Source organism: Diceros bicornis, unplaced genomic scaffold, assembly GCF_020826845.1.
Source record: "Diceros bicornis minor isolate mBicDic1 unplaced genomic scaffold, mDicBic1.mat.cur scaffold_95_ctg1, whole genome shotgun sequence".
Classification (NCBI taxonomy): domain Eukaryota; kingdom Metazoa; phylum Chordata; class Mammalia; order Perissodactyla; family Rhinocerotidae; genus Diceros; species Diceros bicornis.
The window spans coordinates 1554413-1698591 of NW_026691844.1; the positions used below are offsets into that span (position 1 = coordinate 1554413).

The following is a 144179-nucleotide window of genomic DNA, read 5'->3' on the forward strand; positions in this document are numbered from 1 at the left end:
CTTGATGTAGGTTGAGGATATTGGAAGCATTGGCTGAGCTGGTGGCTGATGGCTCTGAGCTCCCGTGACACATCCTTGATCTGGAAGTCACTGACATGGTGCCCATTCTCCCCCACATCCCTGTCAGCTAATCCTACCATCTCCTTCCATAGGTTTTCGGGGGTTGAGAAAAGCATTAACATTTGGGGCCACCAACCTCCAGCATCCTCCTCCTCCTCCTCTTTTGGAGACTTTCAACAAATATCATCAGTCTAACTGTGCTCTCCAATAGTGGAGCCACTAACCACATGGGGCAATTTAAATTTTTTATACACCTCTTGGGATACGATTCACATATTGTGTGTGTGTGTGGGGGGGGGCTGTATTTTTTAGGTTTTTCTATATACAATATTTTCACCTCTGCAAAACAAATAGTTTTACCATTTCCCTTCCAATCTGGGTTTCTTTTATTCCTTTTTCTTGCCTAATTGCCCTCATTAGAAACTCTAGTACCTGTGATTAACATATCAGATGAGGGAAGACATCATGGTCTTGTCCCTGGTCTTAGGGGGAAATTTTCAGTCTTTCCGCATTGCATATGGTGTTAGCTGTGGGTTTTTCATTGACGCTATTTATAGGTTGAGAAAGTTTTTTTCTATTCCTAATTTGTTGAGTGTTTTCTTTTTTAGACATGAAGGGTGTTGTATTTTGTGAAATTCTTTTCTATGTATATGGTCGAGATTACGTGGTATTGGCCGTTATTCTATTAATATGGTGTATTACATAATCAAGTTTTCAGATATTAAGCCACCGCTCCAACTAGAGGTGAGAGATTCAGACGTTCTCAAGTCTGTCCTGGGCATGCCACATCCCTGAGCCCTTGTGGCCTTCTAGATGCCCGCAAATACCCTGGAGATTTTCAAAGCCCCCTGTGGACATCTCATTCCCCCAATTTTTCTTCTAAGTTTTTGGCTCACCTCTTGCCTGCCTCTCCTGGTGTCACTCCCTCAGGCAACTACAATAGAAAACAATTAGCCCTGATTGTTTTTAGCAAGTGCCCTGGGGACAGACTTTCCTCCCTGGGCAAGCTCTGAGTCTAGTAACAACAAGCCCTGAACATGGGGCGTTTTCGGGGAGCTGCCAGGCAGGTCAGCTAGTTGCAGTTGGGTGGGGAGAGGTCTTTTCAGAGCTCCACACCCATTATGGCTGCTGTGCTGCGGGTTGTCTCAGCCACCATGGTTCTGAGACTGACGGTTTTCAAAGTTATGGAGGATATTGTGAGAGCAGGATGGGAATAGTGCAAGTTATAGTGCCACGAAGTTTGCTCCCTTTATCAAGATTCCACCATGTGTCTTCACTAAACCCTCCTCAGAGTCTTACAAGCCTTTGATTAATTTCTAGACTTCTGAAAAGTTGATTTCGACCATTTTTACCAGTGTTCTCATTGTTTTTATGCATTTGCAGAAGTCCTTACTCCAAAGTTTCAAAAATGTTCTCCCTGTGGTTATTTATTTATAAATTAATTACTTGAAATGAAATTACATGGGAAATTCAGTTCCTCACTCACACACACTAGCCACATTTTAAGTGCTCAATAACAACATGGGGCTAATAATGAGTGTATTTGGTAGTGCAGGCAAATGTTTACATTATTGCAGAAAGTTCTCTTGAACAGGACCCAGAAGCAGGGAATCTAGATTCAGGGTAGAATTCCAGACACCCTTGTTCATCCCTTGTGTCCTTCCAGGTCTGTCCCCCACAGTAACCACACTGGAGTGGACTCCCTGTGTACCTTGTCGCCTTGGCACAGAGACTGGACAGAGTTGCCATCTATGAGGAATTCCTGCAGCTGAGCCAGAATGGTACCCAGCTGCAGAACTTGACCCTGGACAGGAAGAGTGTCCTTGGGGATGGTAAGGCTCCCTGGTCATTGGGAAAGGAAGTGAGGCCTTTCTGGGGACTCTGGATGCCTGGGGCTGAGAGAGCATTGAACCTTCTCAGGCTGGCAGGAGGTGGCATAGTCCCCCAGTCTTTACCCACCGTTGAGAGAGAGAAAAGGACACCAGTGTAATATAGGAGGCCCTCACTTTCTCCTAGACAGCTCTGTGACCTCATAGTAGTCACCTCCCTTCTCTGGACTTTTGTTTCCTCATCTCTGCACTGAAAACCACTGGGCCAGATGGTCAGTGAGGGCCTCCAGCTGTGTGTGAAACAGACTTACAGGTTTGGGGGTCATGTGGTTACTGATCCACAGGCTATAGTTTGCCAAGTCCCGCTCTAGATGAGCACCAATGTGCTAGAACTTTCTGCAGTGGTGGAATGTTCTATATCTGTGCTGTCCAGTGCATAGCCACATATTGCTGTTGAGTGCTCGAAGGACGGTATTGGGACTGGTCTTTATTGTTACTGAGTTTTAATATTACTGAGGTACCAGAATTTTTATTTTATTTAACTAAAATTAATTTTAATTCAAAAAGAGACTTGTTGCTGCTCCATATCAGACAGCACACCTCTAAGAGGTTGTCTGGCTAGAGGTACAAGAAGGGGGACATGCACCCTCCCCCCAAGCCCACTGGGTGCTGTGTGTCCTACCCTCCTGGAGTTTATGTTGTAGCTGGCAATAACAAGAATAGAGAATTGAAAATTATCAATTAATTGATGTGAAAAAACTCATACTTGCAGGCGGAAATAAGAGAAGTCTTCCCGCAGGATATTACATTGTAGGTTAATCCTAGAAAATGAATATTAAGCAAATAGATAAAGGAGAAGGGGATGAATGTGTTTCTAGGCAGGGAAGAACACTTTTGAGTGGGAATTTACAAATTTAGAGAGATCCCATAGGCTTGCCAACTGTGATGACCCATTCTCCCCCCGGCCATCATAAGAAAGTCCAGCTCAAATTCAATCCTCTGTGCCCAGAGTTATGAATTTGGTTTAATTTACTAAACTTTTGTTCTGTGATAATGGTCTTGGATTTTGTAGGAATGTGTGGTCACGTTTTAGAGATGGAAACTAAAATGGGGTGAAACATGATGATGTCTACTTGACTTTAATATTTCATTGAAAACATGGGATGCATCAAGGTTGGCAAGTGTTAATAATTTATACATTGATAAAATATTGTTTTAATTGGATGGAATATACATGGTTAAATCTAGATGATGAATGTTTATGAGACTGTTCCCTTTATTTTTCTGTGTCTAAAAAGTTCTGTTAAAAAGAGTGAACCACACTCACATGCATTCTCCATTTGATTCACTTCCAGAATATTCTCCCAACAGAGATGACACCTTGACTGAGAAGCCTGGTAAACCTGCAGGAAGCCCCAGCCCACGGTAGGGGGCAAGTATCTTGATGCTGTGCCTCATTGAAGAGAACCATGCGCACAGGGTCTTGGATGATGAGGAAAGTTGGCCAACCCTTGTCAAGGACAGTTGAGGCACAGTGGGGTCAGCAGGAGCCCTGGGGCGATGACAGGAGGTGGCTCACCCCACCATTTGTCTCCCCAGACCTCCCCTTCTGGGCCCTCATCCTCATCTGCCTCCCGGGAATCCTGGTGCTCATCACAGGCCTGATCTGCTGTCTCCTGGTGAGCCATGACGTGCTGCTTGTCTTCTTACTATTGGGTTATAAGAGCTCTTTATATATTATAAATACACGTCCTTTTCTAGGGATATGTTTTGCAGATGTTTTCTCCCAGTCTGTGCGTGGCTCGCCTTCTCCTTCACAACATGAGTCATTGGGGAAATGAAAGTGACAGTCATCATGAGATTCCACCACACTTGAGGATGGCTAAAAGTAAAAAGACTGACTATAGCAAGTGTTGTTGAAGATTTCAAGTCACTGAAACTCTCATCGAGTGCTGGTGAAAAATAGCTTGGATGCGTCTTTAATAATTACATAAGTCTACCCAGCCATTCCTGCCCTAGGAATCTATCCAAGGGAAATAAACCCGTAGGTCTATACACAGACTTGTACACACATGTAGATAACAACCTATTTATAGTATACAAAAACAGAAAACAACCCAAATGTCCATCTACTGGTGAACGGATACACAAAGTGTGGTATTTCCCCACAGTGGAATACTATATAACCATAAAAACGGATGAATTATTATTTTTTTCTTTTTTAATTATTTTATTGAAATTATAAAGGGTTTTAACATTGTGTAATTTCAGGTGTTCATTATTATTTGTGAATTTCTGTATAGACTGCATGGTGCTCACCAACAGTAGTCTAACTTTTATCCATCACCATGCATATGTGCCCCTTTAACTCTTTCACTCAACCCCCAGCCACCATCCCCTCTGGTAACCACTAATCTGTTCTCTTTATCCCTGTGTATGTTTATCTTCTACATATGAGTGAAATAATGCATATTTGTCTTTGTCTGGCTTATTTCATTTAACATCTTACCCTCCATGTCCATCCAGGTTGTTGCAAACAGGACGATCTTGTCTTTTGTTTCTGGCTGAGTTGTATTCCATTGTATATAATACATACCACATCTTCTTTATCCATTCATCTGTAGCAGGGCACTTGGGTTGCTTCCATGTCTTGGCTATTGTGAATAATGCCTCAGTGAACACAGGGGTGCATAAATCTCTTTGAATTGTTGATTTCAATTTCTTTCGGTGAATACCCAGTAGTGGGATAGCTCAAAAGTATGGTATTTCTATTTTTAATTTTTTGAGAAATCTCCATACTGTTTTCCCTGGTGGCTGCACCAGTTTGCATTCCCACCAGCAGTGTGTGAGGGTGCCCTTTTCTCCTTATCCTCTCCAACGTTTGTTATTTTTTGTCTTGGGAATTATAGCCATTCTGATAGGTGTAAGGTGATCTCTCATTATAGTTTTGATTTGAATATCCCTAATAATTAGTGATGTTATACATCTTTTCATGTGTCTGTTGGCCTTCTCTATATCTTCTTTGGAAAAATGTCTGTTCATATCCTCTGCCCATTTTTAGATTGGATTGTCTGTTTGTTTCTTGTTGGGTTGTATGAGTTGTTTATATATTTTGGAAATCAATCCCTTGTCAGATATGTGATTTGCAAATATTTTCTCCCAGTTGGTGGGTTTTCTTTTCATTTTTTTTTTTTGTGAGGAAGATCAGCCCTGTGCTAACATCCGTGCTAATCCTCCTCTTTTTTTTCTGAGGAAGACCGGCTCTGAGCTAACATCTATTGCCAATCCTCCTCCTTTTTTTTTCCCCCAAAGTCCTAGTTGATGGTTGTATGTCATAATTGCAGATCCTTCTAGTTGCTGTATGTGGGACGCAGCCTCAGCATGGCCGGACAAGGGGTGTGTCTGCGCGCGTCCAGGATCCGAACCTGGGCCGCCAGTAGCGGAGCGCACGCAATTAACCACTAAGCCATAGGGCTGGCCCTGTCTTTTCATTTTGTTCATTGTTTCTTTTGCCTTGCAGAAGCCTTTTAGTCTCATGTAGTCCCATTTGTATATTTTTTATTTTCTTTCCCTTGCCTGAGTAGACATGGTATTGGGAAGGGTGCTGCTAAGACCGATGTCAAAGACTGTACTGCGTATATTTTCTTCTAGGAGTTTTATGGTTTCAAGTGTTAGATTCAAGTCTTTTATCCATTTCGAGTTAATTTTTGTGTATGGTGGAAGATAATGATCTACTTTCATTCTTTTGCATGTGGCTGTCCAGTTTTCCCAATAGCATTTATTGAAGAGACTTTCCTTTCTCCATTGTATGATCTTGGCTCCTTTGTCAGAGATTAACTGACCACAGATGTGTGGTTTTCTTTCTGGGCTTTCAGTTCTGTTCCATTGATCTATGAGTCTGCTTTTGTGCCAGTACTATGCCATTTTGATTACTATAGCTATGTAATATATTTTCAAGTTAGGATTGTGATGCCTCCAGCTTTGTTCTTTCTTCTCAGAATTGCTTTGGTTGTTCGAGGTCTTTTGTTATTCCATGTATATTTTAGGATTCTGTGTTCCATTTCTATGAAGAAGGTCATTGAGATTCTGATTGGGATTGCATTGAATCTGTAGATTACTTTAGGTAATATGGACATTTTAACTGTGTTTATTCTTCCAATCCATGTGCATGGAATATCTTCCAATTACTTCAGGTCATCATTGATTTCTTTCAATCATGTCTTATAGTTTTCATTGTATAGGTCTTTAACCTCTTTGGTTAAATTTGGTTAAATTTATCCCTAGACACTTTTTTCTTTTTGTTGCAATTGTAAATGGGATTGTATTCTTGAGTTCTCTATCTGTTAGTTCATTATTAAAGTATAGAATTGCAACTGATTTGGTAAGTTGATTTTGTATGCTGCAACTTTGCTGTAGTTGTTGATTATTTCTAATAGTTTTCTGATGGATTCTTTAGGGTTTTCTGTAATTACAATCATGTCATCTGCAAACAGCAAGAGTTTCATTTCTTCCTTTCCAATTTGGATTCCTTTTATTTCTTTTTCCGGCCTAATTGCTCTGGCCAAAACCTCCAGTACTATGTTGAATGGGAGTGGCGATAATGGGCACCTTTGTCTTCTTCCTGTTCTCAGAGGAATGGCTTTAAGTTTTTCACCATTAAGTATGATGTTGGCTGTGGGTTTGTGATATATGGCCTTTATTGTGTTGAGGTACTTTCCTTCTATACCCATTTTATTGAGAGTTATTATCATAAATGTATGTTGGATCTTGTCAAATCCTTTCTCTGCATCTGTGGAGAGGATCGTGTGACTTTTATTGCTCATTTTGTTAATGTGGTGTATCACATTGATTGATTTGCGGATGTTGAACCATCCCTGCATCCTTGGTATAATTTCCACTTGATCATGGTATATGATCCTTTTAATACATTGCTGTGTTCGATTTGCTGATATTTAGTTGAGTATTTTTGCATCTGTGTTCATCAGTGATATTGGCCTGTAATATTCCTTCTTTGTGCTATCCTTATCTGCTTTTGCTGTCAGGGTGATGTTGGCCTCATAGAATGAATTAGGAAGTGTTCCATCTTCTTCAACTGTTTGGAATAGTTTGAGAAGCATGGGTATTAAATCTTGTTTGAATATTTGGTACAATTCTCCAGAGAAGCCATCTGGTCCTGGACTTTTGTTTTTTGGGAGGTTTTTGATGAGCATTTTGATCTCTTTACTTGTGATTGGTCTGTTCATTTACTCTATTTCTTCTTGATTCAGTTTTGGGAGGTTGTAGGAATCTAAGAATTTATCTATTTCTTTTAGGTTATCCTGTTTGGTGGCATGTAAGTTGTTCAGTGTATTCTCTTACTGTCTTTGGATTTCTGTGGTATCTGTTGTAATTTCTCCTCTTTCATTTCTAATTTTATGTCTTTGAGCCTTTTCTCTTTTTTTCTTCGTGAGTCTGGCTAAGGGTCTGTCAATTTTGTTTCAATCTTCTCAAAGAACCAGCTCTTTGTTTCATTGATCCTTTCTACTGTTTTTTTAGTCTTTATTTCATTTATTTCTGCTCTAATTTTTATTATTTCCCTCATTCTGCTGACTTTGGACTTCATTTGTTCTTCATTTTCTGGTTCTATTAGGTGTAGTTTAAGGTTACTTATTTGGTATTTTTCTTGTTTGTTGAGGTGCGCTTGTATTGCTATGAATTTCCTTCTTAGAACTGCTTTTGCTGCATCCTGTAAGAGTTCTTTTGTTGTCTTTTCATTTTCATTTGTCTTCAGGTATTTTTTGATTTCTCCTTTGATTTGTTCATTGATCCAATGGTTCTTCAGTCACGTGTTCTTTAGTCTCCACATATTTGTGACTTCCCCATCTTTTTTCTTGTAGTTGATTTCTAGTGTCATAGCATTGTGGTCAGAAAAGAGGCTTGATATGATTTCAATCTTAAATTTATTCAGGCTTGCCTTGTTTCACAACATATGGTCTATCTTTGAGAATGTTCCATGTGCACTTAAGAAGAACATGTATTCTGCTGTTTTAGGAGGGTATGCCCTATATATATCAATTAAGTTCATCTGATCATATGTTTCATTTAATTCCACTATTTACTTGTTGCCTTTCTCTGCATGATCTATCCATGGATGTAAGTGGGTTGTTCAGGTCCCCTGTTATTATTGTGTTGCTGTTAATTTCTCCCTTTAGGTCTATTAATAGTTGCTTTATATTCTTTTGTGCTGCTGTGTTAGGTGCATATATCTTTATAAGTGTTATGTCCTCTGGGTGGAAAGTCCCCTTTATCATTATATACTGCCCCTCTTTGTCTCTCATAGTCTTTTTTATCTTGAAGTCTGCTTTGTCTGGTATAAGTATGGCAACACCTAGTTTCTTTTATTTGCCATTTGCCTGGAGTATTGTCTCCCATCCCTTCATTCTGAGCCTGTTTGTTTTTAGAGCTGAGATGTGTTTCCTGGAGGCAGCATATTGTTGGGTCTTGTTTTCTAATCCACCCCAGCACTCTGTGTCTGTTGATTGGAGAATGCAATCAATTTACATTTAGAGTGATTATTGATACATGAGGGCTTAATCCCACCTAATCTATATTTCCATTGTTTCTCTTCCTTTGTGTTTCTGACTACCATTTCATTTTGGGGGTTTTCTGTGGAAGTTTCTCTCTCTTTTTTTTTTTTAATTGATGTTTTAATGGTTTCTAAAATTGTGAAATATTGGGTTGTACATTTTTGTTTGTCGATCACCATATATATGACTCCCTTCACCCCTTGTGCCCACCCCCCACCCCCACTGCCCCTGGTAACCACAGTCCAGTTTTCTCTGTCCATGTGTTGGTTTATATTCCACATATGAGTGAGATCATACAGTGTTTGTCTTTCTCTTTCTGGCTTATTTCACTTAACATATTACGCTCCAGGCCCATCCATGTTGTTGCAAATGGGACGATTTTGTCTTTTTTTATGGCTGAGTAGTATTCCATTGTATATATATACCACATTTTCTTAATCCAATTGTCAGTCGAGGGACACTTAGGTTGCTTCCACTTCTTGGCTATGGTGAATAATGCTGCAATGAACATAGGGGTGCATAAGCCTCTTTGGATTGTTGATTTCAGGTGCGTTGGATAGATTCCCAGTAGTGGGATGGCTGGATCATAGGGCATCTCTATTTTTAATTCTTTGAGGAATCTCCATACCGTTTTCCATAGAGGTTGCACCAATTTGCATTCCCACCAGCTGTGTATGAGGGTTCCTGTTTCTCCACATCCTCTCCAACATTTGTTGTTTTTTGTCTTGGTGATTAGACAGAGTTTTTTGAAATGCCTAAAACCAGTAAGTTTCACAGTCTTTGCCAAGGGGCTTTGAGTGTGTCTTCGGGCACACCTTCAGCCCTCATCCAGGCAGTTTACAATTCCACCTTGACCTTTACTAAGTGCTTGCACAGAGCCTCCGGGCAAGCCTGAGGTGAGAGCTTAGGCCCTTTTCAGGACTTTTCCTGAGCATGCCCAAGGCCTGAGCGTGCAGGTGGCCATCTGGATTTCCAGGAGTGTGTTGGAGCTTTTCAAAGCCCCCTGTGGACATCTTGTTAACCAGCTTTTCCTTTTAAGGTTTTTAGTTAGCCTGTTGTTTGCCCAACTGTTATCTACTGCCCAACTTTTATATACAGCCTTGATGTTAAACAATTGTCTCTGATTTTTTTTTTTTTTTTTTTTTTTTTGTGAGGGAGATCAGCCCTGAGCTAACATCTGATGCCAATCCTCCTCTTTTTTCTGAGGAAGACTGGCGCTGAGCTAACATCCGTGCTCATCTTCCTCCACTTTATATGGGACGCCGCCACAGCATGGCTCGACAAGCAGTGCGTCGGTGCATGCTGGGGATCCGAACCGGCGAACCCCGGGCTGCCGCAGCAGAGTGCGTGCACTTAACTGCCTGCGCCACTGGGCCGGCCCCTGTCTCTGATTATTTTTGACAAATACCCCCAAGGAGAAGGCTTTTTGCACTGTGTGAGCTTCAAGTCAAGTCAAAAAAAGACAGTCTTGTGAGTGTAGCCTTCCAGGAAACCACCAGATAAGTCACGTAATGACAGTTCTCTGAGAATGGGGTGTTGAAGGAATTCCATCTCTTTTCCACTCTTTCCAGTAGCTGTTAGACTGCTGGGTTACAGGCTGTGGATTTTCAAAGTTACCGCAGACCTGAAGAGTGGGAAATGAGAATAGGACAAGATAAAGCACCATAAAGTGTACTGTTCCTACCAAGATTCAGTTGTTTTTCTTGAGTAAATGCTCCCCTGATTGCTGCAAGCCTGTGGTTAATCTCCAGAATTCTAAGTTATTTTCCAGTGTCGAAGATGTTTTCCAGTGTCACTGTTTGTTTTATGAAACATAGAATTTTGAGAGGTTCTTATTCTACCATTTTCTCTGACATCTCTGTTCATTTGTTTTTAACATCAAAGTTGTTTCTTTTATTTTTTGGAATAGAAGAGATGGTATATTTGAAGAGAAGCAACACCTGATTCTGTTTCAGCTGTGTTTATGGCATTTTCTGTCTGAACATTTGGGCCTCAGTTTTTCCATATGCAGAAAAGGGGTGCAAATATGTCTCCCCATCTATTCTGTAGGGCTCTGTGAACTAAATGCTACTGTATATGTGGAGATGCTTTGGTCTCTTTGGAAGAAAAGCACTTAAATTCCTCAAGGCTTCAGGGTTGTTACTTCCAGTTCTGCTTCCCACTGTGCGTCCTTGATCAAGCCACTGAACCAATTGCTTCTGTTTCTTTTTCCACCTCTCCCCTCCCCTCTCTCTTTTCAAGGAAGAGACAATGTTCATTCTCCTGATAGACGTGCCAGTAAATTTAAATTGCTTTAAATGTATTTAAAATTATTTGAAAATGTTCAGGAAAAACTGTTGTTGTTATTTGAGGTTGACTAGAAATTATGGCTGTTTGCACATATGCAGAATATTATAATGCAATCTTGAATGTTATTATTGGAGGGTTTTTTATATTACACATATTACCAGAAATAGAGTTTTGAAACCTCTGGTAGTCCTTTGTATGCATCTCTTTCTCTCCCTCTCCCTTTTTTTTTTTTTCCATCAGGTACCTTCCTAGCTCCATCAAATCTGAGCATCTCTGAGGAAAGTGGCTAGAACTCACAGCTTTTTTTTTTTTGCTTGTGCTAAAATATACATAACATAAAATTTACCATCTTAACCACATTTAAGTGTACAATTCAGTGGCGTTAAGTACATTCACATAGTTGTGCAATGTATGCATTTCTTTTTGAAAAATATAGATTCCATAGTTCCTTGACAATATTTGCTTTGTGAACCAACACTGTTTTTAAAATTAAAGAGTATGGACTATACCAGTTTTTTGCTCATTCATTTTGTAGGAAGCCATGAGTTTTATAAACATGGTAGCTGTTGATTTCAATGGTGATGCTTCCTTTTCCTCATTTCATTTCTGAAAACAACCTAAACAACCTAATTGTTCATACACAATACATTTAACTCACGTCTCTTTTGGTGCTGCAGGTTGCAATGCAGGCAGGGATTAACTTGGGGACAGCTGTGTCAAGAGGATTGTATCAACCAGCAACAATCTTTATGGGCCGCCAAATGTCAGCCATCTCAAGCGCTGGAGATGTTAGTACAGAGCAGAAATCTCCCCAACCCACGAAGAACTTCAGAACAATTCTTGACCCACGTTCACAGCAACAGACAGCCCAGAGCAGTGATGTGACAGACAGCTATGTAGTCTGCACTAATAGTGGCACACAGTGCTTAAATAAGTCTGACAAAATAGATGGAAGGACATCTCTTCAGATTGGTGAGAAAACGCCAGTCACAGCCAGCCCATTGTCTGAGGAGGAACAGACTCATTGCTTGGAGATAGGAAGCAACTCACGTCACGGCAAGAGTAATTTATCTGAAAGCAAAAAGTCTGCTGAACTCCATTCCCTGTTACGGGGAAGATTACGTCCAGGGAGCAGAACCACTGATTTAAAGTGTGACAGTTCCAGCAGATCAGGGGCATCAGAGGGAGAAATACTGACACGGGAACATATTGAAGTCAAGGAAGACAGTGCCAGACTACCAGTCGCTCCGATATCAGTCTCAGAATACTGTGCATCTGAAAGTAAGTGTTCTCAAGAGAAGCATTCTGCTCAGGAAGGTTTCTCAGGTGGGGTGAGAGGCTGAGATTGTTTGCTGATTTTTGTTGGTATTTAGTTTTTCTGGGTGGTAGTGGTCTTATGTAAGAACAAAGTGTACTCTCTAATTTTATCTTTTGTCAAAAAACAAAGTACAGTGGTGACTTTGCCAACAAATTCCATTCTAATGAATTCTTAAATATGTATGTGGAAATATTCTTACAAGCGAATTCTCTGATTTTTAAACTCATTGTTATATTTTTAATATATTTAATAAAATATTTTTAATGAGTTTTTAAATACTGTAATTAATCATGTATTGTTTCTACATGTTTTAACTGATGAATAATCCCATTCCGTGAGGTGGAACGTCTTACCTCGCTTCTCCCTGCACTTAGTGATCAGTAGTCTCTTCATATCCCCTCTTCCAGATCATCCTCCTCACGGGGACCCCGAGGCACAGAAGCCCTTCAGGAAAATGCAGCAACAGCAGGAAGAGGAAAGTCTGAGCAGCAGCAGTGACCTCACAGTTGCCGTAAGTGAAGATGGTCTGATTTTAGAGAGTCCAGAACCACAGCCAGATCCGAGTGACAAGATGGAGGGAGAAGATGGAATAGAGGCCTTAAAATTAATCCACTCTGAGCAAGAAAGAGGTGCCCTATCCACCGAAAAACATAATTGTATTTTGCAAACTCTAAGCTCTCCTGATTCAAAAAAGGAATCCTCCACTAACTCACCAACAAGAGAGTAAGCCATTGAATTTTTTTTTACTATTCTGTTTTTAATTATAGACGTTTTTAGAGATCATTCCACTGGGAATGTATTGTCGAACACTCAGTCATGAATGTATAAGTTCCTTACTCATAAATAATCTCTTAGCAAAGGTCTAATTTGCTTTCTTTTCTTTTTTTATAAAATAGCTTTAAAAGTCTGAATATCATTGAAATCATGGTGATTTGCAGTTTATAATTATATCCAAACAATCCCTGGTTAATTCATAAGTCATTCCCCCCACCCCTACCCTCCAGCCTTTTAAGAAAACAAATCATTTTGAAGTTGTGGTAACACAGAAGGTGACAAACGGTTAAACTTACTAGGAATTCAGCTTTAGAGGCTAGGAACTTTGTATCTAATTAATTTGCTTAATCCTAATATCCCTTGCCATGGTGTCATTTTTGTCATACGATTAAATATGAGTTAATAAGTTCTTCTAAGTGTATATCTAAGCCAGCTTTCCTTTTCTGAATGTAAATATGAGGACACTGGAATCTTTAATGTTAAATAGGAACAACATCAGTGTTATACATTTTGAGCACTTATTATAATATCCAACTCATGAAAGCTCATGTATAATTTTTTATTATTGATTGGAGGTACTAGGTGGAATTGTGTAGAAAACATGGAAACTGTTGAAAACCAATTCTGCAATGAAAAATAACTCTAATAGCATCAAATCTCTTTTAGGAGTGGAAGGAACCTACGTAACAAACTAAGGTAGATCTCACCTTTTAAAAATGAGGAAATCAAGGCTAGGGGCATAGGAATGACACGGAGGCCGTTGGGGCAGACCTTCCATACAGCCTGCCTCCCCAACCCACATGCCACCACTAGAATTTTCTGTTACACTGTGATGCCATCACTCTTTCTTTCCAACAGTCCCAGCAACAGTGAAAAGCCAAGTGGGCATCCTTGTATATGAGGGGATATGTTCTCTTTTAGAGCAGCGTTGCACCTTTAATGTATTGCCTCTTACCATTCATTATCTACTTATGGTGAAAATTTTAATTTATAGTCTGATTGACTTTAAAGTGATGTTCAAGAAATATTTATTAATAGCACATCCAAGTACAAAGTACTTGTACTGTGGATGGAAGAACCAACATGGTTCCTGTCATTGGGAAATTTGATTTATTAGAGTGGCAAGCCAAATGGATTTTTTTGTGTGTGTGTGAGGAAGATCGGCCCTGAGGTAACATCTGCCAATCCTCCTCTTTTTGCTGAGGAAGACTAGCCCTGGGCTAACATCCATGGCCATCTTCCTCCACTTTATATGGGACGCCGCCACAGCATGGCTTGACAAGTGGTGCGTCAGTGCGCGCCCGGGATCCAAACCAGCGAACCCCGGGCCGCCGCAGCGGAGCGCATGCACTTAACCGCTTGTGCCCCCGGGCTGGCCCCCCATTGGATTTTTCTAGTAAGAATACTTCTCTTGTCAAAGAGGTACAGGTATTATATACTACATCATCAGAAACTTTATTACTAGAGATAGAATGTATCTGTTTTGGGTTTCGTATTTGTAGGCTTCTTTTTATAGCAATTCATTGGACAAGTAAGTAGTTTGGTGGATTAACTGGGGGACTAGCGTACTTACCCAGGACTCAGGCTTTTTCTGAGATGAAAAAAGTTGGGTATGTGTATAGAATTAAGAATGTTCTCTCTCTCCTTCTCCTATATGACTGACTTTTTCCTATGATCTTAAAGCCAAGTTCCTCAGAATTTTGGGATATAGTTTTCCAAAATTTGTTAGAAAATATGGGCATTTGGGGAATTTTTGAATAGTTTGTCCTAATGGAATGGTCCCAGGATGAAAGGTCAGTCAGCAATGGTTGTTTTCTGTCTGTTACCAAATTTGAGCCCATTGATTTTTCTGTGGTAAAAGTACTACCCAGGGGCCGGCCCTGTGGCTTAGCGGTTAAGTGCGCGCACTCCGCTGCTGGCGGCCCAGGTTCGGATCCCAGGCGCACACTGACGCACCGCTTCTCGGGCCATGCTGAGGCCGTGTCCCACATACAGCAACTAGAAGGATTTGCATCTATGACATACAGCTATCTACTGGGGCTTTGGGGGAAAAAATAAATAAATAAATAAACAAAACAAAAAAAAAAGTACTACCCAGGAATAGGTTGAAGGTGGTTTAAATGATCCTGGTTAAACTGCTGACATCCTCACCGCTTTTGAGGCGCTGCGTTCTCTTATTTCCTCTTTAGCATGAGCTCTTCTCCTTGCTCTGAGGGTTAATTATTCATCTGAGACTATAGTGTCATATTTACAGAGCTAATACTATGACCTCAAAGGTTCATTATCTCAGTTTACTTTAGGGTCTGTTGGGGGCCTGGAGAAAAGTCACTTGAATGAATTTTAGTTAACAAAGATCGAGAGATGGGACAAAGGAAGACACATAGAAGGATCTGAACAGGAAAGCGGAACCTCTGATTTGATGAGAATGATGATAGATACTATGTTTGAGCACATCTATGTGCCAGCTGAGTTGCTGACCTTGAACATAAAACTTGGTCTTAAGCTTCCTGGCAGTGAAGGGAAAATAGATGTGCAGTATGCAGCGTAGTTTCCATCTGAGGAGAAAAGTGAAATCAAGGGTGACTTTTGGTGGTGTTTTCTCTTGTTTTTTGTTTGTTTTATTTAAAAAAACTTTTTAACAGCTTTATTGAGATATAATTCACGTACCATACAATCCACCCATTTAAAGGGTATAATTCAAGAGTTTTTGGCATATTATATTATTAATATTTAAATGCTGTGTTAAAATGTATATAACATAAAATTTTCCATTTTTAAGTGTACAATTTAGTGACGTTAATTATGTTCATGATATTGTACAACCATCACCACTACCTATTTCCAAAACTTTTTTGTCCCCCTTATATATTTGTCCTTTTGGTCTATTTCAATTCACATAACATTTTCAAGATTCATCCATGTTGTAGCAGGTATCAGAACTTCATTCCTTTTTAGGCTAAATAATATTCCAGTGTATGGATATACCACATTTTGTTTATCCATTCATCTGTTGATGGACATATGGATTGCTTCTCTGTTTAAAAGCCAAGCATCTTTGAGAAGGTTCATGACCCACCCCCATGGATATTTCCAGATAATTGAAGACCAGCTTGTGCTTCCTGCACAGTTCCTTCATTGCAAGCTATAATTCACATTTCTCACAAGGAAGCATATTAGAATGAAGCTGAGTAAAAGCAATGTTGTTAAAAAGGAGGACCTTGAATCTCATTGTTAAAGAGTAGTTTGCTGCAAACATTGGTACAAAGCTTCATGACCTAAAACACCAGACATTTATTATTTTTCAGGTGCCAGGTGGTTGGCCCAGTGTCATTTGGGGCTACAAGAATTATTTGGCCAGGTGTCCCTTATCGTCCAGTAGAGTAGTCCAACCTCAGTCACCTGGTGGTGGTAGCAGGGTTCCCAGCACAGCAAGAGGGCAAGCCCCAGTGCACAAATGCTTTAAAGTGTCTGCTTGTGTCAGGTTTGCTCATGTCCCATTGGCTAAAGAAAGTCACAGGACCCAGCCTAGAGTCAAGAGGTGAAAAAATATAATCCACCTCTTGATGGGATGAGTGGCAAAGTCACATTGCAAATGATTGCACACAGGAATGGGAAGATTACGGTTGCTTTTTGCAATCCACCACAGTACTTGAGGACAAATTCAAATGAAGATAACCTCAGTGTGAGTCAAAAGGGTCAGGAAAGGTTTTATCCCGGGGTGTTGATGCAGCATCTTGAAGGCTGTAAAGGCTTGAATAAGAAGGAGGAGGGAAAGGAGTGAATGAGGTCTGGAGGAAGAGTGCAAGAAGGAATGCAGATACAGAGAACACAAAGGGCGTGGGAGGGCAGAGCAAAGCGTGTGACTAAGGGCTCATTGAGCAGGGCTTGTTGGAGTAAAGGTTTAAAATGTTGCCTGGGTCATGTTTGAGAAAGACCTTGAATATCAGGGTAAAGAATTTAAAGTTCCTTCTCTGTGTTTTCCAGAACTATTGAAGGTTATTTTAAGAGAAGAGTGGTATGGTGAGTAACTTGATTTAGGAGAATTAATCTGACATCATTAGTTTCATCAGGATTAATTGTATACACTGGTGGGCAGAATTCTGAGATGGCCCCTGAGGTTCCTGCCCCCTGATGTACACTCTGTATAATCCCCTCACTTTGCGTGTGGGCAGGACTGTGAGTTTGAAGGATTTCCTTTCTGTGATTAGGCTATGTTACGTGACAGAGGTAAAGAATTTTGCAAACATAATGAAAGTCCCCAAATCAGTTGACTTTGAGGTAATCAAAAAGGAATTGTTCGGGGTGGGCCAGACCTAAACAGATCAACCTTTAAAAGGGACTGGGCACTTACTGAAATCAGATTCAAAGCAGCTGAGATACTCTCCTGTTCACCTGAAGAAGCAAACTTGCCATCTTATGATGAAGGCCACGTGGCAGACGATGGTATGTGCCCTGTGGGAGCTGAGGGCCTCAGTCCTATAGCCACGAGGACCTGAATTCTGCCAACAACCAGTGAACTTGGAAGAGGACCCTGAGCTTTAAATGAGATTGCCTATGAGGAGATGATAAAGATTAAATGAGATCATAAGGGTGAAGCCGTTATCCAATAGGGCTGGTCTCTTAAAAGAAGAGGAAGAGACACCAGAGCTTTCTTTCTCTGCCATGTGAGGACACAGTGAGAGGTGGCCATCTGCAAGTCTCACTAGGAACCAAATCAGCTGACACCTTGATCTTGGACTTCCCTGCCTCTAGAATTGCAAAAAATAAATTTTTGTTGTCTAAATCACCCAATTTGTGATATTTTGTTATGGCAACCTGAGCAGACTAATAAACCTGGCTAGAGGTTTATCCATTTTGTTGGGTTTTTCCCCAAAGAACCAGCTTTTTGTCTTTTGATTTTCTTTATTGTTTGCCTATTTTCAATTTCATTGGTTTCTGCTCTAAATTTTATTACTTCTTTTCTTCTGCTCACTTTGAATTTAATTTGCTCTTCTCTTTTCTAGTTTCCTAAGGTGGGAGCTTTGATTATTGACTTTTAGAGCTTTCTTCTTTTCTAATGTGTGCATTCAGTGCTATAAATTTCCCTGGAAGCACTGCTTTCACTGCATCCCACAAATTTTGATAAGTTGTATTTTCATTTTCGTTCAGTTCAAAATATTTTTAAATTTCTTCTGAGACTTCCTCTTTTACCCATGTGTTTAGGAGTGTGTTGTTTAATCTCCAAATATTTTGAGATTTCCTAGCTATATTTCTGTTATTGATCTCAGTTTAATTCTGTTGTGGTCTGAGAACATACTTTCTATGACTTCTGTTCTTGTAACTTTGTTGAGGTGTGTTTTATGGCCCAGAATGTGGTTTGTCTTAGCAAACGTTCCATGTGACCATGTGTATTTTGCTGTTGTTGGATGAAGTATCTTATAAATGTCGATTAGATCCAATTTAATGGTGCTATTCAGTTTAGCTATATCCTTGCTGCTTTTTACCTGCTGGATATGTTAGTCACCGACAGAGGTGACTAAATATTCAACTATAATAGTGGCTTTATCTATTTCTCCTTGCAGTTCTATCACTTTTTGCCTGTGTATTTCAATGCTCTGTTGTTAGGTGCATACACTTTAAGGATTTTTGTGATATTCCTAGGTGTAGATTTTTTGGGTAATTATCCTACTTGGTGTTCTCTGAGCTTCCTGGATCTGTAGTTTGGTGGTATATGTTGTTAACTTCGGAAAATTCTTAGCCATTATTACTTCAAATATTCCTTCTGCTCCTTTCTCTCTTTCTCCTCCTTCTGGTATTCCCATTACTTGTATGTTACACCCTTTGTAATTATCCTACAATTCTTGGATGTTCTGTCCCATTTTTTTTTCATTCTTCCTTCTCTTCGCATTTCAGTTTGGGAAATTTGTACTGACATATCCTCAAGCTCACTGATTCTTTCCTCAGCTATGTCCAGTCTGTTGGTGAGCCCCTCATAGATGGTCTGTTTTGAGTTTGATGTTTAGTTTTTTGGTTTTGAAATTATGTAGACCATTTAAAATTAATTATTTTTTATAAACCCCTGTATTAAAGAACCAAACTGTTCTCTCTTCTAGTTATAGTACCTTAGTTGAAAATCCCATTTTGTAATTCCATTTTGAGTCAACCAAAGTTTCCTGAATACCTAGTAGGCCCAAAGCTCTGTACTGTGAGGTATGGGGTTGTAGCAATCTGAAATATGGCTGCAAATTCTTCAACACTCCTCTTATTAAAAGATGGGATCTCTCTCCCCTTCCCTTGAATATGGATGGGCTTATGACTGCTTCAACCAAATAGAGCATGGTAGAATTGATCCTCTATGACTTCCAAAGTTGAGTTATAAAAGGCCGTGCAGTTGCCACTCTTTTTGCTGGAACATGTGTTCTTGGAACCCTGAACCACCATGTAAGAAGTCTGACTATTCTGAGACTGCCGTGGTAAAGAAATTATGTGTAGGTGCTCTAGACTGTGGTCCCAGCTGTGCCCATCCTTGCAGCTATCCCCTCCAAAGTACCAGACATGTAGGCGAAGCCTTCTTGGACCCTCTACCAAGTGCATCCACCAGCTGATATCACTGAATAACCTCTCTCAATAATACCTAAAACAGAAGAATCCACTCAGCCAAGCCCTGACTGATTTTCTGATCCACAAAGTCATTAGATAGAATAAAATGGTGGTGTTTTTTTTTTTTATTATTGTTTTTTGTGTGTGTGTGTGTGTGTGTGTAAGGAAGATCAGCCCTGAGCTAACATCCATGCCAATCCTCCTCTTTTTGCTGAGGAAGACTGGCCCTGAGCTAACATGCATGCCCATCTTCCTCTACTTTATATGGGATGCCGCCACAGCATGGCCTGACAAGTGGTGCGTGGTGCCCACCCGGGATCCAAACCCAGGCTGCCAGCAGCGGAGAGCGCACACTTAACCACTACACCACGGGGCCGGCCCCAAAATGGTTGTTGTTTTAAGCTACAAAGCTTTGGGGTAGTTTGTTACGAGTCTATAGATAGCTAGTATAGGACTTTGTTCATTTAACATTAAATATTTACTGAGTGCCTACTCTGTCCCAGGCACTACTCTTGCTCTTATGGTATTTATGATCATGCGTGTGGAGGGGAGGAAGAAAACACAAACCAATAAACAATCTGTGTGAAAATATTATGACAAAGTACGAGCAGGTTAAGTGCATAGAGAATGCATAGATGCAATTTAGTGTAGGATACTCAGGGAAAGTCTCTGTGGTGATTTGACATTTGAGAGGAGATCTAAAGTGAGTGAGAGTAAGCCACATTAAATTGTACCCATGCCTTCTCTGTCTATTTAACCTGCTTTATTCTTTGTTACCTTAATTTTCACCCTGGTATATTTGTTTGTTTATCAATTTATGTTTCATTTCTCTCCTTCAGTGTCTTGGAGATGAGTGGGATATATCTTGAGGACGAGAATACCATGCAGCAGGAACAGCAAGTACACAGGCCCTCTAGTGGCAGCATACGTGGTGTTTCTAGGAACAGCAAAGAAGCCAGTGCAGCTGGACCACAACAGGTGAGTGAGGAAGGTAGGAGATGGAGTGAGAGAAATATCAGTGGGCCACATCACAAAGGGTCTTGTAGGCTGTAGGAAGAACTTTGGATTGTGCTTCAAGGGAGGTGAAGAACCACTCTGGCTGCTTAATGGAAAATGAACTGTAGGGGACAGGGTGGGAGCAAGGAGACCTGTTTAGAGAATATTACAGTAATCTAGGGAGTAGGTGGTGGTGCCTTGGGCCAGGGTGGCAGCAGTGAGAAGTGTCAAATTCTGGATATACATATATTTTTTGTGTTTAAAAAAAAACACAGGGCCGGCCCCGTGGCTTAGCGGTTAAGTGCGCGCGCTCCGCTGCTGGCGGCCCAGGTTCAGATCCCGGGCGCGCACCGACGCACCGCTTCTCCGGCCATGCTGAGGCCGCGTCCCACGTACAGCAACTAGAAGGATGTGCAACTATGACATACAACTATCTACTGGGGCTTAGGGGGGGAAAAATAAATAAATAAAATAAAATAAAATAATACATAACATGAGATCTATCCTCTTAACATTTTTTAAGACTTTATTTTTTGGAACAGTTTTAGGTTCACAATAAAATTAAGAATTAGGTACAGAGATTTCCTATATACCGCCTGCCCCTACACGTACATAGCCTCCCCCATCATCAATATCCTACACCAGAGTGGTACATTTGTTACAACTGATGAACCTGCATTGACACATCATAATCACCCAAAGTCCACAATTTATATTACAATTCACCCTTGGTATTGTACATTCTATGAGTTTGAACAATGTATAATGACATGTATCCATCATTATAGTATCATAAAGAGTATTTTCACTGCCCTAAAAATCCTGTGTGCTCTACCTATTCATACCCCCACCCCCACCCCCTGCTAACTACTGATCCTTTTACAGTTTATAGTTTTGGCTTTTCCAGAATGTCATATTCTTGAAATCGTATAGTATGTAGCCTTTTCAGATTGGGTTCTTTCACTTAGTAATATGCCTTTGAGGTTCCTCCATGTCTTTTTGCGGCTTGATAGATCATTTCTTTTTAGTGCTGAATAATATTATGTTGTCTTGATGTACTGCAGTTTATCCATTCACCTACTGGAGGACATCTTTGTGACTTCCACATTGTTGGCAATTATGAATAAAGCTGCTGTAGACATCCATGTGCAGGTTTTTGTGTGGATGTAAGTTTTCAGTTCATTTGGGTAAATACCGAAGAGTGCAATTGCTGGATTGTTTGGTAAGACTATGTTTAGTTTTATAAGAGGCTCCCAAACTGTCTCCCAAAGTGGCTGTACCATTTTGCATTCCCATCAGCAATGAATGAGAGTTCTTGTTTCTATAATCCTTGTTAGCATTTGTTATTGTCAGTTTTTTTGGATTTTAGCCATTCTAATAGGTATGTAATGATATCTTCTTGTTTTAATTTGCTGTTCCCTAATGACATATGATGTTGAGTATCTTTTCATATGCTTATTTACCATCTGTATATCTTCTTTGGTGAGGTGTCTGTTCAGATCTTTTCCCGTTTTTTAATTGGGTTATTCGTTTTCTTATTGTTGAGTTTTAAAGAGCTCTTTGTATATTTTGGATATAAGTCCTTTATCAGATGTGTCTTTTGCAAATATTTTCTCCCAGTCTGTGGCTTGTCTTCTCATTCTCTTGATGTTATCTTTTGCAGAGCATAAGTTTTTTAATTTTAACGAAGTCTAGCTTATTAGTTATTTTGTTCGTGGATCATGTCTTTAGTGTTGTGTCTAAAAAGTCATCACCAGGGCCGGGCCCGTGGCTTAGCGGTTAAGTGCGCGCACTCCGCTACTGGCGGCCCGGGTTCAGATCCCGGGCGTGCACTGACGCACTGCTTCTCTGGCCATGCTGAGGCTGTGTCCCACATACAGCAACTAGAAGGATGTGCAACTATAACATACAACTATCTACTGGGGCTTTGGGGAAAAAAAAAAAAAAAGGAGGAGGATTGGCAATAGACGTTAGCGCAGAGCCGGTCGTCCTCAGCAAAAAGAGGAGGATTAGCGTGGATGTTAGCTCAGGGTTGATCTTCCTCAGAAAAAAATAAAAAATAAATAAACAAATAAAAAGTTATCACCATACCCAAAGTCATCTAGACTTTCTCCTATGTTATCTTCTAGGAGTTTTATGGTTTTATATTTTACATTTAGGTCTGTGATCCATTTTGAGTTAATTTTTGTGAAGGGTATAAGATCTGTGTCTAGATTCATTTTTGTTCATGTGGATATCCCGTTCCAGCACCATTTATTGAAAAGTTAACATTTTTACATGTACAGTACAATATTGTTAACTGTAAGCACACTGTTGTATACCATATCCCTAGAACTTTTTCATCTTGAACGACTGAAACGTCATACTCATTGAACAGTAAATCCTCATTTCCCTCTTCCCCCAGCCCCTGGCAACCGCCATTCTACTTTCTACTTCTATGAATTTGACTACTTCAGATATCTCATATAAGTGGAACCAACCAGTGTTTGTCCTTCTGTGACTGACTTATTTCGTGTAGCATGATGTCCTCAAGGTTCATCCATGTTGTAGCATCTGACAGGATTTCCTTCTTTTTATGGCTAAATAATATTCCATTGCATGTATATACTACATTTTCTTTATCCATTCATCTGTCGATGACATTTAGTTTGTTTCCCCCTCTTGGCTATAATGCTGCAGTGAATAATGCTGCAGTGAACATGGGAGTGCGGCTATGTCTCTGAGATCCTGATTTCAGTTCTTTTGGATAAATACCCAGAGTGAGATTGCTGGATCATATGGTAGTTCTATTTTTAATTTTTTGAGGAACTTCCATGCTGTTTTCCATAGCGGCTGCAACATTTTACACTCCCACTAATAGTGCACAGGGTTCCAGTTTTTCCACATCCTCAACAATACTTGTTCTTTTCTTTTCTTTCCTTTTTTTTTTAATAATGGCCATCCTAACAAGTATGAAGTGATATCTCATTGTGGTTTTGATTTGCATTTCCCCGATGATAAGTAATGTTAAGCATCTTTTCATATACCTGTTGGCCATTTATATATCGTCTTTTGAGAAATATCTATTCAAATCCTTTCTCCATTTTTTAATCAGGTTATTTGGTTTTTTGCAGTTGAGTTGTTAGAGTTCCTTTTGTATTTTGGATGTTAACCTCTTATCAGATATATGGTTTGCAGATATTTTTCCCATTCTGTAGGTTGCCTTTTCACTCTGTTGATTGTTTCCTTTGCTGTGTAGAAATTTTCTAGTTTGATGTAGGCCCACTTATCTATTTTTGCTTTTGTTGCCTGTGCTTTTGATGTCATATTTAAGAAATCATTGCTAAGACCAATGTCAGGCAGCTTTTCCCCTATGTTTTCTTCTAGGAGTTTTACAGTTTCAGGTCTTACGTTTAAGTTGATTTTTAAGTCTATTTTGAGTTGATTTTTGTGTATAGTGTAAGATAAGGGTCCAGTTTTATTCTTTTGCACGTGAATAACAGCACCATTTGTTGAAGAGACTATCTTTTCCCCATTGTGCCTCCTTGATGCCTTTGTCAAAGATCAGTTGACTATATATATGTGGATTTATTTCTGGGTTTCTATTCTGTTCCATTTGTCTGTGTGTCTGTGTTTATGCCAGTACCATACTGTTTTGATTATTGTAGCTTTGTAATATGTTTTGCAATCAGTAGATGTGACTCCTCCAGCTTTGTTCATTTTCTCCATGTTATTTTGGCTATTCAGAGTCCTTTGTGGTTCCATATGAATTTTAGGATTGGTTTTTCTATTTCTGTGAAAAATGCCATTGGGATTTTGATAGGGATTGCATTGAATGTGTAGCTCACTTTGGATAGTGTGAACATTTTAACAATATTAAATCTTCCAATCCATGAATATGAGATATCTTTCCATTTGTCTGTCTCTCCTTTAATTTCTTTCAGCTATGTTTTGTAGTTTTTAATGTACAAGTCTTTTGCCTCCTTGGTTAAATTTATTCCTAAGTATTTTATTCTTTTTGATACTATTGTAAATGGGATTGTTTTCTTTGGATTGTTATATAGAAATGCAACTGATTTTTGTATGTTGATTTTGTATCCTGCAACTTTACTGAATCATCAGAGTATAAATGCACTTTAAAGCCGTGGACCCTGAGAAGAACATTAGGCAATGAGTGTGAATAGGAAAGCAGCCCAAGGCCTGGCTCCATATTCAAGGTCAGGAAAATGAGAAGGAAACAGCAAAGGAGTTTGAGGCGAAGCTGCAGGGAAGAATCAAGAGAACCAAGAAGAAGTTGTGCTGCAGATGCCAAGTGGAGTATTTCAAGTGAGGTTTAGAAGGATTAAATAACCTTAGAGGTGCAGCTAGCGTTCGAACTGACCGCCGGATGCCAGAATTCATGCTCTTAATTTCTGTGCTCTACCATGCAAATCACAATCATAATGGTGATATACCCTTCAATAGCACCCACTCTGTGCCAGGCACTGTTCTGAAGAGCTTTGTTTATAATAATCCATTTATTCCTATCATCATTACCCTTTTACAAAGGAGAAAACTGAGACACAGAGAAGTTATGTTCAAAGTCACAAAGTGGCTCAGTGTACTTTGAGCTCGGCCGTCTGGGTCCAGAGTCTGTATTCTTAACTGATACCCTGGGCTGGTTCCCAGTAACTCTCTACTGCCTAAAAAACTGGAATATCAGAGATAATATTTCATTAGGTTGAATAAGGAAGCTCCAGAAGCAAATGAGATTATTTAATTAGGAAAAGAAAAGAAAACTAAGCGGTGGCAATTTGAGCTTTTGCTCTGTCCGTATTGATTTTTGTGCCTTCCAGCCTCAAATAAGCTGAGGAAGTGCTGTGTGCCCTTCTTCAAGCTGAGCAAAGTACTCGCAGAGTTGCTTTGTTCCTTCCCCCCTGGAGTATGGCTGACAGCAAAACGTAATGCTGCCTTTTACACTAAATAAATGAAAGCCTTGGTTTCTCAGGGTCATAAAAATGTGATCACATGAAGTGAATCTCCTCTAGTGATTTTAATTTAGCCCCTCTTCAAAGTTAAATATGGGAAGGAGGTTCTTGCATCTGAAATTCTTGCATAAAACTGTGTTTCTTGTGGCATTTACCCGCAAGTCACTCTAAGCGGAGCTGGAAGCATGTTTATCGATTCAGTGTTCCTTCAGATGTGATGATGCCTTCAGGTGTCTGCTTCACTTGCTTTTTTTCTTCACCACTGTCTCTTGTTTTTCCTGGACCTGACCTCTGCCCCTCAACAAGTGGCCCCCTGAGCTTTTTCTTGCTGCCCCACAAATGATCGCTTTTGTTCCCAAAGTAAGGTTGTGCATTACACTTTTGAAAAGATAACCTGGTGCCAGCAGGTGGGGCTGTCAGTGTATCCCCTTCCTGTTCTGCCTGGCACTTCATTCCCCAGTCTTGCCTGTGCCTCTCCTGTTAGCTCACCTACTTTGATCTGAAAAATCTAAGACTTTCCTTATCTTTATTTTGGTTTAAATTTTTACAAGTCCAGAACCAGGCTTCCAAGAGGGCAGCAGTCCTCAGACCAGATGGTCAGCGAAGTAGGCATTAACTGTCACTCAGTGTCTGTACGGGAGATGTTAAAAGAAGTCTCCATTGACCGACCTGAACCTGGTTCCCCAGCCTTTCCCACCCTTCTCGCCATAGGCTTCTGGCCTCAGTCAGAAGAGGTGGGTGCCCTAGAGCAAAGGCAGGAGTCGGGGATACCGAGAACACTCGCAGAGGTTAAAACCAGAGGAACTTGTAACATTTCTTGCAAGACAGGTGCACTGATGAAAATTCTCTCAATTTTTGTCTGCTTTTTCCATTTCTTAAATGCTTATACGTATATTGATGTTTTCATTCATCTTGAGTCAATTTTGAAAATGTAGTGTTGGGGGAAGAGGGAGAATCTCCCTCTGCCCTTTCCCTTAAGGTTCTTCTGGCTGGCCAAATAATCAACACGACAGGTTAGCAGGAGAAAATAATACCAAGTTTAATAACACGTATACATGGGAGAAAGCAGGGACACTGCGTTTATCAACACAATAGCAGAAATTCTCGTCTTAAATACCATGTTCAGCCAATGACAAAGGAGGATTTTGGGGGTGGGGGGAGTCAGTTACAGGAGATTACCACTAAAGCACAGTAAACAAGAGTAAGGTTTATTATGCAGCCCCAAGGCCTCACCTTCCACATTGATAAGTCTCTAGAAATGAGCTCATCCCCCCTCTTCCCAATACAGAGAGGGAGATACCTTTACAAATGGAGACTTTCCTTGTAAATGTAAATGATTGTCTGGCAACTCCTCGCAGGGTCATCCAGAGAATGTGGCCAGAGAGACAGAACTTCTGATAAGAGGGGCTTGTTGGTGCCTTTCCTATTGTAACATTTATCCTACATTATCTTTACAGCCATCATGATAGATCTGTTCCAGGAAGGAGTTACTATGTCACATTCTTTAGGCAGTTAGTGGGGGAGGTCAAATGTCCCTAGAGAAAACAGCCAAGGTAAAGAGATAGATTTCAGGGTGGCCAAATCTTGATCTCCCACAGTAGAGTGTACTAGAAAAATTTTCTAGTTTCTTAATACTTTTCTAAGTTTTCAAATTTGTGGGCAGCTTTTATATTTTACAATTTTTTTTCTTTTTTTTTTTCTGAGGAAGATCATCCCTGAGCTAACATCTGTTGCCAGTCTTCCTGTATCTTGGGTGTGGGTCACCACCACAGCATGGCTGCCGACAAGTGGTGTAGGTCCACGCCCGGGAACTGAACCTGGGCCGCCAAAGTAGAGCATGCCAAACTTAACCACTAGGGCACGGGGCTGGACCCTATATTTTAGAATTTTTACCGTGTCAATAATTATGTTTCTTTTTCATTCATAATTTTATGTCTGCCCAACTTTTTTCATCAATCAATCCTGCATGAGATTTGTCTATTTTATTAATTTCTCCAAATAATCAGATTTCATCCCATCTGTTGCTTTTTAAAAATCTCATTTGTTTCTGTTATTACGTTTATTATTCCCTTTTTACTTTGCTTGGTTTTACCATGTGGTTTTTTTCTAACTGAGTTGAATGCCTAATTTTCAATCTTTCCCATTTTAGAACATATACTTTTGAGGCTTTAAATTTCCATGTAAGTACTGCTTGACTTGCACCCCACTGGTTTTGACAAATAATGCTATCACTCCCATTCAGTTTTAAGTATTTTAATTTAATTATCTAAATGTTTATAATTATTATATCTTTTTCTTTGACATAGGTATTATGTAAAATGATTTTTGGTTGTTTCTAAACATATTAGGGGAAAAGAGGATTCTCTTTTCATTATAGATTTCCAATTTTATCACATTGTTGGCAGAGAATGTGTTCTGAACAACATCTGTCCTTTGGTCTTTGTTGATTGGCCATAGTAATGGCCAATTTTTATAAATGCCCATAATGCTTGAAAACATGTATATTCACTCTTCATTGGGTAGGGTTCTGTATGTTTCCATTAGCTCGAGCTTAATAATTACATGATTCTAATCACCTATATATTTACTAATTTTTGTTTCATCTATAAGTTTCTGACCTTTCAAAATCTATTGTTAATTAATATTTTTACTTTCTTTCCAGGCAGTATAAGTACCTTAGAGACTGTATCTCCATTTCTTCCCCATGGGTCTGCTTCTGTTTTCTTTTCTTTCTCTCGCTTTTTAATCGCTCTTGTCTTGTTTTTCTCAAATCTCTGGCAATTTTTGAATGGATATTGTGTAGGAGAATTCTGGGAGTGATTTGAGGACAAGGAAGTTTTCCTCCTCTAAAGAGGATTTGCATTTGCTTCTGGCAGGCACCTGGGGCAGAAGTGATCCTGGGTCCCTTTCATCCAGGTTGAAGAATTGAGACAGTGTGAAGCCAGGCCTTGGTCCCTTTGAGGGCCAGACTCCGTTTCACCGTTATCCACAGGAAGCAGCCCTTTGAAGTTCCAGTTCAAAGTGTGGGTGATTTATTAGGGTTCCCCTTCGTTGGTAGACCTGGACTTCAGTTTTTATTCTCCCACTCTGTGGGATTGCCTGAAGCTCCACTCAGCTTCTCAGACTCTCAGCTGCCTTTTCTGGAATTGGCACATGCCCTTCAAAGAAAAATTGCCCCAGATGTTAGGCTTATCTCTCTGAATTTCCTTTTTTTCTAGGTTTTGATCCTGTAATTCATCACTGCCTTATCTCTCTAAGCTATCAAAGAGATATTTTTTATACTTTTTTTTGTTCTTAGTGCAAGGATTGGCCCGCATTAGCCAGGATGCCTTTACAAGAAGCAGAAGTCCTTGTCATGTGCTCTTTTTAAAATAAATTTTATTATTGAAGTATAGCCTACATACTAGTGAACAAAGCATGAGTGTACTGTTCCATTAATTATCACAGAGTGAACACAGCTGGTAACCCCCACCCAGTCAAGAAATAGTATCAGCACCCTGAAGCCTACCTTGTGTCTCTTCCTCCCTTCTCCCTCATAGTCGCTTCCACTTGGCTGCTGCTTCCTGTCTGAAGGCCGGGGAAACCAGATATCGTTTGGCCACTTTCAGTTTTAGTTATGAAATGCATAGCTTTGACAAAGTCATTTCTAATTTAATTTGTCTTTTACCTTTTAAATCTATTGGTGGAACAGTTTTCTCCCCTTCCATTTCATCTTTCTTTCCTTGTGATGAGCCCTCCCAAGTCTTTTAACAATTTGTCCTTTTAGATTATACACAGTACTTTCTTATTTTATTATGTGTGGTTACTAGAAAGCCTTCCAAACTCATAACCGTCTGCTGACATGGAGAATATGCGATTTCAGAATATTATGTTTTGTACACATTTATGAAAAATTATCCAGAATATGAACCTGTTCCCTTTTATTTCTCCTGTCAGGCTAGCCCTGTCCCTAATTCCCTTTCTTTAACTAGAGATGATCACAAGAAACAAATCAGGAACTTAGTGATTTGTTTGGAATGTTCTCTTTCTCTTTCCCTGCTCTAGACCACAGGAAGACTGGCAGAGCCATGACCTTTTGTGATTATAGTCTTGGATCTCCTTTTGACCAGTATCATCTTTTGACTAATTAAATTTGACTTCAAAGTTCTAGTTTACTATCTTCATCAGATTGATTTTTTCAGCTAAAGCACCTGGTACAGTGGCTGGCACATGTTGGCATTTGATAGTTAATGGTAATCTGATAGTGTGGTTCTGGAAGTCAAGATGCAGGGACATACATGACATATAAAGGGAATGGCCAACCTCTTTTTTTTTTTAAGTCAGAAATGAACTTGGCTTCTGTCTCTCCTACTCTGACTCTTAGCAATTTGATAAATTTAATTTCTAGCATCAATGAATCAGAATCCTGACAAAATGGACAGTTTGTTTTATTTAGCCCTTTTCACTGAGAAGTGTTGGGTATGATGCACCGTAAGTAGAGCTTGTGCTTAGCATCAGTACATGAGGTCACCAGCGAGGCTCCAGAAGTCTGCGAGTTCAACCAGGAAATCATCATCCAATTGGGTGTGATCAGAAGTTTTCCTAAAACCTGAGATACCTTCCAAAAACAAGATAATCAGGGCGGAAAATTGATCATAAAGGAAAATCGTAGACCAGGGAGCTGTAAGAGGCTCTCTGAAGCAAGGATGTGTGAGCAGCTGGAAAAGGGTCAGCCTGCAGCTGGGGAAAGGGAAGGCGAGAGGCAGAATTGAGCAATTATGTACTGGGTAGTACTGTTCTGCGGAGGAGGGTGCTGAGTCCGGGGTGGACAACTTGGGAAATGTCCTCTGGAGTGGGACAGTGGTGTTTTACCACACTTCACTGTGGCCTGACTGAAATCTTTAATCTTTTGTTAGAGTTAGGCTTGAGGTTGTTATATAAACTTGATATGCTAATGTTTATAATAATGGTAATAATTTCGATCATCTTTGAGTGTTTACTGTGTACCCCATGCTGTGCCAGCTGCTTTACATACATTATCTCATCTGCTGCCTCAGCCCTATGCAGTGGAGGTGTCGTTACCTGCGCTTTACTGATAAAGAGACCTGGAATCTTTTCTGGGCCTATGTCTGGTGAGAGGAGTTCTCCTGCACTCAGGAGGGGCAGGTGGGCCAGGCTGGCTTTCCTAGTTTTATGGCTCCAGAGCTCCCTCTTCTGTTGTTCTCCCAGAATGTTTGTATGTGGCCTCTTACTTTCTTAGATCCCTTGGCTCTTTTCCCCTCCTCCACTTGAAATGGGAAGATTCTTCCTCTGCCGTTATTGTCCCAGTTAAGTTCAATTTAGAGTTCACTCCCAGCAGCTTCTCCTCAGTGCAGAGCTCTGCTGAAAGGGCACTTAGACTGGTAAGGTTCTGGAGTGGTAGGGCCCGGATTGCTCCTGCACCTACCGCAGTCCCTCTGTTCTAACCCTTGAAATGGACCTGCAGCCCCCTTCCAGATGGGCTGCCCTTCTCACCTCAGCCTGCCAGTGAGTACCGCTTGACGATGTGGAGGTTCTTGCATTCTCAGGAACGTCATTCATACTTTTGCTGTCCCTCCACTTCCTTCTGTACAATTGCAGATATAATGGGGGTTTAGTTGCTATCAGTAGTTTGTTCCACTCACTCATATTTTGTCACATAATTTTGTCATAGATATTATGCATGAATTTTTGGTTTGCTCTCCTAGTTGTTCTATCTTTTTTTTATATTTATATAAGGGAATTCAGGGAGATTTTTAAAAATAAAGGCTGTGCTGCCACTGTTTTCCTAGAATCCCTCTTATCATTTGATGTTTAAGTGAGTTACAACATTTTTGGGGAGATGTCTCAATGGAGTGTTAAGAGGCCCTATCCCAGCACTCCGGGAGCCAAATAAGAGATGTAGAGGGAGAGGAGGGAGGAGGCGATTGGGGAGAGGGAGAAAGGGAGGGCAGGGGGAAAGAGAGACTAGGGAGGCTGATGAGAGAATATAGCAGGCCTGCATCTCTGCTAGGGAGGGAACCAGCAGCCCAAATTCCACGAGGGCTGCAGAAAAATGAGACCTCTTTCAATACAAATTTGAGATCTAAAAGTAGTTTATTCTGAGTGGAACAAGTTTACCTATGGTTTCAAAAGTTGGAGAGGAGACTCTAGGGGTCAAGTCTTGGTTGTTTAAGATTCAAATAAGGTAGGAGAGACTGGAATATGGCCAGGTTTCCAAGAAAGTGGGGCTAACAGCAAACAAGCCTCAGGGAGAGGCCGTGTGTCAGTGTTGCAGTCAGCAGGCCCAGCTGAGCCTGAATTTAGTCCAGCCCAGGCTCCAGATGTGAGTGTAGAAGCCTCCAGATAATTCCAGTCACCTGTGTTCCACATCACCCCATGATATTCAGACTGAGGTCCCTGACATTGCAGAGCAGAGACAAGCCACCTGCCCTGTGCCCTGTCCAAATTCCTGACCCGCAGAAGCCATGAGCATAACAAAAAGTTGTCGATTGTTGTTTTACACCACTAAATTCAGGTTAGCTATTACAAGCAATAGAAAACCAGAATAGCCATGGTGATTGGTTTGGCTGATGAAAGGAGATTAGCCATTCCAGATTTTAAGAGAGGAATGGCTGGAGCACAGGCCTGAAGACAGACCAGCATGGCCCATGTCTAGGGAACTGTTGGTCACTCCAGCTGAAGGAGTGGCTCATGTGGCAGAGTATAGCGCCACTGCAGGCCAGGGGAACACATTCAGGGGCTACAGGGGTCTTTTTCTTATCCCTCCACACCCAGCACATGAACAGCCCCTCGATCCTGCTTTGTGCTGGCCCAGCCACACCAAGAGCAAAGATTCTGCTGTTACTGGTATTTATAAAAAGGAGACATGGTAGGGGAGCAGAGTGACAGGGGTAGGATCGTCATTTTAAGATACCTCCCTTAAATTCTTTTCAATGAAATGTAAATTTGAATTATGGAAAAGCCATCCATCAGAGTTCTTTTTTCAAACTTGGCTTTCTGGCCTTGTTGAACATTTACCTATTAATTATCTTGATATACCAGGCTACAAATAACGGGAACACTGTCTCGAACTGCTTTAAACAATAAACACATTTTTGTTTATTTCTGGAAGTCCGGGAGTAAAGCAGGCCCTGGGATTGGTTGATACTGCCCTTCACTTTTGTCATCAAAGACCCAGGTCCTTTCCGTTTCCCTGCTCTGTCATCCTCAGTGCTGACCTCATCCTTAGGCCAGGAACAAGATGGTGGCAGCGGTGTTCTTATGGACTGAGTTGTGTCCCTGCAGAATTCATATGTTGAAGCCTGAACCCCCAATGTGATGGTATTTGGAGATGGGCCCTTAGTGGGTAATTAAGGTTAGATGAGGTTATGAGGGTCAGGCCCCCGTGATGGGATTAGTGCCCTTATGAGAAGAGACCTGAGAGAGCTCTCCTCCTCTCTCTGCCCTGTGAGGACACAACAAGAAGGCAGCCGTCTGCAAGCTAGGAAGTGGGCCCTCACCAGGAACCAAGCCAGCCAGCGCCTTGATCTTAGACTTGATCAGTTCCTTATGGCTCATCTTCCCTTTTATTCTCTTAAACTTATATTTCTCACCTTTTGAAGAGCAGTTGTTGAGCTATTGGTGATAGGCTTCTAGAAAAACGAAACTTATTTTAAGGTGGGATTTGATAAGGAACATTTGAGCTTGATAACTGAGTGGGAAAGCTTCCATTTAGTGATGGCTTTTGTGAGGGAATCTGTGCAGATAGGCCAAGCAGATAAGAAAAACTCAAAAAGCAATAAGTGAGACCTTGATATGTTTTCTTGTGCTTTTGTACTGAATCTCACTATTTTGAGTCCCAGTTAGGAGACTTACAGTGTTACTTTAACCTACAAGAGAGATGTGAGGAGCACTTCTGAACACCTTGTGTTTAATGGCCTTCAACTGGTTGTCTAACTTTTTTCTATTTTCCTTTGTCAGTGTAAATTCATTTTAATTTTCTTGTCATTTTTGTGGACTGGAAGTGTGTTTGAATCTGCTGCTTAAAACAATGCTAGATTCGTTTTCTTTAGTGCAGTGATTCTCAGATATATTCCAGTAGAATTCTCCTGCTATTGAGTCAAGTGGTCTTTTCCAATTTTTAGGAAAATAAATCTTTGTAATTTTGAGAACTTCCTCAAAATTATTTTAATAAAACTTTGGTTACCTGCTATAGCTTGCCTACTGGAAGAGAAAATGAATGAGAGTACCAAATGAATAATAATGAAAAATGTGAAATCAGCTGATCCTGTTAGGTTTGATAGATTGGTTTTTCATCATGGGTATTTGTGTTAGTGGTTTGATTTTTATATTGTATACATATATTCATTGTCCGCTAGTAAAAATGTTCCTAATTTGTGTGATGAAATGACGTATATCAGTACTTCATGATATTTTACAGAAAGTTCTAAGAATTCCAGGTGTTCTGCCACCTTAAACATTGAAAAGCACTACTTTCTAGGATAATTGAATCCCTAAAAGAATTTCCAGTGCTGGGTCTGGGATTGATGGTGCTTGCTGATCAGATGTTATATATTACATGGATGTATGCTGGACATGGTTGTTTTGGAGCATTATTACATCTGTAATCATGGGCACAGCTGAAACTGGTTTCTGCTGTTTTGAAAGGTGTACTTACCTGGAATTGGGGATGTGCTTGTCTTACATCCCCTGAACTTCCACACTGACGAGAAGCCTTTTCACCTGGCTCCCAGGGTCTACCCAGGAGGGCATTATTTCCTAGCTTGCATCCCGCCTGCCTTTCCTCCCGGTTAACCCCCTTTATTCATTCATAATGATGGTTTGTTATCATTCACTTTCTTGTTTCTTTTGGCTTCCTTTTAGCAGCTTCTTAGGTGAATGAGCATTTGAATAATAAATTGATTCAGCTTCTTCATTTTAATACAGTATTGGCCCTCTGAAGGAGCCAGCAGAAAACCAGCACAATTTTGTCAGTAATTCTGTCTTTGATTTCTACCATACTCACATAGCAGGAGGCAATCATTAATAGCCAAGTGTTCAGTCTCCTTCCTGCTGGTGCCCTCCCAGGGTGCTGCCACTCCCATCTCATTGTCATCATGGAGGTGGGCCCCGAACACTGAGTCAGAACCCAGGGAGGGACCTGCCCTACAGGTCTGAGCTCTCCCTCAGTGGAGGGTGACTGCCCTAGACCCCATTCCCATTCATCAGAGTTAATTGGCTTCTAAGGAGACTCACTTATCCCAGAGAAGTGACATACTAACTTATTTCAGAGTCTGAACGTTGCCTGAGCCCTCAGTAAGCCCATCCACCATCCCATTATGCCTTCTGATTTGCCTTCTCCCTGGATCCCCTCACGTAGCATAATCTTTGCCAGCCCAGTCTGGTCCTCCTTGTCTCTTCTCTTACAGACGCACGTACACCCGCACCGGCACATACACACATGTGGAGACAGACGGAGAGACGTGTAACAGCAAAAGTCTGGTGTTTTGTTTTATGATCCTCTGTTAGTCCTTAAGCTCCAGCAAAGATGATTCTACCCTGAAAATATCAGATGCCCTTTTACAAAAAGCGCCCTCTAGAGTTTAATTATAGAACCAATTATAATAATGTCTAATAAAAAAATTTATTATGTTCATAGTATTCTTTAAATTTAGTCAAAATACAAGGCCTGATTGTATTACATTTCTGAAAGGTGTCGGGGGAAGAGGGGGAATCTCCCTCTGCCCTTTTCCTTAAGGTTCTTATGGCTGACCAAATAACAAGACAGGTTAGCAGGAGAAAATAATACCAAGTTTAATAACATGTATACATGGGAGAAAGCAGGGACACTGCGTTTCTCAACACAGTAGCAGAGATTCTCGTCTTAAATACCATGTCCAACCAAAGACAAGGAGGATGTTGGGGGCGGGGGTGTTAGTTACAGGAGATTATCACTAAAGCACTATAAACAAGAGTAAGGTTTATTATGCAGTTTTAAGGCCTCACCTTCTACATTGATAAGTCTCTAGAAATGAGGTCATCCCCTCTCTTCCCAATACAGAGAGGGAGATACCTTTACAAATGGAGACTTCCCTTGTAAATGATTGTCTGGTAACTCCTCGCAGGGCCATCTAGAGCATGTGGCCAGAGAGACAGAGCTTCCGATAAGATGGGTTTGTTGGTGCCTTTTCTATTGTAACCTCTATCCTACATTATCTTTATAGCAGTCATGATAATAACTCCTTCCTGAAACAGATCTTTTGTTTTAAATTCTTTAGGCAGTTTGGGAGGGGAAACTCAAATATTCTTCCTGAGTTCTCTGAGTCCTTATTGTCTTCAGCTCGAAATAATCCGCATACCAGAGTGGTGCTTCCTGGGGTAGCTTGCCCTGAGCACCATCAAAGGCATAAAGTTGTACGATAAGACATTTACCCTCCATGTTCTTTTTTGCAGCAGATATTTAAAGCTAGGTCACTTTAGGTGACTGGCTCCATAAATCCGTTGTGTGCACCTCAGATTGGAGGGTGCAGCCAGCACCCTAATGACAACACCCCACTGGTGACACATCTGTGCTGATTTAAAGGAAATCCAGGGAGCAAGAGTAAATGTTTCCAGTGTTCACCTTCCCAGCAAAGAGGATTTTTATCAACTCAGGTGTTGTTTGGGATCCACAGACCTATCAAAGAGCAAATTAAGAACACATCCATTTCAGGGCCGGCCCCGTGGCTTGGCGGTTAAGTGCTCACACTCCGTTGCTGGTGGCCTGGGTTCGGATCCCGGTTGCGCACCGACGCACCGCTTCTCTGGCCATGCTGAGGCCGTGTCCCACGTACAGCAACTAGAGGGATGTGCATCTATGACATGCAACTATCTACTGGGGCTTTGGGGTAAAAAATAAATAATAAAAAAAAAAAGAACACATCCATTTCATAAAGGAGCCATCCTTTATGCAGCCATCGCTAATGACTCGGCTGCTAAAATCTCATTATGGGTTCAGGCTGGTTATCTCTGTTTAAGGGTAGAGGGAAACACCCTATTATAAATTCTCTCAGGCCTCCCAGCACCTCAGTAAGCAACTTAAAAAAATAAAAAAGGAAAGGTGATATGGGAGAAGGAGTAGTTCTGAAAATTAAAATGGAACAGAATGATGTTTTGAAGCCAAAGAGGGGGAAAAGGCAAGGGTTTTGCTTGTGAGGCCTCTGCTACAATAAAGAGGACCTTAACGCAGACGGACCATACCCTACAAAATGCAGCCCATAATTCAAGCTGTCAGCTTAATCACGCTGTTTCCAGGTATAGAGAAGGAGCCCTTGTTTCCAGGGCTAAACAGAGAGCCTTGTTTGCTGACCCCTAGTCTGCAGCCTGCCGCTGCAGACCGCCCCGCTCTGTTGGCCTTTGTGTTGCTGTCCCCTCCTTCCCTCATTTTTGGCATTGTGTTCCCTTCAAGTGGCCCCCTGGAAGGGACCACCCAGGGGGCTGCACAATGGGGACCAAGGGAGCCACCAAAACATAGGTTTTGTAAGACAGCCCGTTAAAAGAAAAATACTCTTTAACTATGTATGTGTTTGTCTTTTCTACAACTGTTTTGTGTGGCAAACAAAACCCCGTATACAGACTTCACTGTGGCCGCACATACAGCTGTTCCAGCCATCGGGTGTCAGGCTTGAGATAGTTCCTCCCAGTTTATTTTCCCAGGGCACTAATTCTCGATGTGGTTTATATTTACATGTTTGGATTTATGGTCAGGAAACTTGATATCAGAGTAAACAAATTGCACTGGCTTTATGAAACTATTTTATCAATAGTCTTCAGAATTGGTGGCATTGCTCTTGGGTGAAACTTGTCTGTAATGCTACTTAACAAAAGCTAGCAGCCGGAATTCAGTTCTCAATAGCCATTTACACCTCTGTAAAAGGATTAGCTCTCGCCAATTGTTACACTGTTTAAATCTTAATTTGCATCTTTATGGAGGTAGGGCTTCTACAGACCTCTCTGGTTCTCTGTTGTGTTTGTGTACCTGTGGGTGGGAGGTCACTGGAGGTTTTCTCTTATTGGTGAAGGTGCTAAATTGCTTCAGGATGACCAGTAAGCTACACAAATTGAATTAGCATATCAGGGTTTGACTGACAACAGCCCGCTTTGGCTCGTTAGTTATATTTTGTAGCAGTTGTGGTCTTTAAGTGTTGGGTGCATGAATGCATTCTGTTACTTCTGTTTAAACTTAACAATTCTCATGGGTCTTAGGAGGATTTTAAATGTTGTTGATTGTAATCAACAAATTTCCTTGGGAATTAAATGTGAAAAACAGAACCAGAACATGATCAAGTGATGGTTTTATTTATTTATTTTTTTAATAGAGATAAAATATGCAACTAAGACTTTATTTATTTATTTATTTATTTATTGGTGAGGAAGATTGTTCCTGAGCTAACATCTGTGCCAGTCTTCGTCTGTGTTGTATGTGGGATGCCACCACAGCATGGCTTGATGAGCGGTGTGTAGGTCCGTACCCGGGATCAGAACCTGAGAACCCTGGGCTGCCGAAGCAGAGCGCTCCAACTTAACTACTATGCCACTGGGCCAGCCCCAAAGTGATGGTTTTAAAAGTAATCTTTTCTATCCGGGCCATGTGTTCTTAGTTTAAAGATCAAAACCTTCTTATGTTTTGGAAGGAGTGTAGGGTCAAACCCATGAGAAGGAAGAAGTTGAGTGTGCAGGCCAGTGTTCTGCAGGCACTGGAATGGGAAGCAAAGGTCGGTCGTGTTGCCCTTTGCCCACCGTTCTGTATATGGGCTGTTCCTAAACCCCACACTCAGAACTACAGACCACCTCTGCAGATGATGCCTTTTGTCGTTGCTCATTTAGCAATACAATTTCCTTCCCCAAAACGTTGTTCTGGATGTGACCAACTATGGTGCTTTATTATTCTTCAGTCTCATTAAAAATACAGTAAATGTATTTTATAAAACTTTTTAAAAGTAACATTATATTATGTAAATTATGAAGTAAACTCATTACTAGTTATGGGCAGTGATTACCACACCATTTTGAGACTGTTGTTCCCTAGAGAAAATAAAACCTGAAAGTCATGCCTTTAGTGCCGCAACTGAAACATGTCCACTCTGATAGAACACCCACGGGAATGTGTGGAAGTTACCTGGTGGGGTTAAGGAAAAGTTTATTTTCTACAGCCCTCATACAGGGTCATTTTTGCCAAAAAGTAATTCTCAGTTTGCAGTACTGAAAGGAAAAGCATGGCACTTTTTCTCTCTTCCTTGCTTCCAAAAAAAATTGTACCTTCCTTTGAGTGTTCCCATTAGCCTGGAGTGGAGTTGTTTTCTTTTAAATTATCTCTTAAATTCTGTGTGACTGAAAGATGAAAATGAAGCTAGAAAGCAATTACTTTAAATTTGGCCAAAAAAATTTATTTATTATCTGCCTGCACTGTTGGGTAAAATAAAATATACCTCTTTAAAGTGCCTTTTGTGCTTCTAGAGATTACTTGTCATCCATCACGTTTGTCCACTTGCTGGAGGTCACAGAGACAAACTGATGGTAAGGCCCAGTGTGTTAGTGCCAGGCCCGTCTACATATTCCCCAGGAAGGACTGGGCATGGGCTGGTCAGACTGATGCCCCTCCAGCTGGAATTATTTTGATGGGAATGCAAATAGAAGACATGAAAGAAATTGAGGTCTTGAATTCTAGGATAGTGTTTTTTATAACACATAGTCTTTAATCTTTAGCTCCATAGTGTTTGAATTCTTTAATAGAGATTTTTTCAGCAAAGGACTGATGAATATTTTGTAAGCTAAAGTCAGGTATCACGTGGAGAAATAACTAGTAGAAACCCTCAGCACAGACCAACTTGTCTTTTAGCCAGAGAAGGTTCTGAGTTAATCGAGAGTAGACCATAAGCTCTGTGCAGACAGTACTTGTGGCCGTCTTATTGATCGCTCGTTGCCAAGCCATGGACGCCATGGAAGCCCTGGACTGGTCTAACAGCAACCATATAAAAACATACTGTAAAAATAGGTGTCATGGATTTCTCTAATCTAGGTTTAAATCTTGGCCTGTCATTCAACTCATGGTGTTAAGTATGTCTTCAGTATTGTGCTGAGTGCGACATGAAACTTCAAGTAAGATAAAAATTCAGAAGTCCAATTGTTGTTCTCAACAAGCTTTTGGTCTTGTTGAGAAGACTAGACAGACATGACATAACTAGAGAACAGTACAATGTAGGATGTGGTCTGTATTGTGCTAAAGGAATTCAGGGATAAGAAAGATCCCTATGAATGAGGTAGTCAGAGAAGCTCCTAGACAAGTATGAGAAGAGCTAGTCTAAGTAAGCCTGATATTTGGGTTGATCAGATTGGAAAAGAACAAAGGTTATCTGGCATCTGTCCTGACTGGAGAAGCTCCTGGACAAGTATGAGAAGAACTAGTCTAAGTAAGCCTGATATTTGGGTTGATCAGATTGGAAGAGAACAAAGGTTATCTGGCATCTGTCCTGACTGGACAATCAGGTATTATTTAGCACTGGCATACCATGGTGGGGTGGGGGGTGGGCATACAGGCAACAAAGGGTGCATTGTCTGTAGAGCATTTATAAACAGTAATAAAACCACTAAAACTGTTTTCTCTTATCACCATTCCTAAGAATGGTGGAGATAAAATACTCCTCCCTGGAGGGAGGCTGCTCCCACCGGAACACCCTGCCTATACCCCACTGTGGTACCCCAGCATTGGTGAGCGTCTGCTAACTTCCGCCATTGTACCAGCATTTCAGAGGAGGTGCAGAAACATCAAGCCCTGGTCCTTGCTCAGGGTCTACCACCTGGGGCGGGAGGTGAGACTAGAGGCAGTCTAAGCTGGAGACCCCAAGCCTGCAGACCAGCTCTGTTTGTCCAGCATAGTATTTAACCTCCTTTTGAATTAGCTGCCAGATTTTTAAATTTGGGAGATGTCACATAAAAATAAAACTAGCAATTGTGAATTTCCAGCTTCTCTTGAAAACTAGGAAGATCGACGTCACTGAGACACATTCCACTGCGGGAGCTGAGAGTGACTGGCCCTTTGAGTGAGGCACACACCCCAGTTTTTCGAGAGCCCACCCCACCAGCTGTAGGCGCTTGACTTCCCCCCAGCTGAGCCGTGAATGACTGTTCTCCCTCTCTGCCACCCCCACCACTGCTCTCACACTTACACACTCTTCCCCTGCTATCTAGAGCACAAGTTCAGTCTCCTGGCTGTGGTCTGGGTCTCGTGTCTGTCCCCTCACCAACTGCATCTGTGCACGGCTGCCAGGCTAACCCTCTCAAAAACACTGCTTTCAAGAAACCAGCCATAGCTCAGAAATCCGCCAGATTTATTACTATTTTCTCAGCCGAGTTTCATATTGAATTTTATTTCCCATTACTATCTTATCACCACAAACAGCAACCCCCACCTGGCCAGACTTGTGTCCTTGCTGGTCCCGACACCCCTCCTACCATGGCATTTCCTCACACCTTTGCCTGTGCCACCCCTTAGCTTAAAGGGTCATCTCCCCTTCTGTCTAAATCTTGCCCAGCTGAAGTTCCTCCTCCATAGTCAAGCCCTTGTGATGCCAAGGAGCTCTCTGTCTCTCTATTGCCTCACAACTCCTGATTGCCTTCCCAGTGATTATGTGCTCTCCTTTGCTGCTCTGAAATTGGCTTACCTCCGATGGGCCTGTCTTCCTTTTCTTAAGGGCAGGTGTTATTTTGTGAATTGAGTGGTGACGAGATAAAGCCTTCCAGGAAGAATTAGGAACCAGATTTTGCCAAAGGAAAAAGAAGTATTATAGGTACTATAAGTCATATAGGCCAGGAGTCTGGAAGGTTTTTTGTTTGTTTGTTTTTTAATTTATTTTTTAAATTATTTTATTGAGGTCACATTGGCATATAACATTGTATAAATTTCAGGTATACAATATCATATATCAGTTTCTGTATAGATTGCTTTGTGTTCACCACCAATAGTCTAGTTTTTATCTGTGACCATACATATGTGCCCCTTTACTCCTTTCACTCTCCGCCTACTCCCTTCCCCTCTGGTAACCAGTAATCTGTTCTCCGTATCCACGTGTTTATCTTCCACATATGAGTGAAATCATACGGTGTTTATCTTTCTCTGTCTGGCTTATTTTGCCTGGTATAATACCCTCAAGGTCCATCTATTTTGTCACAAATGGCATGATTTTGTCTTTTTTATGGCTGAGTAGTATTCCACTGTATCTATATACTATGTCTTCTTTATCCATTCATCCGTTGATGGGCACTTGGGTTGCTTCCATGTCCTGGCTGTTGTGAATATTGCTGTGATGAACATAGGGATGCATAAATCTCTTTGAATTGTTGCTTTCATGTTTTTGGATGAACACTCAGTAGTGGGATATATGGATCATATGGTATTTCTATTTTTAATTTTATAAGAAATCTCCATACTGTTTTCCATAGTGGCTGCACCAGTTTGCATTTGCACCAGTTATGTATGAGGGTTCCCTTTTCTCCACATCCTCTCCAATATTTGTTATTTCTTGTCTTGTTAATTATAGCCATTCTGATGGATGTAAGGTGAAATCGCATTGTAGTTTTGATTTGCATTTCCCTGATAATTAGTGATGTTGAACATCTTGTCATATGCCTGTTGGCCATTCATGAACAAAATGAAAAAACAACCCACCAACTAGGAGAAAATATTTGCAAATCATATATCCAACAGGGGGTTAATTTCCAAAATATATAAAGAACTCATACAACTCAACAACAAAAAACAAAACAACCCGATCAAAAAATGGGAGGTTTTTGGCAGCAGAGCTCAGAGGTGAAGGATCCAACACAGGATGTGGCCCAGAAGGACTAAGAATCTTAGGCTTAGAGTTTAGACAAGAGCTTGAGACACGGCAAGGAACTGGAGCGCCCATAGGGTGGCCTAGGGTCCAGAATAGGGCTTGAATGGGGGGTGGGGGGGTGGGGGTGGGGGACGGACATGACACGACATTTATATTTCCTTCCCAGGATAAAAGCCTGCTTCAGAGTCAGGGTGCCTGAGCCTACACTTGTCACTCACCCTCTAATAGACAAACAGAGCACATCTCTTTCATCCTTTTGATATGGATCCAGTAACTTAACCCACTGTTGTACTAACTACAAGTTAGTAAGATGTTGCTAATTAACACATTGCTTTACAAGTTGCTTCATTTTCTTTTTGGAGTACATGTTGAATATTCCCAACTACGTATGTCATCAGCTTCTTTAAAGTAGAAATACTGTTTTGTCTTTGATATCTTCTCCTATAGCTTTTTAGAATCATGCTTTCCCCCAAATGGACATGTTTTTAAAGGAAGTTTCTAACCAGTCTCTTTGGAAGCTACTATGATACCGTGACAGACCTAACCTAAAACAGTGGCCAAATTGTTAGACTAGACCAGTCCCCCAGTAGACTGGAAATAGATAATGAAGGCTAAATCCCTCTTTCCCTCCCTTCCTCTTCTTACTAAAAATAAAGAAAATTGTATTGCAGTGGGATCTGAATGGAGAAATAATAGTCATTTTTCTGCGTTCAGAAATAGAGGACGTAACCAATATCCAGCCAGCAGTTTTCGATTTCTTAGCAGTGACGATTTAAGTAAATTTCACATGAGTTGTGGAGATCTAACTTTGTTATGATTGACAATAGAAAATTAGCCTTTTCTGCCGTTAAGATTATCTAGCATTCCTATCAGTCAGGTGGAATGTGGAATGAGATGGCACAGCTGTCGATTTGAAGGTCATTAAAGTCTTCAAAGGGTTAAAAGTTACTTCCACTGATGGATTTAAAACTGCCACATACACAAAAACAAGGTTTTCAAAATGCCCCATTTTACATCTTTGTCGAGAGATAGTCTAGTTGCTGCATTTTTGTGTCTAGATTATATTACAGATATATTTCAATAAACCACGAAGAACCTCCGTAGATTCTAGAAGCTGGGCCATCTGTGCTTAAATAAACATCTCATGCAGCACCTGTTTTATTTTATAGGCTCTATAATCACAGTGACATTCTGAAAGAAGACCTTGAAGCCTGTGGAACAGCTGTCCTTCACCAGCCTCCGAGACTCTTACCTGGAGGTGGCAGCCATGAAAAGCAAGTCAGGTATTATTGGGATGAAATTGCTGCTGTGGAAGGATGGCCATTCTTGTTCCCAGATGCTTCCAAATGAAAACAAAACACTAGTCCACACGGTCACCACTGGGATAGACACTTGTAGTTGTCAGTTTAACTGTTTTATGGACTTGACCATTTACTTCTTTGTAAATGTATTTGTTTCTAATTGTTAATTGGATATATCCACTCAATCCCTACTCATAACAATGTTTTAAGGGCTTACTTGGGGGGAGGGAGCACAGGTAGCCTTCATCTGGTATATTAGCATACCTTCGTGAACAACCCAGGATATAATCTAGTCTAGCCACCACCCTAGAGGGATGTCATTGGCAAGTCCAAACCCCAGATGGATTCCTCAATTTCCAAGGTCATGCTGGTGATACAGGCCCCCAATCTAGAAGATACAGGCCCCCAATCTGCAAGTATGGTCTCTGGACCAGCAGCATCAACAAGACCTGGGAACACGTTTTCCCCTCCCAGGCCTCACTGAATCAGGAATCTGGGGGTAAGACCCAGCCACCTGGGTTTTAATGAGCCCTTAAGGGAACTACCCTCCCTCAGGTTTGAGAGCCACCACTTCAAGGATATCCCTTAAAGGCCATAAAGCTAGGATGAGAGAGAGAGGGGGTTAATTATTTGCAGGGTAGTTGGCCATGTGAACCATGATTCTTGTACATCCTTCCTGAGTCAATCAGAAATCTGTTCTCTACCCTCTACCCACCTTTTAGGTAGTGTGGGTTTCTTTTCATGGCCCCAGAAGCTTTGTGGCATCTGAGCGACTTATTGAGGTCATAGAATTACATATGTGTAATTTGTGTAATGGTTTGTCCAGTGTTGGCACCTGGTCGGTGCCTAATTCATGTTGCATAATTGTTGCCAGTGACCTAACTCTGATTTTTATTTTGGGGACTGACTATATTTCCTTTTATTAAAATATATCCCCACTATTTACTAGCAGAGAACAAATTATTTCTCGAGCATGGTCAGCAGATGAGTGTCTGTGAAAGCCCACCTGAAAGGACCTTGTTTCGCTGAGAGTGAGAGGGGCTTTGGGTCTGGTTATCTTATATCTAACATCATTTTCTCTACCTTCAGTGTGCCACATAGGCTGTTTTATGTTAATGATTTTCTTCAGAGTAGAATTCAGCATAAATCCCACGAAAGCGTGAGAAGTCAAGATGATGGTTTCTAAAAGGACCTTGGCACAAGAAGACTTGGCCAATCATATGTTCCATTTAACAGAGCACAAGATGAGGTTCACAAGTCCTGAAAGTGTGTACATTACCTTCTGCATCTGTACTAGTGATCTCCAAACTGTGGAAAATGCTGGAAATGACCTTCCTGGTCAGTAACTTTTCAACCTGAAGCAGTAAAGGGCAATGCAAGAAAATCCTTTTTCCTGTTTTTTGTTCTTTGTTTTTTTTGTGAGGAAGATCAGCCCTGAGCTAACATTCATGCCAATCCTCCTCTTTTTGCTGAGGAAGACCAGCTCTGAGCTAACATCTATTGCCAATCCTCCTCCGTTTTTTCCCCAAAGCCCCAGTAGATAGTTGTATTTCATAGTTGCACATCCTTCTAGTTGCTGTATGTGGTACGCAGCCTCAGCATGGCCGTTCAAGCGGTACGTCAGTGGGCGCCGGGATCCGAACCTGGGCCGCCAGTAGCGGAGCGCGCGCACTTAACTGCTAACCCACGGGGCCGGCTCCCCCTCTTTCCTGTTGTTTTATCATGCAAGATAAAAAACAGCAGTCTTAAATACTCCTTTACAAGGCGGTGAAAGAAGCTGTCTGGGGCGGAGTCTTTCTGCACTCTGTAGGTCATTTGGTGATTATGTGTTGTGAGGCTCTGTAACCAGGCCCCTGTTTCGTTCTCACTGCTTTTTGTATCTGTTGATATACTATTTTGCATAAACCACAGTTGTGGTATGTGGCATAGAAAGCATATATGCATTTATAATTCTCTGTGCAAACTGACTTGTTAGACTAAATGATTCATTGTGTGACTCTCTCAGCCTACGCTGCCAAACTGTGATTGTGGGTGATGAGATAAAATATCTACATCTACTAGACTAGAGATTTGTATAGTTTCTCAACATGCATAATAGAGCATTGATTTCCATTATGAAAGGTTGCATTTTGCATGACTGTTGGTCTACAGTTATGTATAAATCAGCTTTCCCTAAGAAATGATCCTTCTTTATGACCAACACAAATTTTAAAATTAATATCTGGAGGCTGCAAGACTGCTTCTTTACCACAATCATTTTTTTAAGCCAGATAAAGAAGTCAGGAATGATTACTAATGTCAGTGTTATGTTCTGTTACGATTAGGATTGCCCTTTTATGCCCCATTGTGTGTTGTGACTGGGGGTGCTGTTTAATGCACACTGATTGTCACTGGTTCACTGTCTAGCCTTGGAAAAAGTGCCAAGTGTTTATATGACCTTTGAGAGATAAGCAGTCAGGTCTTTAAATACAGATTCTTTTTAAAGAGTTTTATTTATTTATTTATTTTTGCTGAAGAAGATTAGCCCTGAGCTAACATCTGTTGCCAGTCTTCCTCTTTTTTTGCTTGAGGAAGTTTAGCCCTGAGCTAACATCTGTGCTAATCCTCCTCTATCTTGTATGTGGGTCACTGCCACAGCATGGCTGATGAGTGAGTGGTGTGGATTCACACCTGGGATCCGAACCCGTGAAGCAGGGCTGCCAAAGTGGAGCACGCCAAACTCAACCACTAGGTCACCAGGCCAGCCCCTCTAACAAGTTTTAATCATGGCATCGGGCTCCTTGCTGCTCTTCTTGCTCTAGCCACCCTTTGTGCCCCTCAGCGCCCAGGAATTATTGTTGGACACTCCCCTAAGTGATATATTCCCATCTGCTTTGAGATCTCCCCTGGACCAAAGCAGTCAACTGGTCAACTTGATAAACTATTTCAGAAACACAGATTTGGAGAGAATGATCTACTTTTGTTCCTTAATTGTTAATGACACTGATGTCATTAGAATTCTAAGCCAGGCAGAGTAGGAAGGCTCTAATGGGTTATGAACTCCTTAAAGCCTGTTGAAGAGAACTGTGTTTGGTGTGGCGGCAGCCCTGCTTGTGCCCCTGACCCAACCATGGCTGTCGAGGTCTATCTCTTTACTATAATCTCATCTGCAAAATGGGGTACCTGCCCCACAGCGTACTCTAAAAGATAGTGAGAAGACTTCTGAATTCCTGCTCACAAAGTGAAGCATCTTAAAAGGAAAAAGAACAAAACCGTTCCTATCATCATTATTGATTTTTGTTATATCAGGGATTAAGTGTTCAAAGACCTTCATATGAAAGGTTTACGTTATTAGGTGGAAGACCAAGTTGTTATTTTAGACAATCGTGAATTATTAAAATATAATTCATGTCATTTGGGGTAATTGATAAAAAATTTGTTCATTATTGCCTTCTGGAAAACATATTTTAACATAAAAATGATTACTTAAGTAATTTTATCTTATATGAAATCCATATTGAGAGTACTCATTATTTTATTTTTTTTCCAGGTGCAACTAATTAATTGTCTCTTGTTAGTGGCTACTTTCAGATACAGTTGCCCAATTGTGCTCTCAAACTCATGCTGAAAAATTGAGTCAGCTTTATATTATTTGGATTATAGTATGTAAAAACCTCTTTATTTTATTCTGCCTATTATGTTCAGAATAAAATTCAGGGTACTTACTATTTTGTCTGCATTTAAAACTTTGGTCAAGTTACCAATCTGTTGTAAATCAGTTGTAATTAGGAAATGTTGGTACATTTACTTAAATTGCAGTTTTCTGATTGGAAGCCATTCCAAGTGTATGAAGTTAATTATAGACTGTTTAAAGTCTATTCTTTTATTATCTTTTTAATTAAAGGAGTATATAATTTAGCTGACATTGAACTTTGTTTTTTCTCTGTGGCATTGATGTTATAAATTTTCCAATGTAAAGTAGACGAAAGAGAAAAAAAAAACTCCTTTAAATCCTTTGTACCTTGGGCCGGCCCAGTGGCACAAGCGGTTAAGTGCTCGCGCTCCTCTGTGGCAGCCCGGGGTTCGCTGGCCCGGATCCCAGGTGCACACCAGCGCACCGCTTGTCAGGCCATGCTGTGGCGGTGTCCCATATAAAGTAGAGGAAGATGGGCACAGATGTTAGCTGAGGGCCAGTCTTCCTCAGCAAAAAAGAGGAGGATTGGCATTGGATGTTAGCTCAGGGCTGGTCTTCCTCACACACACACACAAAATCCTTTGTACCACTTTGCAAATTTTCTGATTTGGTGTGTTTATGTAGAAACATGGGCAAGACTCCATGCAAGGAGAGCCATGGCTGTTGTACTCCTCACCCAATTTGTCCTGAAATCAATCTGCATGAAAGCCTGGTTTTGTGCTGTAAGTGTTGGCTTAACTGTTCAGAAGTCACAGAGTCTAGATGCTGTACCTCCTTCCATAGCTCATTTGCTATTTGACCCCATGCAAGTCAATTAATGGGTTTTGTCCTTTTGTGAGGTATGTATAATAATTATAGGAAACCTTAGCTAGTTCTTTCATACCAGAGCCCAAAGGATGGTTACAATTGGTGGGGACATTAGTAGCCTCTTGCCTTGGCTTTGCCTCTGCAGAAGTCACGTGTATCAGTCACCAGCGAGACGGTCTCTGATAATTCAGTCCATCCCAACTACTTGAACTAACTTAATTCACCCTACTTCAACTTGTTTCCAGGTTTAACTCAACCTAAGTAAACATCTTTTCAGACCAGAAGCACAATTGATTTACTCATTATGAGAAATGAAACGGCTGAATGGACTAGAATTTGCTGGTAGCCTGTGATTGCATTTTCCCGGTAGGGAAATCTCTTGTGAAACCAAATGTAGAAAAAGGTTGCTTCATTTACATAGAAACAGAACAAAGGAATTGGGTGCATTATGACATTGGTGAGGTCTAGACAGAACCAAGAAAGGCAAGTTGCTGAAGGGGCTTTCTACCAAACCAGCCAGAAACCTTAGAATCATTCTGGGAAGTTTTTAAATAAGTTCAAGGATTCCGATGACCCATCCCACTTTATTCAACTCTTGGGAAAAACTAGAGTTAGGTCAGGCAAAGATTATAACAATTAAGATTTATTAAAGAAGGTTCTGAATTGTACCTAGACTTATTTTTTTTCCAAATATTTTCTTATGAAAATTTCCAAACATACAGAAAAGTAAAAGGAACTGTGTAATGAGCATCCATATACCCACCACCCAGATTCTACCATTGACATTTGATTGCACTCCCATATGTGTGTCTCTTCATATTTCCATCCATCCATCAGTCACAATCTCTTATTTTTATGCATTTCCAAGTAAGTTGCAGACATTAGTATACTGTTTTTTAACTTTTTACTTTGAAATTTTTAAAACATTCACAAAAGCCGCTATAATAACATAATGAAGTCCCATGTACCCCTCACCCAGATCCACCAGTTGTCAACATTTTGCTAGTCTTGTTTTATCTTTCCCTCATCCACACTTTTTCCTTTGAGTAGTTTAAAAGAGACAACATATTTTACTTATAAATACTCACAAATACTTATATCTCTAACATATAAGGATGTAATACATTACCATTTACCAAGATTCTTTACTTTATCTGATACCTATTTCTTGTGAGTTTGTCTTGATTATCTCAAAAAAGTCATTTTACATTTGCTTTGTTTGTATCAGGATCGAAATGCTATCACCTGTAAACTGCTGGTTCAATCCAGATACATGATGATACTCCAGCCCAGTTATTTTGGCAAGACAATGTCATAGGTGGTGCTTGTACTTCGTTTTTTTTTGTGTGTGTGTGAGGAAGATCAGCGCTGAGCTAACATCCGATGCCAGTCCTCCTCTTTTTTTTTTTTTTTTTGCTGAGGAAGATTGGCCTTGAGCTAACATCCATGCCCATCTTCCTCTACTTTATACGGGATGCTGCCACAGCATGGCTTGACAAGCGGTGCGTTGGTGCACGCCCGGGATCCGAACCTGCGAACCCCAGGCCACCAAAGCGGAGTGCGTGCACTTAACTACTGCGCCACCAGGCTGCCCCAGTGCTTGTACTTCTTATTACACCCCCCTCAGGCCGCATGTGATGTCTGGTTGTCATGTTGTTAGGAAGACTGGTCTGTGGGTTTGAACATTGATAGACTGATGCTTCAGTATAAAATTTACTGTTATGCATTTTCCACAAAATTATGATCATTTCCTAGATGCATTCATTAATTTGGACTTACAAAATGGTGACTTTTCTAATTTGTTAATTTCTTCTGCATTTATTAGTTGGAAGAACTTTTCCCATCAACTACTTGTTAATTGTGAAATGCATTTTTTGACCACAAAGGCAGGATAAATGCTTGATTCTCTCCCTTTACTTACCAATTTTCAGAATATCAAGTTGTTTCCCTAGCAGCCTCCAAAGGTTTGTTTATTTGTTTATATTTTTAATTTTGGTGAAACACACATGACATAAAATTTACCATCTTAACCATTTTTGAGTGTACAGCTCAGTAGTGTTAAGTGCATTCACATTGTTCTGCAACAGATCTCTAGAACTTTTTCGTCTTACAAAACTGAAACTCATATCCATTAAATAGCTCTCCATTTCTCCCTCTCCCAGCACCTAGCATCACCATTCTGCTTTCTGTTTCTGTGAATGTGACTGCTCTAGGTGTCTTATGTAAGTGGAATCATGCAGTCTTTGTCTTTTTGTGACTGGCTTATTGTACTTAGCATAGTGTCCTTAAGATTCATCCATGTTGTAGAATGTGACAGGATTTCCTTCCTTTTTGAGGCTGAATCCAAAGATTTTTTATTATTTTTAAAACTTTTTATTATTTATTTTTTAAATGAACTTGTAGATTTTTATATATTTGCTGTGTTTAAGTCCATTGCACTCATTGTTCTTTTTGGTGCTCAAATTGTCCCGTCCTTGGCCAGCAGGAACCCTTTCAAGATGGCCTCTGAGGCCTTTTGACATGACTCAGTGGTCTTTGATAGCTTCCGTACTTTCTGGTATGACAAGGTTTTCCAGGCTCGTCTTGTACATTTCCTGCCCCAGAACTAGAACAGGGCATTTCCCTAAGGGAACCTGGTTCCTTTTAGTATCTAAATACCGTAGTCTAGGCAGCAATATAGGCTTCCCTTTAACTCTTTCCTAATAATACCTTAATTTTTAAAAAATTTCATAGTAAGTATATAACAGGAATCAACTGTTGTTGAGATGGAAATGTGATCTGTTTCTCTTAACTACACTTAAGAGGAGGGTGACTATCTGTGCAGTGATTTGAAACCATGGCCGCGCATTAGAATCGCTCTGTGAGCCTTAAAAAATCCCAATGGCTGGACCACACCTCAGGCCAATTTTACTAGACTCTGTAGGGGTGGCATTAGGCACCTGGATTTTGCAAACCTCCCCAGGTAGTTCCAGTATGCAGCCAAAGTTGAGAATGCTCATCTAGCAATGAAATCATAACCAAAATAAAATTAAAAAAGAAATACCAAGACTCTGGAAATTCCCTTAGTCCAGAATATATTAGGTTCTAGACTTTTCTGGATGAACTATCTTCTACCAACTTGATTAAGGGGCCTTTGAAAATATGGGAATCTCATAAGTAACCCAATACTACAAATTTCTAATGTGTCTCCTATTTCTGTGTTATAGATCTGAACAAGCGTCAGCCTCAGGCTTGTTGAGGGCACAGTTGGGTCAGCACATGGCCACCTTGAAAGAACGTGATAATTCTATCACAGAAGAGGTAGCTAAGAAGTCTGAAGTTTTCCAGTCAAAAACGTGGACCAGAGGACAGGGGTTAGTAATTTTTATTTTTTTTAATAAGTTTCAAGATGTACAAATTATTCATTTAAGGAAATAGTCATGTTCTTAACAATGGTTAACATAGTTGAAAAAAGATTAAATAATAGTGAGGTTTTATGGTTGGTTTTAACTTTCTGCTCTCAGGCCTTTTGCATAGTGTTTTATGTAGGAATCTCAACTCCTTACATAACGTTGATTCAGGTTTTGGAGCTAACCTAATTAAGCATATCTACCCCAACATTTTCCAAGGAACTTAGAAGCCTCTTGTGGCATCCTGGTTTTCTTTCTCCACTCCATCCAGACCCGGGAAACAGAGCCGTCTTCCGTGGCTGACGTGTGGGCTGGTGGGCGAGAAGGTCCGAGGGAGTGGAGCCTTGTTGTGCCGGGTCCAGCCTAGGCTAAGGAGTTTGTGTTTAGTTGAGTAGATTTTGAAAAGCCGGTAGAGCTTTTCGAGCGGGGCTGTAATAAGATCTCTGCTGCGCCTTGGGGAGTTCTGTCTGCTTGGAGTGGGACTGAGACGGGGAGGAGCGAGCCCTGCTGTGGGTCAGACAAGACAGCAAGGGGCCTGACTCAGGAGCTGGCACAGAGGGGAGTGTGAGCTGCTGAAGAGACAAGGGAACCGATGGAGCAGACTCCCAAGGAAGGCAGGATGGGCTCCCACCCAGGAGCCCAGATTTAGAGCGTTCCCGTCGTGGTCCTTGTCATTCCCTGGAGAAGCCATATACTCAGAGAGATGGCCTTTCCTTTCCTAAATTTAATGTCTTGTGAACGTGTCTAGTTTCATGTATGTTTTCTCATCCTTATATGTAATATAGGGTTTTCTGGCTTTGATGCTTTTTATTTTTATCGTGCACAAAGTTCGAGGATTCTGCATGTGCCCCTCCCGGAGGCGCGGCTTGCCATCTCTGCACTGAAGTCACACACCTGTGTCGCTGTGCGGTCCAGAGCCTCGGCCATCACCCCTCAAGCCTCTCAGAGCACCTTCAGTCCTTCTCAAGCCCCCCTTTCTTTGCCCCTTTGATTAAAAGAGAGTAGAAGTGCTTTTTTAAGCATTTCAAACATACAAACAGAGAGTGATAAAATGAACCCAGGAATCCCATGCCTACCAGCCCAGACTCACATGTGTTGTTACCATTGCACCCTATTTATTTCAGACCTGCTCCTCCTCTGCCTTCTCCTCATCTTCCCACCCCTCCTCCTTTTCCCCCTCCCTCTTGGCTCCTCTCTCTCCCCCTTTCACGCACCTTCCCTCCCTTCTTCTGCTCTTTCTCTCCTCTTCTTCTCCCCTCCTTTTCTCCTTCTCCTCCTCTCCCTCCTCTAACCTCCTTCCTCCCCAATTTCTTTCTCCTGAAATAAATTATTATGGAGATACAGCCCCTGTGCGCTTCTCCTCAAGCCCCTGCCCCTTTTCAGAGGTAATCTTGTGTTATCCTTCCCACACATATTTTCATTTCACTGAACTTCCTGTGACTCAATAAATAACCTATAGTTTTGTTTTGTTTGAGGTATGATACCAGTTGTGTGAATGTTCTTTGAGAAAGAACCATGTTCTTGAGGAAAAACAGAACCTGTGTTTTTTAGATCTGTTCCACACCTATTGATAAATGTAGATCTTTTTTTTTTTTCTTTCTTTTTTTTTTTTAAGTCAGGAAGATTAGCCCTGAGCTAACATCTGTTGCCAATCCTCCTCTTTTTACTGAGGAAGATTGGCCCTGGGCTAACATCCGTGCCCATCTTCCTCTACTTTATATGTAGGATGCCTGCCACAGGATGGCTTGATGCACCTGCCATGCATATGTCCACGCCTGGGATCCCAACTTGTGAACCCTGGGCCGCTGAAGCGGAGCAGGGGAACTTAACCACTCTGCCACTGGGCTGGCCCAATAAATGTAGATCCTAAGAAGGATTTGTTTTCCGGTTTTGTTGTCCATTTTCTCTAGTACCATTTTGTAACAACATTGTATTCCATTCTTGTTCACTCGAGTAGGTCACATCTCAGCCGTGTCAAGGCTGAAATAAGCAGTGGTCCACTGCCCTTTCCTATCTAGTCATCTTCTTTTAAAAAGGTGTTGTTTATATTAGAAAACATATTCCCAGTTCCAGACAACCAATCCACTCATAATTTTTCAAATAATAACTCCATTATTTTTTTTTTAAAGGATCTCTCAGTGTTGCTTGGTTTTTTTTTTTTTTTTTTTTAATTTTATTTATTTATTTTTTCCCCCAAAGCCCCAGTAGATAGTTGTGTCATAGTTGCACATCCTTCTAGTTGCTGTATGTGGGACGCGGCCTCAGCATGGCCGGAGAAGCCGTGCGTCGGTGCGCGCCCGGGATCTGAACCCGGGCCGCCAGCAGCGGAGCGCGCGCACCCAACCGCCAAGCCACGGGGCCGGCCCAATAACTCCATTATTAATGAGAAGGGGCTGCCCAATTAATAACTTATGAATCAAGTGCTATTCTGCCTCCCCTCGTAGGTTTTTTGTTCCCTTTTAAATCATCCTGATCTCATCTTAGTGACAATCATAAAAATTACCAATAAATTAATCACAAAATCTGTCCTTAAAAATCGAAGTAAGCAGGCAGTTTCTGAAACGGTTAGGTTGTGACTGAAGAAATGCACAGCCGTAAAGAACAATGTTACCAAAATGACGTGGGCAGGGCAAGCCTTGCGAACTTTAGAACAAAATGCTTTTGTGAGTTCTAGGACTGCTTTGATTTACATGTCATGCTTTTACTATTAGCAAAATCAAGTATCTTTGGTTGTTTCCCTGTATTGAAACAATATACACCTTTAGTAAATAGCATGAGTTACATATTTCTCTGTAGATAAAAATCTTAAAAATAAGAGATTTTCAAAATTTAAGAAAGTTCTACTAAAAATTACTTGGCTAAGAGTCTAATGCAGCTCAGAAATATTTACTTTGATCTCTTGGGTAAATGGCTAATTAAACAGTCACGTGTAAATGATGTTTACCTGTGGGTCCCCTTGCTGTCAGCTAGAGTCAGTCCTGTCTCTTGAGTAAATACATCATTAAAGCCGCTGAAACTCAGATTATGTCCCCTTGAGACCAGATAAGATCCACAGCATCCGCATACCCTATTAGGCAATTACATAATTGAGCTGCAGGCTTTTAAATCAGAAAAATTTATAATTACTTTATGTGGAAAAAAAAATGAGTTGGGTGCTTCATTAAAACACAAAGTGCCTTAATACTCCTTCTCTCCTAAGTAATGTCTGTTTCCACCGAGGAGAACTTCTCCAGGGAAAGCAGAGTGGCTTACTGGTGGCACTCATAGAGTGCCCCCACCACACATACCAGAAAGACACATGACTAGTCACAGAAATACCTTCATCTCTCCCTAAGGATCGACTGTTCTCTTGGTCTTCTCTCTTGAATACTCATTTGCTGGCTCATATGAATACTTTCCCCTTTCTTTTAATTGCTGCACAGATAAAATCCCCTTCCTATAACTTAGACATACCTTAGGTGATGATGCTTGCATTTCTCTTTAAACATTGAAAAATTACTTCTGGTGTGCAAGAGGAAGGTTCTTGAGGAAAAAGTCAGTTAAATCTGTGTATTAGGGGAAATTGTCATCTGCTGTCTACATCCGTGGTTTTTAATTCTCCTGCTTTTCTGTCTCTGCATTAACAGCACTGATTTACATACAGAAGGAAATGTAATTTTATTAAATGCTTTCACATTCGCTTTCTGTTTGTATTTGTACCATCCATCGCAGAAATCAGATTCCTTTGGAGCTAGCATGTGTTTTTCTTAAAAAACTAGCAGGAAAAAAAGAAAACCAAACTTGGAATATTAAGGTAAACAAAAAGGAGAAAATAAAATTGCCCGTTGACGTTGTGGTGCATGGTTTTTAATATTTAATATATTGGCAAACATGGGTTGTACTGTTTGTGTCCATAGCTTCTTTTTTTCCCACTTGTCACAAGTGAACTTCCTTTCATACCATCACATGTTCTTCTACATCATTTCCAACAGCTGTGCAGAGACCCCTGTGTGGCTATTCCACTGTCCCTTTAACCAGCCTCTTGTTCAACATTTAAGTTGTTTTTAATTTTTCCTGTAGTAAAAAAATTTCAAAGAACATCTGAGCAATTCAGTTTGTACAAATATCCATGCTATTTCCTTAGAATGAATTCCTAGATGTAGAGTTGTTAGGTCGAAGGGAATGCGTGTCTTTCAGCCTTTTGCTCTGCACTGCCAGATCTCACTCTGGAGGGGTCATCAAAGTCACAAGGAATGGAGGAAAATATATATATATATAATCTGAGCTCTTTATGAAACTGGGTGCTATCAACCTTTTTTTTTTTGAGCACCAAATTGAGAAGTGCAAATGACATCCAATTTTTTTGTTCATTTGACCTTTATATTTACCATTGAGGTCAAACTTTTCCCCTACCTATTTGTGAGCCCTTTGTGGTTCTTCTTTTATAATTTGCCAGTTCGTGTCCTTTGCTCATTTTTCTATTAGGTTAGTAATGTTTTTCTTGTTGACTTGTAAGAATTGTTTTTATATAAATTCGTACAATTTGTTGCAATATTTTGAGCAGTTTGATTTTTGCCTTTCATTTTTCTTAATGATATTTTGGACACAAAGTCTTTTCCGTTATTATCTTCATCTGTCTATTTATGCATTTGAATATCACAGTTAAGTTTCTGGATATAAATTAAGAGGCAGCCTAGATGACTCTTGGGGTTCTAGACCTAGCAGGAACCGTAACTGACCTTTGAGAAAAATTCTGGTAGAATTGAGCCAGTAATTCTAAGTGTCCTGCTAAGTGTAAATCATAGGACGATTTGCCTTTCTAAGATGTCAAATATGACCATCAGTCATTCTACAAATAGTGTGTGCCTTGGCATTGAATTTCTAAGCCTTTTCTCCTGGCTCCTGGGAAGGCAGAAAAGTGAGGAACTAGTTTGTTCTATTGACTTAGGCTCCAGACTGCTGAGAACAGTGAGACAGTCCCCAGTCTCCCTCCTGGGCTCCAAATGTATGAAATCAAAGAGAGCCTTTATTAGCTAACAGATAAGTTGAGACCCAAGCATAGTCTATTCATAAGCACCATCAGGAGGCCCATGGTAAAAGTGTTGTCTGGTGGCATTTTTCAGATAGAGAGCTCCAATTTGCAGAGCCCATTCAGTCCCAGCATGAGCTGTGTAAAGCAGCTTGTTCCCTCTTCTCTGGGCTTTTGTTTCTTTGTAGGTATGGGTTAGTGTTGTCAGTTTCAGACTGCAAGCTCCTTCAAATTGGGGGCTTCCTTAGAAATATGCCTGGCTAAAGCATCTGCAAACAGTACATCCTGAGAATGTATTACAGATGTTTTTCCTGACTCTGCAGAAGTTGTTTTTGACTAGAAACCTCTAACCATTCCTTGTCTGAGATTGACTTTTGTTTCTGTCCCTGCTTATCATTATTACCTGCTTATTAGGGATTTATATTGTGGGTTCCCTTATGAATGACCCATTGGGCAGATCTGCTGCTCTCTTTCTTGGCTCTGTGGTCCAGTAAAGTGAAGCCAACCATTCTCATGTAATTTGACCATCCATCAAAATCCTTATAAAATAAAAGACTCATCTTTGAGAAATTATCTCTAGGATTATCTTAAAAGATGAGTCCTTTTATAAACATCTCTATCAAAAAAGTAAGAGAAATCCTAGAGATAAGAGTATTGAGTAGTGAAGATAAATGGGATAAAATATATGAAATAAGTGAAAACCTGCAGTATGCCCACTACTTTATTTACCTCACCATGGTAAAAAAAAAAAAAAGAGGGCAGAGTGTAGAACTAGTAGCAGTGGTGGTATTCTTATCAAGTATACAAGGACTTATTAGAAAGACATTTGCAGGATTATTATAGCATTTTATTGTGTTCTTTTGAAACCCAGTTGGAACCCAGCTAAAGCAAAAGAGGGTCTTAATATGAAAGAGGTGCACAAAACAGTGAGATAAATTGTGTGTCATCATTGAGGGCCCAGTTACAAGTAATCTGAGTCATTGACAATCCAAAACAGTTTCCATTATCTGCAAATTCTACAGTAAAAAGTGTAGAAAGTCCTTTAACAATTTTATTCTTAAAATATGTGTTAAAACAGTGGCTCTTACGAAGTCATGCCAAGAAATTATTAGTTACAGCTATTGCATAAGGTAATACGACGAAGAAATACATATTTGAGGCTCTCTCAGAATGTTTGAATTATTTTAGGAAAAGAAAATTATAACTTTCACTTCAGAATTTGGGTCAGTTCTTTTTGTTCATATTCTAAAATGCTTTTCATAGATCCAGGATGATTGGGCACACAGAATAGGAGCTTATCTCTCTGTGGAAGCAGACAGACTAGAGCAGGAGAGGTGGAGGTCTGGAAATGAGACAGGCCACAGTGGTCCAGCTTGCGCACTGACAGTTGAGAGATGGCAGGTCAAGGAGGTGACACTATTCTTCACACCTGTCTTCCTGGACAGATTCTGGAAGCAGGTGCAGTACAGTGGTCCATGTAGGCAGCTGGGATTGAGGCATTATGGCAGCCAGTGATGGGAACCAGCCCTGGCCTGAGCTTCGAGGGCAGGACTCTACACCTGAACCCCAGTATGCAGAAACAGGGATACAGTGCAGGTCATCCCAACAGAGAATTGTCACAACTCGAGTAAAATTCAGGGACTACTTTATGTAAATAGAGGAAGAGCTCCTGGTTACTAGAACTGGACCACAGACAGGTGCTGGCTACAAGGCTAACTTGACACCAAGTCCTTCGGCCGAGGAGACTAGAATTCCTTAAATCCCCTAAAATCAGCTGCTCCGGCCCCTAGGATAGGCCGTGGATCCAGGTGGCCAGCTGGTCCAGGGGAGGGCAGAGGGCAGGAGCCTTGCAGGGATATCAAGGCCGATGGCAGTGGCCTTGTATGTTCAAAGCCAAACTTACAAGGCAAGATCTTCCATATTCTGCCTCTGTGATTCTTCCTGTCAGGGCATCTTCATGAGAAGAGATGATTATCTTCCCCCTTGTTCACTAGAGAATTCTGTTGTTACCCCTTCGCTCTCAAACTAAAGATGACCTATGAGGCTTTGTCCAGTTTTGCTCTTCATATTAACTTGTAGAGTCTCGTGTCCATTCTACAGGTTGAGTTGGACATTTCCTTGTATTTACTACTGTTGCCAGAGACCAGGGAAAGGTCAGCACCACCACCGAGATTTCCTCTCCCAGCAGCCTGGGCAAATCACCACTTCCAAGTAGGAAATGAGAGAGAAACACACTCTGGCAGCGGGACAATGTCATCATTGGTTGTTTAACTCTTGTTACCAGTATAGTTTTATTTCTTGGGGGAAGAGTGTTGACCTAGAAATTAAGAGACATGGGTATTTACCTGTCCTGTTAATTTTTACTTTTTCTCTGCCTCTCAAGTTGGCTGTGATAAAATCTGTGCCCACCTCCCTGCCCAGGACACATGAGGCGATATGGGTAAGACAATTTGGTGCCCTTTGAAAACAGATAGGCAGTGTGGCTAGTAAGTTTCCTGAGCTCCCCAGCAGACTTAGCAGCAAAGTGCAGAGTGTGTTTATCCTTGATTGACAATTATGCTTTAAAATAAGGGCAATTCTCTTTTTGCTTAGTGTCTCCTTCTCAGCCACCAAGTTTTTCTACAGTCTTCTCATTTGAGGGAAGTTCAGGGGTCATTTCTGGAAGGATGGGGATACTGCAAGGTCACATTTTTCCACATCTCTTTCTCAATCCAAACCAACAGCATTCATGCAATGAGAGAGTCGATCTTGGATAAACCAGCCCAGGTTCACAAGAGTGGTCACATTTCACATACGTACTTCACAAGCAGAACACTTCAGCATGACATAAGATTCAGGCCACAAAAAAATGTATTATTACAAGTGTAAGTTGTTGTAAAGAATTAAATTATGCTGCAAAATAATCAGATGTTATTTTATCTTGAAGACATTTTAATTTCAATTAAATGTCAGGAAGCAAATTAAATCCAAAGTAAAGCTTAACCTAAAATTATGTCTGAAGGCTGGGTCTTTGAGACCAACGGGAATGTGGCTAGAGTTTATTTTTATTTCTTTTAAACACTGTAGGCAGCAGCGTTATTGAAAAAAGCCCCTACAGAAGAGTGTGACGATAGTTCGGCCGTTCACAGTAATGAATCATCTTGCAGCTTGCCATCTATTCTGAATGACAGTAGTGGAATAAAGGAAGCGAAACCCACTCTATGGCTCAACAGTGTTCTTACAAGGGAACAAGGTAACTGTTGTTAAAGGGTCTGTCCACAGCAAAAACGCATTCAGAGTCAACGCAAACACCCTTTCTCAAGGTGTACCTATAAAAAAGCAGACTCAAGAACACTTCTAATTTTAATATGTATAATATGTTATTTGTTTTATACCACCTTCCAATAAATATATGTTTTCATTCAGTCTAACAGGAATAGGAAACCTAATTGTAGATCTGCTGTCCTGCTGAATTTCCAATAAAATAAGTTTTTATAAATTGAAATCTTAACAGGACTAAGCACTTGGCAGTAGATAATTATTATCATCCCACAAAGATGAAGATGATTCTATGAAAATGAGTCCATCAAGTACTTCACATAGAGTACTGTGAAGTTTTTGATATCACTTAATAGAATTTACTCATAATTGGTAAACATTCTTTTTAATTATAATAGAACCTTTTATAAGTTTAAACAGATGATTAAGAATCAGAGTTTATGCCCCCCAAAACTTAATAACCAATTTTTAGTATCCAGAAATTGTGATTATTATTTTTTTTTAAAGATTTTATTTATTTATTTTTCCCCCCAAAGCCCCAGTAGATAGTTGTCTGTCATAGCTGCACATCCTTCTAGTTGCTGTATGTGGGACGCGGCCTCAGCATGGCCGGAGAAGCGGTACGTCGGTGCGCGCCCAGAATCCGAACCCGGGCCGCCAGCAGCGGAGCGCGCGCACTTAACCGCTAAGCCACGGGGCCGGCCCGAAAATTGTGATTATTTTAACGTTATTGTTAAGACATGCCAATAAACCGCTATAATGTATTCCCAAGAGAGCTATGAGTTGCTCAGGATATATTCAGAAGCTGATACACATGCACAGGATTTGAGGCTCGCTTGTTTTAAGCCCCAGTCAAATTTGATAGATGTCAGGCTAAATCATTTTGCATGAAAGCAACATAGAGATACCTTAGTTTTAGAATAGGTTTCTTTTTAGGAACAGTACTATTTCAGACAAGAAATAAACTAAGCAAAGAAAGGAGGTGGGGAAGCAGTGAAAATAAAAGGAATGGCAGTTAAGAAAAAAAAAAAAGCAAAGGCCTATTCCGTAAATATAACCTTGAAATACACTTTTATTATCTTGTGTTTGATTTTTAGACGTTTCAAGTGGCTGCGGAGACGAGAGCAAGGAAGAGAGCATGGCAGCAAAGATTCCAATCACAGGTAAAGTTATGGTTGCCTAAGAGTTTCAAACACAGGATTCAACCTTGTTTTATAATCAGAACATTCTAGGTTAGTGGTGTGTGGACTCTGCTAAGAGCAAGTATATTCAACTACTACGTGCTGGAGGGGACGATTAATTGTAAGAGCATGATGTGTGCGCTTACATTAGCAGAAACTGAGGTGGAAAATAAGCATGCCTATTGAATTCTTCATGATCATGTTACACAGTTACACGTGTGAGCACCCCATCACATAGCCTTTCAGCACCTGCGTCTGTGTGACAACGTCAGTCTCCGTGGGGAACACCAGTCAGTGTGTGGCCAACTACAGCTGTTTCTGATTTTACTCTTTTCTTTCCTGTGATAATTGAATGTGTCTCATTAAAATAAGAGCAGGAAAAAAAAAAAATGCCAGACAAGAAGCTTGCTTGTGCCTCAGTTACAAAGCCCATGTGATAATTTAAAAATTTTAGCAGTAACGTTTCATCAAGACCTATTAAGATTTCTGCACATGTATTACGCTTGTTTAGCTGGAATCTGAATATCATTACATTTTTAGTTTTAGAATATCAACAGCAGCAATGAGTATTCTGAACAGAGTTCTATTTGTCATACGTCTAAATTTACTAGGATCTTATTTTGTAAAGTGGTACACTACTTCATTATAAATTCAAAGGTCTGACTTTAAATATTTATACAAGTAACCACACCACTGCACTGCGGTACTGAGGCATGCATCTGCATATGTGGTCGTTTTGTTGTTTATAAGCGGAAAAGAATAGCTTTCTTTTATGACAATACAATTCATAGCCTGATGATTAATTTTTTAAACTCATGTTTCTGTGATGAACTCTGGTTTTGAAAAAAGAGTTTATAATAGAGCAATTATTGTATATATTCTGCATCAGATAATATTTCATTCCGAAATACAGAGGTTTTCTTTTCTTTTAAACATTTTCCCAGTGATATGTTTATTGCATTTTTATTCTTCATTTTGAGAAAACTCTGGTAGCGTTCCCTCTTTATTTTTTTGTTAGTAGAAGTGTAGATGATCCCAAATTGCAGATAATCAAGAAGTCATTTGGAGACTTTTCTCTTGCATTTATCTTTGAATGCAGAAGTATCTAATGACCTCTGAATTTATTTCAGTTAAAATTATAAAGACTTATTGGAGAGAAACCAGGAAGTGATCTCGTTGCCCATTCTTGCTTCTCTTTTCAGTATTCTTTCCAGTCATTCCCTGCTGTGAGCAGATGACTGTCCTCAAAATTAGTGCAAACGTTATTTTCTCATAGACTTTCTTTGTAAGAGAAGAGATAGTTAAGTACTGGAGTTTCAAATCTTTCTTTTTTTCTTGTAGAAAGAGGTGTGATGTGCCTAGAAATAATAAGGGCTATTTACCATTAAGATTTTTAAAGAAATTTTAATTCCAACAACCTACCATCAGTCAATTAATAGTTGGCAGTTTTAAAAAAATGCTTTGTGGGGCCAGCCCGGTGGCGTAGTGGTTAAGTTTGCACGCTCTGCTTTGGCGGCCCGGGGTTCATGGGTTCAGATCCTGGGCGCGGACCTACACCCTGCTCATCAAGCCATGCTATGGAGGCATCCTACATACAAAATAGAGGAAGATTGAGAAAGATGTTAGCTCAGAGACAATCTTCCTCAAACAAAAAGAGGAAGATTGGCAACAGATGTTAGCTCAGGGCCAATCTTCCTCACCAAAAAAAAAAAAAAAAAAGAAATAAAGAAAAAAATCCTTTGTGCCTGTTGCATGCCAAAGTTTTAGACATATAAAATAACTTGGGAGATATAAAAATAAACTTTCAAAGCCATTTACTTTGAGCATTTCCATTCTGTCCTCGCCACCATACTCTCTTTCTTCTTTGCTCCCCACCCGCTGGACTTCCCATGAAATTAATGTTTGAGGGCCTCATGTGCCTTGACTCTTTAATGCTGTTGTCATGTCTGTGATTGAAACTACTTTGCTCTCTAAGTTCTTTTTTCCCCAGTTTTTTAAATTGAGATATAATTGACATATAACATTGTAATAGTTTAATCTCTAAGTTCTTGACCATTATCTCTTTATTAAATCTTTGTGTCTTTGGCATAATTATTGGAGATTTGGCCTTGGTAGAGTAAAGCAGGTATATAGTTTGATTTAAGATAGAGTCTGGGGCCAGCCCAGTGGCGCAAGTGGTTAAGTACGCGCGCTCCACTGTGGCAGCCCAGGGTTCTCAGGCTCAGATACCGGGAGTGTACCGACGCACTGCTTGTCAAGCCATGCTGTGGCAGCATCCCATATAAAGTAGAGGAAGATGGGCATGGATGTTAGCTCAGGGCCAATCTTCCTCAGCAAAAAAAAGAGGAGGATTGGCATGGGATGTTAGCTCAGGGCTGAGCTTCCTCACAAAGAAAAAAAAAAAAGATAGACTCTGCCTCCCCCTTTATAATAGTTTTATTGAGACTTTCCTGTTTTATGGGCTGCATTCCTTCTAGAATATTCCAAAGAAAAGGAATATTCCAGAGGCTGTTCTCAGGGTTGAGGGGATGTTGCAATTGAGCCTGGGCTTTGGCATCAGCCGTCAGTGTCAGCATTTTACTCCCTGCTCTATTTCTCCACCTCCCTGAGCCTCTGTACTGGGAAAGCAGACATACCACCTGGCAAGATGGTCTTAAAGTTTACATGAGATCGTGTGTGTGCAAGTGCCAGGCGTGTACTACACACTCAATACATGTAAGCTGCGATTTATAATAATAATATTCATGTGAATGTTAGTAGTAGTATTGATCTTCTGCACTGGCCCCACAGTCCCCAGTTTTTCAAACCAATGCCATCTAGTTAAAAGGAATCTCACAAAGCAAACTCAAAGAGGAAAAGAAGCAGGGGGCTGGGGGTACAGTGCCACAGAAAGCATAATCCTGAGACGAGTCTTGGAAAGGCATCTGAACACCACCTTCTGAATTGCGGTAGCCACTTGGGACCAAGACTCGCCCAAGCCCTGTGCTGCCATAATTCCTCCTAGACAGTGCTTCCCAGTGGTACCGCTAAATTAGTTTCTGCAAGAAATTTCCACTTAAGAACTCAATTGATGATTTGAATCCAGAAGGATATTTACCCCATCAAAAAGGAATCTTGAGGAGAGTTGCATGATATTTTTGGAACTTCTAATTAGTCCCGTGGAGAAACCCTTAGAGAAGAATCACAACAACGTGGTGCAGTGGCTCCTGGGGCTCTCACTGGTCAAGGCCCAGCATCTCTGCCTGTGAGTGCCTGTGTGCCATAACTCTTACAGGCTCACAGGTGAGGGCGTTGCAGGGCACACGGTTCCCAGGCGACAGTCCTCCCCTGCTGTGCCGCCTCACCGTGTGGACGGGCGGATGCAGCGTTTCCCCAAGCGTGTTCTGTGCAGGCTCCACCCCGAAAATGCTTCAGGGAATACACATTCTCTGACCAAATCCCGCATAATCGCGCTCTCCCTCTGCAACATGCACAGTGCAGGGAGCACGTTGAAAACTTTTAGACTTTCAGTAAATGACCCATTTAAAGGTGTGAACTTAAAGTTTCAAATAATTATCTTCTATTTGAAAATGGAATCCTTCCTATGAACAGCCAACAGAATTAATATTCTGTGGAACATGTTTTGGGAAATATACACAGATATACACAGAATGTTTTTTAAAACCTTGAGTCTAATGAGGGCACCAGTATTCTTAATACCCTAAAATTATCGTCAACGTTTTCCCATGAGTCCTTTTTGTGGGAATCTCCCTTGTGGATGAGATTGCTTTATAATGAAGCTTTGGCTACTTTAGTGTAACTAAACCCAGTTGATGTTATGATTGAAAGTTACTTGTTAAAGCTGCTTCCTGAATTGACGAATTGACGACCAGCATGTTCCAGTAGTGAGTTTGGACAGTCCAGAAGTGCTCTTCTTTAGTGTGGGTCCTTCTGCGTGACTATTTGCTTTACAGCCGTCTCAGAGGAGATGTAGTAGAGAAAGACACCGAAGTGAACCCAGGCAGGCACCAGGAGTTTGGGCAGAATGGAGGGGAAGCTCTGAATGATGAGGGCCCTGGGGAAGTTTAACCTGAGAAGGGTACAAAAGCTATCTTTAAATATTTGCGAGGCCTCCACGTACAAGACAGAACGTTGATCAAGCGTAATTTTAGAGTCTCTCAGGGGGCTCTGTGTGTGAGTGGTGCAGGGAAGGAATTCACAGCTCAGTAATGGAAGAACTTTCTAGCTCTTCTTTGAGGCAAAACCAAGCTGAGTGTCTTCCAGGTATAAGATTCTGTGCTGGGTGCTTGAACCATGGCAGGAACCTACTCTCTAGAGGGACACTGTGGAAGGAATTCTTGTTTCTGGAACTGACGTTCCTTCTAATGCTAAGAGACTGTGATTCTCATTCCATATGAAAGAAGTCAAATGTGCCAATATTCTCATTTCTTTATTTCCCTTTCTTATTTGCTTATCACTTCCAAACATAGGTCTCCTTGGCAGAGGGGCTCATCCTTAAAGAGTTTGCTGTCACTCTGAAGGCATCTGCTTTGTTAATCATTTGCAGAGTGTTGGTTTCATAAGTTGAGCTCCTGCAATCTGTGCTAAGATTTACATAGAAACCCTCCCGTACACAGACCCACACACACAACCAGAATAAATATTCCCACAGCCTGTATGATCTGTTGTTGTTAACACAATCTACCCCTTTCATTAGTCTGGTTGTTCACAGTGAAGAATTAAGGTAGAAATCAAAGAATAATTTTGATATCTATGAATGTGTGGTTTTCTCCCTATAATAGATAGTATATCATTTGCATGTATATTACACCTTTACTTTGGCTAAGTCCTGGGAATAAGACTGGGTCCTTGCCCCTCCTAAGTCTTCATCATCTCTGATCCTCACAACAGTCCTGTGGGGTAAACATTAGGGACCCATTCTACAGTCAGTCCAACAGAAACTTAGGAAGGTTGAGTCCTGCTCAAGGCCATATAGCTAGTGTGTTGGATCTTGAATCGAACTCAAACTTCAAGATTTAATCCCTGAACTCCTTCTGTTCCACCAGCCTGCTGCTTTCGTTTTACAAGAGAGGCGACTGCATCAAGGTGTCTGGATTAATTAAACATCAGTGTATATCATCACAAAAGATGAGCTCCACAAGGATGCTTTGCGAGTGATGATGAGCGAAGCTATACCTTTCCTTTCTCTCGTGTTAGGCCTAGAGAGGTGGGCACTTGCAAGGATTTCCGAGTATGGATTTTGCCAGGAGGTGTGTGTGCCCTTTATACAGCGGGGCGAGCCTGAGTACACGTGCAGGACTAGAATACTCAGGTCAGTGCTTCCCTGGAACACTTAGACCAGGATTAAAGCCATGCTTATCTAGATTATGAGGGAAAATCTCATCTGAACTACTTATACCCCCAAGTGAAATTTCCCACGTTGGCAATTTTATTTGTATTCATACTGAATTTACCTCTGAGAGTGAAGTGAGTTTTAGTTTTAGCAAGTGACACAGGTTATGCTAAATGTCATAGAAACCCGTCACCTGACACGGTATCTGGCACACAACACAGTGGGCACTCAGTTTGTCAAACGAATGAATAAAAACGAGTTGGAATCCAAAGATTAAGGAGTTTCCTTAAATGCTTGTTGATTCAGGCCAGAACGCTGTCTCTTTCACTCAGTCACTCTACCAATACTTTCCCCACCCCACGTGCCCATCCTGGCAAAACTCATCTCCTTAAGCTCCGTGTGAAAAGGGCTCTCAGCTTTTATCTGAAGAGGATTAAGCCTCTAAGAATGTCCATTCAGCCTCTCATTCTTTTGACTCCTATTCTCTCGGTCAAGCTGTGTTGAAAGTGGTTGCCTGACAGTGCCGTTTCTCACTGATATTCTTTGGCAAGCTGAAATATTCAATGTCATACTAAGGTATGTCCATTTAGAAGCTGTGAGGGAGGTCAGCCACTTGGGGTTCTGGGCAGTGCTTCTCAAAACGTTATTGCTTGAGTTTTACATCAAATTGGAAAAGGCTGGGAACATACAATAGCCAGGTTGTCATTGGTGACTGGATTTACCCTGGGAGAGAAGACTGTGGTGACAACGTTGGACGCCAGAGTACAGTGGCGTAACACTCCACTAAGGAGACTTTACTAAGAATGTGTCTCACCTGTCCTGTCCCAGAAATGCACGAGGATCAGGAAAGACGTGTTACCTGCCAAGCCTGGGAGCCCCAACTCGTGCAAAACCAGGGGAACCATCTCATGCTGCTGGATTGTCCATTGCAGTCCCTGTGGCCCTGTCTCTGTGGTAGATGTCAGGCTGCTGGGGCTTCCCCTTTGCTGCTACAGCAAAGCGTCTTCACTCATGACATTACAGGGCGGTGGTGTTTGTTTAACATGGTCAGTAAAGAATGAAAGGCACCTTTCTGAAGAGTGTTTTCGATTGGTTGCTCCTGCATTCAAGGAAATTAATTCATAAATGCCTAGAGAAATTCTCCTTGGTCGTTGACAGTAGAATCCTGGGTGGATACCTATGCCCCAGCCACACCCTTGACCAGTTACATCAGAACCTCTAGGGGTGGGGCTCAGGCATCAGTCTTTTATAACACCCCCAGGTGACTCCCCAGGTTTGAGAACCATGGAGCAGGGGGTCTCAAAGCTGAAAGAGCCTTTGTAGGTCATGTTGTGAAACACCTTCATTTTATGCAAGAGACTCAAGTGGGGAGAGAAGAGGTTGGGCTTCAGATACTTTAATAAAATCGAGGATCACGAAGTGTATTATTTTCCTAGGGCTATTGTAACAAAGTACCACAAACTTAAAACAACAGAAATGTATTCTCTCCCAGTTCTGGATGCCAGAAGTCTAAACCAAAGGCCAGCAGTGCCGTGCTCCTGAAGGCTCTAGGGGAGAAGGCTTCCTTGCCTGTTGCAGCTTCTGGTGGCTCTCAGTTTGTGACAGCTTGACTTCAGTCTCTGCCTCCATCAGCACATCACCTTCTTTTCTGTCTCTGTGTCCACTCTTCCTGTCAGGATGCCTGTCATTGGATTTAGGGCCCACCACAAATCTAGGATGATTTCATCTTGAGATCCTTAACTAATTACATCTGCAAAGAACCTATTTCCAAATAAGGTCACATTCTGAGGTTCTGGGTGGACATGAATTTTAGGGGAGACATCATTCAACCCACTGTAGGGGGTGAAGAGAGATTTCTTCATATTTTACATTTCTAACATCTAGTTCATCTTATACATTGATTATTCCTGACCCTACTATAATGCTAATGATAATATTATTGTCTTTATTTCTGATTCTTCTCATTATATAAATCATTGAATGCAAATTGCTAAAAATATTGTTTTTAAAAATATTTAATTATGCCAATAAAATATAGCTTCCTGATCAAGATTACTCAATCTTTGAAAAGTTCAAGATTGCATGACTTGGAGAGTTAAAAATTCCCCTCCCATGGCTGAACAATGTTAAGTGGCAGGCACTATGGTTATAAATTTACATATGAAGTAATACCAGCGGAACTGTTCAGTTCAGTTTTGGAACATTCGTTAAAGTTCAGTTACAAGCCTGACATTTATTTTCAAGTGTAATTGTTGAATTACTCCGTAGAAATTAAGAATGTGATGTAAATTTTTTTTTTTAACTGAGGAAGATTCACCCTGAGCTAACATCTGTTGCCAATCTTCCTCTTGTTTTTGCTTGAGGAAGGCTAGCCCTAGGCTAACATCTGTGCCAGTCTTCCTCTATTTTGTATGTGGGTCGCCGCCACAGCATGGCTGACAAGTTGTATAGGTTGGTACCCAGGATCCGAGCCTGCGAACCCAGGCTGCCGAAGCGGAGCATGCCGAACTTAACCACTATGCCATAGGGCTGGCCCCTAAATATTTATTTTCTGAAGCAGCTTCAGGCAACTCATGTGAAGTAGGAGTTTCTCTTCTCTGTACATCAGCAGTCTCTGAGAGCACAGAGAAACCTTGGCAATAGATTTACAGGCCCACAACACTGGGGGAGTGGAGTTTATTGCAGAAAGTCTGGACATGAAAAGTGATTCTCGTCATGGATCCAACCTATGTATTTCAGGTTCACATTGACTTATGGCCTTTGAAAAAAATCCTAAATATAGATGAGTTTTCTGTATTTTCAGAATTGTGAAGGCACCCATATCCTAATATTTTCTTGTTTTCATTTGAGCAGATTACTAGACAAATGACTTCTGGATTTTCAGTGATAATATTTATCTTTAGAATTAATTTTAGAAATATATGTCACAATTTTTATTTTATTTTACAAAAATGACTGCTGCATCAGCAACACATCTAGTAACAGTGTGGAAAAAAATTTGCATGGGTGTAGAAATATGTGAAAAGTAACAGCACTGGGAAACTCAGTGGACAGAAAATACTTTTCAAATTTAATTTTTAAATTTCTACATACTTCCTATAGGAATAGTAATTCCCCTTCCTTACTCAAAGATGCCCAGTTCTTTGTTGGTTCAAGGTTGTTTTTCTATTTGTAGTGATGGTATTGTTTGCATCTCCCTTTGTTACTCCTTTTCCGGGCCCAACTTTTCTTTCTTTCATTAGGGATTTCTGCGCAAGCCAGAGGCAGATTCTCTGCCTGGAGACACCCCTAGAGGCTGGTGAACCCTGCCTCTCTCTGGTTCTTGTAATGAGTTGTTAAAAGCACTTTTTCATCAAATATTTTCTTTTTCTTTTTCTTTCTAGATTTAGAAATATTTTAGCAGGTGTACATTTGCATATAAAAGAGAATAAAAGATAAGAAGTTGAGGCTTTTTCTTTCTTCCCTCCTCAACATCATCTCTCTCCTATCTCCCTTTATTCAGCATGTTTTCGCTTTCCTTCTCTGGCTGTTTCCATTTTCTAGACACGAAATGCATATCCAAAAAAAAAAAAAAAACAATCTCAGTGATTCTTCACCACTTTGTAGGAAGATAGATGATTGGGTTTGGCTGGCTTATGTAACAAAGTAGGGAAAAACATATTTATCTCTTTGTGTCATCAGTCTGGAATTAATAGCCAAGGATGGATTTTAACCCCCGGACTCCTTTATTTTATGTTTTAAATTGCAATATTTTCTACTTTTTAAATTAAATCTTGACACAGATTTGAGTGTATAATAGATGCTTGACTGAGAGATCCAGAACTGAAAGCTTGAGCATGCAGATATATTTGTTTCTGTGTGTACCAGAACATTCTAATTGACAATAATTGTATTCTTTAGAAATATTTGTTTTATCTAATTATACGCACTTCTCAATAATTTTCTGAGAGTTTGACATGACTAATGAGCGGAAACGTTTCTCTGGAGTTCTCAGTCACAGGCTGGAAAGTAAAGCCTTAAGGGGCTACCTAGTCCTCGAATTTGCAGACTTAGGGTTTACTTGCAGTTGAGAAGACTCAAGTCTTTTCTCCTTGGAACTGGAGGAACTCAGCCCCCACTTGTCTATAGCAGGCTGATTTGAACTCTAGACTTGTTACTTTTGCTCTTTTGTTCGTTCATTCATTTCGTAACTATAAATCTGCAGGGCAATACAGTGCAGCTTTGAACTGCTTGATTCTTCACTATCCTTCTTCCTTCTAGGAGAGCCTGGGCCTGAGTTACCAGAAACTTCATGCCCGTAGCTTTGCCTACTTGACTTATGAAGTTGGCGTCCTGGCCAAGACCTCTAGGCTTTTCCAGGAGGAGGTCTGAATTGTTCGAGTGCCCCTAGCAAGACGTAGACTCTTGCCTCCAAAGAGTCTGAAGCCTGGTCTATTTGATACAAGCAGCTACTTAAAAACCTCCACACAGCTCTTGCAGCCTGCCTTGATAGTGTGTTCCCGGGTCTCTCAGCTCTGTCAACTACGGAAGCTTTTGCTAACATCTAGCTTATATCCCTTGGCTGAAGTTTTTCTCCGAGTGTTCTTGTGCCACTTTTAGGGAACACAGAAAAAATTGCTCACCACCATCTAGTTTCGAGGTTTCCAATGTGTTCTGTTTGGCCTGTGCAGTGTTGCATTTTTTTTTTTTAAGAAAGGCAGGAGTCTGGCAAGACTAGGCCCACTTTCCCACCTGGCAGCAGTTGGCTGTAGCCGGAGAACAGCTGTCCCCCCTGGCCAGGCATGTGCTCTCCAGCTGGCCAGACTCACTTCTCTGTGCTACCTGCTTGGCCCCAGAGCATCTGCATTTATAATCCTGCCCTGTCCAATCTATGCAATTTCTGTTCTTAAACCCTCTTCCCTTGTTTCTACGCAGGCTATGTAGCCTTTATCCTCTCATTGTTATTTTTTAACCAAACCTTAATTTTGTTTTTCCTTTTTGGGTTGTTTCCCAGTCCTTCAAATGTTTTGTGCAGCTCTTCTGACTAAAACAGGGGTGACTGAGGGTGTGATACATGCCATGGGAGAATGACCACAGCTCTGAGCATCTGCTGCCCGACACAGACCTCCTGTTAGACAGCAGCACCTGCCGCCTGCTCCAACCCCTCTGGCTGGTTTGGTGTCTTGGTCCTGCCTCAGTTAGTGTTTCTTCCTCCAAGTGAATACACTTAATCCTTTCACCTTTTAAACTTCACTTTGCCCTTAAACCACACGAGGAAGCATGCATCGGGGATGGGAGCAGGCCATGTGCCCAGCAGTCCTCAGCTTGATTTTGCCAACCCTCTATTACTTAGGTCAGGGCGGCTATGTCCCAGATAAAAATTGTCCGGGTGAGCTTCACTGACTTTCCGCTTAGAGAAGGGCTACAGAAGGTTTAAAGATCAAATACCAGTAAGGAGCTATGGCTGGGAAGCGGGGTGGGCTCTGGGAGAACGAGACTGGAGAGACAAGCTACATCCCTCCAAAACTGTGTACGGTTGAAAGCAGACTCAGGGCAGCCTTGAAGGGAAAGGCCAGTTACAGAGTCCAAGTCCTTCAAGAAGCAAGGGAAGGGTAGATCCTACAATTCCTCACCCACAAGAAAAGAAACTTTGTAACTATGTATGGTGACTGATGTTAACTAACTGTGGTGATCATTTCACAATATGTACAAATATTGGATCATTATGTTGCATACCTGAAACTAATATAATGCTGTATGTTGATTATACTTCAATTAAAAAAAAAGAATAAGAGGAAGGAAGAGAAGGAAACCAGAATGGAAAGTGTGTGGAACATGGAAATGGCCTTTCTTTTCCAGAGTGGTAAAATAAAATGGTCCCTTGCTGCTAATGTGAATTCACTTCACATTCCTCCTTTGCTAGACTCAGACCAGTGATAATATCCGTACTGTCCTATATTTGGACAGAATACTTAATCCTCCCAAATGTGAAATTAACTCACAACTACTAGCTTTATATTTTTCACGAAAATCTTCTCCTAAAAATAAAAGGCACGTGTTTTCTGAGGAGCAGGAGAGCCAGCTCACTGGAGTCAGATGATTTACCTCACAACAATAGATGAGAGGAAAGCCTAACTCCAGCTTCCAGCTGCCAGGAGCCTTTGTTTACCAAGAAGCTACTCTTTTTTTCTTTTCCTATTCTTTTTTTTTTTTAACTTTTATCTTTGCTCTCTTTTCCTTGACCAAGTCAGTATAATTGAGTGCAGAAATAGCATATGGTCATTATGATCTGGACTTGTATCCTAAAAGCTGAAAAACTTTTTGGTTGATCTTTATAGAATAAAAACAAAACAGAACATTTTTACCTCTTTTACAGTGATTCCTTACCTTTTTAGAATTCTTTGATTTTATTGATACTTCTCCTCTCCCAAAAGTACCTTACCACAAATCTGAAGTAATATAGGTAGTAGGACTGACAGGAGAGTGTTATGATGCTGTCCTAGGACAGTGGGACTAATCTACAGCAAGAAACACTTTCTGTCCTAGGCCAGTACCCAACACATATACACAAGTTATGCAAAACAGTACTTTCCCCTTCTGCATGCATGACATCTGGTGTTTTCTTTATTAAATTTGTCAAAATACTAGTTCAGGTTTGCCCAACTAATATCACAATCCAGCAATGTTAAAAAGTGTTGCCTTAGGATTTATTATTTTCAGAGTTGAGTCCCTGATCTGTACATATTTTAACTATATAGCATTTAATATTTCAAAATATGATGCTCATTTTAAGTACTTATTTTTATCTTGATTGATTCTCAGTAGGGCAAGATAAGTTACATTTGTATTCGTCAGTGTGACGGTAGTTTTAATCCAGTAATAAGGGGCTCATGGTTAAGTTCTTAAATTGAACCAGCAAAAGCAGGAAAGCAGTGATTGCCAGCCTCCGGTGCTGACAGCAGGAGTCCTTTTGTTTGTGGCCATGTTGGAGATGTGGACGTGGATGCTGTTTTGTTATGTCTGTGCTAAAACTCTATTTCTCCAGCCTCTCTTTCATCCAGGCATCCTTGAGCCTTGAGGTAATGGGAAAGTTGTGTCTCTCAGGTTCTTTACGTGATCATTATTTATTGTTTTTCCCAACAGTCTTCCCCACTTTAACTTACAGCAGACACTGTTAACAGTCCTGCAGGGTAAGGGTGTCCTGTGGGTGCCCAGGCTGCTGCTGACCCCTCTGGGGCACCTGGCTTTGCTCCCTGCAGATGCTCTTCTCTGTCCCTACGATGAGCCTGGTTAGATTTTCTCAGCGGTGGGTCCCCCAGCTCATCCTGCTGCCGCCTCCCCTTCCTGACCTTCCCGCCCCTCACTCAGCCCAGAGACCCCACACTCGAATGTGCAAGCCTGAGGGCCAGGGCAGCGTGTGCTGCAGAGGACCAGCTGCCCAACCAAGGCAGTCAGTTATGTGTCTTCTGATTCATTCCTGTAGCCGCTTCTGCAAGGCCTGGACTGGAGAGAAACCATTTTACTGTGAGTTGAACCTATCCACAGACCCACTCAAAATAATGACTAGAATTTGGCCACCTCAAATACATTCATACAACTTGACTTCGAGTCTTGAAACCTGGGTTCAACTAAATTGTTTTTCGTTTGTTTGTTTTCAGAGTTTCTAAAAAGGGACAGTTCAAAAAACTAATTTGCATGCATTTGAAAAGTGTTAACATCGTAGGAGGAATTCAAGAAACTTGTTTCTAGGTAGTAGAAAATTCAGTATTTCTGTGTATTTTTTTCACACCTAAAGCAGTTAATAACAATTTAGCAATATCATATATCCAATCAGTGTTCAGTCAGGAGCCAAGCAGATATCTTTTCAGTTGATGTTTTTTGATGAGTAGCCAAACTGTGCCATTGCACTGCATTTGGCTCATATGTCTCTTAAGTAGCGTCACCATATAATTTATTGTCTAAATTAGGAAACTTTTGATTAACAAAAGACAACTCTATTAATTATTATGCTGGGACAACAGGCAGAAACCTGAATTGTCATGGACAAATTCTACTTTTTATTTTAATTGTGGTAAAAAATACATAACTTTAAATTTACCATCTTAACTGTTCTTAAGTGTGCAGCTCAGTAGTGTTAAGTATATTCACATTGTTGTGCAACAGATCTCTAGAACTTTTTCATCTTGCAATACTGAAACACTATACCCACTAAACACTAATACTCCCTCCCCCTTCTTCCCAGCCCTTAATAACCACCTTTCCACTTTCTGTTTCTATGATTTTGACCACTTTTGTTACTTCATATGAGTGGAATCATACAGTACTTGGCCTCTTGTGACTGGCTTATTTCGCTTAGTATAAGGTCCTCAGGGTTCATCTACACTGTAGTATGTGACAGGATTTCCTTCTTTTTAAAGGCTGCATAATATTCCATTGTATGTACATGCCACATTTTCTTTATCCATTCAACTACTGATGGACATTTGGGTTGCTTCCACCTCTTGGCCATTGTGGAAAATGCTGTGATGAACAAGGGTGTGCCAATAACTCTTTGAGATCCTGTTTTTAGTTCTTTTGGATATATACCCAGAGTGGATTGCTGGATCATATAGTAATTCTATTTTTAATTTGTTGAGGAAGCTCCATACTGTTTTCCCTAATAGCTACACCCACCAGCAGTGCACAAGAGTTCCGATTTGTCCACATCCTCCACAACGCTGATTTTCTGTTCTTTTGATAGTGGCCATCCTGATGGGTGTGAGGTGATATCTCATTGTGGTTTTGATTTACGTTTCCCTGGTGATTAGTGATTTTGAGCATCTTTTCATGTGCTTATTGACCATTTGTATATGGAGAAATGTCTATTCAAGCACTTTGCCCATTTTTAATCGGGTTATTTGATTTTTGTTATTGTTGTCGAGTGGTAGAAGTTCCTTATATATTCTGGATATTAACCCATTTTCAAATATATGATTTCAGTTATTTTCTCCCATTGTGTAGGTTGCCTTTTCACTCTGTTGATTGTTTCCTTTGACATGCAAAAGTTAAGTTTGAGATAGTCCTGTGTGTCTATTTTTAATTTTGTTGACTGTGCTTTTGGTGTCATATCCAAGAAATCGTTGCCAAAACCAATGTCCTGAAGCTTTTCTCCTATGTTTTCTTCTGGGAATTTAATAGTTTTCAGTCTTATGTTTAAGTCTTTAACCCTTTTTGAGTTGATTTTGTGTATGGTATAAGGTAAGGGTCCAACTTCATTCTTTTGCATGTGGATATCCAGTTATCTGTGCCTTTTTTTAAATCTGTAGAAACAAAAGCCTACCAGTTGCTGAAGTGGTCTACCCTTCAGGATAATACAAATCAAACTGAAGACAGGTTCCAAAAGGCAGATGCTTCTGCATCACAACTGTCAGGTAAGTGAGCAGATTCAGCACTCACAGCCAGTGTCTAGGTGACCCAAGGCAGCAGCTAGTGCTGTGCTCAGGGAAGGGTGGTCATTCTTTGAAAGTTTCTGGAGTTTGCTTTGTAATAAGCTATCACTGGATCAGAATCAGCCAGTACTTTTTCAGTCCTTAACAAACAAGAATTTGGAAGAGTCTTCTCTCCTGGATATGTGCCAGCCCTGGCATGGCGATGGTCCTTACAGGCCCTTGGATTATACCTGGCATGTCATGATAGTAACTTGTCACTAAGTACCACAGGAGACACCCCAAATTCTTTCTTTTCCCACATCTTCCAGTTTCTTAATCATCAATGGGGAACATCATCCTGGGCTATTTTCCCTCACCAGAATGTTGGAAAACTTTGGGCTTTTTAAATGAAAAGACTGTAAATCCCAGTAAAGCTAAATTTTAAGCTTAAGTGTAGTTCCTTCAATCTAGGATTTTTGTTTTAATTGTAATTTTCTTTGTTTTCCTATACTTTATTGCATTTTTATTATTTTCATTGGTTTTTATTTTATTACACCTTTTTTTAGTATGTCACTTCAGCTCCCTTTGTGAAAATAAATGGATTCATACAGAAGGAAGTACACCTTAGTCACTTCCTTATCCTTACATAAACCACCATTCCATAATTTCACCCATCAGAATGAACAGTGATCTCTTAACATCACATAATTCCCAGGCCATATCCAGATTTCCCAATTGTCTCAAAGATGTCTATATCAGACAGGCATTTTTTCGAGGGACATATGGTGCATTAGACTTAGCTGTCTGTCTTCAGAGAGCTATTTCCTAGATAATATTAGTGTTAGAATTGGTTGCTGCAAAATTCTGTTATTTTGGTTGTTTTGAGGATTCAGTGAGCCACTGCAGGCGAAATGCCCAGCACAGGGCCTGTTAGAGAGCAGCCCTCAGCGACTGCTGGCCGCGGTGGTGCTGGGTGTTATGTGAACTCCGCGAATGTGAGACATTGTAGTTGGCTGAGGTATGAAGCAGGGCCTCTGCCCCGATGGAGGGCTTCATCACTTTGGAAAGATGTAGCACTCGTGAGCCCTTAACCGTTTGCTTTTCACCACTTTCTTCACATTTGAGTCACAGAATTAGAATCCAGAGAGATTTAGAAAGTATTTATCCAACCCCCTCATTTCACAAAAGGAGGCGACAAGAGAGTAGCACCTCCCTCAGAGCCTTACAGCCAGTTAGCAGACACACGTGGTTGGAAGGTGACTCCACACATCTATGTTTGGTAAGTTTATTTTATATGGATAGTTAATTGGACAAGTTCAAAGGATGAGTAAATTTGACATAAGTTGTAGTCCCTTGGATGTATATCAAAAATGTTGGGGGCCGGCCTCATGGCTTAGTGGTTAAGTGCGTGTGCTCCGCTACTGGCGGCCCGGTTCGCATCCCGGGCACACACCGACGCACCGCTTCTGCAGCCATGCTGAGGCCGCATCCCACATACAGTAACTAGAAGGATGCGCAACTATGACATACAACTATCTACTGGGGCTTTGGGGGAAAAAAAGAAGGAGGATTGGCAATAGATGTTAGCTCAGAGCCGGTTTTCCTCAGCAAAAAGAGGAGGATTAGCATGGATGTTAGCTCAGGGCTCATCTTCCTCACACACACAAAAAAATGTTGGTACTATTAATATACTAATGATTAATGTATTTGTTTATTAATTTATTCATAAGTGATACTTTATAGGTTGTATAATCAAGCACCCCTAGATTCAGTTCCCTCACTCCACACTCAAATTTACACTATGTGCTTTGCAAGATTCCACATTTTCCTGCGTTGGGATCATAGAAGTCCTTCTGGTGGTGTCAGCCATCTCTGAGGTCAGATACGGCCTCTGGCGTTTAGTTTACGTGTGGTCACACAATACTTTTCACTCTCACTCTCACTCTCTCGCTCTCACTCTGATCCTGGGGACTTCTCTGAGCTCCAAAGAGAAGCAGGAGGCAGGCTGGCAGGGTGGAGGGAAACGGAAGCCATGTACCCCGTGGTTAGCGTACCCCGCTACTGCTGTTACAGGTAGTGGTGAGGATGGGCACCCTGAACTCAGGAGCCACCCCAAATCTGACTATTGAAGAAGCAGTGCATGTTTCAGTTACTTTCTGCATCAGATGTGTTAGGTCTCTGCCTCTGGACCTGTCACTAAGGAAAGCCACTGCCACCTTGCGCCTTCCTTTCCATGTCTGAAAAGGCCTTATGCTGGTAAGCACATGGAAACCCTCTTCAGGCTGAGCACGGACACATTCTTAAGAGAATGGCTTGGCTGCAGAGGTTACATGCAGGCAAGCAGGTTACAGGATAGAAACTCAGCAAATGCCTTTTGCAGAGACACCCATGCACTCTCTATCCGTGATCTCAGGTGACTGCCAGTTAAGAATCAGACTTGAAGCAGAAACATCCAAGGCTGAAGTCACCCAGGGGGCAGAGGTCAAGGATTGCCCTGCACGCTGATAGCATCATGGGAACAGTCTGGTTCCCCTGGCTCCAGGAAAGAGGTGGATTGTGCATCTTCCCCATCAACTTTTTCAGGCTGGTTAAAGAGTGGCCTTGATGGTTTTCAATGGAGATTCAGTCTCTCCTGGGAGATGGAAAAACAGAGGATTTGGCAGAGGGCTTAAGGGTGGGTGGGGTGGGTAACTGTCATCCAGCGGTGTCAGTTATTTCTGAGACCTGGTTCCCAGCACCCATTATTTTGATGATCCCTTGCTGCCCATGTGTTATAACAAGGTGAATTATCCAGTGCATGGTGCTGTAGTAGAGACCCATGTGCTCACATGTGCATCGTGGTCATTTGGAATAGAGCTCTTCGAATGATTTTATTTTTTATTTTTTGTGGCTTCTAAGTATCACCGGAAAACGCTCCACTTCCTTTCAGAGTTCTATCAACATGTTCCTTGCCTCAGAAGCTCCCTGCCTTCTGTGGCTTGAGCAGCATCTTCTCCTGTTGACATTTGTTTCACCAAAGTTATTGTGAGCCCTCTTCTTCACTCGTTGCTGCGTGGTGGCTGACACTCCCTCTCCATGTTTGTGCTTCTCACAGGTTTGAATATTGGCAGCGGTACATTCAGGACAAAGACAACTAACAAAATCGCTTCGGAAGCTAGTTTTTCATCTAGTGAAGGAAGTCGTTTGTCAAGGTAAAGTCGTGAAAGCCTGTCTAAATAGCGGCAACACGATAAGAAATGTCGCTACGCAATGAATTAAACTCCGGCCGCGTGTTCTTTTGTTTTGTGACTTGATGGAAGGTTATGGTTTGGGGTTTTGTTTATCTAAAATAACAGTTGAAACTTTAGTCTACCTTTGAAAATATTTGCACCAGAGTCAAGTATTGTTTTGCAGCTGTTGTTTCCTTGGTTTAAGACTCAATTGACACCTCAGTGAACCACAAATTAGCGTCTACAGCTGCTCACAGTAGGGCTGCTTAGAGACCACACAATGGAGGGTGTCGGAAAAGGGCAGAGAGAAAAATGTCAGGCCTTAAAGGAAATAAAGTGGCCTGTTTCTTCTTTCTGAGATGGCTGATACATATACTAGCAATTTCTGGTTATTTGTTTTTGTATTCCTATTTCTTACCAAGTACTTGAGCTAAATTATTCTTTCCTTTCCTGATACTTTCTTCCTTATTTTCCATAAAGGACAAAATATATTTTTTCAGTTTTGTTAAACAGTAGCACTTCTTGTAAGTTTTTCAAGCAATGATAAGTGAGTTGTGTGCGAGATTTGTCATCAACATAAAATACTGATCAGGCAAGGGCACTGAGTCACTGGGGAAGAATTTATAGATGGGAATGGAAGCAGTCACCGGCTGAAATACCTCCCTTGTTGCTTTGGGCTAAATATCATTTAAAACAGCCCAAGTCTCCTTTAGTAATAGCATTTCTCATTAAAAAGATGTCCTTTAGATGACTGCATTCCATTTGAATTAGTTGCTTGCCCCTGATGAAATTTTAAAGCAGGAACTTTACATTTCTCATGTTCCTTAATTTTGATGATGAAGTTTAACTTATTTATTCATTTATTTAGGTGCTTCTGCTTTTGGTGTCAGATCTAAGAGTCCATTGCCAAATACAAGGTCATGAAGATTTATGCCTGTGTGTTCTTCTAAGTGTTTTATAGTTTTAGCTCTTCAATTTAAGTGTATGATCCATTTTGAGTAAACTTTTGCTTATGGGATAAGGTTAGGGTCTAACTTCATTCTTTTGCATATAGCTATTCAATTGTCACAGCACCATGGGCACTCTTGTGAAAAATCAGTTGACCATAGGTGTATAGGTTTATTTCTGGTCTTTCAGTTCTGTTCCATTGATCTGTATGTTTGTCCTTGTACCAGTACCACACTGTCTTGACAACTGTTGCTTTGTAGTAACTTTTGCAATTGGGAAGTATGAGTCTTACACTATTTATTCTTCTTTTTCAGAATTGTTTTGTTAGCTGTAGCTTGTTGCCTTAGAATTCCGTATGAATTTAGAATCAACTTCAGAGTATAAGTTTTGGATTTCTTTGGTTAATTTATTCCTGGTTTTGGATACTATTGTGAATGGAATTGTTTTCTTAATTTTACTTTTGGGTTTTTCAATGCAAATGTATAGAAATTCAATTGGGTTTTGTATATTGATCTTGTATCCTGCAACCTTGCTGAACTCATTTATTACTTCTAATAGTTTTTTGGTAGACTCCTTAGGATTTTCTATATACAGGATCACTTCATGCAAATAGAGATAGTTTTACCTCCTCCTTTCCGATATAGATGCCTTTTATTTCTTTTTCTTGCCTAAATGCCCTGGTTAGAACCTCGGCTACAATTTAGAATAGAAATGGCAAGAGTGGAAATCTTTGTCTTGTTCCTAATCTTAAAGGGAAACCATCCAGTATGTCACCATTAAGTATGATGTTAACTGGAGATTTTTTGTAGATGCCCTTTATATTGAGGAACTTCCCTTCTGTTCCTAGTTTATTGAGTTTTTTTTAAATCATGAAAGCGTGTTGGATTTTGTCAAATGCTTTTTCCTACATCTGCTGAGTTGGTCTTGTGATTTTTTGTTTTTCATTCTATTTGTATGATGTATTACATTAATTGTTTTTGGACGTTAAACCAACTTTGCATCCCTAGGATAAATCCCACTTGGTCATGGTGTATAATTCTCTTTATATATTGCTAGATTCAGTTAGCTAGTATTTTGTTGAGGACTTTTACATCCATGTTGGTAAGAGATATTAGTCTGTAGTTTTGTTTTCTTTTTTTTTTTTGGTGAGGAAGATTAGCCCTGAGCTAACATCCGTTGCCAATCTTCCTCTTCTTGCAGAGGACGATTGGCCCTGGGGTAACATCCGTGCCCATCTTCCTCTATTTATTTTTTTTTAATATGGGACACCGCCATAGCATGGCTTGACAAGCGGTCCATCAGTCCATACCCGGGATCCAAACCTGTGAACCCTGGGCTGCCACAGTGGAGCGTGCAAACTTAATCTCTACGCCACCAGGCTGGCCCCTGTAGTTTTGCTTTCTTGTGACATCTTTGTCTGACTTTGGTATCGGGGTAATATTAGCCCCATAAAATGTAGTGGAAAGTGTTTCTTCCTCTTCTTTTTTTTTTTTTTTTGTAAGAATTGGTGTTAATTCTTCCTTGAGTGTTTGGTAGATTTCAGCGGTGAAACCATTTATGCCTGGGCTTTTCTTTGTGCATAGTTTGTGGATTACTGATTCAATCTCTTCACTTATTATAGGTTTATTCAGATTATCTTGAGTCATTTTTGTAGTTTGTGTTTTTCTAGTAATTTGTGTATTTCATCTAAGTTATCTAATTTGTGTACTATTATTCATAGTATTTGTTTATAATCCTTTTTGTTTCTGTAAGGTTGGTAATCTTGTCCTGTCTTTTTTTTTTTTTCCTTCAGTTTTGTCTTTTTTTTAATTGATGTTTTAATAGTTTTTAACATTGTGAAATTTTGGGTTGTACATGTTTGTTTGTCCATCACCATATATATGTCTCCCTTCAACCCTTGTGCCCACCCCCCACCCCCATTGCCCCTGGTAACCACAATACAGTTTTCTCTGTCCATGTGTTGGTTTATATTCCACATATGAATGAGATCATACAGTGTTTGTCTTTCTCTTTCTGGCTTCCTTCATTTAACATAATACCCTCCAGGCCCATCCATGTTGTTGCAAATGGGACGATTTTGTCTTTTTTTATGGCTGAGTAGTATTCCATTGTATATATACACCACATTTTCTTGATCCAGTCATCAGTCGAGGGACACTTAGGTTGCTTCCACTTCTTGCTATGGTGAATAATGCTGCAATGAACATAGGGGTGCATAAGGCCCTTGGGATTTTTGATTTCAGATTCGTTGGATAGATTCCCAGTAGTGGGATAGCTGGATCATAGGGCATCTCTATTTTTAATTCTTTGAGGAATCTCCATACCGTTCTCCATAGAGGCTGCACCAGTTTGCATTCCCACCAGCTGTGTACGAGGGTTCCTGTTTCTCCACATCCTCTCCAGTGTTTGTTGTTTCTTGGCTTGGTGATTATAGCCATTCTAACGGGCGTGAGGTGATATCTTAGTGTTGTTTTCTCTCTTTTGTTTTTGATTCAAGTAATTTGAATCTTCTCTCTTTTTCTTGGTCAGACTGGACAGAGGTTTGTCAATTGTGTTGATCTCTTCCAAGAACCAGCGTTTTCTGATTTCCCTTTAGATTTCTTCTTCGACTCATTGGTTATTCATGAATGTGTTGTTTAATTCCCACATATTTATGAATTTGCCAGATTTATTCCTACTATTGATTTCTAATTTTATTTTATTATGGTTGGAGAACATACTTTGTATTATTTTTCTGCTTTTAAATTTATTGGGGTTTGTTCTGTAGCCCAACATTTGATCTGTTCTGGAGAATGTTCCCTATGTACTTGAGAATGTATATTCTGTTGTTGGATGGAGTGCTCTGTAGAAGTCTGTTAGATCTGGTTGGTTTGTAGTGTTGTTCAAGTCGTCTATTTCCTTGTTGATCTTCTGTCTAATTGTTCTATACATTATTGAAAGTGGGGTATTGAAGTCTCCAACTATTGTTGAATTGTCTGTTTTCATTTCTATTAAAAGTTTCATGTATTTCAATGCTCCATTAATAGATGCATATATGTTTTTAATTGTTATGTCTTGAACTATTGACCATTTCATCATTATAAAATGTCACTGTCTCTAGTATTCTTGTTTTAAAGTCTATTTTGTCTGATGTTAGTCCAGCCAATCCAGCTTTCTTGTGGTTGCTGTTTGCATGATATTTGTCCCCATCTATTTACTTTCAGTGTTTTTGTCTCTGTGACTCTCGTGTGTCTCCTGTAGACAACATATAGTTGGATCATGTTTTTTTTAAATCCAATCTAACAATCTTTCCCTTTTGATTGTTCAATCTATTCACATTTAATGTTACTGATATAGTTGGATTTACATCGGCCATTTTAGTTTTTGTTTTCTATATGTATTTTCTAATGTAGCATTTTAATTTCATTAGTGATCTTTTTTTTAGTTTTTTTTTGGAATTTTTTTACGTAATTGCTCTAGGGTTTACTATACACGTCTCATCAGCTTTAGATTTGTACTAGCTGAATTTGGGTAATATGTAGAACCTTTACTGCTATGCAGCTTGATTCCCATTTTCCCTTTTTTTTTTGGTATTGTTGTTATATGTATTATATCTGTTAATGTTACAAACTCAACATTGCATTGTTATAATTATCATTTTACCATCTGCAGTCATTTCCTTAGCTCATTGCAACTTTGCTTCCATCCACCTCCTTTTGGGCTGTTACTAGGAAATATATTACACTTATATTAAATTGTGCGTTTTAAGCCATGATACGTTGTGTGATATTATTTTATACAATTGGTTTTTAAATCAGTTAAGAATAGAAAGGATAAAAAATATGTATAATTACCTTTACTGGGGTCACTTGTTTTCAGCCTGAAGAACTTTCTTTAGTATTTCTTGTAAATCAGGTCTACTAGCAATGAATTCTCTCAATTTTTGTTTATCTGGCAAAGTCTTTATTTTTTCTTCATTTTTGAACAGTACTTTTCCTGAATATAGAATTCTTAGTTAACAGTTTTTTCCTTCAGCACTTTATATGTGCTATCCCACTGCCTTCTGGCCTCCATTGTTTTGTCCCAAACTAGCGTGGGACAAAAGGAGAATTTACTGGCTCATAGAATTAAAGAATAGGTTTACCAACCAAACTGCAGGAAGAGGGATTTAGCTGTACTCAAAAACCACTGGAACCAGGGACTTAAATCTGCTTCTCTCATTGCGGACTGGCAGCAAGTCCCATTCTCTTTCAGCTTTCAGCTATCTGGGAGGGACTGCCTTACCACCTTCCTGTGGTTCTCAGTTCAAAAATGCTGGGCAAGGACTCTCAATGGCCCAATTTGCCCAGCTGTTCAATCACCTACCTTGTGTGTGGTCTTACAAGAACACAGCACCTCCTAGGGGAACCAAATACTTGACGAGGAGGGCCTGTTTCCAGAAGAAATGAGGGACTTCACAATAGACATAATACTCCGGAATAGTTCTGGCTGTCCTTAAGTGAAACATGGGCTAACCATTTCTCTTAATTTCCACACCAGCAGTTTAAACAGTTTAAAGAAGTTTAAAGTGGCATCAGACCACAGAGGAAGGGGCAGTAAATATTTGCACACCAGGTAGCAAGGAGAAATACTTTCATAAAGGCCTCTTGAGGTGAGCCTTTAGGACTGAGCGTGATTTGTCAAGCCAAGAGGGGATTCCATGGAGAAACACTTCCAGGCTTGAACAAACGGACATAAATCTCTCTTCTTCCAGATCTCTTTGTATATGCTTAAAAAAAGGATTTGAAGCCATCAGAAAATAAAGGATAAAAGCATCCTGTTAGTGTAAGGACAGAGCATTAAATGATCTTTACTTGGACTGAAACACAGCAGTATGAATAAGCAAGTAACTTAACCCCTTTACAGCTTGGCTTTCTCATCTGTTCCATGAAGATGATAATATGTAACACTCTCAGAAGGTTCACGTGACAATTAAATGAGATAATCACTTAGCCAAAGCTTTAGTATGTGGTAAGCGCTCAAATAAATGCTGGAGAGTGATATCAGCAATTATTTTATACTCATAAATGTAGCTGGAAGGTTCAATTAGATGCTAAATGCCGGCTAGATCCCATTTTATAACTAAAGGGAGTTACGCAAACCAGCCATCATTCGTGTAAAATACCTAAAAATATTCCTTTTCATAGTCCAAGTATGTACTGTGGCACAAAACCGGGAGAAACCAGGACATAGAAATAATGAGTGTGTTTAGATGCTTTGATTCTACTCTGAATTGAGATGGGTGAGAAAAAGGAGGTGATCAAACCGGCAAGGAAGACCTACCTCCCCGGGCGCCTGCGGAGCACGGGGATCCCGCCCCAGTGGAACCCGAGGGCTGGGGAAGCAAGACGCCGGTGCAGCCCGGGATTCCCCGCGACTCACATGAGGTCGACCTCGGGCTTCAGGGCTGGCACCACTGAAAGCTAACGCCGCAAGCGAGGCCAGCCGCAGCCCCCACCACCCGGTCAGCCGTAGAACCCCGAATCCGACAACCAGCCCGGCCGCGAGCCTCCTTCTCGGCTTCCCCTGCGGCGGCGGCGCCGTGACATCACTTCCCGTCGACGGCGCGCACGTGGGAGGAAGTCCCGGTGCCGCGGCTGCCGCTCCCGCCTGTCTCTTCTGGTTATGTTCGTGGGGGGCCGCACCGCTGCTATGGGAGGCCCGGCTTTCTCTCGCTGGCTCAGCCGCAAGTCCCCGTCCATCATTGTCGACTGCGTGGAAGAGAAGGTGAGGAGGTGCCTGGCGGCAAGCCCGGAGCCCCAGCGCGTCTGGGCCGCGGCCCTCGGGACCCGCCGCCTGTCCCCGGGGTGCCGTGCCGGGGCCCGCGCTGCTCTGTGGGCCCCGCGGGCGGCCGCGGCCCGACACGCGGTTGGTCGCCGACACTCGTTGTCGGGGCCCTGGGAGAGCAGCCTCGGCGGGGCGAGGGCCGAGCGGGGTCTGTGCTCGCTGGAGGGCGGCTCCTCCCTGCCCGCTTTTTCCGGCCCGGAAGGCCCCGCCCACGGCTTTGTTTCCTCTCGGCGCAGCGCGTTTCGGGTTTCAGAACAGGCTGGAAGGTGTTGGGCTGCACACGCCTGGCCCGCTGAGTTAGCTGGGGAGCGAGGCGCACGTGTTGATCCCAGCCTCTCACAACCTTGTAAAGTAACCCCCCCGCGGCGAGCTTTCTGTTGTTTACTGCCCGTGCTCGAAAGGTTTTCTCCTGGTGTGAAAGGACTGTTGTTGCTGTTTTAGATCCTACGGTGAAAGCAGCATCTTAGAAACGTCTAGGACGAGACAGAAGTCTCATAAGTGCCCCCTTCTCTAGGTGCCCCGACTGCTGGACAGAAGGCTTGTTGAAATTTTCAGAATTCCTGGATGCACTTAAATACTTGGTTGGTTGTTTGTTAATGTATGTGTCGACTTCTGGCCATTATTGAGTTTTCTCTTTATCGTTCCGTGATCCCGTCCGAGTTCGATTTTGTGCTTGGAATTTCTGGATTGGGAAGGTTCAGCGGCGCTTCATGCCCCTCGCCCCTTCGTTTTTGAAGGAAGTGCCCGTCAGTCACAGTGAACTGCATTCTTTTGCTGAGGTTGGTGAGATCTTGATTTTTACTTAGCTCCTATCCAGGAGGAACCGAAAGCCTGGTTTTGACGGCAGTTTCAGTATTCCTTGTGTTTTTCCCAAAGAGAAAGTGTTAAACTGAATGCTGGTTTCCTTTGTTTTTAAAACTTCCATCAAACTTGACTTGCATCTCATCCCATTTCTACTCTGTAGAGATAACCATTTTTAACTGTTTTGGTTCTGTCTCTAGATATCATGATTATGCCTGATTTATTGGTTTTGGATCTATCTATTGAATTCTAGCTATGATAGAAGAGGATTGCGTCACTTATGCGGCATCCCCTGCCCCATTCCTAATAGTAAATCACTGTCTTTATTTCTTCTCTTGGTAAGCTTTATAACTTTGAGTAATGTGTCTTTTTTATTACGTCTTCTATTTAAAGTATCCCTTGACTTCTCACTTTCTAAGGTTAGGTATTAGCTTTTCTACCTCTGCTGCTCTTACTCTTCACCCCAAGCTTGCCAGCTGTCCTTTTGCCTTGTTGGCATCCCAAATTAAACTGTCAGGGCTTTGGCTATATATGGGATTGTTTTAAAAGCTGAAAAATCAAATAGTATTGTAAATTCTTGTCACTTTCCAGATTCAAGTTATGCTGTGATACTGTTTCTTTTCTTGTGCTACTTTTGTCTTTTTCTTGGTGTTCTCTTTCTGTTTTCCTCTTTATACGGTTCCACATCCAAACTCGCTGTTTTATTAGGTATTCTATCAAGTCCTCTTTCTTCTTGGAGACTCCTTCTTGAGGTCTTTATTTCTGTTGCTGTCACACCTGGTTCTTTAGGCTTGTTGGAAAGCTGCTTCCTGAGATTTTTAAAAATTCCTTTCTTCAGTTGAGGGTACTATTTTCTGATCATCTTTCTTGGCCTAAATCCTTCCTTGGTTTTTATTCTCAATTGAATTCTTAAGAAATGCCGTGCAGGGTGTGAGTTTTCTGAATCTGTTCTACCCTTGTACACATGAGTGGTCATTAGCTAGGCATCAAGTTCGAGTTTGCAAGTTAGTTTCCCTCAAATCTTTGAAAGTGCTGTTCTTTTGACTTATGTCATCCAGTATTTTTGATGAGTTTTTTTTTTTTTTGGTGAGGAAGACCGGCCCTGAGCTAACATCTGCCAATCCTCCCCTTTTTGCTAAGGAAGACTGGCCTTGGGCTAACATCGTTGCCCATCTTCCTCCACTTTATATGGGACACTGCCACAGCATGGCTTGCCAAGCGGTGCGTCGGTGCCCGCCCGGGGTCCAAACCGGCGAACCCCGGGCCGCCGCAGCGGAGTGCTAGCACTTAACTGGTTGCACCACCGGGCCGGCCCTGTGATGAGAAGTTGAATGTTAATGTGATTTATTTATTTAACTGATACTTATGTAGTATTTAACACATACCAGGCACTGTTCTAGGCACTTTATAGATTAATTTATTAAATTGTCATAACAACCACATGACTACTACTCCTTACTATTATTACTATTACAGATGAGAAAACTGAAGCACAGAGGGGTTAAGTAACGTACTCAGGGTCACTTGGCTAATACATGGCAGAGCCATTGTCAAAATCAGGAAGGCCATGCGCTTAATTTCTATGTTCTGCTTTCGTTCTTTTGTAGTTGATCTATTTTTCTTTCTGAATGTTTTCAAGATCTTTATCCTCGGTAGTGTAAGTGTTCATGATTGTGTACTTAGGTATAGATTCTTTTAAAATTTCAGTTTATTTTGATCGGTGCTTGGCTGACTCTGAGGCTGAGGACTTGTGTTATTCAGTTCTAGGGAATGCTCCTTGATTGTTTCTTGACCTCCTTTTTCACTGCCCTCTCTGAACTCTGGATCCTGGTCCTCCTAGGCTGATTTATTTTTCTTTCGTCTCTCTGTTCTCCCCCTCCTCTCGCAGCTTTATTGAGGTATTATTGACCTACAACAAACTGCACATATTTAAAGTGTACAGTTTAATACATTTTGAGATATGTGTACATCCATGAAACCGTCACCATAATCAAGATAATGAGCGTCACCTCTAAAACATTCCTTCTGGCCCTTTGTTATTCCTCCCTACAACTGTGTGCTGCCTGTCGTTAGTCAACCACTGATTTCTGACTCTGTAGATAAGTTTTCATTTTCTACAATTTTATATACATGAAATTATATAATATGTACTCTTTGTTTTACCTGGCTCAGTTACTTTCATTCAGAATAATTATTTTGAAATTCGCCCATGTTCTTACATATATCAATAGTTCATTTCTTGTTATTTTTGAGTAGTAGTCTGTGTTGTGCATGTATCACATTTTGTTTGTTCCTTCACCTGATTGAGGAACATTTGGATTGTTTCCAGTTTTGGGCTATTAAACAAAACACTTCTGTGAACATTGGTGTACAAGTCTTTGTGTGGACATGTGCTTTCATTTCTTTAGAGAAAATACTCAGGAGTGAAATGGTTGAATTGTGTGGTAGGTGTGTGATTAGTTAAAAACTTGCCAAGCTGTTTTCCAAAGTGGTTGTACGATTTTACATTGCCGCCAGCATGTGTGCAGGCTGTAGTTGCTCCACTCCCTCTCCAGCACTTAGTCTGGTTAGTCTTTTTGAGTTTTAGCCGTTCTAGTCTAGTGTTATCTCGTTGTCGTTTTAATTTTCATTTGCCTGATGACAGATGATGTTGACCATCTTTTCAGGTGCTCATTTGCGTGCTGTATATCTTCTCGAGCAAGGTGTCTATTCAGATCTTTTGCTCATTTTTAAGTTGGGTAGTTTGTCTTATTGAATTGTAGAGTTTCTTACGTGTTGATATATCTTTTGCAGGTATTTTCTCCTACTCTGGCTTACCTTTTTACTTCTTACCAGTGCACAGAACAGAAGTTTTTAATTTTAATGAAGTCTGTTTTATATATATTTTTTTATATTTCCGCTCTTTGTATTGTATTTAACGATCTTTGCCAAAGCCAAGGTCACTACGATTCTCTCTTGTGTTTTCTTAGAGATGTTTTATAGTTTTAATTCATCCCATGGTTTCTGTTTTAAGTTTTTTAATATGATGAATTACATTGATTTTGAAATGTTAAACTCGCCTTGCATTCCTTGGGTAAATCCCACTTGGTCATGGTATATTATTTTTATATACTGTTGGATTCAATTTGCTAAAGATTTCTTCATTTACATTTTTACATTTATGTTCAAAAAGGATATTTGTCTGTAGTGTTCTTGAAATGTCTTTGTCTAGTTTTAGTTTTTGAGTAACCTTGGCCTCAGATTGAGCTGCGCGGTATATACCCTCCCCAGTTTTCTGGAAGGGTGTGTCTAGAATTGGTGTTATTTCTTGCTTAAATATTTGGTAGAATTCACCAGTGAAGCTTTCTGGGCCTGAAGTTTTGGGGGAAGGTTTTTGTCTACAAATTCACTTTCTTTAGTAGATATAGAGCTATTCAGATTATCTATTTCTTTTTGAATGAGCTGTTGTAATTTTTAACTTTCACAGGTTTTGTCCATTTCATCTGAGTAGTCAAATGTGTTGACAAAAGTTGTTCATAGTATTCCTTATTATCCTTTTACTATTGATAGAAAATGTGGTGATGTCACCTCTCTTATTTCTGATACTAATTTTGTCTTTTCTCTTTTGTTCCATTAATAGTCTGGTTAGACTGATCTCAGAGAACTAGCTTTTGGTTTCATTGATTTTTCTCTGTTGTTTCTCTGTTTTCTTTTTCATCAACTTCTGCTCTTATTTGTTTCTTATGCTCACTTTGTGTTTAGCTTGCGTTTCTTGTCCTTATTTCTTAAGGTGGGAACTTAGGTCATTGCTTTGGTACATTGCATTTTCTCTAATAAAGGTGTTGAGTGCCATAAACAGCCTTCTAGATACTGTTTCAACTCTATGCCACAAATAATGACATGTTGTGTTTTCATTTTCATTCAGTAACAAATATTTCCTGATATCCTCTTTGACTTCTTCTTTGGCCCATTGCTTATTTAGAAGAGTATTATTTAATTTTCAAATATTTGGGGGATTTTCCAGACTTTTTTTCTGTTATTGATTTCTAATTTAGTTCCCCTGTCAGAGAACATGCTTTGCATAATTTGAATCTTTTAAAAGCTTATCTGATTTGTTGTATGTCCCAGGATATGGTCTTGGTAAATGTTTCATTTTGACTTTAAAAAGATATATGTGCTGCTGTTATTGGGTGGAGTGTTCTATAAATGTTATCACGTTTGTTGATAGGATATGAAAGACTTGAACAACATTTACTGATTTTCTGTCTCCTTGTTCTGTCAATTATTGGTAGGGGTGTGGAAATCTCCTATTATAATTTTTTGGATTTGTTTGTTTCTTCTTTTAGTTCCATTGTTTTTTGCTCCTTGCATTTTGAAGCTCTTTTATTAGGTACATAAATGCTTAGGATTGTTATGTCTTCTTGATGAATGTACTCCTTTATCGTTATAAAGTGGCCCTCTTTATCCCTGGTAATATTCTTTGCTCTGAAGTCTACTTTGTTCAATATTAATGTAGCCAGATCTTTTGACTAGTGCTAGCATGGTCTATTTCCATCCTTTTACTTTTAGCCTGTTTGTGTCTTTATATTTAAAGTGTTTGTTTTTGTAGGCAACATACACTTGGGTCTTGCTTTTTTATAGTTTGATGATCTCTGCCCTTTTTTTTTTTATTGTGGCAAAATATATGTAACATAAAAATTGCCATTTTAACCATTATAAGGTTTAGAATTCAGTGACATTAAGTACATTTACAATATTGTGAAACCATTGTGACTCTTCATTTCTGTAACTTTTTCATCATCCTAAACAGAAACTCTATACCCATTACACAATAATTCCCTGTTCTCCCTTCTCCCCTACCTTCTGTCTTATGAATTTGCCTATTCTAGGTACCTAAGATGAGTGGAGTCATATAGTATTTGGCATTTTGTGTCTGGCTTATTTCACTTAGCATGTTTTCTAGTTTCATCCATGTTTAGCATATATCAGAGTTTCATTCCTCTTTAAGGTTGAATAATATCCCATTGTATGTGTTTATCACATTTTGTTTGGACACTTGGGTTATTTTTACCTTTTGACTGTTGTGAATAATGCTGCTATGATCATTGGTGGACAAGTATCTGTATGCCACATCAGTGCTTTGGGTGTATACCTGTGAGTGATTCCTGCTTTCATTTCTTTGGGTATATACCTATGAGTGGAATTGCAACATCATATGGTAATTCCGTGTTTATCTTTTTGAGGAACTGCCACACTGTTTTCACAATCTCTGCCTTGTAATTGGGGCATTTAGAACATTTACGTTGAATGTGATTATTGATATGGTTAGATTTAAATCTATCATCTTACTGTTTGTTTTCTGTCTCATCTGTTTTTTGTTTCCCTTCTCCATTTTTTCTTCTTTTGGTGTAAGTATTTTTTATGATCTCGTTTTATCTCTTTTTTTAGCCTTTTAACTATTAATTCATTCAACCATCAATTTCTTCACTTTGTGTCCTTGGCTCATACAGTCCTCCATTCGTTAGCTTTCTGATCTTGGGAAAATGACTTAAACTCTCCTAAACTCGAAAGAACTGGAGCTTCTTGCATTACACCACACTGCTCCCTACCATCTCTATCCTCTGGTCATTTCTGTATGAGAGCTGAAGTAAGGCAGAGTGTCACCTTGTTTGACCTCAACTGGAACGTGTGTGTTGATAGACTGAAATTTTTCACTGCTCTGCTCATGTTTGCGAATGACCATGAGAATGCTGCAAATACTGATTTGGGATTCCAAAAAACTTTTAGTGAGTAGGTGAATTCACAAATATGGAACTTGTAAATAATGAAGATCAGCTATATATGTACCACATAGGGTGGTTGTGTGGATTAAATCAATTAATACAAGTTAAGTTCTTCAAACAAAGCCTTACACAGACTCATTTGATGTTTCAGAAATTTATTTGGTAAGTGAGTTTTTAGTAGTTTGTATGTCCAGGTATAAGTGAGGATATTTTTATGTCTAATTTTTGGTGACATTGCATAGTGTAGAATTGTGCTCTTTTCATGTGGTGAAATCCAGGTTTCCTACCCTGCTTTTTTCCTGTCACTCGTCTACTTCATTTAGTCCTTTTTTTTTTTTTTTTTTTTTTTTTGCAAACATGCAGGCATGGCTTTAAGGGCAGGAAGGATTAATGATGAACAAAAGCGATGTTGCTCTCTGACCCTACATTCTGCTTTCTTCACTATGATGTTTTTTTTTGGAGCTGGCTACTACATTTTTTAGGCAGCTTTATTGAGATATGATTCACATACCATACAATTCACCCATTTAAAGTTTATAATTCAGTGGTTTTTTAAAATATATTCACAGATGTGTGTAACCATCACCACAGTAAATTTTAGAATATTTTCATCACCTCAAAAAGAAGCCTGAACCCTTCAGCTACCATCCCTTTATCCCCTGACCCTGTTTACCCCATCCCTAAGCAACCACTAAGCTACTTTTTTGTCTCTATAGATTTCCCTATTCTGACTTTCCTAGGAATAGAATCATATAGTATATGGGTTTTTTTTTGGCTGGCTTCTTTCACTTAGCATTATATTTTCAAGGTACATTTATGTTGTAGCATATGTCAGTATCTCATTCTTTTTTATGACCAAATAATGTTTCATTGTGTGGATATACCACATTTTGTTTATCTGTTTGTGTGTCTTTGGACATTTGGGTTGTTTCCACCTTTTGACTATTATGAGTGATGCTGTTACATTCATGTACAAGTTTCTGTGTGGACATGTTTCCATTTGTTGGATATATACCTAGGAGTAGAATTGCTGGGTTACATGGTAGCTCTATGTTTAATTATTTGAGAAACTGCCAGACTATTTTCCAAAGTGGCTGCAACATTTTACATTCCTGTGGCAGTGTTTGAGGGTTCCAGTTTCTCCACATTCTCACTAACACTTGTTATCTAACTTTTTTAATTTTAGCCATTCTAGTGGGTATGAAGTGGTATCTTATTGTGGTTTTGATTTGCGTTTCCCTTATGACTAATGATACTGAGCATCTTTTCATGTGCTTATTGGCCATTTGTATATCTTCTTTGGAGAAATATCTGTTCAGATTCTTTGCCTATTTTATATTGGGTTGTCTTTTTATTACTGAATTGTAAGAAGTTTTTTGGGGGGAGGAGGTGGGGAAGATCAGCCCTGAGCTAACTTCTGTTGCCAATCCTTCTCTTCTTGCTGAGGAAGATTGGACCTGGGCTCACATCCGTGCCCGTCTTCCTCTACTTTATATGGACGCAGCCACAGCATGACTTGATAGGCAGTACGTTGGTCTGTGCCTGGGATCAGAACCCATGAACCCTGGGCCGCCAAAGTGGAGCGCGCGAACTTAACTGCTACACCACCGGGCTGGCCCCAAGAGCTTTTTAATCTATGTTCCGAATACAAGTTCCTCATTACATATATGATTTGCAGATATTTTTTCCCATTCTAGATTGTCTTTCCACTTTCTTGATAGTGTCTTTTGAAGCATAAAAGTTCTTAATTTTGATGATGACGTTTAACTTATTTATTCATTTATTTAGTTGTTTCTGCTTTTGGTGTCGGATCTAAGAGTCCATTGCCAAATACAAGGTCATGAAGATTTATGCCTGTGTGTTCTTCTAAGTGTTTTATAGTTTTAGCTCTTCAATTGAAGTGTATGATCCATTTTGAGTAAACTTTTGCTTATGGGATAAGGTTAGGGTCTAACTTCATTCTTTTGCATATAGCTATTCAATTGTCACAGCACCATGGGCACCCTTGTGAAAAATCAGTTGACCACAGGTGTATAGGTTTATTTCTGGTCTTTCAGTTCTGTTCCATTGATCTGTATGTTTGTCCTTGTACCAGTACCACACTGTCTTGACAACTGTTGCTTTGTAGTAACTTTTGCAATTGGGAAGTATGAGTCTTACACTATTTATTCTTCTTTTTCAGAATTGTTTTGTTAGCTGTAGCTTGTTGCCTTAGAATTCCGTATGAATTTAGAATCAACTTCAGAGTATAAGTTTTGGATTTCTTTGGTTAATTTATTCCTGGTTTTGGATACTATTGTGAATGGAATTGTTTTCTTAATTTTACTTTTGGGTTTTTCAATGCAAATGTATAGAAATTCAATTGGGTTTTGTATATTGATCTTGTATCCTGCAACCTTGCTGAACTCATTTATTACTTCTAATAGTTTTTTGGTAGACTCCTTAGGATTTTCTATATACAGGATCACTTCATGCAAATAGAGATAGTTTTACCTCCTCCTTTCCGATATAGATGCCTTTTATTTCTTTTTCTTGCCTAAATGCCCTGGTTAGAACCTCGGCTACAATTTAGAATAGAAATGGCAAGAGTGGAAATCTTTGTCTTGTTCCTAATCTTAAAGGGAAACCATCCAGTATGTCACCATTAAGTATGATGTTAACTGGAGATTTTTTGTAGATGCCCTTTATATTGAGGAACTTCCCTTCTGTTCCTAGTTTATTGAGTTTTTTTTAAATCATGAAAGCGTGTTGGATTTTGTCAAATGCTTTTTCCTACATCTGCTGAGTTGGTCTTGTGATTTTTTGTTTTTCATTCTATTTGTATGATGTATTACATTAATTGTTTTTGGACGTTAAACCAACTTTGCATCCCTAGGATAAATCCCACTTGGTCATGGTGTATAATTCTCTTTATATATTGCTAGATTCAGTTAGCTAGTATTTTGTTGAGGACTTTTACATCCATGTTGGTAAGAGATATTAGTCTGTAGTTTTGTTTTCTTTTTTTTTTTTGGTGAGGAAGATTAGCCCTGAGCTAACATCCGTTGCCAATCTTCCTCTTCTTGCAGAGGACGATTGGCCCTGGGGTAACATCCGTGCCCATCTTCCTCTATTTATTTTTTTTTAATATGGGACACCGCCATAGCATGGCTTGACAAGCGGTCCATCAGTCCATACCCGGGATCCAAACCTGTGAACCCTGGGCTGCCACAGTGGAGCGTGCAAACTTAATCTCTACGCCACCAGGCTGGCCCCTGTAGTTTTGCTTTCTTGTGACATCTTTGTCTGACTTTGGTATCGGGGTAATATTAGCCCCATAAAATGTAGTGGAAAGTGTTTCTTCCTCTTCTTTTTTTTTTTTTTTTGTAAGAATTGGTGTTAATTCTTCCTTGAGTGTTTGGTAGATTTCAGCGGTGAAACCATTTATGCCTGGGCTTTTCTTTGTGCATAGTTTGTGGATTACTGATTCAATCTCTTCACTTATTATAGGTTTATTCAGATTATCTTGAGTCATTTTTGTAGTTTGTGTTTTTCTAGTAATTTGTGTATTTCATCTAAGTTATCTAATTTGTGTACTATTATTCATAGTATTTGTTTATAATCCTTTTTGTTTCTGTAAGGTTGGTAATCTTGTCCTGTCTTTTTTTTTTTTTCCTTCAGTTTTGTCTTTTTTTTAATTGATGTTTTAATAGTTTTTAACATTGTGAAATTTTGGGTTGTACATGTTTGTTTGTCCATCACCATATATATGTCTCCCTTCAACCCTTGTGCCCACCCCCCACCCCCATTGCCCCTGGTAACCACAATACAGTTTTCTCTGTCCATGTGTTGGTTTATATTCCACATATGAATGAGATCATACAGTGTTTGTCTTTCTCTTTCTGGCTTCCTTCATTTAACATAATACCCTCCAGGCCCATCCATGTTGTTGCAAATGGGACGATTTTGTCTTTTTTTATGGCTGAGTAGTATTCCATTGTATATATACACCACATTTTCTTGATCCAGTCATCAGTCGAGGGACACTTAGGTTGCTTCCACTTCTTGCTATGGTGAATAATGCTGCAATGAACATAGGGGTGCATAAGGCCCTTGGGATTTTTGATTTCAGATTCGTTGGATAGATTCCCAGTAGTGGGATAGCTGGATCATAGGGCATCTCTATTTTTAATTCTTTGAGGAATCTCCATACCGTTCTCCATAGAGGCTGCACCAGTTTGCATTCCCACCAGCTGTGTACGAGGGTTCCTGTTTCTCCACATCCTCTCCAGTGTTTGTTGTTTCTTGGCTTGGTGATTATAGCCATTCTAACGGGCGTGAGGTGATATCTTAGTGTTGTTTTCTCTCTTTTGTTTTTGATTCAAGTAATTTGAATCTTCTCTCTTTTTCTTGGTCAGACTGGACAGAGGTTTGTCAATTGTGTTGATCTCTTCCAAGAACCAGCGTTTTCTGATTTCCCTTTAGATTTCTTCTTCGACTCATTGGTTATTCATGAATGTGTTGTTTAATTCCCACATATTTATGAATTTGCCAGATTTATTCCTACTATTGATTTCTAATTTTATTTTATTATGGTTGGAGAACATACTTTGTATTATTTTTCTGCTTTTAAATTTATTGGGGTTTGTTCTGTAGCCCAACATTTGATCTGTTCTGGAGAATGTTCCCTATGTACTTGAGAATGTATATTCTGTTGTTGGATGGAGTGCTCTGTAGAAGTCTGTTAGATCTGGTTGGTTTGTAGTGTTGTTCAAGTCGTCTATTTCCTTGTTGATCTTCTGTCTAATTGTTCTATACATTATTGAAAGTGGGGTATTGAAGTCTCCAACTATTGTTGAATTGTCTGTTTTCATTTCTATTAAAAGTTTCATGTATTTCAATGCTCCATTAATAGATGCATATATGTTTTTAATTGTTATGTCTTGAACTATTGACCATTTCATCATTATAAAATGTCACTGTCTCTAGTATTCTTGTTTTAAAGTCTATTTTGTCTGATGTTAGTCCAGCCAATCCAGCTTTCTTGTGGTTGCTGTTTGCATGATATTTGTCCCCATCTATTTACTTTCAGTGTTTTTGTCTCTGTGACTCTCGTGTGTCTCCTGTAGACAACATATAGTTGGATCATGTTTTTTTTAAATCCAATCTAACAATCTTTCCCTTTTGATTGTTCAATCTATTCACATTTAATGTTACTGATATAGTTGGATTTACATCGGCCATTTTAGTTTTTGTTTTCTATATGTATTTTCTAATGTAGCATTTTAATTTCATTAGTGATCTTTTTTTTAGTTTTTTTTTGGAATTTTTTTACGTAATTGCTCTAGGGTTTACTATACACGTCTCATCAGCTTTAGATTTGTACTAGCTGAATTTGGGTAATATGTAGAACCTTTACTGCTATGCAGCTTGATTCCCATTTTCCCTTTTTTTTTTGGTATTGTTGTTATATGTATTATATCTGTTAATGTTACAAACTCAACATTGCATTGTTATAATTATCATTTTACCATCTGCAGTCATTTCCTTAGCTCATTGCAACTTTGCTTCCATCCACCTCCTTTTGGGCTGTTACTAGGAAATATATTACACTTATATTAAATTGTGCGTTTTAAGCCATGATACGTTGTGTGATATTATTTTATACAATTGGTTTTTAAATCAGTTAAGAATAGAAAGGATAAAAAATATGTATAATTACCTTTACTGGGGTCACTTGTTTTCAGCCTGAAGAACTTTCTTTAGTATTTCTTGTAAATCAGGTCTACTAGCAATGAATTCTCTCAATTTTTGTTTATCTGGCAAAGTCTTTATTTTTTCTTCATTTTTGAACAGTACTTTTCCTGAATATAGAATTCTTAGTTAACAGTTTTTTCCTTCAGCACTTTATATGTGCTATCCCACTGCCTTCTGGCCTCCATTGTTTTGTCCCAAACTAGCGTGGGACAAAAGGAGAATTTACTGGCTCATAGAATTAAAGAATAGGTTTACCAACCAAACTGCAGGAAGAGGGATTTAGCTGTACTCAAAAACCACTGGAACCAGGGACTTAAATCTGCTTCTCTCATTGCGGACTGGCAGCAAGTCCCATTCTCTTTCAGCTTTCAGCTATCTGGGAGGGACTGCCTTACCACCTTCCTGTGGTTCTCAGTTCAAAAATGCTGGGCAAGGACTCTCAATGGCCCAATTTGCCCAGCTGTTCAATCACCTACCTTGTGTGTGGTCTTACAAGAACACAGCACCTCCTAGGGGAACCAAATACTTGACGAGGAGGGCCTGTTTCCAGAAGAAATGAGGGACTTCACAATAGACATAATACTCCGGAATAGTTCTGGCTGTCCTTAAGTGAAACATGGGCTAACCATTTCTCTTAATTTCCACACCAGCAGTTTAAACAGTTTAAAGAAGTTTAAAGTGGCATCAGACCACAGAGGAAGGGGCAGTAAATATTTGCACACCAGGTAGCAAGGAGAAATACTTTCATAAAGGCCTCTTGAGGTGAGCCTTTAGGACTGAGCGTGATTTGTCAAGCCAAGAGGGGATTCCATGGAGAAACACTTCCAGGCTTGAACAAACGGACATAAATCTCTCTTCTTCCAGATCTCTTTGTATATGCTTAAAAAAAGGATTTGAAGCCATCAGAAAATAAAGGATAAAAGCATCCTGTTAGTGTAAGGACAGAGCATTAAATGATCTTTACTTGGACTGAAACACAGCAGTATGAATAAGCAAGTAACTTAACCCCTTTACAGCTTGGCTTTCTCATCTGTTCCATGAAGATGATAATATGTAACACTCTCAGAAGGTTCACGTGACAATTAAATGAGATAATCACTTAGCCAAAGCTTTAGTATGTGGTAAGCGCTCAAATAAATGCTGGAGAGTGATATCAGCAATTATTTTATACTCATAAATGTAGCTGGAAGGTTCAATTAGATGCTAAATGCCGGCTAGATCCCATTTTATAACTAAAGGGAGTTACGCAAACCAGCCATCATTCGTGTAAAATACCTAAAAATATTCCTTTTCATAGTCCAAGTATGTACTGTGGCACAAAACCGGGAGAAACCAGGACATAGAAATAATGAGTGTGTTTAGATGCTTTGATTCTACTCTGAATTGAGATGGGTGAGAAAAAGGAGGTGATCAAACCGGCAAGGAAGACCTACCTCCCCGGGCGCCTGCGGAGCACGGGGATCCCGCCCCAGTGGAACCCGAGGGCTGGGGAAGCAAGACGCCGGTGCAGCCCGGGATTCCCCGCGACTCACATGAGGTCGACCTCGGGCTTCAGGGCTGGCACCACTGAAAGCTAACGCCGCAAGCGAGGCCAGCCGCAGCCCCCACCACCCGGTCAGCCGTAGAACCCCGAATCCGACAACCAGCCCGGCCGCGAGCCTCCTTCTCGGCTTCCCCTGCGGCGGCGGCGCCGTGACATCACTTCCCGTCGACGGCGCGCACGTGGGAGGAAGTCCCGGTGCCGCGGCTGCCGCTCCCGCCTGTCTCTTCTGGTTATGTTCGTGGGGGGCCGCGCCGCTGCTATGGGAGGCCCGGCTTTCTCTCGCTGGCTCAGCCGCAAGTCCCCGTCCATCATTGTCGACTGCGTGGAAGAGAAGGTGAGGAGGTGCCTGGCGGCAAGCCCGGAGCCCCAGCGCGTCTGGGCCGCGGCCCTCGGGACCCGCCGCCTGTCCCCGGGGTGCCGTGCCGGGGCCCGCGCTGCTCTGTGGGCCCCGCGGGCGGCCGCGGCCCGACACGCGGTTGGTCGCCGACACTCGTTGTCGGGGCCCTGGGAGAGCAGCCTCGGCGGGGCGAGGGCCGAGCGGGGTCTGTGCTCGCTGGAGGGCTGCTCCTCCCTGCCCGCTTTTTCCGGCCCGGAAGGCCCCGCCCACGGCTTTGTTTCCTCTCGGCGCAGCGCGTTTCGGGTTTCAGAACAGGCTGGAAGGTGTTGGGCTGCACACGCCTGGCCCGCTGAGTTAGCTGGGGAGCGAGGCGCACGTGTTGATCCCAGCCTCTCACAACCTTGTAAAGTAACCCCCCCGCGGCGAGCTTTCTGTTGTTTACTGCCCGTGCTCGAAAGGTTTTCTCCTGGTGTGAAAGGACTGTTGTTGCTGTTTTAGATCCTACGGTGAAAGCAGCATCTTAGAAACGTCTAGGACGAGACAGAAGTCTCATAAGTGCCCCCTTCTCTAGGTGCCCCGACTGCTGGACAGAAGGCTTGTTGAAATTTTCAGAATTCCTGGATGCACTTAAATACTTGGTTGGTTGTTTGTTAATGTATGTGTCGACTTCTGGCCATTATTGAGTTTTCTCTTTATCGTTCCGTGATCCCGTCCGAGTTCGATTTTGTGCTTGGAATTTCTGGATTGGGAAGGTTCAGCGGCGCTTCATGCCCCTCGCCCCTTCGTTTTTGAAGGAAGTGCCCGTCAGTCACAGTGAACTGCATTCTTTTGCTGAGGTTGGTGAGATCTTGATTTTTACTTAGCTCCTATCCAGGAGGAACCGAAAGCCTGGTTTTGACGGCAGTTTCAGTATTCCTTGTGTTTTTCCCAAAGAGAAAGTGTTAAACTGAATGCTGGTTTCCTTTGTTTTTAAAACTTCCATCAAACTTGACTTGCATCTCATCCCATTTCTACTCTGTAGAGATAACCATTTTTAACTGTTTTGGTTCTGTCTCTAGATATCATGATTATGCCTGATTTATTGGTTTTGGATCTATCTATTGAATTCTAGCTATGATAGAAGAGGATTGCGTCACTTATGCGGCATCCCCTGCCCCATTCCTAATAGTAAATCACTGTCTTTATTTCTTCTCTTGGTAAGCTTTATAACTTTGAGTAATGTGTCTTTTTTATTACGTCTTCTATTTAAAGTATCCCTTGACTTCTCACTTTCTAAGGTTAGGTATTAGCTTTTCTACCTCTGCTGCTCTTACTCTTCACCCCAAGCTTGCCAGCTGTCCTTTTGCCTTGTTGGCATCCCAAATTAAACTGTCAGGGCTTTGGCTATATATGGGATTGTTTTAAAAGCTGAAAAATCAAATAGTATTGTAAATTCTTGTCACTTTCCAGATTCAAGTTATGCTGTGATACTGTTTCTTTTCTTGTGCTACTTTTGTCTTTTTCTTGGTGTTCTCTTTCTGTTTTCCTCTTTATACGGTTCCACATCCAAACTCGCTGTTTTATTAGGTATTCTATCAAGTCCTCTTTCTTCTTGGAGACTCCTTCTTGAGGTCTTTATTTCTGTTGCTGTCACACCTGGTTCTTTAGGCTTGTTGGAAAGCTGCTTCCTGAGATTTTTAAAAATTCCTTTCTTCAGTTGAGGGTACTATTTTCTGATCATCTTTCTTGGCCTAAATCCTTCCTTGGTTTTTATTCTCAATTGAATTCTTAAGAAATGCCGTGCAGGGTGTGAGTTTTCTGAATCTGTTCTACCCTTGTACACATGAGTGGTCATTAGCTAGGCATCAAGTTCGAGTTTGCAAGTTAGTTTCCCTCAAATCTTTGAAAGTGCTGTTCTTTTGACTTATGTCATCCAGTATTTTTGATGAGTTTTTTTTTTTTTTGGTGAGGAAGACCGGCCCTGAGCTAACATCTGCCAATCCTCCCCTTTTTGCTAAGGAAGACTGGCCTTGGGCTAACATCGTTGCCCATCTTCCTCCACTTTATATGGGACACTGCCACAGCATGGCTTGCCAAGCGGTGCGTCGGTGCCCGCCCGGGGTCCAAACCGGCGAACCCCGGGCCGCCGCAGCGGAGTGCTAGCACTTAACTGGTTGCACCACCGGGCCGGCCCTGTGATGAGAAGTTGAATGTTAATGTGATTTATTTATTTAACTGATACTTATGTAGTATTTAACACATACCAGGCACTGTTCTAGGCACTTTATAGATTAATTTATTAAATTGTCATAACAACCACATGACTACTACTCCTTACTATTATTACTATTACAGATGAGAAAACTGAAGCACAGAGGGGTTAAGTAACGTACTCAGGGTCACTTGGCTAATACATGGCAGAGCCATTGTCAAAATCAGGAAGGCCATGCGCTTAATTTCTATGTTCTGCTTTCGTTCTTTTGTAGTTGATCTATTTTTCTTTCTGAATGTTTTCAAGATCTTTATCCTCGGTAGTGTAAGTGTTCATGATTGTGTACTTAGGTATAGATTCTTTTAAAATTTCAGTTTATTTTGATCGGTGCTTGGCTGACTCTGAGGCTGAGGACTTGTGTTATTCAGTTCTAGGGAATGCTCCTTGATTGTTTCTTGACCTCCTTTTTCACTGCCCTCTCTGAACTCTGGATCCTGGTCCTCCTAGGCTGATTTATTTTTCTTTCGTCTCTCTGTTCTCCCCCTCCTCTCGCAGCTTTATTGAGGTATTATTGACCTACAACAAACTGCACATATTTAAAGTGTACAGTTTAATACATTTTGAGATATGTGTACATCCATGAAACCGTCACCATAATCAAGATAATGAGCGTCACCTCTAAAACATTCCTTCTGGCCCTTTGTTATTCCTCCCTACAACTGTGTGCTGCCTGTCGTTAGTCAACCACTGATTTCTGACTCTGTAGATAAGTTTTCATTTTCTACAATTTTATATACATGAAATTATATAATATGTACTCTTTGTTTTACCTGGCTCAGTTACTTTCATTCAGAATAATTATTTTGAAATTCGCCCATGTTCTTACATATATCAATAGTTCATTTCTTGTTATTTTTGAGTAGTAGTCTGTGTTGTGCATGTATCACATTTTGTTTGTTCCTTCACCTGATTGAGGAACATTTGGATTGTTTCCAGTTTTGGGCTATTAAACAAAACACTTCTGTGAACATTGGTGTACAAGTCTTTGTGTGGACATGTGCTTTCATTTCTTTAGAGAAAATACTCAGGAGTGAAATGGTTGAATTGTGTGGTAGGTGTGTGATTAGTTAAAAACTTGCCAAGCTGTTTTCCAAAGTGGTTGTACGATTTTACATTGCCGCCAGCATGTGTGCAGGCTGTAGTTGCTCCACTCCCTCTCCAGCACTTAGTCTGGTTAGTCTTTTTGAGTTTTAGCCGTTCTAGTCTAGTGTTATCTCGTTGTCGTTTTAATTTTCATTTGCCTGATGACAGATGATGTTGACCATCTTTTCAGGTGCTCATTTGCGTGCTGTATATCTTCTCGAGCAAGGTGTCTATTCAGATCTTTTGCTCATTTTTAAGTTGGGTAGTTTGTCTTATTGAATTGTAGAGTTTCTTACGTGTTGATATATCTTTTGCAGGTATTTTCTCCTACTCTGGCTTACCTTTTTACTTCTTACCAGTGCACAGAACAGAAGTTTTTAATTTTAATGAAGTCTGTTTTATATATATTTTTTTATATTTCCGCTCTTTGTATTGTATTTAACGATCTTTGCCAAAGCCAAGGTCACTACGATTCTCTCTTGTGTTTTCTTAGAGATGTTTTATAGTTTTAATTCATCCCATGGTTTCTGTTTTAAGTTTTTTAATATGATGAATTACATTGATTTTGAAATGTTAAACTCGCCTTGCATTCCTTGGGTAAATCCCACTTGGTCATGGTATATTATTTTTATATACTGTTGGATTCAATTTGCTAAAGATTTCTTCATTTACATTTTTACATTTATGTTCAAAAAGGATATTTGTCTGTAGTGTTCTTGAAATGTCTTTGTCTAGTTTTAGTTTTTGAGTAACCTTGGCCTCAGATTGAGCTGCGCGGTATATACCCTCCCCAGTTTTCTGGAAGGGTGTGTCTAGAATTGGTGTTATTTCTTGCTTAAATATTTGGTAGAATTCACCAGTGAAGCTTTCTGGGCCTGAAGTTTTGGGGGAAGGTTTTTGTCTACAAATTCACTTTCTTTAGTAGATATAGAGCTATTCAGATTATCTATTTCTTTTTGAATGAGCTGTTGTAATTTTTAACTTTCACAGGTTTTGTCCATTTCATCTGAGTAGTCAAATGTGTTGACAAAAGTTGTTCATAGTATTCCTTATTATCCTTTTACTATTGATAGAAAATGTGGTGATGTCACCTCTCTTATTTCTGATACTAATTTTGTCTTTTCTCTTTTGTTCCATTAATAGTCTGGTTAGACTGATCTCAGAGAACTAGCTTTTGGTTTCATTGATTTTTCTCTGTTGTTTCTCTGTTTTCTTTTTCATCAACTTCTGCTCTTATTTGTTTCTTATGCTCACTTTGTGTTTAGCTTGCGTTTCTTGTCCTTATTTCTTAAGGTGGGAACTTAGGTCATTGCTTTGGTACATTGCATTTTCTCTAATAAAGGTGTTGAGTGCCATAAACAGCCTTCTAGATACTGTTTCAACTCTATGCCACAAATAATGACATGTTGTGTTTTCATTTTCATTCAGTAACAAATATTTCCTGATATCCTCTTTGACTTCTTCTTTGGCCCATTGCTTATTTAGAAGAGTATTATTTAATTTTCAAATATTTGGGGGATTTTCCAGACTTTTTTTCTGTTATTGATTTCTAATTTAGTTCCCCTGTCAGAGAACATGCTTTGCATAATTTGAATCTTTTAAAAGCTTATCTGATTTGTTGTATGTCCCAGGATATGGTCTTGGTAAATGTTTCATTTTGACTTTAAAAAGATATATGTGCTGCTGTTATTGGGTGGAGTGTTCTATAAATGTTATCACGTTTGTTGATAGGATATGAAAGACTTGAACAACATTTACTGATTTTCTGTCTCCTTGTTCTGTCAATTATTGGTAGGGGTGTGGAAATCTCCTATTATAATTTTTTGGATTTGTTTGTTTCTTCTTTTAGTTCCATTGTTTTTTGCTCCTTGCATTTTGAAGCTCTTTTATTAGGTACATAAATGCTTAGGATTGTTATGTCTTCTTGATGAATGTACTCCTTTATCGTTATAAAGTGGCCCTCTTTATCCCTGGTAATATTCTTTGCTCTGAAGTCTACTTTGTTCAATATTAATGTAGCCAGATCTTTTGACTAGTGCTAGCATGGTCTATTTCCATCCTTTTACTTTTAGCCTGTTTGTGTCTTTATATTTAAAGTGTTTGTTTTTGTAGGCAACATACACTTGGGTCTTGCTTTTTTATAGTTTGATGATCTCTGCCCTTTTTTTTTTTATTGTGGCAAAATATATGTAACATAAAAATTGCCATTTTAACCATTATAAGGTTTAGAATTCAGTGACATTAAGTACATTTACAATATTGTGAAACCATTGTGACTCTTCATTTCTGTAACTTTTTCATCATCCTAAACAGAAACTCTATACCCATTACACAATAATTCCCCGTTCTCCCTTCTCCCCTACCTTCTGTCTTATGAATTTGCCTATTCTAGGTACCTAAGATGAGTGGAGTCATATAGTATTTGGCATTTTGTGTCTGGCTTATTTCACTTAGCATGTTTTCTAGTTTCATCCATGTTTAGCATATATCAGAGTTTCATTCCTCTTTAAGGTTGAATAATATCCCATTGTATGTGTTTATCACATTTTGTTTGGACACTTGGGTTATTTTTACCTTTTGACTGTTGTGAATAATGCTGCTATGATCATTGGTGGACAAGTATCTGTATGCCACATCAGTGCTTTGGGTGTATACCTGTGAGTGATTCCTGCTTTCATTTCTTTGGGTATATACCTATGAGTGGAATTGCAACATCATATGGTAATTCCGTGTTTATCTTTTTGAGGAACTGCCACACTGTTTTCACAATCTCTGCCTTGTAATTGGGGCATTTAGAACATTTACGTTGAATGTGATTATTGATATGGTTAGATTTAAATCTATCATCTTACTGTTTGTTTTCTGTCTCATCTGTTTTTTGTTTCCCTTCTCCATTTTTTCTTCTTTTGGTGTAAGTATTTTTTATGATCTCGTTTTATCTCTTTTTTTAGCCTTTTAACTATTAATTCATTCAACCATCAATTTCTTCACTTTGTGTCCTTGGCTCATACAGTCCTCCATTCGTTAGCTTTCTGATCTTGGGAAAATGACTTAAACTCTCCTAAACTCGAAAGAACTGGAGCTTCTTGCATTACACCACACTGCTCCCTACCATCTCTATCCTCTGGTCATTTCTGTATGAGAGCTGAAGTAAGGCAGAGTGTCACCTTGTTTGACCTCAACTGGAACGTGTGTGTTGATAGACTGAAATTTTTCACTGCTCTGCTCATGTTTGCGAATGACCATGAGAATGCTGCAAATACTGATTTGGGATTCCAAAAAACTTTTAGTGAGTAGGTGAATTCACAAATATGGAACTTGTAAATAATGAAGATCAGCTATATATGTACCACATAGGGTGGTTGTGTGGATTAAATCAATTAATACAAGTTAAGTTCTTCAAACAAAGCCTTACACAGACTCATTTGATGTTTCAGAAATTTATTTGGTAAGTGAGTTTTTAGTAGTTTGTATGTCCAGGTATAAGTGAGGATATTTTTATGTCTAATTTTTGGTGACATTGCATAGTGTAGAATTGTGCTCTTTTCATGTGGTGAAATCCAGGTTTCCTACCCTGCTTTTTTCCTGTCACTCGTCTACTTCATTTAGTCCTTTTTTTTTTTTTTTTTTTTTTTTTTGCAAACATGCAGGCATGGCTTTAAGGGCAGGAAGGATTAATGATGAACAAAAGCGATGTTGCTCTCTGACCCTACATTCTGCTTTCTTCACTATGATGTTTTTTTTTGGAGCTGGCTACTACATTTTTTAGGCAGCTTTATTGAGATATGATTCACATACCATACAATTCACCCATTTAAAGTTTATAATTCAGTGGTTTTTTAAAATATATTCACAGATGTGTGTAACCATCACCACAGTAAATTTTAGAATATTTTCATCACCTCAAAAAGAAGCCTGAACCCTTCAGCTACCATCCCTTTATCCCCTGACCCTGTTTACCCCATCCCTAAGCAACCACTAAGCTACTTTTTTGTCTCTATAGATTTCCCTATTCTGACTTTCCTAGGAATAGAATCATATAGTATATGGGTTTTTTTTTGGCTGGCTTCTTTCACTTAGCATTATATTTTCAAGGTACATTTATGTTGTAGCATATGTCAGTATCTCATTCTTTTTTATGACCAAATAATGTTTCATTGTGTGGATATACCACATTTTGTTTATCTGTTTGTGTGTCTTTGGACATTTGGGTTGTTTCCACCTTTTGACTATTATGAGTGATGCTGTTACATTCATGTACAAGTTTCTGTGTGGACATGTTTCCATTTGTTGGATATATACCTAGGAGTAGAATTGCTGGGTTACATGGTAGCTCTATGTTTAATTATTTGAGAAACTGCCAGACTATTTTCCAAAGTGGCTGCAACATTTTACATTCCTGTGGCAGTGTTTGAGGGTTCCAGTTTCTCCACATTCTCACTAACACTTGTTATCTAACTTTTTTAATTTTAGCCATTCTAGTGGGTATGAAGTGGTATCTTATTGTGGTTTTGATTTGCGTTTCCCTTATGACTAATGATACTGAGCATCTTTTCATGTGCTTATTGGCCATTTGTATATCTTCTTTGGAGAAATATCTGTTCAGATTCTTTGCCTATTTTATATTGGGTTGTCTTTTTATTACTGAATTGTAAGAAGTTTTTTGGGGGGAGGAGGTGGGGAAGATCAGCCCTGAGCTAACTTCTGTTGCCAATCCTTCTCTTCTTGCTGAGGAAGATTGGACCTGGGCTCACATCCGTGCCCGTCTTCCTCTACTTTATATGGACGCAGCCACAGCATGACTTGATAGGCAGTACGTTGGTCTGTGCCTGGGATCAGAACCCATGAACCCTGGGCCGCCAAAGTGGAGCGCGCGAACTTAACTGCTACACCACCGGGCTGGCCCCAAGAGCTTTTTAATCTATGTTCCGAATACAAGTTCCTCATTACATATATGATTTGCAGATATTTTTTCCCATTCTAGATTGTCTTTCCACTTTCTTGATAGTGTCTTTTGAAGCATAAAAGTTCTTAATTTTGATGATGACGTTTAACTTATTTATTCATTTATTTAGTTGTTTCTGCTTTTGGTGTCGGATCTAAGAGTCCATTGCCAAATACAAGGTCATGAAGATTTATGCCTGTGTGTTCTTCTAAGTGTTTTATAGTTTTAGCTCTTCAATTGAAGTGTATGATCCATTTTGAGTAAACTTTTGCTTATGGGATAAGGTTAGGGTCTAACTTCATTCTTTTGCATATAGCTATTCAATTGTCACAGCACCATGGGCACCCTTGTGAAAAATCAGTTGACCACAGGTGTATAGGTTTATTTCTGGTCTTTCAGTTCTGTTCCATTGATCTGTATGTTTGTCCTTGTACCAGTACCACACTGTCTTGACAACTGTTGCTTTGTAGTAACTTTTGCAATTGGGAAGTATGAGTCTTACACTAGTTATTCTTCTTTTTCAGAATTGTTTTGTTAGCTGTAGCTTGTTGCCTTAGAATTCCGTATGAATTTAGAATCAACTTCAGAGTATAAGTTTTGGATTTCTTTGGTTAATTTATTCCTGGTTTTGGATACTATTGTGAATGGAATTGTTTTCTTAATTTTACTTTTGGGTTTTTCAATGCAAATGTATAGAAATTCAATTGGGTTTTGTATATTGATCTTGTATCCTGCAACCTTGCTGAACTCATTTATTACTTCTAATAGTTTTTTGGTAGACTCCTTAGGATTTTCTATATACAGGATCACTTCATGCAAATAGAGATAGTTTTACCTCCTCCTTTCCGATATAGATGCCTTTTATTTCTTTTTCTTGCCTAAATGCCCTGGTTAGAACCTCGGCTACAATTTAGAATAGAAATGGCAAGAGTGGAAATCTTTGTCTTGTTCCTAATCTTAAAGGGAAACCATCCAGTATGTCACCATTAAGTATGATGTTAACTGGAGATTTTTTGTAGATGCCCTTTATATTGAGGAACTTCCCTTCTGTTCCTAGTTTATTGAGTTTTTTTTAAATCATGAAAGCGTGTTGGATTTTGTCAAATGCTTTTTCCTACATCTGCTGAGTTGGTCTTGTGATTTTTTGTTTTTCATTCTATTTGTATGATGTATTACATTAATTGTTTTTGGACGTTAAACCAACTTTGCATCCCTAGGATAAATCCCACTTGGTCATGGTGTATAATTCTCTTTATATATTGCTAGATTCAGTTAGCTAGTATTTTGTTGAGGACTTTTACATCCATGTTGGTAAGAGATATTAGTCTGTAGTTTTGTTTTCTTTTTTTTTTTGGTGAGGAAGATTAGCCCTGAGCTAACATCCGTTGCCAATCTTCCTCTTCTTGCAGAGGACGATTGGCCCTGGGGTAACATCCGTGCCCATCTTCCTCTATTTATTTTTTTTTAATATGGGACACCGCCATAGCATGGCTTGACAAGCGGTCCATCAGTCCATACCCGGGATCCAAACCTGTGAACCCTGGGCCGCCACAGTGGAGCGTGCAAACTTAATCTCTACGCCACCAGGCTGGCCCCTGTAGTTTTGCTTTCTTGTGACATCTTTGTCTGACTTTGGTATCGGGGTAATATTAGCCCCATAAAATGTAGTGGAAAGTGTTTCTTCCTCTTCTTTTTTTTTTTTTTTTGTAAGAATTGGTGTTAATTCTTCCTTGAGTGTTTGGTAGATTTCAGCGGTGAAACCATTTATGCCTGGGCTTTTCTTTGTGCATAGTTTGTGGATTACTGATTCAATCTCTTCACTTATTATAGGTTTATTCAGATTATCTTGAGTCATTTTTGTAGTTTGTGTTTTTCTAGTAATTTGTGTATTTCATCTAAGTTATCTAATTTGTGTACTATTATTCATAGTATTTGTTTATAATCCTTTTTGTTTCTGTAAGGTTGGTAATCTTGTCCTGTCTTTTTTTTTTTTTTCCTTCAGTTTTGTCTTTTTTTTAATTGATGTTTTAATAGTTTTTAACATTGTGAAATTTTGGGTTGTACATGTTTGTTTGTCCATCACCATATATATGTCTCCCTTCAACCCTTGTGCCCACCCCCCACCCCCATTGCCCCTGGTAACCACAATACAGTTTTCTCTGTCCATGTGTTGGTTTATATTCCACATATGAATGAGATCATACAGTGTTTGTCTTTCTCTTTCTGGCTTCCTTCATTTAACATAATACCCTCCAGGCCCATCCATGTTGTTGCAAATGGGACGATTTTGTCTTTTTTTATGGCTGAGTAGTATTCCATTGTATATATACACCACATTTTCTTGATCCAGTCATCAGTCGAGGGACACTTAGGTTGCTTCCACTTCTTGCTATGGTGAATAATGCTGCAATGAACATAGGGGTGCATAAGGCCCTTGGGATTTTTGATTTCAGATTCGTTGGATAGATTCCCAGTAGTGGGATAGCTGGATCATAGGGCATCTCTATTTTTAATTCTTTGAGGAATCTCCATACCGTTCTCCATAGAGGCTGCACCAGTTTGCATTCCCACCAGCTGTGTACGAGGGTTCCTGTTTCTCCACATCCTCTCCAGTGTTTGTTGTTTCTTGGCTTGGTGATTATAGCCATTCTAACGGGCGTGAGGTGATATCTTAGTGTTGTTTTCTCTCTTTTGTTTTTGATTCAAGTAATTTGAATCTTCTCTCTTTTTCTTGGTCAGACTGGACAGAGGTTTGTCAATTGTGTTGATCTCTTCAAAGAACCAGCGTTTTCTGATTTCCCTTTAGATTTCTTCTTCGACTCATTGGTTATTCATGAATGTGTTGTTTAATTCCCACATATTTATGAATTTGCCAGATTTATTCCTACTATTGATTTCTAATTTTATTTTATTATGGTTGGAGAACATACTTTGTATTATTTTTCTGCTTTTAAATTTATTGGGGTTTGTTCTGTAGCCCAACATTTGATCTGTTCTGGAGAATGTTCCCTATGTACTTGAGAATGTATATTCTGTTGTTGGATGGAGTGCTCTGTAGAAGTCTGTTAGATCTGGTTGGTTTGTAGTGTTGTTCAAGTCGTCTATTTCCTTGTTGATCTTCTGTCTAATTGTTCTATACATTATTGAAAGTGGGGTATTGAAGTCTCCAACTATTGTTGAATTGTCTGTTTTCATTTCTATTAAAAGTTTCATGTATTTCAATGCTCCATTAATAGATGCATATATGTTTTTAATTGTTATGTCTTGAACTATTGACCACTTCATCATTATAAAATGTCACTATCTCTAGTACTGATCTGCTCCCTATCAGTAGTTCTGCTTCTTCCCGAATCTCACAGGGATGGGATCACACACTATGTAACAACTTTTTGAGCTTTACCTTCTTTACTTAGCAGATTGTATTTGATATTCATCCATTTCGTCTCACATATAAAATGCTTATTCCTTTTCATTACTGAATAATATTCCATTGGATGGATGTGCCACCTGTTTACTAGCTCAAGAACATTTATATCTACAGTTTGTCTGTTTGGGTTGTTTCCAGTTTTTGGAAATTGTGAATAAGTCTGCTATAAACATCAACATACAGATTTTTGTGTGAACGTAACATTTTGATTCTCTTTGACATATATCCAAGAATAAGATTACTGGATCAGAAAGATTACATGGTCAACATTTCTTTAACTTTACAAGCAACTCTCAAAATGTTTTCCAATATGGCTGAAACATTCTCCTTTCCCAGCAGGAGTGTACGAGCATTCTGGTTGCTCTGCATCCTTGCCAGTACTTGATATTGTTGCTAATTTTTTAAGCCATTCTGAAAGGTGCACACATGTATCTCTTTGTGGTTTTAATTTGAATTTCTCTGATGACTGATGATGTTGAGCATTTTTTCTTGTACTTTCATTCCATTTGTGTATCATTTTTGCTGAAGTGCCTCTTCAAATCTTTTGCCAATTTTTTACGAGGTTGTTTGTTTTGTTATTCAGATTGAAGAGTTCTTCATACACACCGAATAAAAAGCCTTCACAGATGTGTGTTGCATAAATGGTTTCTCCCAGTTTTTGACTTGTTTTCCTTCTCTCAACAGTGTCTTTTGAAGAGAAGAAGTTCTTAGTTTTGATAAAGTTTAACTAAACAAAATTTGTTATGGGTGTGCTTTTGGTTTGATACCTGAGAAATCTTTGCCTAATCCAAGGTCATGAATATTTTCTCCTAGAAGATTTATAGTTTTAGATTTTACACTTACTGCTATGATTCACTTTGAGTTAATTTTTGTATGTGGTGTGAGACATGGGTCCAAGGATTTTGGGGTTTTGTTTTGTTTCGAGTTATATATTATGGTGGATATTTTTGCATATGAATATTCAATTTTTCCAGTGCCTCTTTTTTAAAATACCATTCTTTCTCCATTAAGTTATTTTAGCAACTTTGTCAAATATCAATTGCTCATACATGTGTGGTTCTGTTTCTGGATTCTCTCTTCTGTTCCACTGATCTGTGTGTTTATTCGTTCACCAGCACACTATTGATTATCGTAATGTTATAATATGTCTGGAAAGCAGGTAGTTTAAGGCCTCCAACTTTGTTCTTCTTTTTCAAAATTGTTTTGGCTATTCTAATTACTTTGCCTACTCAAATAAATTGTAGAATCAACTTCACAGTTTCTACCAAAAATATGCTGGAATTGTAATTGGTATAGATCAACTTAAGGAAAATTAATATTTAAAATACTGAGTCTTCCAATCCACGAACACTGTATATTTCTGCTGGGGTCTGAATGCTTATGTCCTCCCAAAATTCACATGTTGAAATCCTAACCCCCAAGGTTGAGAGTGTTAGAAGGTGGGGCCTCTGGGAGGTGCTTGTGTCATGTGGGTCGAGCCCTCATGAACAAGATTAGTGCCTTTATAACAAAAGAGGCTCCAGAGAGAGCCCTTGTCCCCTCCACCGTGTGAGGACACAGCAAGAAGGCACCAGCTATGAACCAGGAAGCGGGCTGTCACCAGAATGTGACCGTGCTGGCGCCTTGATCTTGGACTCTCAGCCTCGAGAACTGTGGGAAATAAATGTCTCTTGTTTATAAGCTATCCAGTCTGTGGGTTTTTTTATAGCAGCCCGAATAGACTAAGACCATTTCCCTGCTTATTGAAGTTTTCTTTTACTTCTTCCATCAGTGTTTTGTATTTTTCAGCATAGAGATTCTACAGGCATATTATAGGATTTATTCCTAAATATGTTATGATTTTTGTTGCTATTGTAAGTTGCACTTTAAAAATGTCAATTTCTGGGGGCCAGCCTGTTGGCGCAGCTGTTAAGTTCTCATACTTCACTTCCACGGCCCTGGGTTCTCGGGTTCAGATCCTGGGCATGGATCTACACACTGCTCATCAAGCCATGCTGTGGCAGCATCCCATACAGAGTAGAAGAAGATTGGCACAGGTGTGAGCTCAGGGACCGTCTTCCTCAAGCAAAAGAAAAAACATGTCAATTTCCAATCATTTATTGCCACTGTATAGAAATACAAATGATTTTTGTATGTTGACTTTGTATCCTATGACCTTGTTGCACTCATTTATGAATTCCAGTAGCCTTTTTTTTTTTGTTATATTCTTAAGGATTTTTTATGTAGACAGTCATGTCATCTGTGAAAAAAGACAGTTTTACTCCTTCCTTTCCAATCTGTATGCCTTTTATTTGATTTTCTTGCTATTTCACACCAACTAAGAATCCAGTGTGGTGTTGACTGGGGACAATGAGAGCGGATGTCTCCGCCTTGATCCTGACTTACAGGGGAAGCCTTTAGTCTCACTGTCTGTGATGACTGCAGGTTCTCAGGGACGCCTTGTATCAAGTTAGAGAAGTTCCCTCTACTTCTACTTTCCTGGACTTTTATAAATGGATGTAGAATTTCTTCAAATGCATTTTCTGCATGTCACATGATTTTCTTCTTTACTCTGGTGATGTGGTGGATTACATTGTTTTATTTTTTGTCCTCTTGGCTATTTTTTTTTTCAGTCATTTCTCCAGGGTTCACAATCTCCATCTCTAACTTTTCCTGTTCCACTTACAATGAACATTTTAGTACTTCAGGTAAAATATGGAAATAGTGCAGCCATGTTGGGCCACCCCGCCCATCCTTTATGCTGTAGTAACTGTATGTACTGCATCTACATATCTTATGAACCTCAGAAGAAAATATTATCATTTTTTAAAGACTTTCTTTTTTTAGAGCTGTTTTTGTTTCCCAACAAAATTGAGTGTTTCGTACATATATGCCCTGCTCCCATATGCACAGCCCCCCCACTATCAGCTTTGCCCATCGGATGGTGTATTTGTTACAGATGACGAACCTGCACTGACATGTCATCATCACCCAAAGTCCACAGTTTACACCAGGTTCATTCTCGCTGTTGTGCATTCTGTGGGTTTGGACAGATGTCTGATGACATGTATCCACCGTTACTGTGTCATACAGAATAGTTTCACTGCCCTAAAATCCCTCTATGCTCACCTATTCATCCTTCTACCCTCCCCATAATATTACAGTTTTTACTGTAAGTTGTGTGTATTATACAAAAGTTAGAAGGAGAAAGCAGAAAAAATGAGTAGCCTTTGACATTTACCTAGATATTTACCATTTCTGAAGCTACTTATTCCATTCTGAGGATCTGAGATTCCTTTTCTGGTATAATTTCCCTTCTCCTAAAGAATTTCCTTTAGCATCTTCTATTGTAGAGATTTGCTGGTAATAATTTCTCTTAGTTTCTCTAAATCTGAAAATGCTGTCTTTTAACAGTGATTTTCGAAGGATATTTTTGCTGGATATACGATTCTGCATTGACAGGTCTTTTTTTCTCTCTCTCTCAACACTTTAAATCTCTTTTCTCATTCTCTTCTGGTCCCCATAGTTTCTGATGAGAAGTCAGCTATTAATCAAATCATTATTCTCCTCTGTGTGAAGTGTCATTTTTCTCTGTTGCTTCCAACATTTGCTTTTCGGCCTTGGTATCCAGCTGCTTGATCTGATGTGTCTCTATGTGGGACTGTCTTCATTCTGCTTGGTGTTAGTTGAGCATCATATTTGCAAATGTCTATCTTCCATCACTTGGATAATTCCAGGCACTATTTCTTCAAGTATTTTTGTCTGCACATTCTCTCTCTCCATTCCTTCTTTGAAGCCGACCACATGTGTATTAAAGTTTGATCTTACCTAATAGTGACTGAGGCTCTGTTATTTTTCCACCCTTTTTTCTATTTTCCATGTTAATTTCTATTGCTTTACTTAAATTCCATGTAAAGAATTTGTTATTTCTAATATTGTATTTTTCAATTCTAAAATTTTCTTTTTTAGATTTTTCTGCTGAGATTTCCTACTCTTTCATTTGCTACAAGCATGTTTGTTTACCTTCATGTAGGATAGTTATGACAGTCACTTTAAAATCTTTGTTTAATACTTATGCTTTCAGCCAAGATGAAATAACAGGGAACTAATTTACCCTTCTTCCCACAACAACTGAAAATTTTGGGGAACATATATGAAACAGTAGTTTTCACACAGTGGGTCTCAGGCAGCAGAGTTCAGTGACCCCTGAGAGACCTGGAACTGACAAGGTGGGCCCTGTGATGGCCCTGCTGCCTGGAGAGAGAATTCCAGGCTCCAGCACAGGGAAGGAGAACCCAGGTGGACCCCTGAGCTCTCCCTGAGTTGAAGAGATGGCACTGGGTGTCCTGGGAGGCTGAGGTGACTAGAGCACATACGGAAGACCACCCAAGAAGTGAGAACTGCAGCAAGAGAGAACTTCACAGATTCTCTGTGGGCCCACTGCATCTTCCACTGAGTAATGACGAGTGCACCCATGTGAGGAAACTACCCAACACTACAGAATCAAACACCAAAAAATTAGAGGAAATAATTCTTGGAGCTCACACAGACAGGAATGGTTTGGGTTCAACCAGTCCACACATGGCTTAGGAAAGCCCCATAACTGGCAGGAGATTGTGTCCAGTATTCAGAGTGGCCTCAGTGGTGGAACACAGTCAGCCCTGGACTAAAGGTGACTCAGATCCCACCTGACAAAGCTTAGAATCAGCCTGAATGTTTCCAGTTGTTTCAGAGTAACACAACTCTGTCCCAGGAAACAGCTCAAGAATATTTTTAGGAGTACAAACTATCCAGGTTCCAACAAGGAAAAATACACAATGTCTACCAGCCAACCAGAAATTACCTGGTATGCAAAAAAGCAGAAAAACACATCGTGTAATGAGGAGACAAATCACTCAATTGATACTGACCACAAATAGCACAGAGGACGTAATTCATAGACAAAGATGGGATGTTATTACTGTCATCATATTCCACATGTTCAAGAAGTTAGAGACAAGACTGACAATGTAGGGGGTCGGGAGTGGGTGAAATAGGTGAGGGGATAAGAGGTACAAACTTCCAGTCATAAAATGAATAAGTCATGGGGATGGGATTACATCACGGGGAACAAAGTCAACAATATTGTCATAACTTTGGTGACAGATGGAACTAGATTTATCATGGTGATCACTTTATAATGTATGTAAATGTCAAATCACTATGCGGTGCACCTGAAACTATCATAATATTGTATGTCAATACTTCAGTAAAAAAAAGAAAAGGCTGATGATGTTAAGTAGAAATATGGAAGATAGGAAAAAGACCCAAAAACTTTTAAGAGATGAAATGTCTGTAATTAAACATCTGTAATGAAAACTTACTAGATGAGATTAAGAGCAAATCCGTCAAAAGATTAATGAACTTGAAGACATACCATAGAAACCATTCAAAATAAAATACAGAGAGAAAATAGACCAAAGAAAATGAACAGAAAGTTAATTGCAGGACAACTTCAAATGGCCTAAAATATATGTAATCAGAGTCCCAGAAAGAGAAAGAGAAGAAAACAGAAAAAACAATTTGAGGAAATAATGACTGAAAATTTTCCATATTTTATTAAAAAAAAAAACTATAAACCCACATATCCAAGATACTTAATGAACCCCAAGTCTAAGAAGTATGAAGAAGGCACATCATAATTAAATTGCTTAAATATGGTGATAACAAGATAATCATGAAATCAGACAGGAGATAGACCTGCTGAGTGCAGAGGAACAAAGGTTAGAATGAAGGCAGATCTCTTACTGGAACTGAGGCCAGAGCAGAGTGAAGCAAGGTCTTCAGAGTAGTGAGAAAAAAAGCTGCTAATTTATGATTCTATGCCTGGCAGCAAAGGGTACAAATAAGATAAAATATCAACTTTCTCAGACACACAAGAGCTGAGATAATTCACGGTCACCAGCGGATCAGCGCTGAGAGATGCTGAAGGAAAATGACACAATATGGAAACCTTATGTGAAGAAAGGGATAGAGAGCACTTTCTGTGGGGTATGTAACATGTCGAATAAAATGTGTGACACCATGGACACGGAGGCTGCAGTGGGGGTGGGAGAGTACTGTTGTGAGGTTGTTCAGGCGTCATGAAGTGGTCTGATATTATTTGAAGATAAACTGTGAAAAGTTAAAGATGTGTACTGTAAACACTAAGGCATGCACACATACACACGCACACAGCAAAGACTCATCCAGAATAAGCCAAAAAAGAGGATTAAATGGAATCATAAAAAATACTTAAATTATCCAAAAAACAGTCTAAGAGGAAAAAGCAAACAAAAAACAGATTGGTCAAATAAGAAACAAATCGCAGGATAGATTCAAATCTAACTATTATCAGCAGTAACATTAGATGACAGTGGTCTAAAAACCCCATTTAAAAGGCATAATTTGTCAGATTGAATAGGAAAGCAAACTCAACTACATGCTGCCTACCCCAAACCCACTTTAAATATAAAAACACAAATAAATTAAAAATAAAGAGATTGGAAAAACATGCCATGCTAACACTAGTTGAAAGAAAGCTGGAGAAGCTATACTAATACTAGATAAAGCAGATTTCAGGCACAGTGAATATGACCGGGAATAAAGGAGGTCGTTGTGAAATACAAAAGGGTCCATTATCAAGAAGACATAATACAGACTGTTTATGCACCTAATAACCGAGCTTTATGGCACATGAAGAAAAATCCTTATCTGCCAGTTCCAACACCTGGGTCATCTTGGGATCTATCTCAGTTGATCCTCTTTTCTCTTAATAATGTGTCCCATTTACTTGATTTTTGGATGTTGGGTGATTTTGCACTGTGTCCTGGACATTATGAATGTGGTGTGGTGGAAATTCTGGATTCTGTTATTTTCCACCAATGACTGTGTCTCTTGGGTCAGCAGGTAGTGATCTCAGCTGGTCTTGAACCGCAAACTGGCTCCTGGCTGCAGCTCCAGCCTCAGTTCAGATCTTCAGTTGTTAGCGAGTGGCTTGCGCATGCGTGGTTCAGTTCGTCAGAAAGGTGAGGGCAGAGTCTGAAGTTTCCCCTGCACATTTCTTCCCCTCCTGCAATCCCCCTCCCTCTTTAGTGACCATGTCCGGGACTAGGTGCCTGGAGAAACTCAAAGGTGGGTTTGGAAGCAATTAACTGTTACTCCAAGCTGTTTCTTTTCCTTTTGTAGCTTAAGGAGATGTAACCACCAGCCATCCTGAAACTGACCAAATGAGGCACTCAAGGGAGATGTAAGCCCCAGCCATCCTGAAACTGACCAAATGAGGCACTCAAGGGAGATGTAAGCACCAGCCATCCTGAAACTGACCAAATGAGGCACTCAAGGGAGATGTAAGCACCAGCCATCCTGAAACTGACCAAATGAGGCACTCAAGGGAGATGTAAGCACCAGCCATCCTGAAACTGACCAAATGAGGCACTCAAGGGAGATGTAACCACCAGCCATCCTGAAACTGACCAAATGAGGCACTCAAGGGAGATGTAACCACCAGCCATCCTGAAACTGACCAAGCCTCACCACAAGAGCTATGCCCATGACCTTTGCTTTATTTTTAATGCAAAGATCTCTCCAGGAGGAGCTTAGGCCTCATTATGTGGAAGCATGTTCTCCAACTGAGCCTGTGCAAGTGAATACCCCCACCTCTCCCTTTTGAATATTATTCCCCAACTGAAATAAAAGTTCCTGCTTCCCTTAGTTCTGGGACGCCATGACTTTGGAAATGATTCCTCACGGCCTCCTATTTGCTGCCAATACAGTTTACTTTGTGAGACAACTTCCACTGGTATAGTCTTATTTAACTCACCAGGAGGCGAGCCCACTTGGTTCGGTAACAAGCCCACTTGGTTTGGTAACAACCACAGCCCCCCAGTTTCATTTTTCTTGTTCTTGGGCTGTGAAGACTGTGGTTTTCCCAGAGCCACTGCCTCCCATGCCCTGCTCTGACTGCACATGGCCCCAGACTGGAAGCCACAGGAATTCACTTCAAACTACTCCCCTGGAATCTGTCTGCTGCTGTTCACTCCCCAGTGCCGTCAAGCGGCTCCTGGTTGCGTTATGTACAGATTTTCTAGTTGTTCTCTGTGGGGGAGGCAGTGTGGTGTGATTTCACAAAATCATTACAGGAAGCAGAACCAGTAATTACCCGTCCACTTTTAGAACTGCCTTGTGCACGAACCTCACATCCTTTGAGTCACATTTGGAAAAAGTGTACTTTTCATCTGTTTCAAAGGTCGAGATAGCTTCACTGCAGGGGACTTGAATAGATTACCATCTTCCAGAGGACATGAGTGCAGCGTAGTGAACGGAACCCCTGAATAGCCACGGGTGCACTAGACGAGGGTTGGGGCCTGCTACCACAGGAGGGAGGAGGAGAGGACAGCTGGAGCCTATTCTGTTTTCAGAGTCCCTGTCTCAGCACAGCTGTCTGCTCCTGCCCAGAAGCCACCTCCCCTCCTTCTTTCTATGTCCTCAGGGAAAAATAAAGCCAACCTCCTTTTCTCCCCCCTCATCCCCACCAACCCGCCAGTCGTTCAGTGTCAGCCTGACACCATACCCACCAGTCATTCAGTGTCAGCCTGACACCATGCCCACCAGTTATTCAGTGTCAGCCTGACACATGCCCACTGGTCAGAGTGGGCCCAGGATCCAAGGACACACCACTGAGCAGTCTGGTCTCTGCCTCACAGCTCAGCAGAGATAGTCATGGTAACAGACGCCAGGTGAGAGGGAGATGGGTGAGGGTCAGGACAGAGGAGGTTACACCTGAGGGAAGTTGGGGGCCCCCTTGTGCCACGGAAGGAGGGTGGTCCTCACTCTGCAGGCAGCAGGAGCTGGGGCACCGAGGAGTGTTGTGCTAGGAGCATTGTGATCCGACTGCGTTTCACTCAGCATTAACAAGCTCCCATCCAGCCTCCGCCCCTGGCACGCCCAGTGCGTCTCCAGAGAGAGGCAGACGCGAGCCAGAAGGATCCCGGCGGCAGTATTTCCCCACCAAGTGCAGGGGGAAGGGCTGTGGTCCCGGGTTTGGAGCTGAGAGGAGGTGGAGAGCTCCAGCATGGGAGGGCGGGGGTGAGCAGGGAACTGACGGGAAGCCCAGCCAGGGGCATTGCCAGGACAGGAAAGCGGGTGCAGGTCGGTCCTGGGGGCTCAGTGTTCAGGTGATGGTCTAGGGGCTGGAGCTCTCCCCTGCACACTCATTTCCTGTGGATGGGGCGGCAGGGCCCCAGAACCCGGACACACTGTTGTTAAGACAGTAAATCTTGTAACGGCAGCCACCGTGCATAGAGCACACGCTCCTGCCGTGCTTCACCTGCACCACCTCCCCTTCTGACCACCTCCCAGAAGTGACCTGTAGACCCCATGGGGGTGTCGGATGGTTCTGGTGAGCTGACAGGGTGACGCGGTGGGAGGAAATGAGGGGGATGCTGTTGGCTCTGCTGGCCACGCCACAGCTGGGACTCAGGGCCAGGACACGAGCTTCGTGGGGGTGCTTGTCCCCCATACAGACGCGACGCTGTGACTGGAGCGGCTCAAGAACTTGGTCCGGCCGTGTGGCTCCTGAGTGGGGAGCAGCCAGGCTGGCCACACTCGGGCGCTCCTGGAACATGCGTGCGGAACCTCTGCTCCAACCGTCTGCATCCTGGCCCCCTCAGGAGCAGCTATGGGACCCAAGCGCTCTCTTCTTCTTGACGGTTGACTGCACTTGTCTGAAGCTGGCGGACACAGTCAAGGCAGTGGGAAACGCTGGGCATCGTGAGGGGGACTGGGCCCACCCTCAGAATGAGCACGTGTGTGTGTTGTGTGCCACTGCTGGCTTAGGCATGCTTATAAGTGACATACGTGTGCGCACATGCACACACACACACACGCACGCACACTCACAGCTCCCTTTCACCAGAAGTGTTCCCGAGGGAACGCCAGCCCAGCCCTGGCATGTGTCCAGGTCTCTGTCACACCCCTGCAGCTGGAAGGCATGAGCTGAGACAAGGAGAGAGAAGAGGACACCAGGAGAGGAGAAACTGCCTGTTTCAGGAGGTGTCAAGGAGAACAGCGCCCCGTCTCTGAGGCAGAAGCTGGGGCCTTCTCGGGTCCCCTGAGGGCTTGGCCAAGTCACTTTCTACAGAGGACTTGGGGTCCCCACAGCCTGTCCAGGGCCCCTTCTCTGGCTCTACTGAGAAAATACAGACCACTCTGGACAGCACCCACGAGGGCCACGGTGAGACCTGTCTGCGGGGCAGCGGCCTGGAGCAGGCCCTGTTCAGAGGGGCCGGGAGATGTCACCAGGCTGTTAGGGGGGTGGTCTGGGAGGCTCAGAGCAGGATGTCAGAGGCGGTCCATGCCGTGCTGACCGTGTGACTCACGGGATGCTGGAAAAAAACGGAACTAACCAGAATGCTGAAGCAGCTCTCTCCTGGCCTGAACAGACTCCTCTGTGCTTCTCCCGCCCAGACGAAGAGGACAGGAGTGTCCCCATAGCTTCATTCACCTGCCCACACCTGCTTGCCAGGACTCAGGGAAGAAGCCAGGCCTGCTGGTGCCCTGGGCACTGGGTTCCGTACAGGACACTGACTCACACCTGACAGACAGACGCAGCCCCACCCCCTGCCCCCTCACCCCCTCACCCCTGACCCCTCTGCACCCCTGACCCCTGACCCCCGACCCCTGCTCCCCTTGGGCCGGGCTCCAGCAGCACCACAGCAGCTGATGCCTGGCTAGAGTTTCAAGCTGTGGCTTTGACTCATCGCATCTCTGCTCCTTGACTCATCGCCCTGTGACCCGCTCGGAAACCACCCTCTGGTCCTGGGTTGCCTCTCATCCCCGCCTTCTCCCTGGAGTCTCACCCTAAGAGCCCAGATGTCTCTGCCCATCTTTCCTTTAAACATTTTCTGAGCAGAGCAGAGCTGATCTTAAAAACATAAATCATGTCTGTTTTGGCCAAATGCAGTGATTTCTCCCAGATTGAGAAATAAATCTGTTTATTAAAAATAATTCTGTTGCAACGAAGCAGGACTGGGGCAGATCTGAGCCATGATCAGCGTGAGCTGCAGAGAGCAGAACGTACAGCCTTCGCCCCTAAATGTCAGGCCCAGATTATGGGGCTGAGAAAAAACAAAAGATAAGAATGGACGAGGAGAATGGGATTTGGACAAGGATGTTCCTGCAGATGCCTGTGGAGACAGGAGGGAGGAGGGAGGACCAGGGCCTGGGACAGATGCCCTTCCAGGTCCCGTTGGAGAACCGCCAATCCTGCAAGGCCGGCCTGCGTCAGGGCCACACCGGACACCAGGGGCCCCAGGGATGCTCTCGCTGCGGTGACTTGACAGCAGGAACATCAGAGGGAGGTACAAACTTCATGAGCACTGTCCAGGGATCCTCACTCCAGGCCAGACCCCAGGCTCTGCCTGTAGGTACCACCCGGGGCCACGTCCACAGGGGCTGCCACAGTCCTGTCACCAGAACGACAGTGCGGAGGGTGATGATAGCATCTGTCGTTCATTAAACATGACGCCGCCTTTCTGCAAAGCCGTCAGCCCTCCTGGGGCCCAGCTAAGAAATGGCCTATAAAACCCTGACTCATGACCTCAAAGCACATTTGCCAACATAAAGAGCCTTCTCGGCAACTGTGTCCAGGGTTTATCCGTGTGCAGTAATTTCACACCCCTGACCTTTAACACGTCCACGGTCTGACACCTCCCCCCAGAAGGTCTCCCCATCAGCAGCACTGAAGCGTCCAGAACATGCTCCACAGTCGTGGGAGCCCAGGGCCCTGTCCCTCTGGGTGACAAGTGGCAGCCCTCTGCCCTTTGCCAGCGGACATGTCGGCACACACGGGCCACTGCCTTCGTGGTGGTCTCCAAGCTGCCAGGGAGGAGGAGCTCAGCCCTGTCCCCTTTCTGTTTGTTTCCATGGTAACCTTGAGACTTAGGGGCAGGCCTCCTCCCTGGCCAGAGCTGACCGGCCCTCCTCTGCCCACGTCACCCTGGGCAGAGCGTGGGGTGTGCAGAGGACAGACAGTTGCAGGTGGGGACCCTGTGCAGGGCTCACCTGGAGCTCACCTGGGGCTTCACCTGAAGGTCAAGAGGCCACAGGGATGGTGATGACTGAGCTTGAACTCCACCCCAGATGGTCTCGTTCCCAGGCCAGTTGTCTTCCCAGAGAACCCAAGGCTTCCTGAGTAACTGTCAGACCAGGAAGGGTGGTCCTACACCTCAGGCACCACTGTGAACCAGAAGGCGGTGGAGCCTGGTGGCATGGTGCCTCATAAAGACCCAGGGAAGTGCTTTCTTCCCTCTCCCTCCTCCCACGTCCCTCCTCCCTCCTTCCCTGCCTCCCAGAGGCACTAGGCCTAGACTGGGAACAAGCCCCCACCTCACTGAGCCCCCAGTTTGGATGAGGGACGCCCTCGGAGACGTCCCTTGAGTGAAGCTCTGTGACCCGGCTGCCATTGGAACGCCCACCCGTTCTGGGGGTTGGCTCTACCTCCGCCCTGGGGCCTGGAGGACTTTTCCAGAGCTTGACTAGAAGCTCCCAGGCCCCTGAGCACACTTTGCTCTCCAGCTCGCAAGAATCTCCCCCAGATTCCCGGGCCCTGTCCCAGCCAGGCCCCTCGCACCTGCCAGGCCTGGGAGCCAGGCCATCGGCTCCTCTCGGGTGACAGTCAGCAATCCTGGGACGCTGCGGGTTCCAACGCAGAGAAACAGGTGCGTGCGTTTGGGGAGAAGAGACTCCGGTTCCTGCCAGGTGAAGTGACCGATGACGGAGGGAGGCTCCTCCCGGTCACAGAATCGGCCATCACAGGTCCCTCCACTCTTTACATTTCTGGAGGCCACCTGGGAAGTGACGGGTCACCAGGGACTGGTAACATGATGGACAGCAAGTAATTAGGGGTGGATTCTCCCTGTTTGCAGCGTCTGGGGCCGCTGTGTGCACAGCAGATCAGGTGAGGAGGGAAAGGGGTGCTCAGGGCTGTGGGGAATGGGTGGGCATGGAGATTGGACCTCTGCCCACCCTGCCCCATGGGCCCCCACCCGCCCGAGCCCAGCGGTCTCTCTGCACCTTCACTCCCTCCCAGCCAGGGCCCCTGGATGAAGGAGAGGAGATGGCTCTGCAGCCATAAGTCCCGCACCCCCAAATCCAGACCCAGCGCCAGGCCCTGCAGTCTGTCGGCCTGTTGAGGGCGTGACTCGGGGAAGGAGGGAGCGGGGTGCACGGGCCTGCAGCTTCATCAGGGGCCAGAGAAGCAGCGGTGAGCACAGTGGGAGATGCCCGCCAGGTGAAGGCCCACGGCTGCGGGAGTCGGCCCTGCACAGAGCCAGCGAGCCAGACCCGCAGCAGCAACACGTGTAACCCGGGCCACGTGGACTCCTCTAACTGAGGGTGCGGCCTGTGGGCTCCATGCTGGGTCAGGTGTCCCTGCCACTGGGGGACATTTTAGGGCACAGTGTGCATGACCTTGGGGATCGAGGTGAATTCCAGTAGGTGAGGAGAGGCCACCTGTCTGCTCCTATTTTATACCCGTGTTTTCAGTAACTCCATCAGGTCGGTCTGGGCCACTTTAAGGAAGCCCCTGTCCCACTCCTGCCCCAAGTGGCCAGTCTGTAAGAAGAGCTGGGCAGGCCTGGAAGACACAGCACAGAGCCGCAGCAGAGGCAGGGGCAGCTCGGGGCCCGGGGGCGTCAGCAAGCCGAGCCAGAGGTGGCTGTCGCTGGACATCGCAAACTACACCAACTGTTATGGTCAAACCGACTGTTGGGGGACAGTTAGCTAAAGTTCCAGGTTTCTCTTTGTGGTGATGAAAATGCCCCGGGACTGACCATGGTGATGGTTGCACTTATCTACGAATAAGCCAAAACCATCAAAGGGCACCCTTTCAATGGTGAATGTGTAGTGTGTGAATTACAACTCAACAAAGCTGTTTAAAATGAATGAATGAACAAATAAATACAATGAAAATGGAAAAGAAAAGGATCTGTGAGCTCCTCTAGGTGTTGGGTGTTGGAGATTTCCAGAGGTTCTGGGTCCCCTCTCTGAGGCCGAGCACCTCACCTCAGCCAGCAGGACCTCAGTTTACTCGTGTGTAATTAAGAGATTATCACACACACACGCACCCTGCCATGGGGCCGTTTGGAAGGTGAAGGCGATAATAGTCTTCAGCACAGCCTGACACACAGAGGACATTAAAAGCCATTGCTGCATTCATTATCTGAGTGTTAATATATTACTGAGAGGGGTCCTGAACCACTGCCATAGCGAGTCTCTGCAGAGGTCAGAGGCTCCTCAAGGCCAGGGAGCTGCCCGAAGGGGATGGGACCGAGGGCGCAGATGTCCTGCAGGAGGGTCAGGTGGGGCAGCTAATGGGGCAGGTGGATGGCCTCACCCAAAACCCACCTGCCCAGCAGTGGGGACTCACTTGGAGGCTCCGCTCCCACCCTGCTCCCTCCAGGTGGAGAAAGTGAGGTCAGCCCGGCAGAGCCCTGCCCCCTCCAGACAAGCTGAAGGAGGTGGGAAGGCCACTGAAGACTCTCTCTGAGTCACCTGGCGATTTCCCAACCCTGAGTCATGCCCTCCCTACTGGGACTAAGCACTGGTATGATTTGATTTAAGTTGCATGAGAAGTTGATGATTGTATCTAAAGTACCATTGTTGCTACTAATATTATTACTACTACACTTACAACTCTGATGATGATACTAGTAGTATAGTAACAAAAATATTTATTAAGTATTTATGTGCCAAGTACTTAGCATAGTGGTATCTCATATATCTAAATAGGCATTTTTACAATATCATCATTTACTTTCTCATTATTGATATTACACAACAATAGTCACAAATAGTCAAACCATGGTATAAGCAAAAGGTTAGAAACAAGCATTTGATTTACAAAAAGGAAGGTTTCCCATTCCTTTGGAGCCTCCTTAACCCTTCTTGAAGGAAGACAAATGCGTCCTCTTGTGGGCGTCACCAGCACTGCTTCGACTGGCTGACACACTTAGCTGTGTGACTTTGGGATATTAATAAATGTCTTTCAGCCTGTTTCCGTACAGTAGAATGGAGACAATATTGCTTACCTTGTAGGAATGTTAGGGTGAAATGAGAAAATACACATCAAGTGCCTGAGACATTTTAGGCATTTAAAGTGAGCAACTTGAATTTTACCCATATACAGCAACGATTGTCAATTGGGTTGGAGGAGAGGACATGTTCTCCTATAGAAGCCTATCAGAATTTCTTTTATTTTTTTATTTTTTATTTTTTTGGTGAGGAAGACCGGCCACGAGCTAACATCCTTTGCCAACCTTCCTCTCTTTTTTTTGCTTGAGGAAAATTGGCCCTGAGCTCAATCTGTGCCCATCTTCCTCTATTTTGTATGTGGAATGCTGCCACAGCATGGCTTGATGAGTGGTGTGTAGGTCTGTGCCCGGGATCCGAACCTGCAAACCCCGGGCCACTGCAGCAGAGTATGCAAACCGCTACACCACTAGTCATCAGAATTTCTGAGTGAGGCCTTTTTAAAATCATATATGATCTCCCCCAAATGGACATTGTTTTCTCCTCTTTTTCTTTCCTCCCCCTCTCAACTCCAGAACTATGGCTATGTCAAACAACTTTTCCTGATGAAAGACTTTTATGTTGGGATAGAGTGGAAGAAAGCTTGAGAACTTTTGATAAAAGTAGTAGTTTCCAACTTCCCTGTATCAGATCACTTGGGGATCTTGATCGAAGCAGATTCCCTGGCTGAACTACCTAACAGAAGTTCTCAAACTCTAGTATGCATGCACCCGAAGTGCAACTTCCTTTGGATTGCTGACAGTGAAAGGGAGCAGGGAGGGGGAGAGAGGAGAGAGATGAGTTTTGTGTTTAAGAATGAAGAACCCAGTTGACTTTCTGTAAATTGTTAAGGGTCGCATTCTGCTTTACTATGTCTCCTTGTAACTAACTACCCGCATTTATGCATTGCGAAAGATGGGTCTGTCAAGAAAACATCACAGGGACTGATGCCCTGTTAAGGGAAATGCTCCTGACTAATGATGCCAAAAACCACTCTCCTAAACAACTCCAAGAAGGTATAGTAGATTGATACTCCTTCTTCCCCTTTAGTAGTGCAAAGAGATGTTAGGCTCATTGAAATCTTAAAATCATGCAGAATAGAGGTTCTTTCACTTTGAGGGAAGCCAGCGGATGAAAGCTTAAGCGAAAAAGCTGAAGTGCCGTTGTCACGTCGTTGTACGTGCCACTCAAAGAGTGTTACAAACGATGGCGAGGACCGAGGGGCTTCACGTCATTTCAACAGTCCAAGTACACCACCTTCTGAAAGAAATGGCACTTCATCAACTTGTCAAGGTAGGTTATATTTTTGCCTGGGTCTGTTGGTATGTGTAATAGGAACCTTCATCACTGTTGTTGTGAGACCTAATTTGATAAATTTGATGAGCATAATTCATTAGGTACCTCCATCTAATTTCTCTGGAATTATTTTTAGATAACACAAGAGTGGTCAGAAATCCTTGGACTACTTTATTCTTGGTTTGGCTTTCAATTGATTTGGACATTTTGCTAGCTTAAATCATTTTTTGAAGCAGGCAAGGCAAAATAAATGATATTCAGAAATTGATGTTATTTGTAGGCAGGATTATTAATTATAAGTTAGAATTTTAGAAAACATTGATTTGTATTGTAAGACAAAATCTAGTTAGCCTCATTCATTCTTGATAAGTTTGCATGAACTTCTGAAGCCAGTATCCTGCATGAGGATGAGATATGTTTTAGGTATGATCCTTGACTAGTTCTAATTAGATTTATTTAAGTGAAATATATTAAGAATAACATAAGACTCTTAATTTTTAAAAAATATTTCTCTGGCTTTGACTATATGGAAATGATTGGTCGTTATTTGCCTAAGCCAGAAACCTAGGAGACATCCTGTACACGTTGCTCTACCTTATTTCTCCGTGCAAATCTCTATCTCCATTGACAACTCCCTGGTCCAAACTACCATCTCTTGTTTAGAGCATGCAATAACTTCTTTTCCTGCTTTCACTCATGCCATTCTTTAACTGATCACTGGCAGGGAGAAAAGAGGTGGCCATGACTGACTTAAGTCTCAACGTATCCACTTCCTAAAATCAAGAATGGAGTCGTCTTCCTCTAAAGCACATGACTATGTGTGGAGGAGGGTGGCTGCTGGAACTCAAGTGTGATTGTGTTAGGAGTGAGGAAGAGGAGATGGAATAGTTACTGGAGAGGTGACCAATAGTGTTGTCTACACTGTTTTGACCCTTAGCCCTTTTGACTTTCTTTCCATTCCTTCAAAGGGTCATGCTTTCTTCTGCCTCAGAGCCTTTGCTTGTGTTAGTGTCTCTTCTGAGGAAAGTTACATCTTCAACTTGTTATCCTCCTCTTCCATTAGGTATCGCTTAAATTTCACTTCCTTGAGGGAGCCATGCTGACCTTTCCGTTAGATCAGATTTGGTTTCCCTGTTATTTTGTGTCATCTCACTGTGTTTGTCTCCTTCACAGCACTTGTCTGTGAAGTGTTTATTATCCATGTGTCTGTGTGCATCTTTTATTGATCTCTGCTTCCCCTAGCAGACTGTGTTCTCCATGAGGTCAGGAGCCATGTCAGTTTGCTTACCATTGTAACCCCGGAACCTAGCAGAGTGCTTGGCGTATAGTAGGTGCTAGATAACTATTTGTTGTGTGAATGAATGGAGTTGATTTTGAGCTAATTATAGAAACTCTGGTTTATAATATTTATATACAACCTGTATTTTTTTTAGAAAAGCTTTATTGAAACATACTTGACAAAACAAACTGCATTTATTTAAATGGTACGCTTCGGGGTCCTCGCGTCAGGGCCTGCGCAGGGCCCTCCTGGCGAATCGCGGCGCCCGCTGCCTCGCCGCCCCCTCGCGCGGGGAGGGGCGGGGGCCGGGGGCGAGCGCGCCTGCGCGCCGGGTGCCTTGTCCCAAGTTCACGTGTCTCGAGGGTGGGACTGCGGGTCTCTGCTTGCAACCGCGGCGCTAGAGCGGAGCGTGGGCTGCGGCGGCCGGAGTCATGGCAGGACAGGCATTTAGAAAGTCTCTTCCCCTCTTTGACCGAGTTTTGGTTGAAAGGAGTGCAGCCGAAACTGTAACCAAAGGAGGCATTATGCTTCCAGAAAAATCTCAAGGAAAAGTATTGCAAGCAACAGTAGTAGCTGTTGGATCGGGCTCTAAAGGAAAGAGTGGAGAGATTCAACCAGTTAGTCTGAAAGTGGGAGATAAAGTTCTTCTCCTAGAGTTCGGAGGCACCAAAGTAGCTCTAGACGACAAGGATTATTTCTTATTTAGAGATGGTGACATTCTTGGAAAGTATGTAGACTGAAATGAATCACTATTGAAATGGCATCACGTGAAGCTGCCCATTCCACTGAAGTACTGAAATCTTTCATCATGTAAATAATTTCCATGTCTCTCTTTTATAATAAACTAATGATATCCAAACTAATGACATCCCGTGTCTCTAAAATTTAGTTTCACTGTACTGATATAAACATTTCCAAATAAAAATATATAAATGAAAAAATATAAAATAAAATAAATGGTACGCTTTGATAAGTTATGGCCTCCACCATAAGGTGTACCTCCATGAAACCTTCAGTCAGCATCAAGATAGTGAACATATCCACTACCTTCAAAAGTTTTCTCATGCACCTTTGTTATCCCTCCTTCCCACCCCTCTGTGACTTTCTCTCCCCAAACAACCACTGATTTGCTTTCTATCACTATAGATTAGTTTGCATTTTCTAGAGTTTATATAAATGGAATCAGACAATTTGTACACCAATTTTGTCTAGCTTCTGTCACTTAACATAATTCTTTTGAAATTCATCCATGTTGTGTGTGTCAACAGTTTGTTCCTTTGTGTTGCTGAGTAAGGTTCTGTTCTATGGATATACTACAAATTGTTTATCCAGTCACGTGTTGATGTATATGTGAGTTGTTTCTAGTTTTGGGCTATTACAAATAAAGCTGCTATGAACATTTGTATGTCAGTCTTTGTTATGGACATGTGCTTTCCTTTTTATGGGCAAATACATAAGAGTAGAATGAGTGGATCACTTATGTTTAACTCTTTAAGAAACTTCCAAACTGTTACCCAAAGTGTTTATACATTATACCATTTTACATTCCCACCAGCAGTGTCCGAGAGTTCCCATTTCTCTACATCTTTGCTTACACTTGGTATGGTCAGTCTTGTCTGCCATTCTAATAGGCATGTAGTGTGGTATCTCATTGTGGTTTTAATTTTCATTTCCCTGATGACTTATGATGTTGAGCATCTTTTCATGTGCTTATGAGCCATCTGTATATCTTCTCTGATAAAATGTCTTTTTGAAACTTTTGCCTGTTTTTTTTTTCTTATTGTTAAGTTTTGAGAGTTCTTTATATATTTTGAATACAAGTGTTTTTCTATCAAATATAGTTTTAGGTTTTACTGTTAGGTCTAAAATCCATTTCGAGTTATTTTTGGTATATGGTGTGAGGTATGGATCCAAGTTCATTTATTTTGCCTATGGATATCTCATTGTTCAGCACCATTTATTGAAAAGGCTATCCTTTATCCACTGCATTGCCTTTGTTCCTTGGTAAAAAATCCGTTGTCAATATATACACAACTTGCATTTTAGCATCATTGTGAGTTTGGGCTGTTTAGAATAGTCTCTTGGAGCATCAGATGCGATAAATCAGGGTTGGATTCTTTCCATTTTTAAGCAAATTCTTTAGTAAGATATAAGCTAAATACAGAAAAGCATACAAATCCTAAGTGTATAGCTTGATGAATTTTCACAAAGTAAACACACTCGTGTATCTACCACCTAGATAAAAATAGGACATTACCAACACCCTACAGCCCCTTCTTATGCTCTTTTCTAGTCACTATCCTTTCTCTCCACAGGTATTGGCTATCCTCCCTTCTGTCACCATTGATGAGTTTTGCCTCTTTATAGAAATGGAGTGATATCTGTACTCTTGAGTCTGCGTGCTTTTGCTTAACATTGTATTTTGGGGATTCATTTGTGTTGTTGCATATAGTAGTAGTTCTTGTTGTGGTATATTATTTACTTCTATGAACATATCACAGTTTATTAATCCGTTCTGCAGTTATTAGACATTTGGATGGTTTCTACATTAGGCTTTTAATGCTTTTATGAACATTCTTGTTCATTCTTTTGCCTTACCTATTAGGTAAGTATTTTCTCTTGGATATATACCTAGGAATGGCATTGCTGGTCATAGTGTATGGATATGTTCAGCTATAGTAGAGACTGCCAACATTTTCCAAAGTGGTTGAACCAGTTTATGCAACCCCTTCCCTACATCCAGTAGTATATGGGAATTACGTTGCTCAGCATTCTTGTTAACACTTGCTATGTCCAGTCTTCTAAAATTTTAGCCATTCTGGTGCATGGATGGTGTTCTCGTGAGTTTGAATTGGTATTTCTCTGGTGACTAATGAGGTTGAGCATCTTTTTATATGTTTATTGGTCATTTGAATATTCCTTTTAGTGAATTGCCTATTTAGATTGCCCATATTTCTATTGGGTTGTTTCTTACTGATTTCTATGAGTTTCTTTTTTTTTTAAAATATCTTCTGGATATGTCTTGTTTCTTTATAACTTTGTATTTTAAAGACTTAACCCCTCCAATAAGCTTCCTGCAAATGTCCCTGCTATAGAGAAGAGGAAGATAAGCCTTTTGGTCTATGCAAATAATATGATTTTTTTTTTTAATGAATTGGGGTAAATCTCATTTGGCACATGGCAGTTCAGTTTTTCTAAAACTAAATTATTGTTTTTGGTAGACGTTCCCTGGCCTTTAATGGGCCCATGCAAATTGGCCCCTTGATTTATTTGGGACAGGGTTTCTCAAAAGTGGCACTATTAAAATTTGAATGGGATAATTCTTTGTTGTGGCAGCTGTCCTGTGCACTGTGGGATGCTTAGCAGCATCTCCCAGGCCTCAACCCACTAGAGGCCAGTAGTACCTACCCCCCACTTTGTGACAACCAAAAATGTTTCCAGACGTTGCTGAATGTCCCTGGGGTGGGAGGTGGGGGTGTTAAAATTGCCCCGGTCGAGAAACACTGATCTAGATTTGTTTTGTGGGTATTTTACCAGTTTACCAGGAAATTACAGAGCTCAAAATTACGTGTCTTTTCTGAAATCCATATGGAAATACAAAGGACTAAGAATAGCCAAGATATTTTTTAAGCAGCAGGTCAAGGTGAGAAGACTTGATCTATGAGATATCCTGATTTATTATATATAAAGCTATAGTAACTAAAGCACTTTGGTATTAGCACAGTGTTAGACCAGTGGAAAACAGTAGAGAACCCAAATCCAGTTCCACGTGTATCCAGAAACTTGATTTCTTTTAATAGAAGTGCTCTTACAGAGCAGAGGGCAAAGGAGGGGCATTTCTTTAAGTGATCCTGGGACTATTAGATATCAGTATGGAAAAAATTCAAATTGGAACCCTACTTTACTCCGTACACAAAAATCCATTCCAGGTAGATTAAAGACCTAGGCATGAAAGGCAAAACTATTAAGATGTTAGAATATAGTGGTTTTCAAACGATGTTCTTAAGAGTCTTAGAACAAACATGGCTTGTAGTGGCAACGGGACAGTGGATCAGGGAAGTTCTAGGTTTTGCGTGCTCTTTTGGAAATTTTAAACGCTATTTCTTAAAAAACTGTAGTCCTCCTCAGAAAAGGTTGAAAACCCGTGCTGTGTGGCATAGATAGCCTTCTGTGTTTGTGCAGACTCAAACTTGTTGTTTTTTTTTGAAAATAGTATTGGACTTGCTTATAGGGCTTTCTCCCCTAGTAGTCTGTAAATCCTTCAAGGCCAGGGACTGGTTTTTTTTCATTGTTTTTCCATGGGGTCTGGAATTGTATGGACTCAATAAAATAAATGCTTGTTAAATGAATTCAAGAACTGGGAGTGGAGGGAATGTATAGAGAAGAGCAGAGAAGAAGGAAGGTACTTTGAAGAACACTCTCATTTACAGAAAGGGAGAAACCAATGTATTGGAATAGTTAAGAACCATGTTACAGATATTAAAGAAAAAGCAAATGCATTTATTCTGTTGCAAGAATACAGAGTGTTATGTTTGGCTGTATACCTAGAGGTTATGCTTATGGATTTTAGAATCAGACAGCAGGAGTCAGTCATATCTAGGCTCTGCCTCTTACTAGCTAAACAATATTGGGCATGAACTTGACTTCTTTAAAACCTAGTATTCGCACTTATAAAATGGGAATAATATCATTCGGTGATTTAAGAGGTCGTTGATGACCTTGAGGTAGAGCTTTCCAGATTGTGGGATTAAAAGCTAGATTATAGGAGCTTGATTCTACTATATTGTTAAGCCTAAAGAACATTGAGAAGCTTAGTAGGAAACAAACATTGAGACACTGTAAAGAACGATTTTTATAGAAATGAAATACATTTTCTTGAGAGAATCTTACAGTTATATTTTTTAAGCCACGTTATTGGGAGTGGTCTACAAAAGCATAAAGCTACAATTGGACTTTCCTGTGGAAAGTATATTTCTCAAAATGTTTGCTATATCTTTGTTAAGGTAAACTGAGTGGTAAAGTGCTTTTAAACATCTTGAGCATTTCATGTTTTAAAGTATGTTATGAAATTTTTAGAAATAAATCATACATCTTGATTCCAATATTTTTCTAGAAAAATTTCCTGGAGCAACCCCTGATGGCCTAGCGGTTAAAGTTTGGCACGCTCCGCTTCGGAGTCCCAGGTTCAGTTCCCAGGCGCGAAACACACCACTCGTCTCTCATTGACTATGCTGTGGCAGTGGCTCATGTAGAAGAACTAGAAGGATTTACACATAGAATATAGAACTATGTACTGGGGCTTTGGGAAGGGAGAAAGAAGAGAGGCAGATTGGCAACAGATGTTAGCTCAGGGCAAATCTTTCCAAGCAGGGAAAAAAAAAGAAAAAGAAAAATTGCCTAAGTGTAAGTTATTTATACTCATATTTTATGACTTCTTATATAAGACTCTCCTGAAAAAAACTATACTGGCTGCAAAGCTATCTGCCAATAAACAGGTGTCCATATGGAGAGATGAAAATGGTGATTTTCAAGTAGAGAAGAATTCAACCCTTATAAACTACACAGTAGGTAAACAGAATTTGTTGGCAGTGAAATATTCCCGTTAGTTCTAGTAGAACAAGGTAGCCAAGCATCAATCAAGATTTCAGTGGTGCTTGTAGAGAGTAGTTGGGTCATGTCACAGACGTAAATTGTAAATTATTGTAACTTCATTTTATATAGTTACTCATTACAAAGGAGTTTATTATTATACTAGATTATTGAGGCTAACATCATTAAAATGAAACTGCATGGTGCTTTCTTATATAAGAGGAATTTGACAGTAAACTATTTACTTAAGGCATATACTGATAGTATAGCTACTTTGTACTTTTAATTCTTCTGTTGTTTTGATCTAATAATGGCATTTTGGGGGGTCAAAATACCTTTTTTTAGAAACCTTGATACAAGCATATGCTGTCTTCAAAATCTTACTTCAAATAAAGCAATAGAGGCAAGTTGGAAGTAAAAACATGGAATACATAAACAAAATAATAAGGGAATTATGGTGCCAATTATCAATGGATTGCCCCTGTGTAACAACATCAGAGTGTTGCCCTCTATTGTCTGTTCTGCAATAATGGAGCTGCACCCAGTAGACATTTCTCTTTTGCACCTGGCAGGGGTTAAGCTTTTGTCAGAGAAGGTTTAGGACAAAGGGCCTTCCATCCTAATTCCAGGGTGCTTCCATTCTTTTCTTTTTCTTTCTCCTGCAGTACAACCAGCAGTGGCACAATTCAGGGGTGTCTACATGGACTCACCCACAGTGGGTGATCCACAGTGGATTCAGTGGATCCCCTTGGATGGCTTAATAAGGAGAATGAGTGGCACCGCTGCAAGTGGAATCCCAGTGAATCCAGTAGGCATCCCAGCCGCAGCCTACCTGCCCCGGGGAGGGGACAGGGCTTTCCTGTTTGCCAGTCTCAGCCTGCTGTTCCCTACCTGCTGAGCTCTGCCCTGACCAGGGACTGGTACTGGCCTTGGGAAACATGACAATCTTCTCCACCATCCCTGTGCTGCAATCATTCCTTCTCCAACAAGGCCTGAAGGCAGCCTTGGCGAGGGGGTCCTCTCCCAAATTTGTTTCTTTCTTAACTACTCTACTGTAATTCTGGGCTATTCTCTATAGTTCCCTTTAAAGGTTTATGGTTAATTGTTCATTATATAAACTGTCCCTGCTCAAGCTATTGGTTGGTTTCCGTGTCCTGATTGAACACTGATTCTTATCATTATATATTATTTTATAGGGTGTTAGTGCTAAGGGGAAAAATGAAAGGGGAACAAGTTGCATAGGGAGTGTCAGGACAAGAGGATAGTTTATATTTTAAATGACATGGTCAATACAGCCTCATGAAGATGACATTTGAACACAGAATTAAAGATAGTGAAGAAGATGAGGCATGAAATCATCATGTGGAAGAGGATTCCAAGTGGAAGGAACATAGAGTACAAGTCTACAGGTGGGAGAGTGCCTGGCATGTACCAGGAGCATAATGGAGGGCAGAGGGACTGGAGCAAATGGTACAGGGGATGACTGGCCAAAGATGATGTCAGAGAGAGTGTGGGACCAATTGTATTGGGCTTGAGGTCCATCATAAGGACTTGAACTTTCCCCCTGAGAGAAATGGAGAGCCCCTTGAGAGATTTCACAATGTCAGGGTGTGACATCTGGTTTTAAAGGGCCACTCCAATTGGTGCATTGAGGATAGATTGCGGGTCAAATATAGAGGCAGAGAAAGCAGTTAGAAGGATACAGCGATAATCCAGGCCAGAACAATGGTGCAATGTGGTCCACCCAGCCATCAGGAAGTAACAGGGTGTGGACTTACATACCCACCGCAAGCAAAGGAAAAACTAGTCCAAATACCTGATATGATTATTTCGCTAATGATCAGTCTACATATGCAGTGGGTACAAGTCCACAAGGCCAGAGAAAAGCAACCTTCATGTAAAGAAAAATTCTAAGGAACTGTAAGTCACACCACCTGCAACCACCACAGATTCTAGAATTATTTGAGATGCCAAGACAATGAGGAGGGAATAATCTTTTCAACAAGTAGTGCTGGGACAGGTGGATATCCACATGTGAAAGAATAAAGGTGAACCCCTACCTCACACCATATACAAAAATGTTACATCTTCTTACCATCAAAGATGTAAATGTAAGACCTAAAACTATAAAACTCTTGGAAGAAAACATGGCCCTGGATTAGGCAATGTTTTTGTAATTGTGGCACCCAACACATAAGCAACCAAGGGAAAACAGATCAATTAAACTTCATGAAAAGTAAAACTTGAGTGCGTTGAAAGACACGATCAAGAAAGCGAAAAGACGACTCACAGAAGGGGAGAATATGTTTACAGATCTTTACATATCTGATAAAAGTCTACTATTGAGAATATATAATACATTCTCCCCTCTCAACAATAAAATACAAATAGCACAATGAAAAATGGGCAATGCGTTTGGATAGGCATTTCTCCACCAGAAATACATGCCTGCCTGGTGCTGTGCTGTCCCTGCCTGAGGCTGCAGTTCCTGTGCTGGCCATCAGGTGGCAGCCTCCTGTGTCAGTGGTGCCCACTGAGCTTTGCTGGAGCAATTTGGGGAAAGGAGGATTCATGCAGAAGTCATGCTGACCTTCCGCCTGCCTCAGGACCCACTTGCACTTCCTATTACTAGTGTTCCTCTTCACCGACTGAGTGGAGCAAAAGCAGGAAGGAGGGTTCCAAGATGCCCCTATTTGTTCATTCGGCAGCTATGTGCCAAGCCATCACCCTGGGCCGGGAGCCCTGGTGGGCCCAAGGGTGGTGCTGAAATCTACCCAGTGGTCCCTGCCCACCAGGAGCTCAGTCTAGAGGCAGATGGACAAAAGCACAAAATCAGAGACACGTGAAAGAGAAGAGCATGAACTGGAATGAAAATAAAGAGTGTCCTGCAGGGAGGGCTGGGGTCTCACTGGGTAGGAGGGTCTGAAAGGCCTGACTGAGGTGACATTTGCTGTGACCAGAATGACATGAGGACCCAGCGTTGCACTCACCTGTGATCAGCGTGCCAGGGAGAAGGCACTGCTGGTGTGGAGACACCCAGGCAGAAGTGAGTTTGGCCAGAGGAGGTTAGAGAGGTGGGCACTGTGGCTGCAGAGAACCTGGAGGGGAGAGGAGGGAGAAGGGCAGGCCAGACCTGGGAACTGGGAGATGGTGTGAGGTGTCTCCTCCTCTCTGACAACACTGCTCCCCACCCTGCATCTGTAAACCGCAAATATTCACTCTCTCTCCATCTCTGTGGACCAGGAATCCTGCACAACTGAGCTGGAGCCTCTGCTCATGACGACTTCCAGGTTGGGGCTGTGGCCTCCACTGAGGCTGGACCAGGGTGAGATGTGCTGTCAAGCTTACTCCTGTGGGCTCGGTCAGGATCAGCTTCACTGAGAGCCTGGCTCCTTTCTGTCTGTTGGCCAGGGCACTCCCTTGGTTTTCTTCTGCGTGGGCCTCTGCATAGGGGAGCTCAGGACGTCCATGTATGTCCCCAGGTCCAGGGGTTAGACAGACTGAGAGAGGGGAACAAGGGGAGAGGGAAGAGGGAACACAAGAGAGCGAGTGAGAGAGAATGACAGCCTCGGTGATGGAATCTGGGAAGGGTCGTCCTGTCACTTGTGCTGGGTCTGCTGGTCAGAAGCCAGTCCCTAAGCAGTCAGTGGTCCACAGGGACGTATAGAACAGGCAGGGAGCTCATCATCCCTGCAGGGGCACGCTGACCTTGACTCGAGTGTCCTGGTGGCGAAAGGCTCCCTTCCTACCTGGGCTGATCCTGCGTTGAGCTCAGATCCTCCTCCTTGGGAGTGTTGCTCATCGCGGCCCGGGTGTGCTCTCCCGGGTTCCCTGGGCTCCTGTCCCCTCCAGGAGGGAGATGTACACTGAGGGGGCTGAGGCCAGAGCAGGCAGGGACCACTCCACCCTCCCAGCTCATTTGCTTCCTTCCCCAGGAGGGCCGACTCCTCAGGAGCCTCTCCTCACTGCTCACCATCTTCTCTGCTCTGAGAGCACCTCGTTTCAGCCTCTGAAGAAGACCTGGGGAGAAGTTTCCAGGTGGGAAGGCCTCTCTCCATGGGAGCCCCAGAGTGGACAGGGACCTTCGACAGGGCTGGGCATTGTCCCCTCAGTCAACTTGGACTTCCTGGGAGGCAGCAACCCCTGGGGGCAGGGCCTAGGCTGGGGGCAGGTCTCTAAGCATCCCCACAATGCCCATCTCCTGGTCTCACCTGATTGAGCACAGGCCTGCACAACCACACCACCTTGCAGACCCCCTGGGGTTACGTGCAGCCCATCAAGGCCGCTGTGTCTGTCTCATTGTGTGGTTGTCCGTCTCACCTTCCTGGCTGATTCGCTGCTCTGTTCTAGATCCAACCTCAGGCGGCTGCAAAGTTGACCTTCCACGTCAGCTTGCCACTGAGATGGCTACTGTTTCCAGAAATGCTTAGGGGCCGGGCTTTGCCCACGCATGGCGACATCAAGTGGGCAACCTCTGACAGTGAAGCCACCCCCATTCAGGCTTGCGCCGCTCACAGGGCCGTCACACTGAGGGGGTGGGGACGGGACCTGCCCTGGGCAAAAACACCACGACTCTCACTGTTCTTCCCTCAGCTTCACATGCTCCTCAGTTGGTTGTATGTCTTTGGTCTCTTCCCAGAGCTTGTTTTCTGACAGCACGTCCGGTGTGATCATGGCTTTCCGGGAAGAGGATTGGCTGAACTCCTCACTCAACCATTCGGTGCGTCCTGCCGACCCACGCCGATCACTTTCTGAAGGCGCATCCTTTCAGCAATCTGAGGACCCAAGATTGTGAGTCTGTGTCCTGGAGGGATTTTGAGAAGAGCTGGTGGGATGGCAGTATTGCAAAGCGTAAAGTCTTGCTTCCAGAAAGCTCTCTGGGATCCTCATCATCCTGCTGTTTTGGAGTCAAAGCCCTGAGATCTTTAAAAAGCCAGCAATGTTAGAACATGGGCAGGACAAACAAAAGTCTCTGGGCTCCAACACCAACTAAAATATTCTGAATTTCTAGTAACCTGAGACGAGTGGAAAGGAGTTGGGAGTGTGGAGTGGAGGGGCGGTTTGGGCCAACTACGCATCTGGGAGGAGAAATGCGATGCAGAGCAGCCTTTCTGGGGGCATACGTGTGGGACATGTGTGCAGGCCCCCGCTGCAGACATTGCTGCTGCTGCCCTTCAGTTCCCTCAGCCCACTTGAGTCCCTGCAGTCCCTGGGAGCCAGTCCCCAGCAGGCCCACAGTGTCCCCCTGGAGCACCTGCATCCACTCTCTGCCTGAGGGCTCTCTCTTGCACCGGGAGCTTCCTCTCCTGCGAGCCTGTGCCAGCCTGTAGCACAGAAGCCTTCACGACCCGGGGTAAACCCTCCACCCACGGGCACAGAGCCAGTCCGGTGGGATCTCGTCTCCCGACAGGACTAGGATGGATGCTCACCTCAGTGCTCCCTCGTCAGGCCCCGCCCTGGCGCTCCTCCTCCAGGCTCCCTTCCCCATGGCCTCCCTCGGGCCTCCTCCCTCACCTGCAGACAAACCACTCGCCCTACGTCCTGGTCTGCTCTGGGCCCAGACTCTGCGGAGGCTGCACGCTGGCTGTGACGTGGAGCAGGCCGTCCAGCCTTCTGGACTTGAGCTTCCTCACCTGTGAGATGGGGACACAGGCCTGCCTCCCGGAGTCGTCAGAGGAGACGCAGCGTGGGGAGACGCACACCGCTGCAAAGAAGGACGCCCGCTGATCACCCAGGGAAAACCCCAACCTTGCCAAAGCAACAGGAGCTCGCGAGGCTGCGGGAGGAACGCGGGCAGCCTGTCCACACAACGTGGAGAGTCGCTGACGAGTGTGGCCGTGCAGGGTAGGCCCCCGGACAGTGGAAGAGCCATTCGACAAGGAGGGGGACAGGACAGACGCTTCCAAGGAGAAAGATTTAAGTGTTGGAGGATCACAGAGGCCTTAGGAAAATCATGAGGCCCTGGAACATGTTTACTGAAATGCTATTATTGGCCGGAAGAATGTGTTACAATACCCAGTCCACTCTGGATTACTTCTCATTGGCTGTCGGAATGAGTGCACACTTGTGATTAGAACCCACATTTTGTTAAATGTAGGATATCTTTATTTTTCTTAACTTTTAATTATTTTTTTTGGTCGATGAAGTGCCAAGCATGGGTTTTCTCCGTTCTTTTCTTTGCATGGGTGGCCTCTATTTTCAGAAGTGGATTCCTGGTGCTCATCACCCCTGCTAACCCGAGGGACAGCCCTCTTTCAGGTCACACAGTGGATGTGAGCTCCAGGTGGGCAGGGACCACGTGGGGTCATACTCACTGGTGAAGTTACAGTGCTCAGCCCACGGCAGGGACCAGAACGTATTGGCTGAATGAGTGAGTGAAACAATGAACGAATGCATGAATGAGTACATGAGTGCAGGAGTGAGTGAGTGAAGGAATGAGTGAAGGAATGACTGGGTGAATGAAGCAATAAGTGAGTAAACCACAGAAGCTGGATCCACACAGGAGGAGCCTTTATCTGTGGGGGGCTCACAGCGGGTCACAGCACAAGCCCTGGACGGTGGCGTGGAGCATGTCCAGCTGTCCTCCCAGCGCTGAGCCTCCGTCACCTGCAACACAGTGTGGTCCTGGATCTTCTTCAGCTCCTCTTCAAACAATGCTGAATGTTCCCGGGAGCAGAGCAGCAGGAAGGGAACCTGAGGAGGGACTTCCCAGACCCTGCGCCCTGGAGGACCACTGTGACTGCCTGGCAGGGGGCTCTTAACACGCTCCGGGCACCAGGCTAGAGATGCTCAAGCAATTCCTCAGGGAAGTCTCCCAACAGCCCATCAGGAGGCCAAGTTATTTCCTCATTGTACAGATGGGGAAACTGAGGCTGAGAGCCTCACCTGCATCACCAGCTAGAAAGAGGCTGAGCAGGGACTAGGACCCCTGTTTCTCTGACTTTGGATCATTCCAAACCACTGTCCTGCACTGTGGCCTCCTCGGGCTCAGGGGTCCTGGCCTCCCTGGGGCCTGCACCCTTCTGGCCTCCAGCCATCACTGAACTAAAGGGACAGGGCCACTCCGTCTGCCTGGGGCTGGGTATGGTGGCCGGGGAATGGCCAGCTGTGGGCGCTGTGGGCTCTCCCAGTAGCAAGGACCAGCCTATCCCCCCGCAGAGTGAGGTCTCTCTGGGCATCAGGACCAAAAGTTCTCAGAACTTTAGGGAAAAGAGGTCCCTCTCTCAGCATGGGGGAGCCCTTCTCAGGCAGGCCCAAGGGGTCTAAGAGGCACTGGGTTCAAATCCCGGCTCTGCCACTCTGCAGGGCACAGAGGGGGCAAGTCTCTTTGAGCCTCAGTTTCCTCATCAGTGAAATGAAGACAATAATTGCTCCTCCCCCAAGGAGTTGTGGGGAGGATTCAAGGAGATAGCTCAAGAGGAGAACAGAGGCCCCGGTAAGTGCTCATCACCGCGAGCTGTTCCTGCTGATGTCACCCCACTCAGAGCCCCCTGGGGCCCTTTGCCTCTGCCCACTCTGATCTCCCACCAGGCATGCCCTACTCGCTCTGACTCCGCTGTTCCTCTGGAATGCCTTTCTCTACCCCATCTTGTCCCACGGCAGTCAGCCAGCCAGGTGGGGATCCGGGACCCAGCCCCATCTCTCCTCTCTTGATTCCTCTTCATTAGAGCTAGCAGCTGTTGAGATCTGAGAAGGTGCAGGGCGCTCCAGGTGCAGCCTCAGCGAACTTGTCTGACACCACCATGAAAGGTCGGCTGTCACCCCACTTCACAGGGGAGGAAACCGAGGCTCCAATGGCAGTGCCTCTCCGAGGTCACCAGGGCTCTCTCCCTCATCCCCACTGAGCAGGGCCCCTCCATCGCAGAGGCTGAATGTGCTGGATATGTGGGCTGGGGCTGGCACAGTGCCTGAGGCAGCCATCACTCCTGGAAAACCCTGAGGTGTGCTTTGGGCACGATGACCTTCTCCAAAGCCTCTAGCCCCGTGCTCTGACCTTCTGGCACCTTCTATGACACCTCCACTCTGTCTTGTAAAAGTCACTTCTGCTCACACAAGCTCAAGTGGGTCCTGCTGTTGCAACTGAGAACTCCCCCTGGAGGGAGCATGTTCAAGGAGGTCCCTGTGACTCACTGCACTGACCTAGATGTACTTTCCTGACTGAGGATGGGGCTCTCTGCTTGGAGGGAGAGGGAGCAGGCAGGAGTGTCCAGACCCTCATCATCATCTGTCCTGGATGGCAGGCCAGGCTGCTCAGCTCAGGTGAGTTAGGGAGCAGGAGGGGCATGGGCAAGGCCAAAGCGGGGTCAGGTGTGTTAGGGGCGGGGCCAGGGGTGAGGGGAGTGGGAGGGACAGAAGCAACAGGAGCGAGGCCTTCCAGCTGGGCAGGTCACCCCAGGTACCTTCATCCCCTGCATCCTAGCTGCTCCTCCTTCTCCCTCCCTCCCTCAGGTCTCTGTTTCAGGGTCTCTGGACTCCCTGTTCCCAAACAAGATCACAGGGTAGAAGGAGACCTTGGGTGTCAGAGACTGTGACCAACACCTTAACATCACGTTTACAGTATGAGCCAGAATCTCCGCCTCTAGGGATCGGTCCTAAAGAAGTAGAGATTTATGGATGCAGGTGTTCCTTTCAGCACGATGACGGGAGTGAAAAATCAGAAATGATCCGTGTTGCCCAGCAGAGGCTCTTAGGCAATTCTGAGGCCGACGCAGAGGAGGAAGAGGATTGACTGGCCAGGGTCCAGCCCTGGGGAAATCAGGTTCCAGAAGAGCACACTCCCTGCAGTCCTTCCCACACGATAGCCGCAAGTGCACACCCACACACACTTGCACATAGACATACCCATGTGCATACAGATGCACACAGCTGAATGGGCACATGCACACACGTGCACACACACGTGCATACAAAGGCAAAGGACTGAAACGGTGAACACTGCCTGTTAAGGGCACTCCTCAGTTTCCACTTAATTCTTAATTCCCTTAGAATTCATTCTTTTCCTGTAATTAACGTACATTGTCTTTGTAATAAAAACCTTTACAAAGAAAAACGAAATAATGTACTTCAGTCCAAAGATGAGTGATAAATGGATAACATTAACATGTGATTTTAATCTTGTTAGAATTATAAGAGGAATAGAGGCACATTCTATCAAGTTGAAACATCACGCAGGCCTCTAAAGGAGAAGAGAAGCGAGTGGCAATTCCCATCCCCAGAGGTGAGCCCCATGGATGATTTGGTGCGTATCTCTCTGGCTCTGTCTCTCTCTTTCTCTGTCTGTCTCTGTCGCTCTCTCACACACAGATTCATGTTCCTAGATGCATGTCTTCTGGCTGATATCACATATTAGTGGTCTTACAGATGGGACGGATGGATCCCATCGCCTCGCCATGGACAGTAGCGTTCCTTCCAATTGCTTGCTATTGCAACCAGTGCTGTGATGAATAGTCTGGAAAATACATCTTTGAAAAGTTGGGCAGGAATTTCTGTGGGATGAAGTCCTGGGATCAGTACCGCCAGCACAGGCGTGCCCCTGGGGACTGCGATGGGTCCTGCAGGTT

The 144179-nt window shown here is 41.7% G+C and overlaps 1 protein-coding gene across 1 annotated transcript; it reads left to right on the top strand.

The window, feature by feature from the left end:
• Nucleotides 1-11427: 11427 nt before the first annotated feature.
• Nucleotides 11428-78078, top strand: LOC131403896 (centrosomal protein kizuna-like). Its single transcript, XM_058538127.1, is given in 10 exon segments — nt 11428-12025; nt 12470-12785; nt 43377-43490; nt 51195-51310; nt 51313-51341; nt 58769-58825; nt 59452-59617; nt 60741-60806; nt 75441-75545; nt 77956-78078. Coding segments are annotated over 10 exon segments (1659 nt in total). The 3' UTR covers nt 78048-78078.
• Nucleotides 78079-144179: the final 66101 nt, after the last annotated feature.